The sequence below is a fragment of the Mchenga conophoros genome, linkage group LG9 (genome assembly GCF_057382185.1).
Source record: "Mchenga conophoros isolate Kocher_MC1m ecotype Shallow Benthic linkage group LG9, M_conophoros_male_GT1.1, whole genome shotgun sequence".
Taxonomy (NCBI): domain Eukaryota; kingdom Metazoa; phylum Chordata; class Actinopteri; order Cichliformes; family Cichlidae; genus Mchenga; species Mchenga conophoros.
Window position 1 is genome coordinate 10575036 of NC_140534.1, and position 138091 is coordinate 10713126.

Below are 138091 nucleotides of genomic sequence, written 5' to 3' on the forward strand. Positions count from 1 at the left end.
AAGGCCCCACCTCCTGCAGCTGCTCCATCTTCTCCAGCTCCCACTGGTGCTCTAGGATGAGGCTATCTCCTCTGGGCCTCCAGCCGGCCAGGTTCTCCTCTCCACGCACATAAGCCACTGATGTGTCCAGGACCTTCCTCCTCCTCCTCTGCATCCCTGCTCAGGACATGAGCCCTCATTAGGATGAAGCTCTCCACAGAATTATGATAAAACAGCTGCCGTTCTTTAAACATGTTTCATGGCCGCTCACCTGAGCTTCCAGTGTCAGACATCTTACACAAGCTCAGCTCGTAGATCCCAGTCACTCGGTTGCTATAATGAAGCAGAAGTTTTGAACAAGGAAACTTTGTAACAGGGCAGATATCTTTGATTGTGAAACAGAGATGGCCACAGTGCAGCAGCCCAGATTTACCAGTCAGGAGTTTTGGAGTATCCAGTCCCAAAGAGGTTCTTGAGAGAACGGGGTGGGGAAATCTTGACACGATGACATCAAGAGACTTAAAAACACGTACAAACAGGTACAACACGGCGGAGCAGCGGCTGACCTCCAGATACGCAGATAAGGTCATGTAGATCTTCTCTCCGTAGGGAGTGACGCGGTTGAGCAGGAGGGAACCTTTTAAGGGTGTTTTTATTTGTGCTCCCTGGCCTGGAAATAAACGGTTTCCGATCAGACCTGCTTCATCTTTGTGCCCTTGGTATCTGACTCGCTTGCTCCCCCATGCATTTTAAAAGAATCCTTCTCTTCAGCATGAAGTTCTGGCTCAGCTTTAGTGTCTGCATTACATGTACACAAAGACAGAAACATTCAATGATAAAAACACACAGTGGAATAAAATTGTAAGACGTCATCAGTTGATGCAGTTTAAGGACACTTGTTGTTCTGTGCAGTCTCACCTGGAGCTCACGCTTCTAGTTCATGCCATCATGACCAAAGATTCTTCAATTAATAGTTTAAAGATGTCCATGAATGCACTGCTAACTGCTCTTCACCCTGATAAAAATCAACATGCATTTAGAATAAGAAACACTTTTACAAAACCAAAAGCTTCACTGTACTTAGTGATTTATACGTCTACAAAACAGGTTCAGTTTGTAACTGAGAGAGCGGCTCAGTGGCGCTGAATTATATTTCCAATAGAAACACAATTTCATATGTTGTAGTAACAACACACTGCCACAAGATGGCAGCCTAGGCCTACTTTACCATGCTGTTCCAGTACAAAAGAAAAAGTGACAGAGCCTTGAAAGAGTGACAGAGACACTTTTTATGAACTCATCTGTAATGTGTCACCTTTTCTGTAGGATGAAGAAGTGCTTCCCTTCTTTTAAAGTAAATACAGGCTTACAAAGATCCTCTAAACATGTTTCTGAAATAATCCTAAACACAATCATTAAATCAAAAATGCAAGAAACTATTTATTTAATCACTCTTCTTAACTTAATTCCTTAACTTAGTAAAAAAAAAAAAAAAATAGACAAGAACTTTTCTTCTGTCTCACCTCTGTCAGTTTTCATGCTGTTGCAAGAACAGGTGGAGGTGCAGGTGGAACTCTGACTTCAGTGTGGTTTGTATGTGCAGGCAGGAGTCTGACATCTCAGGACAGCAGAGGGTTGTCGAGCACGGTGACTCCTGCTGCGACGCCCCCGTCTGACTGTCCTGAGCTCTTGGTCCTCAGCAGATGGCCCACACACTCATTCATCACCATGTCTTTACCCTGCCTGTAAGAAAACCAAGAAAAGGCTAACATTAGAAACAGCCACCAACCAATCCCTTTTACTCCACCACCCAAAAACCAGTGAGAAACACTAGTTAGTATTAACTTGGAATCAAAGTGCACTAATCCCCAGGCTCCCAGCATAACATACAGTCCAACACAAACTCCACAAACTGTCTTGCTTCAGCTGACTTTCCTTCACCTTCTCTCCAAACAATCTGTTGTGCTCTTTTCAGCACAAAGCCACACTCCTGCTCACTGATCCTCACCTCTTTTTAACCTAGTCTCAGCAACTTTGTCCCATAGCTCGCACATCCTTTCCACCTCCATCTTTCTTCCCAGCCAACTGATACATACCTTTTCTCCTTCCTTAAAAGCCAGCCTAAGAAATACGAGTTCATAAACGCCACAGAGAAATAAATCAGAGGAATAAAATGCAAATGATATTGCTTACACTGAACAGCAACACCCAGGTGAGGATTATCTAATGCCAAATTTTCCAAACAATGAACAAACCGTGCCCTTTTTCTCACCATGTCTAGAGTGTAGAGGTCAGCCAATGTCGCTCGGATCTGCTGCACAGCTTGAGGCTGGTCTGGGAAGAATCTGTCCAGGACTCCAGGTCTGGGGAGCACTTGCTGAACCTTCTTGGTACCAGCCAGGTGAGCGCTGATATCTGGACACAAAGCCATAGAAAAAAAAAAGAAAAAAATTCATCTATTAATCACCTGGATCACCTGTTGAGAAAGAAAAAAGAAAACAAGCAGAAGAGAACAAGAGTAATAGAATAAACAACATCACAATGATATATGGGAATATGACAGTAAATACTAAATATTAAACATTATTGTGCAGCACATAAGATCAACAGAACACAGTGTGCTTTGAGGTAGAGCTGAGAGCTGAGGAGAGTCCCAGATGAGGGCTCACTCAGCAGCCGCGGAGCAGAAGCCAGGGGGAGTTGCAGTGACGCGCCCGTGAGCTCCGCCGGCAGCCAGCCGTGCCTGAGTGACCGAGCCCCAGGCCGAGAGGCCGGGGGCACCCCCACCTCCGAAGTGGCCCGAGCGAGCCCCAGGCTCCAGGCCCCGATAAGCGGCCGCCAAGGAGTGAACCGGTGTGTACCTGGACGCGCATCCCCGGACACAAAGAACCACCAATGCACCGATGTCTGAGGGAGTCCGCCACTGGCAGGGGAAGTGGTGGTAGGGGGAGATAGGCCTCCAAACCTTGGAGGGCCTGAGATGTCCCCAGAGAGGTGGTGTCTGATACCCAACCTGACATATAGACACAGACATACAGGCACACACAGACACAAACATCCATTCCCACCCTCATGCTCTCATATGTACTTACTCCACACTCAACCAACGTGGAGACAGACATAAAGAGACGCTGTACACACGATCACACTCCCCAAGCGTACTCTACAAACCGGGTCTAGGTACCCTTGCCCCTGGAGGGGGAACTGCACCCAGACCCAGGTGGTGTTACCCTTTTCCCTGCGGTGGGGAGAGGCAGACCACCCCAACTCCGCAGCAGCAGGGAGGCCCCACACTCCAGACCGCAGTCGGACGGCCAACTCCTCCTCCTAGCCCCCCCGCTCCAGCAGGCCGCAGAGAATGGGGGTGAGAGAAGACTCCAAACCTCCCTCAACCCGCTCATTGTAGTGTTGATGCATGTGTGTTCTAAGGTGCATTTAAAACCCAGGAGGGCATGGAGCTACCTGCCAGAGAGCAGCAGGTAAGCGCATAGTCCCTCCTGATAGCCCTCAATGTCTACGTGTATTTAAAATTGAGAGGTGGGCAACGACACCAGGGGTGGGGTGTACATGTATCGTGTATCCATGTATCCATGTATTGTGCCCACCCCCAAGATCCTATATGTATGTGTAATGAGAGTGTGAGTAATGTGAATGTCTAAGTTGTGGGATAAAATTGAGGCAGAGGCAGCCAGAAGGGGACAGAGGGGGGGTAGCCTCCTCTGCACCCTGGTGACACCCCCATACTCCGCGCCCCGCCAGGGAAAGGGGGCCCAGGCCCATCCAGACCGGGGCCCAGTGCAGCAGCGCCTCCCGGCCCCACAGAGCCCGGGACAGTCCACCCAACCCCACCACAGAGAAAACTGCACCCACCCCACCATCCACTCATCTTCCAGACTACATAAGACAATAGACGCCCAGGCTGAGATCTTCCTCCACCTCTCCTGTATCTCCCCCTCCTGCAGAGAGAGTTCCTGAAGAGCGGAAAGCTCCAGAGAGTTGCAGCATGGCCTGGAGGTGTCACTATCACAATCTGCGGGGAGTATGATCATTTGTTATGAAAAAAGAAGACCCAAATGCAGACTCACAGGCTGGCAAGGATAAACTAAAGGCAGCCTGTTTATTTTGGACGGAGAGAATGATATGAAATATCTGACAGGGAACTGAGAAACTCAGAAACCTATACTGGGGGATAACACTAGGAAACATGACCAGTGAAGCTGGGTGACGAAAGGAGAAGATTAAACAATAAACACACAGGACGGTCATTAGGGAAGAGGAGACGGCAGGGACAAATCAGGAGTAACGAGACAGTTACAGCAAAACTCAACATAACCAACAAAATAAAATAGGAAGCACGTGTTTTGATCGCTGGCTCCAGTCTGCATGCTGAAGCTTCCTTTGGTTACAAGATACAGAACCAACGTTAGTGTGAATGAGACTATGAGAATGTTATATAGCATTTGCTCCACTTTGAATTCAGTTTGAAGAAGTAAAGAGACAAACAAACTTAAAAGAGACCATAGGATTAAAAAAACACAGACACCGCAAAAGGACGAAACACGGGCAAGAAGCAAAGTAAACAGAAAAGGAAGCAAGGAAATAGAAAGATAAGATCCACATGAATAGAATAGACAAAATATGAGTGCTTCAAGCAAACTGTGCAGGAATAAAATATAAATAGCAAACAGCAGAAATAAATAACAAATGGGGGAAAATATGTAGGATGAACAGGAACAAAGACACTGGAGAACAAAGTGGTGAGGGTTACTCAGACCACCATTAACTGACTAAATACATGGGAACTGGCAAAGTGAGACGCGGTCACAGAGAGTGACAAGGTACAAGGCGCACAAAAAGAGGGACTGGCAAAATTAGACGTCTATCAGAAGTACAGAATACAGAGACAGACAGGCAGACAGTGAAACAAACATGGAGACAAAACCTGCTACACACAGAGACAACACTAACACGGCCTGAACATGAAAGGAAACAAATTTAGACCAGCAACTAAGAGGAAGCACTAATTTGGAAGGGAAATAATACCAGACATATGGTGCACTCTGAATATCACCAGTCTGTTGCAAAGCTAACAGAGAGACAGACAAGCATTCACACCTACAGCTAATTTAAAGATACCACTTCAGCGTCACAGCTGGGTCCTTCTCTGTGTTATAAACGACACAGAGAAGGCCCCAGCTGTGACGCCACAGTAGTTCATTTGTTGACTGATACATCGATGTAGTCTCTCAGGAACGAGGGCGAAATGCCAACGACCGCCTGTCTGTTTTCAGGGCTGTATTTGAAGCCATGCTCCAATCAGGCAAAGTTTTAAGTGTTGCACATTTCGATGGGTTTCTTTCAGCTGACATAGTTTCCATTTGGGTCATGTGGTGTTAGATACCCCAGCGTGTGGTCATAGGGTGAAGAGCCCGGACGATTAGTGGGATTTTAGGTGTGGTGTAAAAATGACGCTGCAACTTTAAAAACGTTGTTGCTTTAAGGATTAACGTACAACCATACTTGGGCTGAGTTTGACACTGGTTCTCTTCAGTAATTAAAATAGCTTTAACACATGATAAGATCAAATGTCAGCTACACTGTGACAGTCAAGGGGCCACACTCAGATATATTTATTCGCTTGTTCTCTTTGTGTGATAAGAGTTTCCATCTGAATTTAACCCCTGTGTGGGGCTGATCTTTCATTTCATTTTATTTCAAGCTCAGATTCTTTGCCTTTGGCACATTTTCTGTGACGAGACTTCAAACCATTCCCACCGTCCTTATTAATCAACATGGTGAAGTGATTCTTCGCAAGGTGATGGGATAGGAAGAGTTTCAGAAAATGAGGCCTTTTGTCTTTATTGGAGAGGTCAGTGCAGACAGGACGGATGGGGGGAAGGCGAGGGGGGAATGACACACAGGAAACGGTGTTGGTCAGACCCAAAGACAGGCGTGGGCAGTGAGGACTCTCACCTTCAGACTCACTGTCTAATCAGTCTGACAGTGAGTCTGAAGACAGAGCAACCCAACACACGTTACTATGTTCATCATCATCATCATTGTTTATTTATATAGCACTTTAAAAACACACAAGGCTGACCAAACTGCTGAACAATAGAAACATAATAGATACCATAAGAATAATAAATACGATACAATAATAAACATAGCGAAAAACAATAAAATACAAGTCAGTCAACCACTGAGTCAAAAGCCAGTGAATAAAAATGCTTTTTCAATCTGGATTTAAAAACCAGCACTGATGTCGATTGCCTAATGTGAAGAGGAAGATTATTCCAAAGCTTAGGAGCCACGATAGAGAACGCTCGGTCTCCTCTCAGTTTCAGCCGTGATTTGGGGACTGAGAGCAACAGCTGCTCAGCTGACCGGAGCGAACGAGTGGGGACATAGGGCTTCAGCAGGTGCCAGACCATTTAAAGATTTAAAAACCAATAAAAGAACTTGAAAATGAATCCTAAATTCAATTGGAAGCCAGTGCAGGGAGGCCAAGAGTGATGTTATCACTAAGCAGGACATTAAATCAAATTAATGAGACACCAAAACAAGAGCTGGAGCCCAAGACAGCCATGAAGTCACAGTGTACACAAATACACAAGAAACACAGAAACCAGCTGGGTGGATGTGGCTCGGGAACCTTCTGTTACCTTGAACGTCGGTGTTTTGAACGCTGGCTGCTCCAGTCTGCTTGTATTTGTCCAAGATTTCCCCTCATATCTTGGTTATGGTTATTTTTTCTTTTATTAAACTGATCACACTCCTGTTCATGAATAGAAAAAAACCCCATCAGTGTATTTTCACTTAAACAAGCAGCTGTTTTTTTTGCATTAAAGTTATATAAAAATGTAACAGTGCAAATTCCTCGCTGACAGTTTAACCAAAAGGCATTTCCAGTGGAAAGTAGCCGACATATCCTCAGCATAACCATGTATAATATCCACAAAACCTGAGAAGGTTGGAGAGAAGGTAGGCGAACTCTGCTGGGATCTGCGTTTAACAAAGTGTCTAAAGACGAAACAAAGAAATCTTTCTGTAAATGTTCAGATGCACAGACTGGACTGAAAAAGAGTGAAAAAGCAGCTAACGTCCAAAAATAAGAAAACTTTGAAAGAACTCCAAAAAAACCTGGAGAACTTTTGCTCAAAAAACAGTTTTGTTTTTTTTAAATTACAAGGCAATCTGACAAAATGTCATCAAATGAGACTCAAGACTTCTGCAGGTCTCTGCCATGACTCAATTTTTTTTTCTTAACGGCAGAAACAATTGTTCCTTTTTTACTTTGTTTCTATTTTCTCTTCTTGTTTTTATCTGTTGAACAACAAACAACATTCATGCTGATTCACATAATATCCTGTCTCTAATCTCTGGGATTTCCTCGTAGCTCTTTGATGCAAAGAACATCCATCAAACGCTCCAGCTTGTGCTCAACATCATCGTGAACGGTGAAGGTACTCTGACGAGAAAATACTCAGTCGACCTTTTGGTTGATTTGTTAAAGAACCCCAAAATAGCTGATTACCTAACAAGGTATGCAGATAATTCACAGCTCTTTTCCTGAATAGCTGCTTTAAAACTCTGCTGAAAGCCTTTGTCCATTTCCAGGTATCCCCACTTCTCGGCATGTGTGTCTCAAGTGTTAGGACTGCTGCATTGGAAAGACCCAGACCCTGCAGCCAAGGTGAGAGACGACAAATATGATAACCCACACCAGCTGTGCTTAACTCTGTAAGTTCCCAGTATTCCCTGAAACCATCACGTGTGACACAGTTTACATCAGACGTGATGCAGCTGACCTCAACACTGACCTTCTTGTGGTAACAGAGACTTAAAAAAATAATAATAAAGCAACAAAGTGGGTCGCTCTTTGACAGTAAATTCCAGTGCGGTCCGCTCCAATCTCCTCAGGCTGACTCTCTTCTAGGCTCTCCTGACTGTTCCCTTTACATGTTGATGATGTGTCTTGTAAATCTGGATCCCTTTCCAGCAGGACGCTCCTCTTTTTCAGACAGTACCTCAGCTGCTCTCTCTCCTGACAGTCAGCTGTCCACCTCTGCATGGCCAGTCGAGCCAGCGCCGAAATTTGAGGCAGAGCTCGGAGCAGAGCGGGCAGCCAGGCTGAGCACGGAGCAGAGGTTGAAGGTCGCAAACTGACATCCACGTCTTCCAGAGAGCCCAGACCTCCTGCTGCAAACAGACTGCACCAACCGTTGTCTCCCACCAAGCTGTTGTAGGACAGATCCAGTGCACGGAGTGAGGAGAGACAGCCCCGTCTGCACACGGCAGCTGCACAGAGGAAGAGGACCCATTGATAACTGATCACTTTATGCCTGTTCACTTTACTGTTTTGTTCACAATGTTTCTGATGGAGACAAAAATAACACCGAATAGTTTCATTGTTTTGTTTTATACGACAGCTACAGATGCTGGCAGCATGAAATAAATGAAAGAAATATCAATTTCCTTCAGGCTTTACTTGTCTTAATATACATTTATGCAGCCTAATGATCCACTACAGACCAAAAAAGAAAAAGTATAATGTCATTGTGTGTTAGTTACCCAGATGTTGCATGTCATCAGTGGTGAGCTCGCAGCTGCAAAGACGGAGCTCGCTGACGACTGATGGCTGCAGAGCATCCAGCAGGAGCGCCAAGTGACCGCCAACCACTTTACACCAGGAAATATCCACCGTGCGCAGATAGGACACCGCCAGGGCTGATGCATAAACACAAAGTTTTCACCATTTCAGGCTAGAGGGTGGAAGAGGTATTCAGGGAGAATGACTTGAAGGAAAACTTCTATAAATAAACAAGTGTGTGTGTGTGTGTGTGTGTGTGTGTGTGTGTTACCCAGAGCAGTGAAGGACTCGTTGCTCATGTAGCAGCTGTTGAATGGCAGCCTCCTCATTTGTGTCGCAGGGAGGGCGGAGACCAGCAGGTGGACCACACCTCCCACTTCCTTATTGGATGACACATCAAGCTCGGTCAGTGCAGTGAGAGAGGGCAGCACCTGGACTGAAAAACAACGAGTCACATGACTGCTGCAGCGAGCATGCGATTAGTGTCCGGCGTGTGAGATTGGTAGCAACTGACTCAGAGCCTCTAGATCATCTCGCGTGAGGCAACACAGGTGGAGGTCGAGTCTCTCCAGGTGTGTGACGTGAGCCAGGTGAAAGGTGAGGCGGCTCAGTCCACCAGCTAGAAGCAGCTTTACAGTATATTAATTAGAACAATGCTGCTCTCTAATGTATCTTGGTAAAGTGCAGAAAAATCTAATGTTTTATATGATACAGTGTGATTTCAGTAACATATCATAATGGAGGCTTCAGCAAGTACTTACGAAGGAAATCTTTCCTCTGCTCTTCAGTTAGTTCATCAAATACCTCCCAAAACATCTGTATGGTGGGGTGGCGGTCATGATATCTCCAACCATAACTTGTGTTCTGAAAACAGTGAAAATGACTGTTATAATCATAGAGTTTGTAAGGTCAGGCATACACTATGTTGCCAAAAGTATTCCCTAACACATCCAAATCATTCAATTAATGTGTTCCAATCACTTCCATGGACACAGGTGTATTAAATCAAGCACCTAGGCATGCAGACTACTTCTACAAACATGTGTGAAAGGACGAGTCGCTCTCAGGAACTGAATGAATTCCAGCATGGTAATGTGATAGGATGCACCAGTGCAACAAGTCCAGTCATGAAATTTCCTCGCTATTAAATATTCCATAGTCAGCTGTTAGTGATATTATAACAAAGTGGAAGTAATTGGAAATGACAGCGAGTCAGCTGATGCTAAGGCTCATAGTGCACTTAAGTCACCAATATCTGCAGTCTGCTGTTGTTACAGATGTCCAAACTTCATTGGTTTCCATGGCTGAGCAGCTGCATCCCAGCCTTACACTGACAAACACAATGCAAAGCGTCAGATGGAGTGATTTAAGCATCTCAACACTGGACTCTAAAGCAGTGGAGATGTGTTTACTGGAGTGACGAATCACACTTCTCTGACTGGCAATCCGATGGATGTGTCAGGGTTTGGTGGTTGCCAGAAGTACTTGTCTGACTGCACTGTGCCAAGTGTAAAGTGTGGGCATGTGTGCACATGGCTGGGCACCAGTGCACAATACAAGGTCCATAAAGACATGGATGAGTGAGTTTGGTGTAGAAGAACTGGACTAGCCTGCACAGAGTCCTGACCTCAACCTGATAGAACATCTTTGGGATGAATTAGAGCAGCAACTGTGAGCCAGGCCTTCTCCTCCAACGTCAGTGTCTGACACCACAAATGCACCTCTGGAAGAATAGTCAAAAAATTCCCATAAACACACCTAAACCTTGTGGAAAGCTTTTCCAGAAGAGTGGAAGCAGTTATAGCTGCGAAGGGTGGGCTGACTATTATATTATACTATCATACAAAAGTCTGGATTAAGACTGAGATGTGACACAAGTTCATATTTGTGTTAAAGCAGCCGACTGAATGCTTTTGACAGTATGCAGTACACAGTTATTGTGCTACAGGACAGCTGTGAAACTACAGTCTGTGTCTGTTTGGCTGACTGTACCTGTTTGAACTTTTCCCAGTCATGCACGTCCTGGCCGACCAGCACTCCCTGCAGCTCCTCTGGTCGAAACAGCCTCACCAAATCCTGCTCACACACCAGGAAGAAGCCTCGCTTGAACTCCTGGAACAGATTCTCCACTGATGTGTTGAAGGCATGATTCACATAGGCCTCCACAAACTCCTTCCTGTTTAGGAGGGAAAATGTTAAATTAGCAAACATTTCACAGAGACAAAGGTGCTGCAGATGAACCTCACAAACACTTCATGTTTTATATTTACCTCATATTAAGACCTACTAAGGACCTGATTGTTTTTAATTATGTCCTGATACATAAAACCTGAGAGCTCACATAACTGCATATGCTCAGAATAGACAGCACACATGGATACAAATTACTGCCTTGCAGCAGCAATCTTCAGACCATCACTATGAGCTCCATACAAGGTTACACTGTTCCTGTTATTAACAGCAGGGGGCACTATCAGCCACAGACTGGGAGCCAGATATGCTCTGCTGGTGCCTCATTGTTACAGAGGAAAGACTCTATAGTGAGAAACAGCTGAGGGGGAAACACTGATCTGGAAACGTCTGAGTGTTACAGAGGATATACATAGCACTGTGGTTCAGTGTCACACAATCACAAACAAATACAGCAAAGTACTAAAAAGGGTGTTGCCTCCAAAGATTGCTTTTACTGGTTTGGAGCTTAGGAGGCTTAATAACAACAGGCATGAATGAAGACAGATCAGAACAGCTGTTTGATCACAGCATCCAGTACCAACACAATCATCCACACTCAAGAGCCTGTTGGCTTCAGAGTCAGCAGCTGAATGTCTAAAATATCAAATGTCATTTTTGGTCCATCAGCTACAGCATGAACTGCTTAAAGTGAGAAGCAGCCTGAAGCCCGACAGATTCATCTTTCCAGACTGAAAATATCTCAGAGTGAACAGAGTGGTGCGTTTTCAGGGTGATCTCACAAAGTCAAATCCCTTTAATGATGTTCTGTCCTGTCTTCCTCTATCAAAAGCACACAAACACTATAAAACATTGTTTCGGTGCTTTGGGGTTTTGTTTTCTACACAGAGGTATAGCACGACTAGACCCTAAAGGCAGGCTGCTCACCTACAACCAGCTCACGAACATCTTTCCAATGGAGCTCGCTGCCTTTCTCGTGGATGAGGGTCACTGTGATCCTCCGCTGGATCCCCTGCAGCAAACATAACAGGAGCTCAGGATCACAGTGAGCACAGCTAGAGCAACATTACGCTTTAAAAGAAGATATTCAACTGTGTACAAAGGAAGCAGTTACCACTGTGTGAGTAATAAGGAAACAACATGTGCACCAATCCTGTACCTGGTGCAGCAGGTAGGTACCATGACAGGGCAGGCCTCCACTGTGATCCACGATGGCTGGGATGTACCTGTGCATGGAGGGAGGAGGTGACACAACATCCCAACTTATAATATTCTTCCTGGAGATCATTTTTATGGTTCCTTTAAAGCTTGTGCGTGAATATAACACTCCAGATGGATACTCACTCTCCAGTGGGCTCCAGCTCGCTGATCTCAAACCAGACCAGCAGGTCGTACTTGCTGACACACTGACCCAGGTTGGATTTGGTGATGGTGTTCAACTTGGAGGCTGCAACTGGCACACACACACACACACGCACACACACACACGCACACACACACACGCACACACACACACGCACGCACACACGCACGCACACACACACTCAACGTTAACAAGTGGGAATTTTTCTGGATTTAAGAGAAGGTGAATAAAAGTGAGCAGTATTTACTACATGCTTTGGGTGACTAAATGGAGGATGGATAGGTGACATGAAAACACTACTGACCCTTTATACTGAGCCAATAGCTCACACACTTCTATTAAATCTGTCTAAAGAGCCAGTAATCACAGAGGATAGATACTGGAAGAAAACTGAAATGTTAGGAGGAACTAAATCACACATTACAACACCAGTGGCAGCACCCTGCTGTCTCACACATCGGGATCACGGTCCTGTTGAAGCGGGATAATTGCTAAAGCTCACAGTTGCATTCCTCTATACTCAATATGATCGAAAAAACTATTTTAACAAACAATTAAAAAAGGAACAAGTAAAAGATCTACTATAGCCAAAAGAAGACCATTTACAGACTATAGCCCTGTGAACAAGTATTTGCCTCCTTTCTCATTTCCTATCTTATTCCATATTTGTCACACTTACACCTTTCACATCAATACATTTATAACATTAGACAACAATGTCTAATATTCAACGGCAGTTTTCAAGGGCAAAACGCTATCCAAACATACTTGGTCCTATATGAAAAAGTAATCACACAGAAAACCTGATACCTTGTGTGTCACCTCTGACACCAACAGCTGCAGCAAGCGTTTGGTGCTAGAGGTCACATTTGGACTCTGGACCTCTGTGGAGTGTGCACATGATCTCATTACTGTCTAAAAATCCAAGGAGTGCTGAATCATTGAAAAATACACAGTAACAGGTGTGTAGCATCGCTAACTAGGTAGCAACAAGCCTCTAATTGGATAATCCAAATTGTCACTAGGTGTGAATGTGCAAATGAATGTGAGTGCGAATGGTTGTCTGTCCCTATGTGTTAGCCCTGCGATAGACTGGCGACCTGTCCAGGGTGTACCCTGCCTCTTGCCCTATGACAGCTGGGATAGGCTCCAGTGACCCCCGCGACCCTGAAAAGGATAAGCGGAAGCGAATGGATGGATGGAATTTTTCTTCCTTTATGCTTACAGCCACGCTCTTGACACAATCAGGACAAAATGCCATGGCGACTGTCCCTTGGTGACCTTCTTGGTTACCTCATTGCAGATGTTTTTCTATATTGCATAACTACTTTGGAATGATGCATCAAAAATAAATAAATAAATGAATACATGCCAAAAAAAGAAACATTTGTTTTAATGTGGGGTTTGAAAAAGCCCACCTTTTGAATTATAAGCCGTGAAAAATGACAGACTTTTTCTCATTATTTGGTAAGGATTAAGACGCACAAAGAACCAGTAATTCTTGCCCTTCAGCAGTCACAGAGGTTTAAACCATGCTGGTGAAATTAGTGCCATTATCTGACAGGGAGAGGAGCTGCAATATTTTCTATATGGCTCCAAGAGTGATAAAATGCCTCACAGCGATGTTCATAAATGTCAGTCATGCCCTGGCAGAGAACTCCACTGCTGAATTAATATTATATGTCAAACAATGCTCCATCCAGTTTTATGGGTTGCATACACAGTCTGAGCCTCCAGTCACGCAAACCTGTCCTGGCTTGTAGAGTGAAGCCAGACTAGATGCTAATGGAGCTCTCTAATACTTGAATTTTAGTCAAGCTTGCAGCTTTCTTCACTATGTTGTATAATGCAATGAATAACATGAACATTTTTAGTAAGGTTTGTTTGCTTGTTAACATTTTTCCCTTTAATGTTTTCATTAATAAAATCCAACCTTGAAGCATAACAAACCAACCTTCTACTTTCTTAAGTTCAAGCAAGTCTACAGTTTAAATAAAGGTCTAAAGTCACAAATATTATTCTGACAATAGAAATCCTAGAATAGTGGTAACACTCTGAATACACATGCCAATATAAATTTATCTCGCTGTCATGTGTTATTTTGCCGGGTTGTTTCCTCCCGTTGCCATGTAAACACAAAATAGTGTATATATATGAATATTTTCAAAAAATGCTCTGTGAGTTCCACATCATAACAGTTATTTACTGAGCAGCTCAGTTAGAACTTGCCACTCACACACTGAGCAGCACTCACTAACTTTCTATTTCTAAACAATTTGTTCACTTTTTATCTCAGGCATGTCTGAAAAGACATCAAATAACTTTTTCCATCGCTTTAAAGATTTGATTCAGAGAAAGCGCACAGGTGGAGATGTAAGTAACTAAACATACTCATTCTTGACTTCTCTGCTGATCAAATGTAAATGTTTCTGAGAGATGTGTTATATTTTGCTGCTTTGCACAGTGTAATTTTTGTGTAAGTCACTGTAGACAGAGCAACTGTCAGCGCTTCACCACAGAGTCCAGGATCCTGGACTTTCACAAAGCTCAGAGCAGTAAGACAAATGTGTTCTTTCAACAGGCAGACACATTGCATATCGCACAGAGACCCAGAGATTATGCTGTGCATCTCCCACCTTTACCTGAGCAATGCGCAGGCTCTCCACAGAGAGTCCAGGGAAGCTGGAACTGTTTGGATGACCCCTTTTGGAATCAGGAGGACCCTGAAAGAAGTCTGAGTAGCCTCAGCTCTGCAGACACACACACACCAAGTGATCTGAGGGCCATTCCTTTCATTGTTAGTCCTGTTGAGATGACACCGCTCACTCCAGTTCCTCCACCTCCTCGAGCAGCTTGTCCATCGCAATTGCCTGTTTTCTCTGCTAAACATTCAGGAGCAGGTCGGTTCAAAGGTGATGCTTTTCTTTAGTGGTTACACCTGCTGTTAATCAGTTAGTTTAGATTTTAAAATTTGACACTGTAGATTATCTATTTTAATGCTAAATTACACATTCTTGCTGTCCATTCATTTTATATGCTTTTTTGAAGAAAAAAAAAATCAGGAAGAAAAATGTTTATTGTTGTTTTTGTAAGATGTCAATTTGTAGTTATTTAGTTATTTTTTTGTCTAAACAGACACGAAGGTCATTCGTGGAATAAGAGTCTTGACAGCAAAAGACAAATTTGGGCCTATTTTGGAAAAATTGCAGCATTTCCAGGATGGGATTGTAACCTCACCTGGACACACAGTACCAACCAAAACATTTACTGCAGTAAAGCCTTTGACTCCAAAACCTCCAACAGTTCCCATACCGCAAAAACGAGGACCTCGGCCTGGGACGCTGCTGCGCCGTGCAAAAGTCGTCCCTATAGACGGTAAGTGGTTTTCCTCAGTAACTGTAGAAGATGCTGAATAATCAGAGATTTTTTAAAAAGATTTTAATGAACGATTAATCACTGCATCATGCTTCGAATTAGAAGAAATGACAGTTTCTTTTTACTAACCTCGTTGATTATCAGACAAGAAAGCAGACAGTCAGTGCAGTCAGAATAATCCAAGAGAGAGCAGGGTCAAACTCCCGCCTGTAGCTACACCTGTAGAGAGCCTGTCCCACAGCTTTAGTCTGCTGTCTTCAGACGACTGGTAAGAAACGTAGTAAGGAGACATTAAATACTGCACAGAAACAGTGCTGCATAATGTGGCTGTGTTATTTGTGGTGTTCCTGAAGTCGTGTTCAATGTTGTGTTGTGTAAATACAGGATTAAGAAAAGACAGGGCTTGCAAACTATTCAGTCTCTGGCAAAGCACCACTCGGACATCCTGAAGACTAAACTACATGAAGTGTGTCTGGTCCTCATTGAGGAGGTATTGCACACTTTATGTTTCTTATATGCGTTTCATGCAGCTAGTTTCCCTTCAAGTGCATACTACAGCCTCAACTGATGATTTTCACTCACATTTTAGGTGAAAAACCAACGCTCAGCAATAGCCTTTGAGGCCATACATGCCATCAATGAGCTCTACATTCAGCTCCAGAGAACAATGGACCCAGAAGTTGAAACAACAGGCCGAGCTCTATTGCTGAAGCTTGCAATGACCAACAACAACTTTCTACATCAGGAGGTCAATCTGGCGCTTGATGCCATGGTGGAAAATTGCAGCCATGGACGGATTCTGAGCGCTCTGTTTAACACAGGACTGACGTAAGAGGAGAGAAGAAGCTGTAGTGATTTTATTAGAAGACATGAAAGAGAGATCATGTTCACTGAGTTGTGTGTCTAATATTGTCCTTGCTCAGCCATCGCTGTGTTGCAGTGAGGAATAGCACGGCTCAACACCTGCACCAGCTGGCTGACAAACTTGGAGCAGCCGTCACCCTGAAAACAGGAACTTTCACTGAAAGATTTCTAATTGCTGCCTCTAGAATGGCAGGGGATGCTGCACCTGAAGCCAGGTGGGTACTTTTAAATGGGTTTGAAGTGCATCAATGTTTTATTTTCTGTGAGTTTACACAATTAATGAAAATTAATGACAACTGTAATCTTCCACAGGTACCATGGGCGAACAATCATTGAGAAACTGACCCTTCACAAGGACTTTATGAATTTGTGGGTGAAGATTGTCCCTGAAAAAGACAGGCGTCCTGTGGAGAAGAGCCTGAAAAAGACAGGCGTCCTGTGGAGAAGAGCCTGAAAAAGACAGGCGTCCTGTGGAGCGCCTGAAATTCAAAAGACATCTGTCCAAAAGTAAGAAAACGTCACACTTCAAGACTGACTGATGGCTTGGACCACTGGAACTATCATCTTCATGTTTTTTCTCTTTCCTTTCTTTCCAGACTGCCGGGATTTCTTGGACGCGTGTTTAACCAAAGTCCCGGAGACGCGGCCGACGCTGGAGGAGCTACAGCATCACACTTGGCTGAGATAAGCCTATCACACACACACACAAACACACACAATTCAGACGTTATCATTTATGTGTGATGTATGAATTACCTTTCTTTTTTTCAGGAAATAATTTTTTTTAATTGGCCCACTTTAAATTTCAGTGTTTTGGAATTCCTGTAACCCCCCCCCAGCCATCCCAGGAAAGGGGATCTCTCTTTGAATGGGCTTTCCCGAGGTTTCTTCCCGTCAGTCTGGCCCCCCCAGGGGAGTTTTTCCTCGTCTTCATAGAGAGCTTGGGCTGGCTCAGGAGCTCCATCAAAACTGTCTTTATTTAATTACTCTAATGTAATCATATACTTTAAAGTAATCAAATAAAAGACAGTAAAAATCTGAAGACTTGAAGTAAACTTCCATTAAAATAAAACTTGTTTAATTCATCTTTGCTGAGGATACTGTGTTATTACTATTTCAAGGATTATGTCAGAACACCGGATACTGGTACCCATCCCTACCCATCACTAGGGAACAGAACAAACCAGACATCAATTACAACAAAAATGACACTGACCCAGCCAGCATGACTCGTCTGCCTTAAGAAATGTTTAGCAATATTACAAATTGGGTGATATGCCTTAAAGTAGCTTCTCATGTGTTCAGCATTGACCTGTATGCATTTTCCCCTTCTCAACCTCATACCAGTGATACTGAGTGGGGTGAGGGAGGAGTAGCTGTCTCTCATTTTTATAGATCCCATACTGGCCCATCAGGCCATTGATGGCAGAACTAGCTTTTCTGTTCCACTACTGGCCATGACCATTGCCTTTGAACATTGACTTGGCGTGATTTTTTTCTTCCACATCCCAAATGGTCAGCACTCTGGGCGTGGCACACGAGTGGCTGATTTAAAATGAAGCAGGTCTCTCTCTGAGAGTCATTGTGAACATTCAGAATGCTAGATCACTTTCTACATGCTCATTTTATGAAGTATTTGAGAGATTCCTTATCTATACTCTGTTTAGGGATGGGTATCGTTTAGGTTTTATCCGATACCGGTACTTTTGAAACTGTGCGGGTGCTTAAATGGTGCTCTAACCGTTGCTTCCTTCTCTCACCCCAACCGGTCGCAGCAGATGGCCCCGCCCCTCCCTGAGCCTGGTTCTGCTGGAGGTTTCTTCCTGTTAAACAGGAGTTTTTCCTTCCCACTGTTGCCAAAGTGCTGCTCATAGGGGGTCATATGATTGTTGGGTTTTTCTCTGTATCTATGAAGCGCCTTGAGGCGACTTTTGTTGTGATTTGGTGCTATATAAATAAAATTGAATTGAATTGAATTGCTTAAAGAATGGAGAACACAAACTTTGTCCAAAAACCTCTTATGTTTTTATTTTTAGCAGTCTCTTTTTTCTGCAAAATGATAACCAAGTTAGCCTTTTCTTTTGATACAACATACCTACTTTGTTTGGAACCGGTGAATAATGGAAAACATGTTTAGCTGTTTGTTTTTTTTGTAAAAAGATAACGGTGTTAGCTTTTTCTGCAGCTACAGGGCATGTATGGTATCACTCTATCAAACAAGAAGACAGTCGCATGTAACTACGACGGTGTTTGCTAGTTCACCTTACATGCATTAATGTAATAACGTGGTTAGCCTACTCAACGTAAATTACACACGAACAACATTAAGCTCCTCACGCAGAGAAGAACGGTTGCTGCTGCATCATCATCCGTCTGCTACACTGGCAGGGCTAGGGGCCAGGACTCTCCTCTTCGGGTTTTTGGGGGATGTTGCTAACTCCAGGTCCAATAACAGGCAACCCACCCGCAGCAGATGTGCTCGGTGTGAAGTCTCGCAGCAAGCTATCAAATACGATGCATTTCTCTGCTTTTAAAAAAACGCTATTGCGTTGCCAGGTCTTTCATTGGATTCGAGGTGTTACTTCCTTTGCACAGTATCACAGTATCACCTTAAAGCACTTGTTGCTGCTGAGTTTGCATATTTTGCTGTGAAGTACAGCCAGACTTTTGACCGCTTTGCCTTGGACATTTAATCTGTAGCTCTGCTCTCAAAGAACATACGTACCTGGACCCGCCTACTATCCTCGGAAACGTAAAATGATTGGCTAGAATCCAAAGTGTATGACATCTCAAGAAAAAAAAAAGCCACCCGTATCCGGTATACCCGCACCCAATGTTCCCTCTAATTTTTCATGTGTCTGAGCGAACACAGAAACTCCCTGAGCGATCCCTTGGACCACTGTGAGCAACAGCAGACGTGTGCACTGTGGTGACGCCAGCATTGAATCCATGCAAGTTACATGGTTTATTAAAATAATAAAATTACAGCATTTACATTTATGTTAGACTACTTTTAATTAACTATTTTAGCCCACTTACAATGAAAATTTAAAAAAACAAAACAAAAAAATCTTGTTCATGACCTGTGTAGCATGTTAACACTATTGGAAGTAAAAATAACTTGAACTCCAATTTTGAAAACACAAGTTTCTTTTGTTTTTTTTTCATAAAGCTCTGACTTGTATTATGAGTCTGTGGTCTGGGAGAGAGTCTGTAACTCTGTCTGCAAAATACAGTAAATAATGACCAATGTTGGGTAATTAATTATATAGTTACTTCTTCAAAAAAGTAACTGAGTTATGCAAACAACAAAGTTTTTTGCAGCTGTTTACCTAAAAATGCAGCCAAGGCGTTTTTTTAAATAAACATTTTAAATTATTTAGAGAACAATCATCAAATTGCATCAAATCTGATGCCACACAAATTATTTGTGCCACTCCAAAAATAATTTCTGTCAACTATGAGATGAAGGAGAACAACAGCCTGATACCTGCAGGCCTGACAGCAGCAGATGTGTCACTGCTGTAACACCTGTAACACTCAGCAGTCGCCTCATTGTTCTGACACACACTAAACGTCGCCACGCCGCTTTGCTCGCTAAAACACCGGTGTCGGCACATAAGGACGCTGTCAGAGCCTGTCAACGACATTGATTAGCTGCGTATATACGAATGTGAATCGCATTACTGGCTGGATCCCATACGGGAGCAGCCAGTCACTGACTAACACTGCAAAACAGACTTGTTAAAGTATTGATTTTAATTTCAATTCAGGTTAGATTTTTTTTTTTGTGCGCAACGCAGATTTTCTGTGCGCAGAGACCGTGCCAGCAGTGCGCAATTGTGCACACACACAGCTTCGAGGGAACATTGCCGGTACCCATTCCTAACTCTGTTCCACATGTGTTATGTTTCCTTCAGGATTAGCTAAATAAGAGAGGATTATTTTCCATTTATTAAACTGCATTTAGCTACTCTTTCGTATCACATTTACTTTGGGAATGCACCAATTGGTCCACATCCTGTTTATGCAGGGCCCACTTTTAAACGGTAAATTGCTGAAAATGTAGCCATATATAGCGCTTTTCTGTGTCTTGCACTCCTTTGCATAGATTGAAGCATCTGTGTGTTCCTGTTTTGTTGAGTGTATCTGTCTGTGTGGCTGTTGAAGGCTACTGAGAGTGTGACCTTCACAGTTCACCAGAGGACCATCTATTACATTTGTTAGGTTATGCGTTTTTGATATTATTGCATCCTCACTGGCACACTCAGTCCTTAGTGTGGGCTTACCCTGCTCCATACCTTGTTAAGGATAAAGAACTTACAACCTGGAAGTAGATTATATCTCCCATAGTGAGATACAGAGAATGGTTGCTTACCAGGGTAACTCTGGTTTTCTGAAACCCAGGTGATGTTTGGTTTTCACCTCCAAACAATCGCAGTCAGAGATCAGGTGAAAGAGGAAAGAGCAGAGAGCGTCAAAATAAAAGGGAAATTATGGGAGCAAACACCAGAGTTTAACAATTGTTCATCACTAAATACAGTACAGATATTTTAATAAGGAGAGGTTATTTGAAAGAATGAAATTGATTTACTGATGAACAGAATTTAAACAGGTGATTTGCCGTTAGACTCAGATGGCCTATCTCAGCGGAACAGAACCCCGTCTGTGAAAAGGATTAGAGCAGGAGCCCCGAGAGCCTGGAAGCTGGTGGTGGAATGGTTGAATGGAGCATGAGTGATGAGATGAGGCGTGTACAAGGAAGAATAACCGAGGACACAGCATGAATGCTGATTGGCCTGGAGAAGGTGATTGGACTAGACCACTTCAGGAACGCCTTTAGCCACACCTCACCAGGTGTAGACAATCGGCAGTTAAACCTAGGCAACACCTGAAGACAACTGCATTTCCACTGTAAGGAGTGTAAGGGTTGCAATGGGCTGTAACAAAGGACAAGCACAGATGAGTCCACTATCATAGACTGGAACATCATTCATAACTTTTTATGTTATAAAGGGGGTGGCAGTAGAGCTTCTGTGATTGGTCACATCAGAGAGTGCTTGGTTATCAGAGAGTTACCATAGTAACCAAAGGTTTTAAAGATTGCAATATAGCTATTGTTGTCCAGAGGGGCCGATGGTGCGATATGGCAGCCTCGCTTCTGTCAGTCTGCCCCAGGGCAGCTGTGGCTACAACTGTAGCTGCCTCCACCAGTGTGTGAATGTGAGAGTGAATGAATAGTGGCATTGTAAAGCGCTTTGGGTGCCTTGGAAAGCGCTATATAAATCCAATCCATTATTATTATTATTATTATTATCAAATCAACAAAATATTAAAGAATCATTAAATATGTGGAATAGTTCATTCTTTCCTTTTTTCATCAGTGGTTTACACACTGGCTTGCAGGCAAAATGTCACTGGTTCGATTGCAACCGGAGATACAAATCAGGGTTGTGCCTGGAAGGGCATCTGGTATAAAACTCTGCCGTATCAAAAGATGCTGAGCTATCAGGTGTGGTGACCCCTTGTGACAAGGGAGCAACTGAAAGTGAAACACTGTTTTGCTTTGTCTTTGTGTAAAGTGTCCTTGAGTGTTTTGAAAGGCGCTTAATAAAATGTATTATTATTATTATTATTATTAATGTTTTGTATAGAATCATAACAAAATGTGAAAAGTTCAAAAGACTATGCGGCTGTTTAGCTGTGCCTGTCCGTCTGCCATCAGCTGAGAGAGATGCCGGTCAACTCTCTGGAGAAGCCGTGGACGGTAGACCCCTCTGAGGTGGCAGAGCGGCGGGATCTTAGGGACAGTCGCCTGGTGTTCAGCATCGATCCACGCGGCTGTGAAGATGTAGACGACACGCTGTCTGTACACAAGCTCCCCAACAGAAGGCTGGAGCTGGGAGTTCACATTGCTGATGTCACTCACTTTGTCAAAGAGGGTTCGCTCACAGACTTGGAGGCACGTTCAAGGTGAGGAACTGGTTGGAGTGGTTGGGTAGAGTAGGTGGGATATAAAAGGATAAAAGAAAATTACAGCATCTTGCATAAGTGTTCAGAGGAACTTTCAGAAGTACAAAGAGGCAAGAAAGTTGTTGCCTGAATTAATGTTGCATCAGCAGCATGCCTTGTAGCGCAATTATAAATAACACAGAGGGCCACCTTAAATAAGGCTCGTGTCTGATGTGAAGCATTAAGCCTTAAATGTCTATCATTTAATCACATGTAGAAGGACTTCACAGGGTCCATGATGGCTTTGAAAGTATCACTGGCACCAGGAATTGAACCAATGGTCAGCACGTTGTTGGTTCAATCCCTGATGCCTTCGGGCTTCATGTTAAAGTCACCTTGCACAAAATACTTAACCCCCAAATTTCCCTGGATGCATCCGTTAGTGTGAGTGTGCATGTGAGAGAAAATGCTTAAAGGTATAGACTAACGCGCTGTATGAATATGTGTGCGAATGGACGAATGCTGGTCGTGCTAAAAGGTGGTTGGGGTTCTCACAGTAGAGAACTGCTACACACAGAACACAGTGGTCCATGTTGTTACGAAGAACTTGTGCTCATTTTGAGTACGATGCCATTAACAGGACAGGGGAATGTTTCCGCTGTGGGAAAGCCTGAGTGATTTTCACTGTGGCCTTCATAAACATATATTACTACGGGACATGGCAGCCATACTTGTACACAACATTCAACCAGAAGGTCATGCAGCAAAAAAAGGAAAAATGAGTCCGCTTCCAACTAAATTAGTTTTATTCTACTGAGTGGTAGAAGTAAAGAACAGTGTGTCACACATCATTTGTTTTCAGATCCCCTTTGTACAGTTACGGGTGTCAGGAAAACACCGGAGGTCACATGATGGCATGTGACCTTGAGTACCTGATGTTAATGGTTTGTCTATAATTGGCTTTCAGTGCATCTTATTAATAAAGAGGATGATGGTACAAGACAGTTGAACCACAGTAATAGAACAAGAAGATATTCATCTGTGTTTATGTCCAGATATATGCACATGTTCTGATTTATTTATTTATTTTGTGCTGTATTGTACAAATGAATAAAACTGAGTTTAAAATATCTGCAGTAAATGAAGTGAAGGTCGGGGCTGCAAAAGTAATGCTTGCACTTGATCTCCACAAATTTTCCTTCCTGGGAACATGCAGCGATGACACCATGTGACAGGGAAGCAGCCCAAAAAAATTTGTGTCACAGCTGAACGGCCGACAAATCTGCAGCAAATGCATTCTGCTGTCATCTCGGTGTAATCTCGCTATAATCCAAAATCTCTACGGAATTCTTTCAGCACCTTGTTGAGTCTTGGAAGTGAAGAAAGGAGTGTTCAGAAGGCAGAAGTGTCTAACCCAGTGCTAATAAAATGTATCTGATAAAGTGTAGTCTGCAGATAAATTAGTAAGAAGGTCCATGAAGTGCATGTCGTTTTTTAAAGGCAGCAGCAGCAGCAGCAGCAGCATGTACAGAAGATGATTGAGAGCCGAGTGAGGAGAGAAACTCCGTGTAGACTGTTAACAACGTGCACTTATAAAATAATACTGAAATCTTACTATATATTTTTTATGTTGTGATTTTTAATGTAGTTTTGGTCCTCTGCTTTCTCTCTGACTTACTCTAAAATTCCATTTTACATTTCATAGCTGTCCACAAAGCAGCGTGCAGATCACCCACCTGTCCAGCTCGCCTCCACACTTTAAAGAAGTAAATTAAAATCTCATGATTGTGGTTTGAAGCCTTAAATTCTATTTCAGAAAATGGGGAATATTTATTAAATCATAAGAAAAACATTTTGCTTATTTATTTCATCCTTCCTGACTTATTAATAAACAGAAGGATGAAAATGACAAAGGTGGAACAAACTCTGAATATTTAGTACTTATTTTCAAATTATGTCTCACTTTTGATTAGAAAGAAGATGATAAAGCTGCTGCTTTGATCTCATTGCCTTTTTATATTTATTATGTCACTTCTTAAGGGCTACAACCTACTACCTGGCAGACCGCAGGTACGACATGCTGCCTGCTATTCTCAGCGCAGACCTTTGCTCACTGCTGGGAGGTGCTGACAGGTTAGTAGACTTCCCATCACACGTTTCATTTTCATATGCTTAAAATGCATGCTAGTTGTGTAACTGACACTTTCAAATTCAGGTATGCAATGAGCGTGCTTTGGGAGCTTGACGCAGAATCCCTTGAAGTCCAAGAGGTCTGGTATGGTCGTACACTCATCCGCTCCTCCTATCAGCTCCACTACGAGCTGGCTCAGGCGCTCCTCAACGGAGAACAGGTTGAGGTAGCGGAACTGGCCAACCTGGGTCCTCAGGAAAAGGGTTCTAAGCTAGCTCAACTCACTGAGGCACTTGAGATGCTCACACATGTAGCCAGACATCTTCGGGCAAAGAGGGACAGAGGAGGAGCGCTGGAGCTGGAAGGAGTGGAGGTATGATTGGTTTCTTGTATCTTCATAGAGTATTTTGTGTGTTTTGGTAATGTGTGTACTTAACAGTAAGACTATATAAATAAAGACTGCAAACATTTAAGGTTCATGTTCTTAATTGAAAGCGTAAGCATGTTATAGCTGAGTGTCTAACCCTAACACATCGTCACTACTGACGTCTAACATACGACACAAAATGATTCAATGAATCTGAAGTGAATCAAACAAAGTAAACCGTGCACATAGCTTCAGTGGAGAGAAATCCATTCTGCACATTAAAAACTGGAACCACTATCTTTCTCGCACATTTCAGCTGCAGAAGATTCTCCCTTCTAAGCTTCTGTCTAAGTGAAAGTTTGACTTAACCTCTGTGTTTGGTCATTTTGTCAGATGACATCATGGTTAGAAAATTCAGTATCAGTCACCCCGAAACACTTCATACAGCCGAGGGGAGGAAATCAGGTCAAAAGACACCTGTGGAAAAGGGCCAGGGATTAATGATAACTAATGATTAAATGGAGATTGGTCTATAAACATGTAGTCAGTGATAATGATGACAAAGAGGTGATGATGATGTTCGGCGTCATCATGAGAATCCCCCAGCTGCCACGGTCTATTGCAGCATAACTAAGGGAGGATTCAGGGTCACCTGGTCCAGCCCTAACTATATGCTTTAGCAAAAAGGAAAGTTTGAAGCCTAATCTTAAAAGTAGAGATAGTGTCTGTCTCCTGAATCCAAACTGGAAGCTGGTTCCACAGAAGAGGGGCCTGAAAACTGAAGGCTCTGCCTCCCATTCTACTTTTAAATACTCTAGGAACAACAAGTAGGCCTGCAGAGCGAGAGCGAAGTGCTCTAATAGGGTGATATGGTACTACAAGGTCATTAAGATAAGATGGGGCCTGATTATTTAAGACCTTGTATGTGAGGAGCAGGATTTTGAATTCTGGATTTAACAGGAAGCCAATGAAGGGAATCTGCTCTCTCTTTCTAGTCCCTGTCAGGACTCTTGCTGCAGCATTTTGGATCAGCTGAAGGCTTTTCAGCGAGTTTTTTGGACATCCTGATAATAATGAATTACAGTCGTCCAGCCTGGAAGTAATAAATGCATGAACTAGTTTTTCAGCGTCACTCTGAGACAGGATATTTCTAACTTTAGAGATGTTGCACAAATGGAAGAACGCAGTCTTACATATTTGTTTAATATGTGCATTGAAGGACATGTCCTGGTCAAACATGACTCCAAGGTTCCTCACAGCGTTACTGGAGGCCAAGGTAATGCCATCCAGAGTAAGAATCTGCTTAGATACCATATTTCTAACATGTTCAGGACTCAGTACAATAACTGAATGAATTTAGACGCAGGAGTCTTCCAGGTCTTTATGTTTAGTTTGGTTTTTTGCTGTGTTATTTACAGAATTACAGATGGATACCATATATTTCTTTTCATCGATAATAAATTATAGTACGGTCTAATAGAGACGTTATTTTTAAAATCAGGCGTCTAAGCAGAACACGTTCCTCAGCAGAAAACATTTTATCAGAAAGTCATTTCAGTGAGAATATTGGAATAAAGAAACCAAGCACTCCACTGTGAAACCACTGACAGTTTTCACATTAGATCACAGCCATTTATCTACAGCGGCTGGTCGGCCATCTGTTAAAACCTCATATGGACAATTCCTGTTGTTCTATAAGATGCTCTCTAATAGGATGTCTTGGATTTATTTATTATTCAGTTATTGCATTCCTGTTATGGCTGTACGCACACAGAATATTGATATGAAGTAAAAATGATTCTCTCGGGTTGCTTCTGGGATAGTGGAAAAACCAATATATTTCTAAAAGTGTGTTTAATGATTGAGCTGCCACCCAAAAATCAAGTTCTTATCTTGACAAAGCTGGATTATTGACCGCTGGTGAAACATCAGTTGTCCTGAAGGATAAGGACAACAGATGTTTCATCTTGATCTATTATATAAAATGGCCAAAACTGTTCAAATCCAAACTTTCTGGCTTCTTTTGGTTCCTGCTGAAGTACTTTGGGTCCCCTCAGTTCATCCTTAGTCTGAGAAAAGTTTTGTTCTCTCTTTAAGGCACATTTCCTTTGAGCTAACTTAAACTCTGATTGGCTGTCCACTATAAACAAAAAGCATGAACAGCAGATCGGTGGAGTTTCTGTGCCCATGAGCAGAGCTGTGTGCCTGTTAGGGATATGTGTTCTTACTGGTATGATAGAGAGGTGAACATAGGAAAGACGGTAGACTGTTTTCAGGTTGAGATTCATTCACATTTGGTTCTCCGTGCAGCATTTGTTCCGGTGGAATGGTGCATGTTCAACTGAGTTAAAGTAAACTGTAGTAAAATGTGGCCCACTGATGCATTTTCATATTCTTTTTCATTGAAGTCACGTTAGAAGCATTTTCCCTTTTCAGGTGGGTGCCCAGCTGGATGAGGAGAGGAACATTACGGCCCTGGTCCCTCGTCAGCCCCTGGAGGTCCATGAGACCGTGGCAGAGTGCATGATTTACGCCAACCACTGGGTGGCCCGCAAGATCCAGGAAGCTTTCCCCAACCAGGCCCTTCTAAGGTGTCACCCACCACCACAACAGGAGCTATTCAACCAGCTGGTGGACACTGCAAAGGCCAAAGGTTTCACCATTGACACCAGGTAATGTTTTTGACTGTTCAGTATAGAAACTGAGGAAATGCATATTGTAGTCCAACGCACATCATGTTCAGACACACAAGTGTGTGAACCTGAAATGTTTGATAACACGGGGACACACTCAGGTGTCACATGAGCAGTCAGACAAGAAGAAGACATGTTCCTTCAGCTCAGGTTGAGGTTGAAGCCAAATATGCTTCCAAACCAAAGACTAGAACATATGATGAAGCATATCTTGCCTTTGGCTTCAGCTTCACAACAGCTGTCGTGGCAAGGTCGGTCTCCCCGACAGAATTAGTTTCCCCTGCGTCGGGAGCACACGCTGGGCTGTCCAAATCACGGACAAACAGGATCCCACATTCTTGATTTTCAGTTCACAAACACTTCTTATAACGACTAACTACTCCTGAAACTTTGGAGGTTTTAGCTCTTTACACAGTAAAGTTACAGGATAAATATAATTATCAGGCAAAATGTCCTTCGTTTGTTAAAATAATCCCGCCTGATACCACGAGAGGACAATAAATATTTCATTTTCTGTTGTAACCCTTAAACTGAATGGTAATGTAACGACACTCAGGTTTCACTTTTTTACAAAACTAAAACATCACTACTTCCACGTCTGACTGTTTGTAATGGAGGCGGCGTAACCTGGATCCACACTCCGTGCCCAGCGAACGCTCGCCACGCAGGGGGAACACATGCTGTCGGCGATGCCGACCTCGGCACAACGCTGATCCTGCCGCAGTTTGTTCCCCGGTTCAAATCCCGGACAAACAGGATCCCACAGCTGTTTATGCTTTTAAACCCGTTTTGCACAGAGAGCAGTGTTGAATATTCTCACACGGGAACAAAACAAACAACTCAAATAATTAAAGATGGTTTGTTTTTCTGTTTTTTAAAAGAGGCAGTGATTTATTTAATTACAACCTGTAATCTATTACAGTTAACTTTTATTTGTTTAACTGTTTACAAAAGGTCTGAGGATCTGAGGCGTGGAATGAACTGCAATGGAGTTTGAAAACAAAATATGAATGTGCGGTTGGAGGATTGTGGGGGGGGGGGGTTAAACCAACAGCAGAACCGGTCCCAGGACAAGAGACATGGTGATGCAAGTAGCTTTGTGTCACTGACTGCTGAGATGAGAGGCCTCACTCATCCCTGGTTTCTGGCTCTGTTCCTTCAGGTCCAACAAGGCTTTAGCTGCCTCACTGGACCGAGCTGTGGACCCACAGGACCCCTTGGTGAACAGGTTGTTCAGAATGATGGCCACCACTGCTATGTCACAGGCTCTGTACTTCTCCACTGGTGCTCATCCTCAAGACCAATACTACCATTATGGTACGATACCGCTGCACAGCTTTTATTGGCTGCACTAGAGTTTCAGTGTGACTGTGGGTCAGTCCATCCATCACACGTCTGCACACACTTGTCCAACGTCTGTTGTTTGTGAAGAATTATTCGACTGAGAACTAGAAAGAAGGCTAACGTGCTGATATTTGCTTCGTTGTCGTAGGTCTGGCTCTGGATCGCTACACACACTTTACCTCACCCATCCGTCGGTACGCAGACATTGTCGTGCACCGCCTTCTTACCGCAGCCCTGCACATGCAGAGGGGCGTTGTATCTGGTAAAGCACCAGCCAGTAACAAAGAAGTGGAGGAAATGGCTCACCATGTCAACAGCAAGAACAGGGTCAGGGGTGTTTTATTGTTTGTGTTTTTCAATGATTCACCTCTTACTCTATTAACAGAAGCTGTGCTGACGTCTGTGTTTCATTTGCAGGCAGCACAGGCAGCCCAAATGCAATCCACAGCACTGTTTCAGTGTCTGTTTTTCAGAGAACGAGACCCTCAGACAGACCCGTGCTGTGTGGCTGACGCTGTTGTCTACTCCATTCGAGACAACGGTGTCTTGGTGTTTATCCCAGAGTAAGAACCTTCAGTCCTGTGTTTTGTTCTGCAGTCTTCTTCTTTTCCTTTGTTTAATGGAGCTGTACAGCAGCTCACAGACGGCCAACCACTCGTGTATTTTTAATAGACGAATTCAAAGTTTATGACAATGAATGAATTTGTTGGAAGATGTAATTGCACGCTAATCAATGTATATTTAACAGTATACACGCTAGTTTTATTTTCTCTTAAAAAACCTCAAAATGAGTTTTAAATTGTATAAATTTACTAAACTAATTCCTTAAACATTTATTGTGAGCAGGGAAAATCGGCTAAAACCCCGAATCTTTTCTCTACCAGGCTTTAAATAAGTTAATTGCATTGCTGAAGTTGAGTCTGTGGGGAGGGACGGTGCTTTGGAGCCAGCCTTGTGTTTGTGGCACTTCTACGTTAGCTTAGCTAACCTCTGGAGGTTGCTGCTTGTTTATTGCAAGGAAAGTGTAATTTAATAACATCAGTGTTCTCCATGCTTGTGGTGTTACAGGGATATGCAATATTAACAGTTTATTAAAATGTAACCTGTGGTCATTTTGAGAAGGCTGTAGAATCCATGTAATGATTAAAATCACAGGGCGCAAAGCAGGTTGAGTAATATCACTGAGTAAGTAAGGCTGCCTCTGACCACAGCCATGTTGTTCACAGGTATGGTGTGAGGGGGCCTGTGTATCTGAAGAACAAAGAGGGCCTGGTGGTGGTAGCGGGACAGGACGGCAGCTGTGATTGGCAGGGTGGCACTGTGCGAAAATACCCGGACCGCATTACCACCACCTCCAGCTGTGGCACCTCCACCTTCAAACTGTTTGACCACATCACCGTAAGTCACAGAAAACGCTAATCAATCATTTTAGAAGGTTTCCAGCAATGCAGCGCCTAAAGGCGACGATTCCAAATATATATGCATGAGTGTATATGAATCACAGGTTCATACGACTACTGGATCTTTTGTGGTCCAACATTAAGAGACGTTTTATGATCTTGTTGTGATAAAGTGTTGTGTGGTTGCTGCTTTGTTAGCTAATCTCAAGGTAACAAAACGTCAGTAAGATGAATGAGACGAAAATGATTCCTGAAAATAAATCATTTAAAGTTATTCAGTTTATTGTTTTTAAATATTATATGAAAACAAAAACATAAGTGTGGGGGGGGGGGGGGGAGGCTCTCCTCCAAGACAAGAAATGTAATGCTTCCAGTTTGTGGCGTTTCTACACAAACCTTTTTGTAAAGGGAGATAAAAAATGACAGTGGGCGGTAATTGTTTTCACATAAACGCCTTTAAACGCTGCACGGTCGCACTCTCTCTCTCGCACTCGATAAATGATCCATTGTTGCTCTGCACACGTTTGTTACCACAAACGTCGCATGCACTTATGTCATTGTCATGAGACACTCTTGCAAACAAACTCACGGTTTAGTAACACAGTAGAGCAGCGTGTTTACGGGACAGTAACAGTAATCTAATTACCTTTTTTGCAACAGTAATCCCTTACTTTACTCGTTACTTGAAAAAAGTAATCTAATTATGCATTGCTGCCCATCACTGGCGTCAAGTTATATTAAGTTCAGGCATGTTACACACGATGATTGTGAGGAATAAGTGCATGTGATTTAAGCAAAAAGAGCAGGAAACATTACCCTAAGGTTAGCTAACAAAAAGAAACTGAAGTAACGGTGTGTTATTCTCACATCTTTGGCTTTAAGACATGAAAAAGTGACAGAGTACTGCTGCTTCCACTGTTATCAACATCTTTTCTTTCTTTCATGGACTTATCCTGGGGTCATAAATGTCAAAGGGCAAAGGCAATGCTAACAACATAGCTTACTGATGGATGATGATGGATGACACATGTGGCCAAAACAAGATAGAAAGAAACATTAGCCCAAACACAAGTTGTCCACCACAGCATTGACTGCTGTCAAGCTATGATCATATCAAACAAAGAGATGATGATGATATTCAACAAACAAATCAACAAAACAACAACCTCACTGTGACACTTGACCGAGGTCACAGTGTTAATGAATGTTTTTCTCCCCCTCTGCTCCAGTCTCCACGTCGTGTGAATGTTAGAAAGCACAGTAAAGAAAGTTCGTGTACGGATGGATGAACGTTTGTTACATTGGATACGTGTGTGTAACATACGTATCCAATTTATCCTATTTATGAACAAAATTGTGGCACAGTCGGAAACTTCTCCACTCTACACCACTGTCTACTTAGCTGTGACGCTGCGCACAGTGCTGAGAGGACTGCTGTTATATATTACGTCACAAACCTTAAGTGGGCCTGTCTTTGCATAGCATTCCATTAGACTATTTTCAGTAGGTGCCATTACTGTGTAGTGATCGAACTGAGGAATACTGTGACTTACGTTCTCTGCTCTCTTCAGGTTCGTATTTCTGTCCACTCTTCAACTTGCCACGCTGACCGTCTAAACCTCGAGGTCATCAGCAACAAGCCTCACCACAGTGCCAAGTCCCAGCAGCCCAGCCCTCAGGGCCGCAGTCAGCTGGTCAAAGAGGTGGTGCGTCAGAATGAAGAGGCGCTGGCTCAGGAGAAGACAGCCCGGCGCCCCAAACTCTCCAAAGAGGAAAGAGAGTTTCGTCAGAGCAAAACTCCCAGTCTGTACTCTATTCTGGAAGAAATCAGAGAGTTGGCTCTGATGGATCTGGAAAGGGCTTCACGCCTCCCGGCAACAACAGCATAGAAACGCTGTAGCCCAGCTTTACCTCCAAGCAGACACTTGTGAGAACTGCACGCTGTGCGCTAACAGAACGGTGATCATTGAAGATCACTCGTGCTGAGTCATCCAGGTCATTCTTGTAGCTCCAGATTGTGTGTGGACAAACCACACGAGTGTGTGAAGTCACAGGAAAGCAAACACAATATTAAGTAAAAACATGTCCCGCCATCTTTTTAGAAACCAGAGTCAAACCGAATCAGTGGATACGTTTTGTAAAAGTTAGTTTTTAAAATCACATCAAGTTAAACTTAGTTGTAAGGAGGATAGGGAACGTGTTAATGCCAGTGAAGTGTCAGCAGTTACTTTGACAAGACCTAGTACTCACTGCAAATGTGGTTCAATCCTGCAGGAAACTAGTCAACTGCAGCAGGTTAAAGAAGTCTGGTAACAAAAGGCTTTTCTCTCAGCACCAGTGATCTCAATATCTCACTGGTGGGATCAATGTCTTGTGTAAATTAAATGTCTTGTGTTATAGAACCATTTTTGGTGAGTTCACACATATTGTACTACCTGTGACCACTTCATACAAAACCCAGCACGAGTATTGTTCTGGAGATGATAAAACGTCCACTCGTCCATTTTCTTCTGCACGTCCTGGAATCTGTCCCAGCTGTCATAGGGTGAGAGGCAGGATACGCCCTGGACAGGTCACCGGACTGATAAAACTTCATGTCACTCATTAGCAGACTTTAAAATAAACCCGTAGAGTAATGAACACACCTGAGGTTGGTTGTGTTGGAAGGGATGTATAAAACTAGGATGTATTTATCTTATAGTTTGTATATCAAGAGCCTGTATAGAAGACACCAACACCAAGGACATTTTTATTGTTTGAACTGGTAAATAATCAGAAGTGTTTTTTGGTTTGTGGATTTTAAGATTGTTTTCTAGAACTACCAACAGAAATATGAACTGTACATAACTATTTCAATATGTGTGCAGTGGCCTGTAATTAAAAATGGTGTTTTCATTAGCGCAGATGGAGCCACTTCATCGTGTTGCGTTTCATGTCCCTGCAGTAGCTTAAGAAAGAACTGTTCATAATTGAACGAGCACTTAATGCTTGGAAGAGGGTGATGGTCAGTTGACAGCTCACATACTACACACACACAGAGGCCTTTTATAGAAACATGTTTGCAACCAAAATTCTGCCAATAGTGAAACTGGAGAAAGAAGATGCATCAGAGCAGGAACTGTGGATCAGTTCAAATATTTTTCTGTAACAGATACCAACACATGGTAAATACGTTTAGGATTTGGACTTTTAAAAATAAGAAAAACATTTATTTCCATTGATTATAAATGTCTTTGCTAACCCAAAGCTGACGTCACAGTAGGAACATGTGCTCAAGATATAAACCACCAGAAATGCACAACATTACTCGAATGAGCAGGCACGAACATTGGGAAACCTTTAAATCTGCTCACTGCCAAAGCTTTTCAGCAGAAACTGCTGCACGTGAACTTTAATCCCCCTCTACACAGTCGTTGCTGAGCTGTTGCTCAGGGCTGAGGCCGGTCTCAGCCTCAGCGGGCTCAGAGTCTTTGGGGGGAAGCGGGCTGGTTTGTTGCGTGGAGGTGTTGTTGGAAGGCTCGAGGTCAGGATCTTCTACAGTTTCATCTCCATCAGTAGAACCTTTGATGACATTTGGTGAGGATGCAGCTGGAGGTTTGTCTCCTAACATGTCAGCAGTCTGAGAGGCTGAAGGGCCTGAAAGGGTTGAGAATTAGAAACAGTGATGGTTTCAGTCAACACAGACACACTCAGTCTACTACGATTTATAAAAGACAGGCAAAGCTGAGATAATGAAAAATGAAACTGTAAACTGCAGGGTTCAAACTCATTGTTCAGGGTCAAATTTAAGCACTTTAAGCACTTTCAAGGTCCATTATCAAGCTTTTCCAGCACATTACCAAAAAAACAGTTTGCATGTTCCACTTTGCATCACCTCAGTAAGACCATGTAAAAATTAAAACAAATCGTCTTAGGTTGACTTAAATGTTCTTTGTTCCTCTTTTGTTAAAACAGAGAAAAATGCACCACACAAAAATACTGAAAAAGGAAATGGTTGTCTTATATGCATATAGTGCACAAACTCAAAAAACTCATTTCTCTCAAAAATGCAGATGTGCAAATGTGAACAAATCAACTTGTTAGAGATGCTCATCTCCACTTGGAAAAAACAACCACACAAAAGAAGAAATCTGCACAAATGAACAAGTCTGCTCATCAGATATTGATGCTTCTTTCCTACGTGACACAACAACAGGAGACAGATGTTTGGTACTTTAACTAGTTAAGCACCCACACCACCAAAAATGGGGGAAAAGAGAGGAGATCACATTTAATCGGTTATAACACGAGGTCAGAAATATAAGTGCAGACATGAGTGTCCACAGAAGCCTCTGAATCTCAGCTGTAAACCATTTCTACAAACACCAAACAGTTAAAAGAGCAGTTACATCACCATGAATCTGTGGACAGGTAACATCCATATTTTGATTTATGATTTTCTGGAGTTAAATGTGACCCAAAGTATATTTTATAGCATATAAGCTATAAAATACTTTTAAAAATTAGGTGAGGGAAATAATCATTTTTTTCTATGTTTGAGTCCCAGTAACTTTGACATAGTAACATCTGCAGTAATATTTACCCCTCTGATGACAGCTCACAAGCGTTAGCTTTATTTTGATACCAAGACTGTTTACACAGAGTTTGTAATTGCAGAGAAATACTCCATTTATTTTGGCCTCTTCATTTTCGAGCAGGAAGCTCAGAAAAGCCCTGGGGGCCTAACAGGTCAAAGTTCATTCCCAATAAAACTAACTGTGAGATGTTTGACTACATTGCTCTCTGGATTATTGTTACAGTCCTAAATGATCAGCTTTAAAGTGTTTGTGCTAATAACACCATGTACAGTAAGACAGGCATGGAGAACAGCACTGACGGGAGGCTTTGAACAGATGACACACTCAGTTCAATTCAACATATAAGACTTTAAAAAGGCACAAACATCGACCTAAAATCTATTTATTCAGTCCATCACCTGTCATAGAATTATGTCAAATAATAATGTATTGTTCATCTCCCTTAAATAAACAGGCAGCCTTAAAGTATGAAACATTCATTCATTAAAACACTAAAATGTGTCTGTCGTCTCCGTGGCTGATAGAGCCCCACAGGCATCAATGTGAGCTTAAAGCCATTTATAATTTTTAAATGGTTTAATGTGTCGGTGCTCACGATAAACACATTTTGAATGAAAGCCAGGGAACTTCAGCAGCACAAGAAATGGCTTCTTTGTGCCCACATGCATCAGTCCCTCTTTTTACCAGTTTTTCTTTAAGGCTTAAGTTGGCTAGTTAAGTGTCGGACTAACGATTAAAGCTTTCACTTGAGTGAAGTCACTAATATTACTGCTACTGCTAAGTAATGTTAGCCAAGTTTAAAGCACACTGCATAAATCACCATGCCATAACTAACTGCTGTGCTAGCACTGCCGTACTCTATCACACTCAGTGCATTTCAATCATTTCTCCAGATAGTTTGATAGCTAGCAAAATAATAATCATAGTTTTAAACATTAGCCTGTGTTATGTACACATACTCGAAATTATTTACTGTCATGTGACTCAAGAGTACAAATTCCTTCAGTGTCGTTTTCCATCGAACACTCATTAAAACAGCACGAACCCTGAAACTGCTTATTAAAATAATATGTATGTAAATAATAGTATGTTGCATTATAAAAAATTAAGCTTTTGACTGCCCTCCAGAGTTCACGTTAACTTCAGATCTCTGGAAGCTACACTACCCGAATGATGTCAGCTGTTTAGTTTCTATACTGGACAGAAAAAAAAAAGGGGGGGGGGGGGGGGGTGGATTGGCTCCTCTTAAGGAGGACTAATGACTAAAATGTGAAAGTTTAAAGTCGATGAGTAAATCATGCTCGGGTAATACAATGGAAACGGTCTCATATCACCATCTAGTGTTATAAACTGTAAACACATTTTTATGGGTGAAGGCTCATAATAGAGACCGATCAACAGGTCATTTTCTTTTCTATGGGTCTCATTTAAATCACATTACATCATTTCTGCGGTAAATGAGGACCCTGAAGAACGATTTAATGTCACTGTTAAAGATTTGTAGACAATAGATCGCAGACAGCTGGCTCCGCTTTAACTAAAGAGGAAGTAAAAACAGTTTGGATCACAAGTGTAAGGCAAAAACAAAAATACTACGCCTAATTGAAGCTGACATCAGACAGGCAGTAAAGAAATCAATGTTTTCTACATGCTTTGCCTCTTATTACCAAACTCCACACTAATGTGAGGAATCTCTGGTGGTTTGGACGAACTGTGCAATACGGGAACTCGTCACTCGACCTTCAGGGTTTCTGGTGGATATATACACTAGATCCACTTCACTATATTGTAAGGAGTATTCACTCACCACCCATCATCCAAATCATTGAATTCAGGTGATCCAGTAACTTCCACAGCTGTATAGAATCAAGCACCTAGGCATGCAGACTGCTGCTACTAAGTGGAAGTGTTTGGGAACGACAGCAACTCAGCCATCAAGTGGTGGATCACGTAAAATCCCAGAGTGGGGGTCAGTGGATACTGAGGCGCACAGAGGTTGCTAATTTTCTGTGGAGTCCATCGCTCCAAACTTCACGTGGTCTCCAGATTAGCTAAAGAACAGTGCACAGAGAGCTTCGTGGAATCCATTTCCATGGCCGAGCAGCTGTAGTCCAAGCCTTACATCACAGAGTGCAACGCAAAGCAATGGGACACAGCGGTGTAAAGCACGCCGCCACTGGACTCTAGAACAGGAGAGATGCAGTCTATGGAGCGACGGATCACAGTTCTCAATCTGGAAAGCCGATAGACAAGTCAACTTAGCAGTTGCCAGGACAACAGAGCTCCAGGTTTGGTGGCAGGGGGATTTCGGTGCGGGGTTGTTTTTCAGAAGTTGGGCTCAGTCTCTTCGTTCCAGTGAAAGGAACTCTTAATGCTTCAGCATGCAAAGACATTTTGGCTCCCGACTTTAAGGGAACAGTTTGGGGATGGCTTCTTCCTGTTCCAGCATGACTGGGCACCAGTGCACAAAGCAAGGTCCACAAAGACATGAACTCTGGCATGGGAGTCCTGACCAGAACACCACTGGGATGAATGAGAGCAGAGATTTGGAGCCAGGCCTTCAACATCAGTGTCTGACCTTACAAATGGTCATAAACTCCCATAAACACTCCCAGAAGAGTTGAAGCTGATATAGCTGCACAGGCGGACGTCGTGAATGGGATGTCACTCGAGTTCATATGAGTGTGGGGGCAGATGAGCAAACACTTTTGGCAATATACTGTACATTCAATGTTTTGCTTTTTGTATTTTCATATAAAGTTAATACACCAATGAAGCTAGATGATCCTTATGAACCTTCGCTGGATGTTTTGTAGCAGAATCATTAATTATTTCTGTTATATTGTGTCCCAGCTGTATGATACATTTTTGCCATTCTTACCAATTTGCTGCTGGCGTGCGCGCCTCTTTTCCAGGGCCCGCTGTCTGTTCAGCTCAATACGTTTCTGCTGCTCTTCGGTCAGAGAGGGAGTAGGTGGGGGAGCGAGGGCTTCGGCAATCTGCCCTTGGGGAGCATTAATAAAACTCTCTCTGCTGAACAGATCAGGATCCCCAAATGTTTCCAGTTCACGTTGTACCTCTTCGTCACCAGCACCTGAACACAATTTCAAGCAGTGCTGATAATTAAGTCCTGTGGAATATGGCAAGTATTTCCTATGTGCACCTGCAGGTGTGAATCCACCGTAGGGCTGTTCGATACAACGATATATACAAAAACGTCTATTTCATTTTACGCTATCGTTTGTTTCGTGGTGTCGCAAAATAAACTGTTTACGGCAATATTTCTTCATGGTTCTGATGTCACTGTAGTAAAGTTCTCTCTTTCTCTTATATATAACCACACTACGGACGGACAAGCGCCTGTTTTTATGCGTTGTCGTTAGCAACAACGACGGTAAAACCATCGCGTGTCCGCTTGTTTATGTTCCACATAAACCTTTCAGAATAAAGCTCAAGATCCTGTTGAGGCTTTTCAAAATAAACGGAATCACGTGAAAGAGCAGAGTGTTTACGGATGAGAAGTAAAACAGAGCCGCCAGGTGCTAAAAAATAAACCTTAGACTCAAACGTTAGAACAGGCTTTCCCCCGCAGCACGCCGTGTAATAAATACTCACAAAGAAAACGGCGCCGTTACAACTTCTGTCTAAAAATGTGTCGTTTCATGCATCGGTTAAAACACTCGACTCCAGCTACATGACGCGCAGCTGGAAACACTTCACGCAAGTCGAGATTCACAGAATTGACAGAAAATGTTACATTTCTGTGATTTATATCGTTATCGGACGATAGAATTCTTATATCGGGAGATGAGACTTTGGTCATATCGCACAGCCCTAGTCCACCGTATCCCCATCAGTAATGATTTTTCTTCTTACCATCTGTACTTGTAAAATCTTCATGTGTCAGGGGCATGTCCAGTCGTATTCGTTTAAGACATGTCTATAGAAGAATGAGTAAAAAATTACAAATTCTGAACATTAGGAATCCCACACGCTTGCAGGAAATATTCTACTGCTTCCTCTCACCTGCACTTCCTTTTTGCTGCCGAGCCTTTCCACTTTGTCAATAAAATCTTCAAATTGCAATTTGGGGTACAACCTGTGGGCCCAGTTCTCCATCTTCTGCATCAGCAGCCGCAGGTCTGCAGCCTAATGGGGCAAACATCAAAAACAGCGAGTAGTGATATGAAAGAGGGCTGTGTGTGATAGGACGCTTCTTCTTCCCACTAAAAAATGACTTCCAGTCATTGGAACAAAAGACATCTTAATTTGGTAAACCAACCTCTGGTTCCCCTCACTCATTTTTGACCACGACAGAAAGGGCAACTTTTGACCTTTTAGTCTCAAACCAAATTTAGGACATCTAATTAAAAGCTGACAGGCCAAACAGATTTAGCTCAAAAACCAATGTTCATTCACATCTGGTAATTGGTGGGACAGATGTTATCATATCCTACCTCGTGTCCTTTGCCTTTGAACTGGATATTGTCAAAGAGAGTGCCCAGAGCTGGAAGCCCTCGATCTGATATCAGCCTGGGAAAAAATATTAAGACTAAGTTAAACCATTAATGGATTACAAGCAGGGTTAGCAGCACATCCAGGCGTATTTGGCTTATCCAATTCAGGATCGTGGATGGCTGAAGCCCATCCCAGCAGCCAGGTCGCCAGCCTGTCACAGGGCCAACACAGACAGACCCTCTGAATGGAAATGTCAGTGCCTTCAGATGTACCATGTTCAGAAGGCAGTAGCTTGTTGGGGGGGGGGGGGTGTTTGGTTTTCAGGGTGCCCACAACCTTTCTTTTCCTACCTGTTTGTACATAAGGCAGTATAATGAGAAATAGTCAAATTTCTCCATCTAAAAATAAAAAATTGCTATATATATATATATATATATATATATATATATAGCAAAGTTGCAATTAATTTGAATATTTTATCAAATGAAAATCTATGTTTTTCTTTAATACAGCTTGCAAGTTTTATCCTAAGTATAATCGACGTTCTTACTTAAAAGCTTATTTAACATCCTTTGATTTAGTATAACTTAGTTCTGTCCAGGAACATTGTGAACAGAACAGTAACAGAGGAGTGCCACTGGAACACCCACTGGGAGACTACTGGGAACGAGCCTGACTTATGGTTGGCAATACTAACCAGGTTCACACTATAGGTGTACAGAGACTGGAAACATCTTTCTCACACACATCCAGGGATGTCTCCAACGCTCTGACAATTTTCAGTCTGGGAATTTTGCCCATCCAAATGATGAAAACAACAATGGTGTTAGAGTCTTTCTTCTTTAAATGACTGGCAGAGTGAAGCTGCACCATCATCACACAGATGCAGTCATTTGTACCCGCCGCTAAAGCGTAAGAAGACGCTGCAGTACTCTGCGAAACGACAGGTGTCGCCACTCAGATAATATCACATCACTTTTTTTGTGCAAAGTTCTTTCCACAAACTTACGTTTTCAAACATTTGCAACAACTCTGTGTGTCAGTGTGTCTCTGAGCCTCTGTGCACGATTATTAGTGAAACGGTGATAAAAACCAGTGCAGTCACAGACTCGTGTTCAACCTGGCTGCAACACTGACAGTCTGCACACGTCAATCAATGATTTTGGCCTCCTTGTGTCCCAGCTCACACAAGATGACATCAAATTCCTATTTAAATGCGCATTTTAATGCATTTCAACCCTCTGTCGTGATATAAATGTCTTTGCTACCTGTGGGAGTCCAGCTTGGGTTGGGGTCTCTTCACGCCTCTCCTTTTAGCAGTAGGGACATCAGCCAGCTGTGATACCTCACCTTCATCTCCTGCATTGAAAACACATGACAACAGGATGTGTTTCTAACTCATTCTGTTGGCAGCGTGGCAAACTTCAAGCTTATCTTTAAATCCAGACAAATTATAGACTGGAGGTTACAGAAGAAATGTGCTGGTTTGAACAGTATCTGATAGGTTTCATTTGCTCACGCAAACAAAAACATGTGTGTTGTTATTGTTAGAAACATCCAGTCTCAGAGAGATGCTGAAAAACCAGTTCATGCATTTGTTAATTCTAGGCTGAACTAACAAATTCATTATTATCAAGCTGTTCCAAAAAGCTTTGTGGAAGGACTATGAGAGGTTGTATTTCTCCCACATTAGCCTTTTTTCCTGAATCTTATTTTTCTATGATTCTTCATTAAATCATGAATTTAAAATACAAAGTTCTGAATCATCACATCTTAAAGACCTCATAGTAATCCTGTAAGAGCACAGCAGCATCTACCATCTGCAAAAGGGTCTCCTTCCTCCTGGCCTCCCCGGCCTGGGGAGTGTGGTGGTGGGAGTGGGGGGAAAGCTTCATCCTCTATGCCGTCATAGTCAGGAATGTCCTGCGGGCTATTTTCCTGTGGGTCAACCATGGTGAGTCGGTCCTGGAGACAAAGTAAAAGACGTGTGAGCCCCAGTCGTCAACAGCATCAGCATTAAGTTACATGAATTTAACTGCAAGTTGAAAAAATGACATTTATTTCTGTAAGAGTAATTCTTTACTGTGTTACAACATCAACATGAAAACCTAAAAAAAACTGGCATTTACTTTTTTCTTTTTTTACATCAACAGGAGGAGCTGTACAGACACTCATCCCACCTGGAATTATACCCCAAATTCAGAAATGTACTATTATGATACATTAATGGTCCATTATGTTTGTTTCACAGTTATATACATAATACAATTTATAGATTTGTATATATTTACATTCTATCAGGGATGAACTGGTTGTGAACCTTTGGGCTGATAATGACATTTAAAAGTTACAATTTGGATGAATTATTACTGCGATACTTCTTTTGGACTCTGTAGTACCACAGAAATATCATTAAAGTAACAGGTTTGTTTTAAAGTCTTTCAGCTGTTCCGTAAGCATCATCGTCATCATCATTTATATAGCACTTTAAAAACACACCTGGCAGACCGAAGTGCTGCACAATACAAATGTAGTAATAAAATAGCAAAAAACAAACATAGCAATAAAGTAAACTCTTGAGCCAAAATGATGTGACACAACTAGGGCTGCCACAAACGATTATTTTGATAGTCGACTAGTCACCGATTATTTATGCGATTAGTCGACTAATCAGATCATCATCCACTGGACGTAAAACTACAGCTTATTGCACCATGCAGCATATGCTCTTATATAACTATCATTAGCTTACAGCTTTAAGCTTTTAAGGTGCTAACTAAAAATAAAGACAAGATGATAGTTTATTCAATTTTAATGAAATTTGCAGATTGTTTCGGTGAAGTTTAATAAACTCCTTGCTATCTAAAATATAACAGGACACCAGAGTATATTCTCCAGCATCTCACACTTCTGATAATCAGCTGTCTGCTTGACGTTTATTCAGCTGTGTAAAAACTATAACTTTAATCTCAGACAAACCGATTTACTCAGGAACAAATAAAATACTAAAAAAAAAAAAAGCCAAACAACAACATTTTTAATTTATCTAAGTGACTCATATATATTTAACCTGAGTAGCGAAAGACGGCGGTGGGTTTGAAAACAATTTGCCTGGAGTCCGGTGTTCTCACCGTGCTAGTGACCTAGCCCCCGGCTAGCTATTGAGCTAGTGGGTAACAGACGACTCTGAAAACGTCGGAGCGCTTTTGAAAATATGTGGTGTCCTGATAAACTGAGCCGATATTTGAGGTTTACACAGCTACATTCTCAGCTGAAAATATGTTAAACGTTTATTTTGTGACCCAGAAAGAATAATAAGAGTAATATTAAAACTAACTAGCTGCCGCCATTGTTGTAAACTGAGCTGGGCCGCGCTATGAATTCTGGGACACAGCTGCTTCTTCTTCTTCTTCTTCTTCTTCTTCTTCGGGGTTTAACGGCAGCTGGCATCCTTGTACATGCAGTGCTGCCATCTTCTGTTTCAGTCCGTTATTACACTCTTAAATCCTGCTACTTATTCCTGCGTCTTTTGGGATCTTACAAAGCTTCAAACGACGCGTCGACTATTAAATCAGTCATCGACGATTTTGATAGTCGACGTAATCGTGACTAGTCGACAAATCGTGGCAGCCCTAGACACAACACAGACACAAAAGGAAATCTTCTACATTGTTTTGCTGTTCACACAAGTTCTAATGCTACCCTTTGTTTCTGGAAGGAGACGATTTTCTGTCCAGTATTAAAGTTCAAAGAACAGGGTATCCGTCTCCAGTGGGCTGCTAAACAAGTTTACCAGAAAAATCAGACCCACGGTCATGTTGTGTCACTTTGTCATTCCCTGTTATTGCTGCTGACTAATCACTCAAACTGACAGACTTTGGATATAAAACAAACAATTTAAACATTTAGAAGTTAAACATCTTCTCGGATTCCTTTTGCTGCACATGTCTATGTATGTATTTGCTGTACAGTGTCATTTGTTTGGAACATTAATCTTGATGTATACATAAACATTTGATTTAAAAAACGTGTTTAAAAATGAACACTGACACAATTAAACACAACACTGGTGCACGGTGACTGCAAACAGAAGCAGCTGCTTGTATCCTCCTGTGGATACAAACCAGCAAGAACTCATCAGATCTCTGTCACTTACCATTAATGAAGTTTGGCTTTTATTAATAAACAGAGAGCACGGATATCTATGGAAGAAATATAGTATCATCAGAATTCAAGTATTTTTAGACATTGAATTTATGACACTGAATTTTTATCCTCCAAATTTCCCTGCAAAAATATTCACCTGCAAAAATTCACCTGCAAAAATTCACCTGAAAAAAATTCACCTGCAAAAATTCACCTGAAAAAAATTCACCTGAAAAAATTCAACTGCAAAAGTGATGAACTTTAATGACCCAAGCCAGAGCAATCAGCACCAGATCGAGTCGAGTGGCTCTCAGCCAATTAAATTACGCTGTTTGATCACACGACACCGTTAGCCAGCAGTGTGTCTCCTAAAAGAGAGCTGTTTAAAGGTGAGTGATTAAGTTTTTCTCCTAAATAGAGATCATTACAGAACGCCTAGTCCTACTTAAAATCCCATTTATTATTATTATTTTTTTTATCATCTACTCGAACTAAGGAAAACGTTTGACTAACTCAAAGACAATTTCCACGCCTCCCCTGCCTGACTGCAGAGGCAGTTTTGAATTTAGGAGCGCCAAGATGGCAGCGGCAAACCCTGGCGGCTCTCCGGTGAGTATATATATATATTTTTTTATCTTCAAGTTTGTCTTTTGAAACCTTAATTTTATTTAAATCCGTTGCTCACGTATAAAGTACACAGACGGGGTCTTTGCTCAACTCGTCTGAGGCGTGTCTCACTAAGCGCTACATGCTAGCATCCTGCTAACCGAGCTACCCTTTACATGCTGTGCTTTAGAAAATAGGATACTCGTTAAAAAAATACTCCGCAGATATTGATTGATAGATAGACGAACACTGCAAATATAATGTTGGAAACGAGAACGGCCTTTAGTGAAGGGGTAAAATACACCATGAATAAAGCCATAGAGTGAATGGCTGCCATGGTTGCAGAACAGCCTGATTTAATGACAAGAATGGGGAAGAGTGAGGTGAAGTGAACCACAGCCACAAAACACGGTCAGACAAGGCGGCAAAAGGGCAGTGATCTGTCCGTCAGTATGAAGTTGGTGTGTGCTTTGGTGAACAAAAACTCCAGACTGGTAGCAGGAAGATGGGAGACTCGTGTTTCACTGGAATAGTGGTGAATTAAAACATCCTTTGTTGGGGACATTTCGGTGTAAATGCATCCATACAGGCAAGACAGAGGCAGACCAGACAGTGAAGAAAACAAGGCAAACATTAGAAATATAAAAACGGAAATATAGGATGAGTCGGGGATGAGTTCCTGCCCCAAGTGGAGGAGTTCAAGTATCTCGGGGTCTTGTTCGCGAGTGATGGGAGAAGGGAGCCGGAGATCGACAGACGGATTGGGGCTGCAGCTGCAGTAATGCGGACGCTGCACCGGTCCGTCGTGGTGAAGAGGGAGCTGAGTGTAAAAGCGAAGCTCTCAATTTACCGGTCGATCTACGTCCCTACCCTCACCTATGGCCTTTACATGACTAACGTCCCCTCTTCTCCCTACCTCACATTAGCCCCCATCTTTCTTCCAGGTGGAAAAGACCCGTCACCTTCTGGGAGTGGCGGCTCCCGTGGGAACAGCTCCCACCACCAAGTCCCTGAGTGAGTCTCTGTCCCCCAGCGTGAGCTCCAGCACTCTGTCCACGTCCACCTCCGCCTCCTCGCAGATCTCCAGCACCACCTTTGAAAGCGTGAGAAGGAGCTGGCCACCAAGGTGAGAAAAACGTGGGCTTAGTGGGCGTTCTTGTTGCTGCCTTCTTCCTTCTCTGCTCGGTCTTGTTCCTGTTGTGTTGTAGTGCCTGCGCCTTCTGACACACACCTTCAATACTGAATACAACCAGCTGGTGAACAGCATCAGTGACTGCAAGGTGAGAAATAATACAAAGAAATAAAAAAATAGCCTTTCTGTGTCACATCAGGGAGTTCCTATATTGACGTCTACCTCATCCTGCTGTTGTTTCACTTCAGCTTTCTCTCATCTCACCGATCGGACGTGATCCATCCGTGACGAGCTTCAGCAGTGCCACCCTCACCCCTTCCTCTACCTGCCCCTCTCTCTCGGACTCGCGCTGTGGCTCCATGGGCCAGAAGTAAACATATTTTTAGGAACATTGACCTCGATCTGCAAACGGTTATTGACAGGTTATCTATTTGATTCTAACTTGGTGTGATTTGTGTTAAAGGACCCCTGAGAACAGCTCACGTGCCTCCAGTCCCTCCTGCTCAGACTGTGAAAACTTCCCGATGGTTCCCACTCTGGAGACCTCCTACCTTGCGCGGGCTGCAAAGAACGAGTTCCTGAACTTGGTGCCTGATATTGAAGAAATGCGACCAGGGTGAGTAATGCCATATTAACCCAAATACTGTCACTATGACATGTGTCTCACAGACCAAATGTAAGTCGACACTCATGTTCTCTAGTTCAAGCAGAAATGATGTGGATCGATTCAAATTCCTGAGCCTGGATGATTTCAGCTGGAAACAAACCAACTCTGCTTCTTCCTCAGATAATTCAATTCAATTTTATTTATATAGCGCCAAATCACAACAAAAGTCGCCTCAAGGCGCTTCATAGATACAGAGAAAAACCCAACAATCATATGACCCCCTATGAGCAAGCACTTTGGCGACAGTGGGAAGGAAAAACTCCCCTTTAACTGGAAGAAACCTCCAGCAGAACCAGGCTCAGGGAGGGGCGGGACCATCTTCTGCGACCGGTTGGGGTGAGAGAAGGAAGATGGGATAAAGACATGCTGTGGAAGAGAGACAGAGGTTAATAACAGATATGATTCAATGCAGAGAGGTCTATTAATACATAGTGAGTGAGAAAGGTGACTGGAAAGGAAAAACTCAATGCATCATGGGAATCCCCGGCAGCCTACGTCTATTGCAGCATAACTAAGGGAGGATTCAGGGTCACCTGGTCCAGCCCTAACTATATGCTTTAGCAAAAAGGAAAGTTTTAAGCCTAATCTTAAAAGTAGAGATAGTGTCTGTCTCCTGAATCCAAACTGGAAGCTGGTTCCACAGAAGAGGGGCCTGAAAACTGAAGGCTCTCCCTCCCATTCTACTTTTAAATACTCTAGGAACAACAAGTAGGCCTGCAGAGCGAGAGCGAAGTGCTCTAATAGGGTGATATGGTACTACAAGGTCATTAAGATAAGATGGGGCCTGATTATTTAAGACCTTGTATGTGAGGAGCAGGATTTTGAATTCAATTCTGGATTTAACAGGAGAAATCTGCTCTCTCTTTCTAGTCCCTGTCAGGACTCTTGCTGCAGCATTTTGGATCAGCTGAAGGCTTTTCAGTGAGTTTTTTGGACATCCTGATAATAATGAATTACAGTCGTCCAGCCTGGAAGTAATAAATGGTAAATGCCCTGTATTTATATAGCGCTTTACTAGTCCCTAAGGACCCCAAAGCGCTTTACATATCCAGTCATCCACCCATTCACACACACATTCACACAATAAATGCATGAACTAGTTTTTCAGCGTCACTCTGAGACAGGATATTTCTAATTTTAGAGATGTTGCGCAAATGGAAGAACGCAGTCTTACATATTTGTTTAATATGTGCGTTGAAGGACATGTCCTGGTCAAAAATGACTCCAAGGTTCCTCACAGCGTTACTGGAGGCCAAGGTAATGCCATCCAGAGTAAGAATCTGGTTAGATACCATATTTCTAAACTTTTCAGGGACGAGTACAATAACCTCAGTTTGATCTGAATTAAGAAGCAGAAAGTTAGCGGCCATCCAGGTCTTTAAGTCTTTAAGACATTCCTGCAGTGTAACTCATTGGTGTGTGTTATCTGGCTTCATGGACAGATAGAGCTGGGTGTCATCTGCATAGCAGTGAAAATTTATGCTATGTCTTCTAATGATGCTGCCTAGGGGAAACATGTATAATGTAAACAGAATTGGTCCTAGCACTGAACCCTGTGGAACTCCATAATTAACCTCAGTGTGTGAAGAGGACTCTCCATTTACATGCACAAATTGGAGTCTATTAGATAGATATGTCACAAACCAAACTGTACACTGGTAAACTGTTACAATAAAAAAGACCGTAATTTTCTTTACTCTTCTTTATTTATGTAACTTTTGTTTTCACTGGCAATTTAGTATTAGGTTAGGACAAAAAACAAATTAGGAAGGTTAAAGACAGAACATTACTAGATTGTGGTTTTAATTAAAATGTAGCCTTTGACAATGCTGAACACATGAGAAGCTACTTTAAGGCATATCACCCAATTTGTAATATTGCTAAACATTTCTTAAGGCAGACGAGTCATGCTGGCTGGGTCAGTGTCATTTTTGTTGTAATTGATGTCTGGTTTGTTCTGTTCCCTAGTGATGGGTAGGGATGGGTACCAGTATCCGGTGTTCTGACATAATCCTTGAAATAGTAATAACACAGTATCCTCAGCAAAGATGAATTAAACAAGTTTTATTTTAATGGAAGTTTACTTCAAGTCTTCAGATTTTTACTGTCTTTTATTTGATTACTTTAAAGTATATGATTACATTAGAGTAATTAAATAAAGACAGTTTTGATGGAGCTCCTGAGCCAGCCCAAGCTCTCTATGAAGACGAGGAAAAACTCCCCTGGGGGGGCCAGACTGACGGGAAGAAACCTCGGGAAAGCCCATTCAAAGAGAGATCCCCTTTCCTGGGATGGCTGGGGGGGGTTTACAGGAATTCCAAAACACTGAAATTTAAAGTGGGCCAATTAAAAAAAATTATTTCCTGAAAAAAAGAAAGGTAATTCATACATCACACATAAATGATAACGTCTGAATTGTGTGTGTGTGTGTTTGTGTGTGTGTGTGATAGGCTTATCTCAGCCAAGTGTGATGCTGTAGCTCCTCCAGCGTCGGCCGCGTCTCCGGGACTTTGGTTAAACACGCGTCCAAGAAATCCCGGCAGTCTGGAAAGAAAGGAAAGAGAAAAAACATGAAGATGATAGTTCCAGTGGTCCAAGCCATCAGTCAGTCTTGAAGTGTGACGTTTTCTTACTTTTGGACAGATGTCTTTTGAATTTCAGGCGCTTTTTGAGGAAGCTCGTGGTGTTAAAGTCCCCGGCATGAAGCGCTTCGTACAGAACCACTCCCATTTGCCATACCGTGGTGGGTCCACACCTGTAGCAACTGCGCCCGTACCACTCGGGAGGGGAGTAAATTTCTGTACCTAATAAACAGACACAATTGCAATTTCTTCTAAAACAAAAGGCGAAAATTGTGACATCTGTGAAGAGCAAGAGCAGAATATGTTACCATAGAAGACGCGGTACTGCGACTGCTCCTTAACAAAGCAGCTCAGTCCAAAGTCGATGATACGAACACGCGGTACATCTGAGCCGGTCTCAATTAGAATGTTCTCACTCTTGATGTCCCGGTGAAAGATGTGTTTATCCTCCAGGTGCTTCGCAGCATCAACCAGCTGCTTCAGAATGACCTGGAAATAGAGCAGGGCGATATGACCAAAAATATTTATCACGATATACATTTGAAAAGTTGCGATAACGATATAACTGACACTAGACAAAATACTTTACAACGCCACAACTTTATTAGTGCAAAAAACCCCATAAATGTATTTTCACTTAAACAAGCAGCTGTTTTTTTATGTGCATTAAAGTTATATAAAAATGTAACAGTGCAAATGCAAATTCCTCGCTGACAGTTTAACCAAAAGGCATTTCCAGTGGAAATTGGCCGACATATCCTCAGCATAACCATGTAAAATATCCACAAAGCTTAAAAAGAGGTTATACACACACAATACGGTAATATCACGTTGAGGTGCAGTACGTATCACTCCGCGAGGCGCCTGCCTACGATAGCCGTAATGCTCCGACAATCCATCGAGCGGTGCGGCTTTGTAGCTTAGCAAAGTCGCCGTGTACATAAAATCGTTTTGAGGTCAGTAAACACAACCAGAATTCATACATAAGGCACACGGGATTATAAGGGGCACTGTCGAGTTTCAGAAAAATCAAAGGATTGATTTTAAGTGTGCCGTATTTTCCAAACAACACGGTAATAACGGCGGCCCGCTAGCATGCGCTACCAAAAATCGTGCTTTGTTGTGTATCTGACGGACGAAAGCTAAACCAGTTCCACACCACTAAAGTTGCAGCATTTTTACAAACCAGTTCTGGTTCATCCGTTTCATTCAACGATCCACTTTTGCTCTTCTCTTTCTGCGTCACCGCCATCTGCGTATGTAAACATAGGCACTGCGCATGCGCGTTTTACCTATTCTAGCGCGATATTTCATTTTCCTATCGTTGCCCAAAATTACACCGGTATTACCGTGAATGGTATGATATAGCCCAGCCCTACCTGGAAACGATGAAAAAGACAATAATCAATCAATGGGTTAATGTTTCTCTAATACTCTGTGCTTTGATTGAATGATGTACAGTCTAAGACTCTTCTAAGGCAAGTCAACTTGCCTTGGCCTTGTCCTCTGGCAAAAATCCTCCATTTTCTTCTATGTATTTATCCAGGTCCACAGCGGGGACAGGTCTCTCCATCACCAGGATCAGCTCTCTGCCAAAGTCAAACCACTCCAACAGAGACACTGGGGCTGATGTTTCCACTGATCCATCTGCTTCAGCTGCAAGCTTCAGCATGATGGCAACTTCCACTGACACATTCTTCCCGTTATCATCCTGAAATATTTCAACAAAGTGGATGATGAGGCACAGACGTTCCACAGGTGAACGCTGCATGCAATCCACTAATGTAAAAACAATTCAAGTCTTGCACATTTACCTTCACTTTGCAGTACACTTTCCCCTTTGGGATGTGTTTGATGGCCACCTAAAAGACACAGGGCATTGATGAGCATTTCCTCAGTATGACATCATTAAAGGTGTAAAACAGCATACATCTCAGCTTACGATATTATCCCTTATCTGCATTACTGCCTGTCTTACTACCACCATCTGAACACTTACTGGTAAATGATCCTTTATGCGGTAGCCAGCAAACACTGCTCCACAGCCTCCTTCTCCAAGCCGGTGCTCCTCCACGTATCTTGCTTGGAAGTCACCTAAACAGACAAACACAAATTGGGTTTTACTACAGCTGTCACACAAATTACTCTCTGCTGTACCCTAAATGTTCATTTTGCTCTTCACCTGAATATAAAAGCTAAGCTGCTTGCTACTTACGTTTCTGTTCAGCCACTGACTTTTTGGCAACGGTTTTGGTTTTGTCCTGGTCCACGTTCTTTTTCTTAGGTGGGTCCCTGGTGTCTCCCGCAGCTTTCCTTTTGCCAGCCTTTTTGTTTTTACTGCAGCTCTCTGAAATCTCTATGCTGCAGTCTGCAGATGTGGAAAACACCAAAAGCACATCAGCTTATTAGATAATAGACACAAATATCTCCCAAACACTAATATCTTCAAACTAGCAACCAGATGTACACTTAATCTACCCCTCACTCAACTAATTAGCCTACCTTTACCAGTGTCCAACCAGGAAGATGCCTGCCCCTTGTCACCGCTCACATGCTCAAGAAGTTTACGCTTTTTTGCTGTATTGGTTGTCCCCGCTTCATCTTGTTGGACCTTTCGCTTGACTCCCCCGACCACATGAGCATCTGAGCTGGTGGAAGGACCAGCCTGCTCAGTGACCCTCCTTCTTTTTATGGGGGTCGTTTTTTCAGGACTGGCCTTTCTTTTAGCCATCCTGCTCTTACAATCTATAAACAACAACAACACATTAGTGAAAAAGAGCGCTCGACATCAGGACTAGAAGGATTTTGATGTCATTGAATTTTAAATTAGTATTGCTTACAATATAATAAGTTTATCCTTTTGATAAAAAACACACCAACACCATACTAGGTCTACTAAGTCTAGATACTGATGACACTTGTTGCTCTGTTTTCACTGCTCAGTCCAAGAATAAACTTGTCACATTATTTTACCAAAAGACAAAGTGCCCCAGTAACCTTTCTTTGATTAGACATGTTGCACTCAGGTTAGTTTCAATCAAAACCAGGATTTAAATCCTCTAAAAATGAATCATTTTATACACAGAGCCTCAACATTGTTAGAAATGTACATTCTGTTATTTAGGGGATTTTATTTTTTACTTACTTTGATCTCCTGGATCTTTCTTATCTGCCTCAGTCGTAACTTTTCTTGTTTCCTTTTTCATCTTAATTTTTAAAATAGAAAATGTCACCTTAATGAGTGAATAGTCCTTCAAATGTCTGGATGCTTGACTTTTCTAACTAAGCTGTATAAGTCAGTTCTGTAAGTGAGCTTTAAAAGTAAACTCCGGAGTCTATGGCAACACAACATTAGAACCTTGCCTTTTAGTGACATCACTAAAAGGCAGTGTCCCAAGTAGTTTAAAGAAAAACACTCTGGCATTTCATATAATTCAGTAATTTCACATTAAACTTTCTTTCATTATCCTTTCATTATTTGTTTAAAGACTTGATGTGTGGATGCTACTATGAAGACTTCTAGTTGAGCAAACACTAATAAACACTGACTAGTTTATCTGAGATAAAATATAACACTTTTTTATTAAGTCAGTGTTAACTCTGTTTTTTTCTGTTAGGATCATTCAATAGTATCAGAAGAGAAAAGAAAAGTATGTTTTGTTTTGTTTTTTTTCTTCAAGATCTGTTCACATGTACTTAGCAAGAGTGAGTACACAGCGTTAAAAAATGGTACTTAGTGTAGTGAGGAAGGCGAAAAGCAAAGAGGGCATATGAAGGTAATATTGAAGAAGGCGCAGTTTTGAAGTGGTGAAAGGCAAAGGCATGAGTGCAAGCGTAATAAAAGGTAATAGGAGAGATGTCGAGCAGGCGGAGGACTTGGCTGGAGCAGGAAAAGGCAAAAGGGGAAACGCGAGTGCACGTCTGAAACTTCTTCACTGTCAGTGAATCCTAATTCTTAAGACTAACTAAGAAGAATAAATCTATGTATGAATGTCGTTTTGAGCACATCTCCTCTTTCTACTGATCAATTCTTCCACCTAGTGGATAGATGATAGTATTGCAGCTTGTCTCGTCACCTGTTGTGTGTTTTGTGTGCTCCAGAACCTGCGTCCTGTTGGAGTACTGTACGTAAAACACACAAACACTGGAGTGAACACAGCTGCTGAACATCTCTATATTCATAACTTCTTCCTGTTATCTCATATCTGTCTCCCTTCATCTGTGTAGGAACGGTGTACAGATGTATGAGTATGTCACTCCTGCTCCTCCACCTAACACCTCCACTCCAAACTAAGTTTGCTCTGCTGCTTTGGTTCACTGATCTGCAAGTATCTGTCATTTGTTTGCAGATGTCTGCAGGAATTATTGTAATGATCCATTAATGGTGCCTGATTTCATTCAGTTTTACAGCTTGTCTCGTGTTTTTGAACTGCTTCCCTCACAGTTGTACACAGTGCTAACATGTGCTCTTACTCTGTGTTTTATTCCTGAAGAAAAAGAAAGTGCCCAGCCCAGCAGGATGAAGATGGGCCATACGTCAAGAAGCCTCCAAATGCCTTCATGCTCTATCTCAAAGAGCAGAGGCCAAAGGTCATTGCTGAACTCAACATCCCTGGAAATGCAGCCGTAAATGCAGTGGTGGGACAGAGAGTAAGTGTGTAACTCTGCATACATTTATGCATCTGTTAATGTTGTCTGCTCATGTTTTTGCATGTGTCCCAGCTGTCCTGTAGTTATGTGTAGTAGCAGTGCTCACAGTGTGTTCTTATGATCTTCTGTCCACAGTGGAAGTCGCTTTCAAACGACCAGAAAGCCAGATATTTCAAGCAGGCTGAAACAGAAAGACAGAATCATGCCAAAGAGCATCCAGCCTGGTCGACCAAAGAAAACTATGTATGTCCAACAATAATTTCATTATAGACGATTGGACTGATTTCAATTGAATTAAACTGTTACTCCTGTTATTTCAACATCTGTCTTTGTGTAAATAAATGAAAAAACAAACAAAAGATGCTTCTGTCATAAGTTACAGCAGGATGAAACAACCTTCATGTAGTTCTTGTTTTTAACACTGCAAACCTTCTTTAGTTCTTTTGTTTCCTTTCATATTCAGCACACATCTGTCAGTGTCCACTAACTGTCAGGGAAAAGCCAGATAAAAACACTGTGGGGTCTTTTGGGACACGTGCTCGTTGGGTTTACTCATAGATATCAGAAATGATCTGTTCTGTATTCAAAGGATACACGAAGGACGTTTGTATTAAATGCAATATAGCGACTGATCATATGCTGCTTTCTTTGGGGGCTTTTCACCAACATGTTACACAAATCCAGTTTCTAACTGAAAAGAAAATCCTTCACCATTTTCTAATCAAATTCCCTGGTTTCCCATGTCAGAGATGTCATGGCTGAAAGGATCATCGCATATTGAGCTCAAAGCTAAACTTTTGTGTAGGGCCTCTTTCCATGTTGCACCATTCATTTTAAAAAGTCCTGGTAACAAGAGACAGAGGTGACTTGATGTATTACAGTTACTTCCCAATTTACAGAAATGATGTGACTTCTGACATTTTCCTAGCAGGAAATGTGCTACTGTGGGACACTGAAAGAATAAACAGCAAGGCACGTTTTGTTTTAATAACTTTTCTTTACTTCATTTGTATGAACTAGGTTTACCTTACAAAATCTTATACTGTATATAATGTTTTATGTTTAATTCATGTCAATGTCAGCTCGTGTTTACTCGGGTGAGCAGTACCGGCCCACAAAGAGAATGCTCTTGGTGGGTTTATGTCAGATGAAGAAGATGAAGTGATGGTCAAAGAACATTTCAAAGCCCACACTGAGAAGTTGTTCAGAAAAAGAAGTTGAACCTGACCAAGATGAAATCCAAAATTGGGAATTAATTGTTTTATTGTATTATTTTTAATGTCACATATGGTGTTGTGTAATCCGTGTATGTATTATGTGTCTCTGCTGATGTGTTTCATGCCTCACTTTCATTTTACTGTAATTAGGCTAGTTTTAAGTTTCTTGAGTATTCTGATAAGGATACTGTGTAGTATGATTTGCAAATGAAGAGGAATCAATTAGTCTTAAATTAATTGACTAAGAGAAATGAAGCGTTGGAAGAATGTTATGTTGATGACTATGAGGTTTCTGGGGTTTATTCAATAGAGCAACAACTGTGTGGGATCTTTATACAAATTCTTATATTCTATTTAGAGCTTGCTTTAAAGTATGTTAGCAAAAAAACAGCGCACGCATTCGTTTTCACGATTTTTGTTCTTCTTTAGTCATTGGGTCTTTTTAGGTGGTACCTCCAGGTACCACAAGGGGAAATGTGGTGGATTTTTGTGTGATATGTATAACTATACACTATATATCTATGTGCACTGAACATATATATTTTAACTTTCATGTAGAGTCTTAAGCACAAGACATTTTGCTTCACCATGGTTTATTAAGGTGGTGCAGTAACAGGGCAGTTAATGCTGCTGAGAGTTCTCCTGCCTAACTCGCTCTCCAGCTAACTAACCTTCCCTAACGTCTTTCATGCAGCACATGTCTGTATCTATTTTTTCTACTCTTTTACAGAGCATCTTTTTGACTGTCTTGATTTTAATTGGATCTAAAAGGGTTGGATCTCCACATCGTTGGTGGAAGAAGATTATCAGGATGGCTTCAAAATTTGCGACTACAGCCCCTCTTCTGTGGAACCAGCTTCCAGTTTGGATTCGGGAGACAGACACTATCTCTACTTTCAAGATTAGGCTTAAAACTTTCCTCTTTGCTAAAGCATATAGTTAGGGCTGGACCAGGTGACCTTGAATCCTCCCTTAGTTATGCTGCAATAGACGTAGGCTGCCGGGGATTCCCATGATGCATTGAGTTTTTCCTTTCCAGTCACCTTTCTCACTCAGTATGAGTTAATAGACCTCTCTGCATTGAATCATATCTGTTATTAACCTCTGTCTCTCTTCCACAGCATGTCTTTTATCCTGTTTTCCTTCTCTCACCCCAACCGGTCGCAGCAGATGGCCCCGCCCCTCCCTGAGCCTGGTTCTGCTGGAGGTTTCTTCCTGTTAAAAGGGAGTTTTTCCTTCCCACTGTCGCCCAAGTGCTTGCTCATAGGGGGTCATATGATTGTTGGGTTTTTCTCTGTATCTATGAAGCGCCTTGAGGCGACTTTTGTTGTGATTTGGCGCTATATAAATAAAATTGAATTGAATTGAATTGTGTTAACTTGTGTAGTTACACAAGTTACACAGGCAGAATGCCGTGTGAACACTGTCTCCAGGTGGAAAACAGAATGAGCGATACACCTGCTGTCAGGCCTGCAGGGTTTCTCCCTGTGATGTTCTTCTCTGTCTTGTGGTTGACATTTTTTTTTTTTACTGGCACAAATAAATTGTGGGGCGTCTTATTGTGACACCTGATTGTTGTAGTATTTTTAAAATGGCTGTGCAAAAAAATAAAAATAAGAACCCCAGATGCATTGCCTGCATTTTTAGATGAATAGTTGTATATAACTTTATTATTTACAAAATTTTTGTTTAATATTAATTTAAAAAAAAAATTACCACTTATATTTGCATTTCAAGTTATGAAAATAATTTACTAAACATGTCTGTGGTTTTTATAGTAAAGAGAAAATATAACTACTACTAGGGTTTTATGTGTTTGTGTGATTTCAGACCAGTTGTTTTAATAACTGTAAATTTGGACGTGTGAGGTTGTGCTGAAAAGAATGATACCAAGAAAGACAAGGTAAAAAAACAACAACAATCAAAAGCAGCCAAAAATGGCCAATTATATTTTGGACCTCAGAATATTGACCCAACAAATCATGAAAAATGAGGTTTCAATAATTGTTTGTGACAGTGCAGCTTTCTGGCAGTAGTAGTCAGTACAATTTGATTTTTTTTCTAACAAAAACAGTATGAAACTTAAGTTAGACTTGTGTTTGGAAATGAGCCCCCGCCCAGTGTTGTGTAGCTTTCTGGATTTTATACTTATTGGTTACATATTTATTTATTATACAGGCTATACAGTACACACATTTTATGTAACTGAAATGTTTAATTATGTGGGCTATAGAAAATAATTAAGTTATAGACCATATTTATATGAAACATATGCTTAATGTATATTAATCATATGTAACACCTGCATATGTCTTTAAAACAAGGCTTTGATTTTGCCACCCCATTTGATTTCCATGCCAGCCTGGAAAAATTTCTCTAGATCCGCCCCTGGACCTGTCCTGGACCAGCAACACCAAATCAGTGACTAAAAGAGCTCAGCAGCGACTGCATTTTAAGAGACGACTGAAGAAGGTGCACATCCCCAAACCCATCTTTAATACTTTCTACAGAGGTACCATGCAGAGCATCCTAACCCGCTGCATCACAGTCTGGTATGAAAACTGTCATGCGTCCAATCGCAGAGCCCTCCAGAGGATTGTGTGGACCGCACAGCGTGTTATTGGCAGTTCTCTACCCAGTCTACAGGATATTTACACCTCACTGGGAAAGCCACTAGCATCATGGCTGACCCGCATCACCCTTCCCATCAACTGTTTACCACACTTCCCTCCAGAAGACGACTGCGTCATCAGGAGCAGGTCGGCAAGATTGTGCAATAGCATTTTCCCCCAAAGCAGTTTGGCTCCTGAACACCATGGTTCCCTCCTCCGCACTGAAAACTTCTTCACACACTTCTTGGACTACATAATACTCTCCTCTAATTATTATTACTATTATGATGTGAACATTTTGTGCACTTAAATCTTACTGTGCTAATGACCCCTGCATCAGCACCTTGTTTGGAATAGCAGTGGAGAAGACATAGATTCAATGCTGCAGACGTCTGAGCAAAGAAAGCTTCTAGAAGAGTAAAGACTAGCTAGAAGAATGAAGATTCACAGAGTAAATGTGAAAATTCATCACAGGGCTCTATGCACTTGATTAACTGACCATGAGCAAGTTTGCTAGTCTGGAGCATTCAGATCCACCACAAAGACTGTTCAGTGCTCACAGAAACTGCACAATACCCAAGAGCTGCATCTGAGCCTCTACAGGCCTTAAACAGCATGTTAATGTTCAAGACAGTTTAATTAGAAAAAGACAAAACAAGTATGGTTGGTCTGGAAGGGCCGCCAGGAGAAAGCTTCTTGTCTCTAAAGAGAACACAACAACTCAGTTGAGGTTTGCAAATTTGCCCTTGAAAGCTTCTGGAGCAACATATTTTTAAAAGATGAGACTAAAGTGGAGGTTTGGTCATAATGCACAGCAGTAACTTCAGCAAAAATCAAACACAGCACAAACACCTCAAATCCACTGTCAAGTACGCTGGTTCAATTGTGGTGATTTGAGCTTGTTCTGCAGACACAAGCAATAAGCACCTTGCAGTCCACGAACTCCTCTGTATGCCAAAGTTTTCTAGAGTCAAATGTGAGGCCGTCTGTCCAACAGCTGAAGCTTCTCCTAAATTAGGCCATGCAACAGGATAATGAGCCCAAGCACAGCAGCAAATCTACTGCATGGAAGTCCAGACCTCAACCTGACAGAAATGCTGTGTATAAAGAAATGCTTGCAAATGTTGATGAATTGAAGTTATTGCTGCTAACTGCTGCTTCTGTAACCGACTCAATCATAGAATGATTATGATATTGAAAAAGACAAATGCCTGAATCCTAAATTGTGGATATCCTTTTGTTGTGATCTAAAATGTAACACTAAATGTGATTAAAACACTAAAAATCTGGACTCTTGGGCTCAACAACTGCAAGGATCACCAGCCCGAGGAAAACACAAAATACACATGACCCGGTGACAAAGACAATTCATTCTTGAATGAAGACATTGATCTGACTTTTTAAAATTTTGCCAATTGTGTTTATTATTAAATTATTGAGGAAATAGAAAGGGGGGAGGGGTTTTAAAGAAGAAGGTAAAGGAAAGGGATAGAAAGGAGGAAAGAGATAGAGGAGAGAAAACCCCAACAATCCCCTCTGAGCAAGCACTAGGTGCGACAGTGGATAGGAAAAACTCCCTTTAAAGGAAGAAACCTATGACAGAACCAGGCTCTAGAGGAGGCAGTCAACTGTCGGGACTGGTTGGAGGGTGAGGGTGAAAAGAGAGAGGGGGGGGGGGGGGGAGGAGATGGGACAGGTGATAGGAGTTAAAGGGAGACAGGGGAGGGAGAGGTGTCAGGAGAGAAAGGGAGAGAAAGAGAGAGGAGAGGTGAAAATTAAGATGGAACAGAGGTGGAGGAAGACGAGGTGACATTAGCAGTAGAAAAAGTAGAAAAAGTAGAAAAAGCAGGAGTGTCCCTCCTCCAGAAGAAGCAGAAGCGTTTTTTCTTCTTTTCCATGAGCTTTTCCACGAGCACTTTTTTCTCTAGGATGAGGGTTCTCAACTGATCGATTGTTTCTGCATTCTCCTGCTCAAGTCTCTTGCATGTTTTCTCCACTTCTTCTAATTTGGCTTGTTTGTCTTCGAGCCTTTCTTTCATTTCTTTAGATGTTGCCTCCTGCATTAGCTTTGCCTCGTGCAGCTCTGTATAACTCTGTTGTAATTTGTTGTGCGTGTCTTCCAACTGCTGACTTCTGCTCTCGATTTCTTGAAGTGAACACTGCAGGTCTTCGTTTGTTTTCTCTAGTTGTTGCTTTAGCACCTGTATCTCAGTGTTTTTGCACTTCACGTTGTCTGAAAGTTCCTCGACTTCTGTGTTTTTTCTCAGCATGTCATTGAGCTTACTCTGCATCTCTGAGCATTGGTTTTGCAGTTTTTCCTTTTCCTCTTCCAGTTCAGTTGTTTTGTAGTTCAGTTTGTTATAAAGTTCTTGCAGGTTTTGGTTTTTCCTCTCAAAGTCCTGGAGAATTTCTTTGTCTTCTTTCTGCTTTATTTCCTGTTGTTCTTGGTCTTGAAGCAGCTCTTGATATTTGTGCAGTGTTTCATCAAGCTTTACCTGCAGCGCTCCGTATTGTTCCTGCACACCTTGGAGTTGGCACTGCGTGTCTCTCTGGTCCAGTTTTTCTTTCTCTTCAAGGATTTCTTTATTCTTTTGCAGAGCTTCATCAAGCATTACTTGCGAGCCTTCGTTGTGTTTCTCGATGTTCTGAAGTTTGCAATCCAGATGTTTCTGTTTCATGTCTTGCTGTTCTTTCTCTTGAAGGAAATCTTTATTTCTTTGCAGTGCTTTATCAAGTTTCATTTTCAGCGCTGTGTATTTTTCCTGCACGTCTTCAAGCTTGCAGTCCGTTTGTTTCTGTTTAATTTCTTGTTGCTTTTGTTCTTGAAGCAACTCTTTATTTTTGTTCAGTGTTTTATCAAGCTTTACCTGAAGCGCTTTGTATTTTTCCTCCATGCCTTGGAGTTTGCACTGCTTCATGTCCTGTTGTTGTTTTTCTTGGAGGAGTTCTTTCATTTTTTGCAGAGCTTCATTAAGCTTGATTTGCAAGCCTTTGTTGTGTTTCTCCATGTCCTGGAGCTTGAAATCCATTTCCTTCTGTTTTATCTCCTGTAGCCTTTTTTCTTGAAGAAACTCTTCATTTGTGTGCGGTCTTTCATCAAGCTTTACTTGCAGCTCCTGATTCTTTTTGTCCTTCAGCACTAGTTTTTCTAGTGCTTTATCAAGCTTTGCTTGGAGCTCAAAGTTTCTTCCCTGTCTAGGAGTTCCATTTCTTTCAACTTTTGAATATCTTCCTTTTCTAGAAGCTGGTTGAATGATTTGTCTACTTGATCAGGAAGTTGAATTTTGTCTTCCTGATCACAAAGAGGAGAGTTGGGCTTTACTGTTTTTTTTCTGTTTTCTCTGAGACATGTTTGAATCTGTAAACTGTCACTCTGTTTATATCTGAATTAACTAATTTCAAGAAACTGTTGCAATTACCTGGACTGCCTCAGCCCAGGTGATGTAACATTAGCAGACAGAGGGTTTGATGTTGCAGAATCTTTGGAGCTGTGCCATGCTGAACTGAAGAGCCCAGCTTTCACCAAAAGGAAGAACTAACTGGGCCCTAGATTGCCCAATCAAATCTCTTAATGCCACCTGCCCTCTCCTACATTAACTGTGGGCTCACCTTGTAGAACAGAGTTGAGTGTGGAAGAAATGGCAAAAAATATGGAGCTGAAAAGCTGAGAGAGAAAAAGAAATGATAAATAAATCAATGTGTCAAATTAACTGACATGTTAGCTGGTAGAGTGCCCACTGCATTATATATATATCATCTCTTTTTTATAATAAATAATCAAAAACTTTATTTAAACTAAGATTTTAAAAAATATGTGCAGTGATTGATGTGCTCTCAGACATGTGCTTCAATCCACACACAAATACAAAACAATCTGACCACACGTACAACTGTTTCACAAACTCTATAAAGCATTCACACTCCAATGGATGCATCAGAAAGCAGCTTGGGATTACAATCTTGTCCAAGGATATTTCGCCTGCAGACTGGAGCAGCCAGGGATCAAACCAGAAAACTTTCTGATCAAAAGCTGACTTGTGCTAAATGCTGAACGGCAGCCAACCCATTTTAGCCATTTAATGAATGTGCCATTTAATCTTGGCTGCAGCCAAGATTAAATGGCACATTCATTAATTACAGAGTTACGGATTGTTACATGGAACTCAAAAGAAATAATGAACCCATCTCGTGTCCTGTGTCTTCTATAGCTGTCTGTACTTTTACTTCCAAAGTTGATCAGCAAACAGTTTGCAGGCCTCTAATTATCAGGCTGTACTCAAGCGCTTGAATTCAACCTAAAAGCTGTGCTGTCATACAGAACCAAGTACCCTCCGCGGAAACTATAGCTAATGTCACAACTGGATCTGATGAGACAGCTATGATTTCTGGACTCGAAGTAAATAATCCTGAATCAATTTATACAACATCAGTTTGTTTGTTTTGCTTTCATAACAAATAGTTTGAGCCATATACAAATACAGAAGTGACAAATGGAAACATATTTACAATCCAAAGTCAGACTAACAGTTTTCAGTAGCACAGTCTTTTATTTACAGTCTGCTTCTCCTGGTGGTAAACCTCTATCACATGTTTGGATTAAAAATTAGGCCTATATAGCTGCTGGTTCCAGTTTAAGCAATATGTTAAAAATACTAAATTCTTCATTGATTTGAGCTGTGGGGTTTGCTATACACTGGCAGAAAATTGTAGAGTAAATGGTGAAAACAAACAAACCAAATAACAAGATCCTTGAATTCCATCTTTTTTATTAACAGAAACTCCAACAAATTTGTGCCCAATTGATGATGTTTGGGACATGAAAAGTCCAGTCCAGCAGGTGGCGGTAATGCGCCTTAAAGCTTTAACCGCCAAAAAATACAAGAGCAGAAGAAGAAGAAGCCGAGTTCCCGCTTTATGGCGTTTTTCCCTCCGATTATTGTCAAGACTGATTTAACACTTAAAGGTAAGCACCGAGCTAATATTAATCCGAGTCTAGTTAATCTTGAGTTTAGCTCCTGAATGAGGCTTTCTGTTGCTCTCCTCGGTGTCTCTTCTCAAGTTTTTGTGAACAAGTTGGAAAAAAAAATCTGACTAAATTGACTCAAGCTGCTTTAAACTAATTTACAGAAAGATATCACCAAAAGGTTGTGAAACACAGAGAAGAAAATAATTTATTAGAAGAAAGCTTTTAAATGAGCTCATTGTAATCAGAGTTTCTGTTGTTTTATTAGCCTGTTATTAAGGCTACTTAGCATCTCTGTGGCACCTGCACAGCTTATGAATGCAGCTTGCTAACTAAGCTAGCTAGCGCCACCCTTCTTCCATATAAGGTCACTTCCGGCTCCAAAAGACCCAACATGTTGGCGGTAAAAGTGCTATAATGAAATACATTTATGAGAAATGTAAAAATAAATGTGTTCCAGGCTAAAACACAGCTGCCTTTATCAGCGCAAAGTTGTGATGAGGCTTACTCAGATGATGGCTCAGATTTCTACACCCACTCGGATATACAGATGAAATCAAGACAAGTACATCAATACAAAAATTCACACGACTGTTCAAAAAATAATAAATTGCATGAATATAGGAAATCTTCCTCTCAGTGACTGAGTTGTCTCATTGTGTCCTCATTTTTTATAAATCAAGGCCGGAGTAACCCAACCTTAAGTGTTCATTAAGGTTTTTGTCACATAGATAGAAAATAAACTCAGAGATTAAGCGGCTGTTATAAACAGAGTGATTAGTTTATGTAAAAAATGTAGTTTGTTGTTGTTCTGGTTTATGTGCTGAAAATGGTTTTATTTGTGTATGTTCAATGTGTTAGACTTGTACATAGTTAAATATATGATCAAATAATGTTGAATCCTGGATATGGATTTGTAAGCAATGAAATTTGAAATAAGGGGGTAGGAACAAGAAAACTTCATCCTACTCCTTTTCGAGCACACACATTCTGTAGACATAGATATTTACATGAAAACTTGATGATTTTTAAGTTTTGTTATTTTTATTTTTTTCTGTTGTTATTTCAATTATATTTGCATGTTTGAAATAGATAGATAGATAAAATTTATCTATCTATCTATCTATCTATCTATCTATCTATCTATCTATCTATCATTTCTCACGGCACACGTATATTGTCGGGTTTTTTCTTGGCCAGGGCATATTTTAAAGAGGAATTGCTCTCCTGGTACTGGTGTGCCATACTGCTGAATTTGGTATCGGTGCTCAAACCTTTTGTGTTTGTTTCAAACAAGTTGTCCACCCAGGGAAGCTAAAATGTGTTCTGTGTGTTCTCAGATGAACATATGAGACACTTTGACTCTTCAGTGCAGTGTGGAGCTTAACAAAGTTCTGTTTTCTGTCCCAGCTGATCAGGAGGAGGAGAAGAGTCTGACGGAGCAGCAGAGGAAATTTCAGCTACTTGGACTCAGCTCAGCCACTGCAGAGAAAACAATGAGCTCAACACAGAAGGTGACAGATACTAGTGTTAAGAAATACTCCATTAAAAGCTGAAGTACTGATATATATATTTTATGCTAAACTAAATGAACCTTGTGCAATATTAATGTAATGTAGAAATAATGTATACAATGTATACAATGCCTACATCTTAGACGGTGACGTTGCCTCTAAACATCAAAATGAGCAGGAAGATGTTAAAGTGGGATTCAGCAGGATTCAACCCTAAAATCAGCTGTAGTGGCTCAGTGTGGGGAAAAGGGTCACAGCTCACAATCATTTCTATTGAGAGCTCCAGTAGATTTTTTTAATGTGCAGGCTGTGATCAGCTGACCTGCTGCTCTCTGTGAATTCAACCAGATGTCAGCAGATGTTTCACGAGTTGTCCTGGCTGATTTCCTTTCTCTACACTGACAGTACACTGTCTTTATATTAGACACTAAACTGTTGGTATGTGGGTGGAGCTCAGTGAATGAATGTCAGCATCATGAGCTTAAGTTTAAGTTAATCTCTGCTACACTTGATGTAATCTAACTCTGACATGAGCACCACAGTCACTGTGCACCACTCACACACTGTTCTTTACTTAAATCCATCACATTACAGTAAACTTGCCTGCTTATCCTGCACTAACCTGCAGAGGATTTTACTGCAGTCTTTACATCACATTGTGAGACAAACTGCACACAAACAGTTTGTGTGTTTGCTGATGTTTGTTGGGCTGATAGAATCGCTGCATTTGAAATTACCTGCCACATAAAAAATATTACTCCATTTATTCTCGCTCGTCTTCTGTATTGCTAACTAGATGTTGAAATACCGCGACCGCAACTTATCAGCACCTGCAGTCGTTCAGGTTCTGGTGGTGTTTGGTGCCACACTCCACCTTCAGGTTTAAAACTAGTGTTAATGGAGGGAGTTTGAAGCTTCAGTTTGTTTAATGACTGCATTTCACTCACTGCCTCTGTTTGTATCTCTGTCACTGCAGGACCAACGTGGACCGAGAAGTCAGCGCTCTCAGGAGGCCGACAAACCTCACAGAAGAAAGAGAGAGAAAAAAAACACCTGTGACGAGTGTGGGAAGGATTTTACCTGGAAGTTTAAACTAAAACAACATCAGCTCATCCACACTGGAGAGAGACCGTTCAGCTGTGACTTGTGTGGAAAGTCGTTTTCCTGGAAGAATTCCCTGAAAAGACACCAAGTCGTCCACAGTGGAGTTAAAGCTTACAGCTGTGATCAGTGTGGCAGAGCTTTTACTCGAAGTAGCAACTTACAGAGTCATCTAGTTACCCACTCTGGAGTTAAGGCATACAGCTGTGACATCTGTGGAAAAACCTTCAGCCAGCTAGGGTACCGAAATATACACCTACGCATTCACTCCGGAGAAGATGTGTACTGGTGTGATCAGTGTGGCAAATACTTTACAACAGACGCACACTTACAAAGCCACATGTTTACCCACACTGAGGAGAGACCTTATCAATGTGACCTGTGTGAGAAGACTTTTAAAACTCCACGTAACCTGAGAGAACACCAACAGATCCACACCAGAAAGAGACTCTACAAGTGCAGTTACTGTGAGGTTTGTATTTTTATTTTATTCTTGTAAGTTCAGTCTGACTGTTTGGAACAAGTCTGCTCATTAAATTGTGTTAGCATGTTAGCACTTCTACTGCACCGAAGAGTAGCTCTGAGCCATTATTCAGGTTTTCATTTCATTTAAGTGTAAGTCAGAGGTTACTGTAATATTAAATAAGTATTGCTGTAGTATTATGGTGGTAGTATTGTAGTTATTGTAGCCCAGTAAACTGAGTGTGTTAATTGAAACAGTAAAATGTAATTGGACGTCTGCAGAGATGCTCTTTATTTCAGGCGACTTTCAGGATAAAAGTGTTGAAGGACTGACTTACACTGTCTTTGTGTCTTTGTTTAGAAGCAGAGCGACACAGATGGATCCACTTCTCAACCCTGTCATCGCTGTGGTGGTGGGAAAGACTTTCGTTGTGACATCTGTGGAAAAACTTTCAGTCTGCAAGCCGGCCTAAAAATACATCAACGTAAACACACTGGAGACAAACTGAAATACTGCAAAGAATGTGGGAGAAGCTTCCCCACATCAGCTAAGTTAAAACGACATGAACTCTTTCACAGTGGGGTCAAAAAGCACCTCTGTGATCAGTGTGGGTCATCCTTCACCACTGCAGGTCACCTTAAAACACACAAACGAGTCCACACAGGAGCGAAACCATACAAGTGCAGACACTGTGACAAAAGCTTCTCACAGTCAGGTCATCGTAACAAGCATGAACGTACACACATGGAAGGAAACTACAGCTGTGAGCAGTGTGACAAGAGCTTCAGTAATCTCAGTTCATACTCTGCACACAAACGATCCCACGTTACTAATAAACTGTTTCACTGTTACCACTGTGCCAAAACATTCACTTCATCATCTGCTCTGTGCAAACATCAGCGCGATCACGCAGGGCTGAAATCGTTCCCATCACAGGATCAGAGTGAATCTGAAGAGAGGGAAACATCCTCTGGTTTCAGAGTCCAACTTAAAACCCTGGAGATCAGGCTCCACAGAGCTCAGGTCGGCTCTCCTTAAGTTTAAGTTAAAGTTCAAATGAGGCTATGAATCAAACTTCCTGTAGTTCCATTTTAATCTTTATAAATTGTTCTTCTGTTTGTGTTCAGTCGTTACCTTTTTTTTTCAGTGGTTGGATTAAAAATCAGTTTTCTGTTGTTTAAGTTTTTATTGAATGTATTTTGTTAAATAAAGTTAAAAAAATGTTAAATAAAGAATTGTTTGAACGACAAAGATTTTGAGCCATGATGTCATTTCCTGTATTTCAGAGTAAAGACTGAAGTGACGAATGGAAACATGTTTACAGTCATGGAATAAACACTGATGGGTCATCTGTAGGAAGTTCTATTGCTGACCTGACAGACTCGACCTTGTTTACAAAGAAAGAAAGGAACTGATGACATGTGTCAGCAGAGGCTTTCAGGGTTGTTTAGAGTAGAGCTGATAGTCTTAAAGAACACGGCGATTATGACAATTTAACACAATGATCTGAGAAAAATGTCTGTTTCTCTCATTTTTACTGTATTCTGATCAAATTTCCAACATTCTTTTAACATTTCAAAAGAATTTGTCTTTCTTCCACTTTCACACTTGGCCCTAAAAACACCAACATCTGTGCATCACCCTTGTGTCAGTCTAATGAACCTAACATGTGAGTGATACATAACACACATTCACACTGGCTGCATATATCAGTCCGGGGGGGCAGAGCAGAACTCTGTATGAATCAGACGCGCTCACATATTCAGGCTTTCCAGAGGCGTTTACCATCAGAAGAAGCAGAACAATGAATCATCAGCACCCCGCAGAAGAACACAGCAAGCAACAACTCTAACAATAAAGACGTGCTGGAGCCAAAAGATGCAGATAGCGAGTTTTAAACGATAACGCACAGGATCAAAGGGGGAGAGGGTAAAAACCCACTGCCTCCTGAGATAAAGATCAGCAAGTCAAGCTGGCAGCAGACGACACAAAACGCTCTCTGGAGGAGGCGGCGACTGTGGAGCAGGCCGACGGAGAGGCGGATCGGCAGACAGGAAGCTCCCGGGGTCCCACAACAAGATGTTGCACGTCAGACTGGAGCAGGATATCCCCATGTTGGTGACACTGCCCATCGAGGTACAGCCCAACTTGGCAAACCAACCCTTCCCTTTCTTGGACACCACACTGGCTGATCTGGGCATCCAAGACTGAGTCTCACTCCGTGTGGGGACGTTTTTTTGTTTTTGTTTGTTTTTTAAGAAGCAATCATGTGTATATATTCAGCTCAGAGCTGAAGGAGAGGGTGGTTTGGGTTGACACCAAGAAGACCCATCCTAGAGGTACGGCGGTGGGATCCAACTGCAGGGATGTGGTCAGATGGCAGTCTGTGGAAATCAGGTGACAGTGAGAGCAACTTGATTTTCCTATTTTGTCCTTCAGATACGAGTGAAAGCCCAGATGCCAGGAGACAAGCAGCTCCAGGAGGTCCTGTACAGCACCGAGGTCCACACTGACCGCTCCTTCTGCTGCACTGGAATGGATATCCTGCCCTGGAAACAGACGTGTGCAGGTCTAGAAGCAGTTTAAATCCCATACTTTTTTGATCTGTGAGGCTCTTAATGTCACGTCTGCAGCCATGAAAGTCAGCTCAGGGTTTCTTGATTCTGATTTTTCTTTGCTGTGTCACATTTAGCTCATATCTGTATTGCCATGCCCTGAAAACAAGCTGCCGGGCTTTAGTCAGGCTCAGGGACAACGGGAGATCTGAGGAGCAACACGATGAGAACAACTAAAACTGAACAAACTTAACATCTGATTACCTTTTTTATTTGTAAGAAAAAGTTTAACATGAACGCGCCAACTGTCCACAGCAAAGCTTATTATGACAAGACTGCTTTTATTCAGTGATGTCAAAGTGTCATCACTTCATACCTCTGAACTGACATTAGATGTATTGCATACCTTGTTAGAATTACACTGTTGAAGCATTTGTAAAAAGCTTCTGTCCTTGTTAATTTATGTTTTAGGATAAGTTTTTGGGCTGTGTAAGGTCACAGGTTGCATTTCTGAGCAGAGTAGTAAAGGTAAAGTAAGTGTTTTCAAAACTAGCCACTCAGCATGTGTACAAACAGTGAGAAATCTCTGAAGAAAACCGTTTGAAGGAGCAAGAGCACACGCTTTTCTCCACAGGTTAAAGCCCGCTGACTCCCAAAGAGCAATGGGAATGAAAAACTCTCCTTAGCAGATTAAATCCATTACTTCACACTCTTGAGAACAAAGCAAGAAGTGTGTCCAAACCGCGTAAAGAACAGCAGCAGCGATTTATAGTGAAGCAGGAAATCAAAATACAGAACACAGGATGGTGAACCCGAACTCCTAACATAAGAAAAAGTAAACACGGCATGCACGTTAACAAGGGTCTCTGCTGTGCAGGAAGTGAGGTCACAGCTGCTTGGACCTCAGCACTGTGGTTCTGGGCAAACTTTCTCATGAGTGCTACTGAAATGTTCTGGCTTTCTGTGGAGGAGAAACAAACTGAGAGTTAGAGGTCAACACTGGAGACAGATCACTACAAAAGAACCAAATACTGATGAGAGTGCTGTGCACGATGCTAAGAGACATTAGATATGAAGCTCTGAGTCATGAGGGTTCATTCAAAGGAATTTTAACATGCAATCTGATGAGTTATTCTGCATGTGGCCATAGAAATCTTCACCTTTATCAACATCCTTGTTGCCCACGACATGACTGGAAGCAGCAACTATGGGTTTCATTAAATTCACGACCTGAAAGAGATAAAAAAAATAAAATAAAAACATTTAAGAAAAAAGTGTAATTAAAAATATTTTTAAAATTTAGGGACAAAATGCACAATGTGAAGTAATTCAAGATTTACATCAGAGCATGTCAAAGTTTCTGCATGTGTTGGATTGTAAGAATAACTGATTTAACATTTAATAAAAGAAATGATTGGTTGGAAGTTTTTCCTTTCAAAGCATCTTTCTAAACATGTGAACAGCTGCTCTTTAATAATCAATATGAATCAAAGACTTCTGTCAACACAAAATAAATGTAAGGAAACACTTTCCTGTGCAACATCCAGTTTCTATAACTGACGACAAGCTTGGACCACAGTGATCTAAACTCATCCTCTACATTGGAAATGTAAACAAATGTAAATGTGGTTTTTACTGTACCAGAGCAGGGCTGTGTGTGTAGAGCACAGCCAGGCAGCTGAACACTGTATGGTTCTCTTTTTGGTCCTCTTCGAGCGGGAGACGAGCCACCAAAGCTGGCAACACCGGTCAGTGAACACATTCAGTTTTCAGGCCCCTCTTCTGTGGAACCAGCTTCCAGTTTGGATTCAGGAGACAAGATTTCAAGATTAGGCTTAAAACTTTCCTCTTTGGTAAAGTATATATTTAGGGCTGGACCAGGTGACCCTGAATCCTCCCTTAGTTATGCTGCAATAGACGTAGGCTGCCGGGGATTCCCATGATGCATTGAGTTTTTCCTTTCCAGTCTCCTTTCTCACTCAGTATGAGTTAATAGACCTCTCTGCATTGAATCATATCTGTTATTAACCTCTGTCTCTCTTCCACAGCAGGTCTTTTATCCTGTTTTCCTTCTCTCACCCCAACCGGTCGCAGCAGATGGCCCCGCCCCTCCCTGAGCCTGGTTCTGCTGGAGGTTTCTTCCTGTTAAAAGGGAGTTTTTCCTTCCCACTGTTGCCAAAGTGCTTGCTCATAGGGGGTCATATGATTGTTGGGTTTTTCTCTGTATCTATGAAGCGCCTTGAGGCGACTTTTGTTGTGATTTGGCGCTATATAAATAAAATTGAATTGAATTGAATTATCTGAAGAAGAAGCAGAGTTGGTTTGTTTCCAGCTGAAATCATCCAGGCTCAGGAATTTGAATCGATCCACATCATTTCTGCTTGAACTAGAGAACATGAGTGTCGACTTACATTTGGTCTGTGAGACACATGTCATAGTGACAGTATTTGGGTTAATATGGCATTACTCACCCTGGTCGCATTTCTTCAATATCAGGCACCAAGTTCAGGAACTCGTTCTTTGCAGCCCGCGCAAGGTAGGAGGTCTCCAGAGTGGGAACCATCGGGAAGTTTTCACAGTCTGAGCAGGAGGGACTGGAGGCACGTGAGCTGTTCTCAGGGGTCCTTTAACACAAATCACACCAAGTTAGAATCAAATAGATAACCTGTCAATAACCGTTTGCAGATCGAGGTCAATGTTCCTAAAAATATGTTTACTTCTGGCCCATGGAGCCACAGCGCGAGTCCGAGAGAGAGGGGCAGGTAGAGGAAGGGGTGAGGGTGGCACTGCTGAAGCTCGTCACGGATGGATCACGTCCGATCGGTGAGATGAGAGAAAGCTGAAGTGAAACAACAGCAGGATGAGGTAGACGTCAATATAGGAACTCCCTGATGTGACACAGAAAGGCTATTTTTTTATTTCTTTGTATTATTTCTCACCTTGCAGTCACTGATGCTGTTCACCAGCTGCTTGTATTCAGTATTGAAGGTGTGTGTCAGAAGGCGCAGGCACTACAACACAACAGGAACAAGACCGATCAGCTCCGAGCAGAGAAGGAAGAAGGCAGCAACAAGAACGCCCACTAAGCCCACGTTTTTCTCACCTTGGTGGCCAGCTCCTTCTCACGCTTTCAAAGGTGGTGCTGGAGATCTGCGAGGAGACGGAGGTGGATGTGGACAGAGTGCCGGAGCTCACGCTGGGGGACAGAGACTCACTCAGGGACTTGGTGGTGGGAGCTGTTCCCACGGGAGCCGCCTCTCCCAGAAGGTGACGGGTCTTTTCCACCTGGACGAAAGATGGGGGCGAATGTGAGGTGGGGAGAAGAGGGGAGGTTAGTCATGTAAAGTCTGTACTCTAAGAAAAAACTTTTTAGAATAGCACTTTGGTCTTTGAGCTGAAAAGTCATTTTTCCCTCTACGATATTAAACAGATTTATTTCTTTATGAATCTTTTAAGGCCCCACCTCCTGCAGCTGCTCCATCTTCTCCAGCTCCCACTGGTGCTCTAGGATGAGGCTATCTCCTCTGGGCCTCCAGCCGGCCAGGTTCTCCTCTCCACGCACATAAGCCACTGATGTGTCCAGGACCTTCCTCCTCCTCCTCTGCATCCCTGCTCAGGACATGAGCCCTCATTAGGATGAAGCTCTCCACAGAATTATGATAAAACAGCTGCCGTTCTTTAAACATGTTTCATGGCCGCTCACCTGGGCTTCCAGTGTCAGACATCTTACACAAGCTCAGCTCGTAGATCCCAGTCACTCGGTTGCTATAATGAAGCAGAAGTTTTGAACAAGGAAACTTTGTAACAGGGCAGATATCTTTGATTGTGAAACAGAGATGGCCACAGTGCAGCAGCCCAGATTTACCAGTCAGCAGTTTTGGAGTATCCAGTCCCAAAGAGGTTCTTGAGAGAACGGGGTGGGGAAATCTTGGCGTCTCGGGAGTAAAAGACCGTGCAGATGTCTTTGGTGATAATGGCAGGCTGGATGCAATGGTCCAGCTGCAGAGAGGAGATAAAGGGTGTGTGTTAGACACGATGACATCAAGAGACTTAAAAACACGTACAAACAGGTACAACACGGCGGAGCAGCGGCTGACCTCCAGATACGCAGATAAGGTCATGTAGATCTTCTCTCCGTAGGGAGTGACGCGGTTGAGCAGGAGGGAACCTTTTAAGGGTGTTTTTATTTGTGCTCCCTGGCCTGGAAATAAACGGTTTCCGATCAGACCTGCTTCATCTTTGTGCCCTTGGTATCTGACTCGCTTGCTCCCCCATGCATTTTAAAAGAATCCTTCTCTTCAGCATGAAGTTCTGGCTCAGCTTTAGTGTCTGCATTACATGTACACAAAGACAGAAACATTCAATGATAAAAACACACAGTGGAATAAAATTGTAAGACGTCATCAGTTGATGCAGTTTAAGGACACTTGTTGTTCTGTGCAGTCTCACCTGGAGCTCACGCTTCTAGTTCATGCCATCATCACCAAAGATTCTTCAATTAATAGTTTAAAGATGTCCATGAATGCACTGCTAACTGCTCTTCACCCTGATAAAAATCAACATGCATTTAGAATAAGAAACACTTTTACAAAACCAAAAGCTTCACTGTACTTAGTGATTTATACGTCTACAAAACAGGTTCAGTTTGTAACTGAGAGAGCGGCTCAGTGGCGCTGAATTATATTTCCAATAGAAACACAATTTCATATGTTGTAGTAACAACACACTGCCACAAGATGGCAGCCTAGGCCTACTTTACCATGCTGTTCCAGTAAAAAAGAAAAAGTGACAGAGCCTTGAAAGAGTGACAGAGACACTTTTTATGAACTCATCTGTAATGTGTCACCTTTTCTGTAGGATGAAGAAGTGCTTCCCTTCTTTTAAAGTAAATACAGGCATACAAAGATCCTCTAAACATGTTTCTGAAATAATCCTAAACACAATCATTAAATCAAAAATGCAAGAAACTATTTATTTAATCACTCTTCTTAACTTAATTCCTTAACTTAGTAAAAAAAAAAAAAAAAATAGACAAGAACTTTTCTTCTGTCTCACCTCTGTCAGTTTTCATGCTGTTGCAAGAACAGGTGGAGGTGCAGGTGGAACTTTGACTTCAGTGTGGTTTGTATGTGCAGGCAGGAGTGTGACATCTCAGGACAGCAGAGGGTTGTCGAGCACGGTGACTCCTGCTGCGACGCCCCCGTCTGACTGTCCTGAGCTCTTGGTCCTCAGCAGACGGCCCACACACTCATTCATCACCATGTCTTTACCCTGCCTGTAAGAAAACCAAGAAAAGGCTAACATTAGAAACAGCCACCAACCAATCCCTTTTACTCCACCACCCAAAAACCAGTGAGAAACACTAGCTAGTATTAACTTGGAATCAAAGTGCACTAATCCCCAGGCTCCCAGCATAACATACAGTCCAACACAAACTCCACAAACTGTCTTGCTTCAGCTGACTTTCCTTCACCTTCTCTCCAGACAATCTGTTGTGCTCTTTTCAGCACAAAGCCACACTCCTGCTCACTGATCCTCACCTCTTTTTAACCTAGTCTCAGCAACTTTGTCCCATAGCTTGCACATCCTTTCCACCTCCATCTTTCTTCCCAGCCAACTGATACATACCTTTTCTCCTTCCTTAAAAGCCAGCCTAAGAAATACGAGTTCATAAACGCCACAGAGAAATAAATCAGAGGAATAAAATGCAAATGATATTGCTTACACTGAACAGCAACACCCAGGTGAGGATTATCTAATGCCAAATTTTCCAAACAATGAACAAACCGTGCCCTTTGTCTCACCATGTCTAGAGTGTAGAGGTCAGCCAATGTCGCTCGGATCTGCTGCACAGCTTGAGGCTGGTCTGGGAAGAATCTGTCCAGGACTCCAGGTCTGGGGAGCACTTGCTGAACCTTCTTGGTACCAGCCAGGTGAGCGCTGATATCTGGACACTTCACAGCTCGAGAGCGCTCCATGAGGAGACGAGCATCCCAGCTCTGCAATGGAAAACAGACAATGAATTCTCTGCTTTTTATCATTAGATGTATTTCTGTATTAAAAAATTCCGTTTAGTGGGCCACTTTGTGCTGGAAGAATTTTTCCAGCATAAAATAGCCTCTATCATTTCACTAACTAACTTATTTCACTGCTGCTAATGACGTTTCACAAACTGTCACAGGTTTTTTAGCTTCGTTCGTATAAACTTTCTTGTGGTTGAGATTCCCGAGAAAACAGCCAGCACACTGAGCAGCAGAGGGTGACAACAGTTGGTTTCAACAAAAAAACGGCATCAAAAAAGTCACGGTCATCAGAGCAACATCAGAGAAACAATAAAGTCTAACCATGGAAGGCACAAACACAAAGAACATCAACAATGAGCACCTTTCTTTTTGCTGAAAGTGATATAGCTTTCTGTTACCATCAACTGAAACCGCCAACATTTCAGGTGTGCATGCTGGGCAGCTGAAGCTGACATCACAGCACAGCTGCTCTTCCTCATCCAGAAAGCTGTGCTGCAGTGCATCGCTTTTGGCACGCCCAGTCTGTATGTACAGAAACATAACAGAGGAGTAAATATTTGCATCTGCTTATTGAAAAACAATATCAAAGAAATACTTCACTCAGCCTTCCCCCACACTTGCAGTTGCTTGCAAAAGTATTCGCCCCCCTCAGATCTGTGGCAAGATCTGAAACTGCTGTTCACAAACGCTGTCCATCTAATCTGACTGAGCTGGAGCTGTTTTGCAAAGAAGAATGGGCAAAGATTTCAGTCTCTAGATGTGCAAAGCTGGTAGAGACAGACCCTAAAAGACTGGCAGCTGTAACTGCAGCAAAAGGTGGTTCTACAAAGTATTGAGTCAGGGGGCTGAATAATTACGCACACCCCACTTTGCAGTTATTTATTTGTAAAAAATGTTTGGAATCATGTATGATTTTCCTTCCACTTCTCACGTGTGTTGGTCCACTTCTTCTTTGTGTTGGTCTTTCACGTGGAAGTCCAATAAAATTGATTCATGTTTGTGGCTGTAATGTGACAAAATGTGGAAAAGTTCAAGGGGGCCGAATACTTTTGCAAGCCACTGTAGTACCACGCTCCAACAGTTTTGCAAAAGCTTCCCTGGAGAATCATGGAGAAAATACTTTTAGTTCCAGGAAGGAGCTCAAGAGGTCTAAAGTGTAAAGAGTAGACATGTTGACAGATGCTGGCCAATATCCACTCCTAACCAGGTCCTTTAAATCAGGGCTGCACTGCTGCTGCCATGTTTGACATCTGTGTATCGCCTGGTGCACATCATAACGTCCTTGGACCAAAAAGAAGAAGAAACAACATGAATAATACACCACTGCCTTCACAGATGACTTCTGTTAAAGCAATACCATGTTCTGATTGTACAGCAAGGGCAGAAAACATGCTCCATCACACTATGTTCAAATCCATCACAGAAACCTAAATAGCAGGTTGCTGTTTACTATTAATGTCGATTAAAATCACGATTTTTCCTGCTGATACTGTGAAGTTTACGCAACCCACAGGAGCAGTTTCAAAGCTTTACTGTTGGCAGAATGCGAGCTACCAAGAAAGAGAAAACCACTTAAATAGATTCTTTCTAACTGGCTGTAGACACATATGAAAACCAAAATTACATGTGGTTGGAGGAATGGCTTTAAAAACATCAATAACACTTTCTCTGCTGTGGAGTGGCTGATGTTCGTGATGTAGAACATCACAATCCCCACAGAACCATTCCTCTGGAAGACACTCTCTGCACATAGACAGGACTTTGAACAAATTCAGCAAAATTTGAATAACTGAAAGTAGTATGCACTCAGATCCAGCCACTCTTGACAAAGGTAGCAGCTTCTATTTTGATATTATAGCTCCGGGTGGCTCAGTGTGCTTCACTATGAGCTGACGGTTAAAAGGACATTTGTCAAACTCATGTGGTTTTATAATTATTAAACTTCTCACACGCTCAAAGACATAAATGTCAGCCAACAAGGCATCGCTCATCAAGCTTAGCTCCATAGAAATGTATGTTATTGACACTTAATAACAGCAGGGTGAAGACAGTGGCAACACAGAGGATGGCCAACAGCTTCTGTGTCAGTGAGACATTTCAGCTGGTGTGGCCGTGCTTCTTTCCAGCACTCAGCAGCTTTCTGCTGCCAAAAGGACCGTGACACTGCCCTACTTCTTTGAGCCTCCGGAGAACGACATCAATCCAAAAAAGCAGACAGCCTTTTCAAATACTTTTCTCTAAAGAATGCAAATATCAAGTATTCTTACTCCCCTTTCTTTCTGATAATGTCACTTTTACAAATCCTGTCCCATCAGCTCTCATGGCTGGTTTGGCTTTGAGGGTCGGGGAGGACAAAAAGCTATTAAGGACCTTTTGATCTGCAGTCCAGTTCTCCTCTAAAGTATTAAGGATGAAGCAACAGTGCTCCTCTTTGCTATTCTGAAATGTGTGTTAAACACAGTGTAGAAGGTAAGTAGAAGCTTACACAGCACCATCAGCCATCATGCTAAATTTGCATCTTCAAAAGTCAATGCAGCCAGACTCACACCTGATTATAAATGTTCAGGAGACACTGTTGAATGTTTAGTGTTAACTTAAATCACTCATCATTTACAGTATTACAGAGTTCAGGGTTATGGGTTAGCACTATCATGTTACCCGTAACTGTATTAACTATGGTAGTAACTTAACTAGCAGTGTTGGTCAAGTTACTTGAATAAAAGTAATCAGTAACTAATTACTGATTACTTCCCCTAAAAAGTAATCCCCTTACTTTACTGATTACTTATTTTCAAAAGTAATTAATTACTTAGTTACTTTTTAAAAACATGATTTATGACCTGAATAGGTAATAACGCAATAGATCTTTCAGCCCAATTCTACTTTTTCTGCATCATCCATCATACAAAATGTAATCAAATGGAAAAGTCTGTTTTTAAAACTTGTTTTATTAGTTTGAATCTTTTTACTTTATGCATCAAGCAAAAATTAAATTATATGCAACATCCTGACTAGAAGAAATTTGTGGAAGAATCCGCGAGTCTCTCTGTGAATTTCCAATCCCGTAGTAGCGTACTCGGTGCTTGCTCTGAAGTTAAGGGTTTTTTCGCTGTAAAAAGAAGTTTCTAAAAGTTTTTGTCACTTTTTACGGAATCAAACTCAAAGTAAGCTCAGTACTTCCACGCTTTAAACGCTGCACGGTCATACTCTCTCTGCACTCCTCCATAGATTATCCATTCTTGATCTGCACACAGCTGTTATTGTCATGAGGCACTCTGGCCAAAAATTTTTCAGTAACGCAGTAACGCAGCGTGCTTACGGGAAAGTAACAGTAATCTAATTACCTTTTTTGCAATAGTAATCCCCTTACATTACTCGTTAATTGAAAAAAGTAATTGGATTACAGTAACGCTTTACCCCGCGTTACTGCCCATCTCTGGCTGTGAAACACTAATGAAAAATGATTAACTCAAGTTTTTGCTGCTAAAGTTGGTTCCATCAGCTGCTGAATCACAGGATGTACTTGGTTATAGTCATTTGTGCATTTTGGGTTGCTTTAAATAAATAATGATGTGTTGTAATCATCCAGATCTAGAACCTTAAACTGCTTTTTCAGTGTCTGTAAATGAATTTCTTTCTTATCATTGGTGTCGGCTTCTGATTTGTCTGTTGTCAAGGTCTCACCTCAGTGTGATTCCTCACGTTTTGTCATGATTAAAGGATGAATGTGAACACAGCTTCAGTGTAAATGTGAATGAAAAAAAAAAAGCTGGAAAAAGGAGGAGCCCGGAGCTTCGTCTTTCGCTCGGCCTACCCCGATATAGCAGACCGACCGTCAGAGACTCGAACTTGGCCGTTAAACTCTGGGGTCTGAATGCTGGCCTCTTAACGCTGCGCACCACACAGCCGGCCAGAAGAAAATAGAAAAAAAGGACATTTATCTTCTGTTGTTCAACAATTTTTTTCGTTTTTTTAAATCTATTTAGCTTGTTGTGCAGTATTGTTGCTGTAAACAGTGTTGCTGTAAACAGTGTGTCACGTTACTTGAAAAAAGTAATCGGATTACAGTAACGCGTGGGCAGTTAACATCTCTGTTAACTAGTCATGATAGAAGCCAATATTTCTGTCCTAACATGGTCGGAATATGTTTGACTACAAGCTAACATTTACAGCATGACTTTAAGCTAGCACCATAAAGACAGTAAAAGACACTGTAATATGTAGAAATGCATGTGAAAAGTGTTATATTAGCAGTGGTTGTGCTACTCCACACAGCCACTTTAACATTACTGACACTGTGTTTCTTACCTGTAAACAGCGGGTCTTGTGTGATAAAAGCTTGTGCAGAAAGTAGCAGGTGTAGACTGGTCCATAGCACTGTATGAAGTGATAAGATGTGAAAGGACATATATAGGGTACCTTAAAGGGCGCCTTAAAAGTGTTTCCCTGAGCTTTTACTTGCAGCTTGATATCTAAATAAATGTAAATAAATGTGAATGAAAAAAAGAGAAACGAAAAAAAGGAGGAGCCCGGAGCTTCGTCTTTCGCTCGGCCTACCCCGCTATAGCAGACCGACCGTCAGAGACTCGAACTTGGCCGTTAAACTCTGGGGTCTGAATGCTGGCCTCTTAAGGCTGCGCACCACACAGCCGGCCAGTTGGAAATAGAAAAAAAGGACATTTATCTTCTGTTGTTCAACAATTTTTTTTTTCGTTTTTTTAAATCTATTTAGCTTGTTGTGCAGCATTGTTCCACACAAATGACACATGGAAACCTAGCTATTTTTTTATTGGCTTTCACAAAATGGGACTGCCAATGTTGGAGGTGTTACTGCGCCAAAGTCTTCCTGCTAGCCGGAAACCTGCTGGCGGCGCCACTATGTTCTCAGCACACTCTTCAGCATCAGCTTTGTTGCCTGTTTTCGGCACACCTACCTAGTCCCACTCATCCACTTTATCTGCTCATGGCAGATTTACCCACACTGAGCACTCCTTGGATTAAGGTAAATTGAAGCAGGTCATTATAAAAAAGACACACAGTTTATCATCTTATCCTTGTGCAACAGCTAAAAGCACTCTGTTCATTTGTTTGCTAGATTAGCCGCTAGCATACACACTGTGTTAGAGGCTTGTTGCTACCTAGTTAGCGATGCTACACACCTGTTACTGTGTATTTTTCAATGATTCAGCACTCCTTGGATTTTTAGACAGTAATGAGATCATGTGCACACTCCACAGAGGTCCAGAGTCCAAATGTGACCTCTAGCACCAAACGCTTGCTGTAGTTGTTGGTGTCAGAGGTGACACACAAGGTATCAGGTTTTCTGTGTGATTACTTTTTCATATAGGACCAAGTATGTTTGGATAGCGTTTTGCCCTTGAAAACTGCTGTTGAATATTAGACATTGTTGTCTAATGTTATAAATGTATTGATGTGAAAGGTGTAAGTGTGACAAATATGGAATAAGATAGGAAATCAGAAAGGAGGCAAATACTTGTTCACAGGGCTATAGTCTGTAAATGGTCTTCTTTTGGCTATAGTAGATCTTTTACTTGTTCATTTTTTAATTGTTTGTTAAAATAGTTTTTTTCCATCATATTGAGTATAGAGGAATGCAACTGTGAGCTTTAGCAATTATCCCGCTTCAACAGGACCGTGATCCCGATGTGTGAGACAGCAGGGTGCTGCCACTGGTGTTGTAATGTGTGATTTAGTTCCTCCTAACATTTCAGTTTTCTTCCAGTATCTATCCTCTGTGATTACTGGCTCTTTAGACAGATTTAATAGAAGTGTGTGAGCTATTGGCTCAGTATAAAGGGTCAGTAGTGTTTTCATGTCACCTATCCATCCTCCATTTAGTCACCCAAAGCATGTAGTAAATACTGCTCACTTTTATTCACCTTCTCTTAAATCCAGAAAAATTCCCACTTGTTAACGTTGAGTGTGTGTGTGTGTGTGCGTGTGCGTGCGTGCGTGCGTGTGTGCGTGCGTGCGTGCGTGTGCGTGCGTGCGTGCGTGCGTGTGTGTGTGCGTGCGTGCGTGTGTGTGTGTGTGTGTGTGTGCGTGCGTGTGTGTGTGTGTGCGTGCGTGCGTGCGTGCGTGCGTGCGTGCGTGTGTGTGTGTGTGCGTGTGTGTGTGTGTGTGTGTGCGTGTGTGTGTGTGTGTGTGCCAGTTGCAGCCTCCAAGTTGAACACCATCACCAAATCCAACCTGGGTCAGTGTGTCAGCAAGTACGACCTGCTGGTCTGGTTTGAGATCAGCGAGCTGGAGCCCACTGGAGAGTGAGTATCCACCTGGAGTGTTATATTCACGCACAAGCTTTAAAGGAACCATAAAAATGATCTCCAGGAAGAATATTATAAGTTGGGATGTTGTGTCACCTCCTCCCTCCATGCACAGGTACATCCCAGCCATCGTGGATCACAGTGGAGGCCTGCCCTGTCATGGTACCTACCTGCTGCACCAGGTACAGGATTGGTGCACATGTTGTTTCCTTATTACTCACACAGTGGTAACTGCTTCCTTTGTACACAGTTGAATATCTTCTTTTAAAGCGTAATGTTGCTCTAGCTGTGCTCACTGTGATCCTGAGCTCCTGTTATGTTTGCTGCAGGGGATCCAGCGGAGGATCACAGTGACCCTCATCCACGAGAAAGGCAGCGAGCTCCATTGGAAAGATGTTCGTGAGCTGGTTGTAGGTGAGCAGCCTGCCTTTAGGGTCTAGTCGTGCTATACCTCTGTGTAGAAAACAAAACCCCAAAGCACCGAAACAATGTTTTATAGTGTTTGTGTGCTTTTGATAGAGGAAGACAGGACAGAACATCATTAAAGGGATTTGACTTTGTGAGATCACCCTGAAAACGCACCACTCTGTTCACTCTGAGATATTTTCAGTCTGGAAAGATGAATCTGTCGGGCTTCAGGCTGCTTCTCACTTTAAGCAGTTCATGCTGTAGCTGATGGACCAAAAATGACATTTGATATTTTAGACATTCAGCTGCTGACTCTGAAGCCAACAGGCTCTTGAGTGTGGATGATTGTGTTGGTACTGGATGCTGTGATCAAACAGCTGTTCTGATCTGTCTTCATTCATGCCTGTTGTTATTAAGCCTCCTAAGCTCCAAACCAGTAAAAGCAATCTTTGGAGGCAACACCCTTTTTAGTACTTTGCTGTATTTGTTTGTGATTGTGTGACACTGAACCACAGTGCTATGTATATCCTCTGTAACACTCAGACGTTTCCAGATCAGTGTTTCCCCCTCAGCTGTTTCTCACTATAGAGTCTTTCCTCTGTAACAATGAGGCACCAGCAGAGCATATCTGGCTCCCAGTCTGTGGCTGATAGTGCCCCCTGCTGTTAATAACAGGAACAGTGTAACCTTGTATGGAGCTCATAGTGATGGTCTGAAGATTGCTGCTGCAAGGCAGTAATTTGTATCCATGTGTGCTGTCTATTCTGAGCATATGCAGTTATGTGAGCTCTCAGGTTTTATGTATCAGGACATAATTAAAAACAATCAGGTCCTTAGTAGGTCTTAATATGAGGTAAATATAAAACATGAAGTGTTTGTGAGGTTCATCTGCAGCACCTTTGTCTCTGTGAAATGTTTGCTAATTTAACATTTTCCCTCCTAAACAGGAAGGAGTTTGTGGAGGCCTATGTGAATCATGCCTTCAACACATCAGTGGAGAATCTGTTCCAGGAGTTCAAGCGAGGCTTCTTCCTGGTGTGTGAGCAGGATTTGGTGAGGCTGTTTCGACCAGAGGAGCTGCAGGGAGTGCTGGTCGGCCAGGACGTGCATGACTGGGAAAAGTTCAAACAGGTACAGTCAGCCAAACAGACACAGGCTGTAGTTTCACAGCTGTCCTGTAGCACAATAACTGTGTACTGCATACTGTCAAAAGCATTCAGTCGGCTGCTTTAACACAAATATGACCTTGAGTCACATCTCAGTCTTAATCCAGACTTTTGTATGATAGTATAATATAATAGTCAGCCCACCCTTCGCAGCTATAACTGCTTCCACTCTTCTGGGAAAGCTTTCCACAAGGTTTAGGTGTGTTTATGGGAATTTTTTGACTATTCTTCCAGAGGTGCATTTATGGTGTCAGACACTGACGTTGGAGGAGAAGGCCTGGCTCACAGTTGCTGCTCTAATTCATCCCAAAGATGTTCTATCAGGTTGAGGTCAGGACTCTGTGCAGGCTAGTCCAGTTCTTCTACACCAAACTCACTCATCCATGTCTTTATGGACCTTGTATTGTGCACTGGTGCCCAGCCATGTGCACACATGCCCACACTTTACACTTGGCACAGTGCAGTCAGACAAGTACTTCTGGCAACCACCAAACCCTGACACATCCATCGGATTGCCAGTCAGAGAAGTGTGATTCGTCACTCCAGTAAACACATCTCCACTGCTTTAGAGTCCAGTGTTGAGATGCTTAAATCACTCCATCTGACGCTTTGCATTGTGTTTGTCAGTGTAAGGCTGGGATGCAGCTGCTCAGCCATGGAAACCAATGAAGTTTGGACATCTGTAACAACAGCAGACTGCAGATATTGGTGACTTAAGTGCACTATGAGCCTTAGCATCAGCTGACTAGCTGTCATTTCCAATTACTTCCACTTTGTTATAATATCACTAACAGCTGACTATGGAATATTTAATAGCGAGGAAATTTCATGACTGGACTTGTTGCACTGGTGCATCCTATCACATTACCATGCTGGAATTCATTCAGTTCCTGAGAGCGACTCGTCCTTTCACACATGTTTGTAGAAGTAGTCTGCATGCCTAGGTGCTTGATTTAATACACCTGTGTCCATGGAAGTGATTGGAACACATTAATTGAATGATTTGGATGTGTTAGGGAATACTTTTGGCAACATAGTGTATGCCTGACCTTACAAACTCTATGATTATAACAGTCATTTTCACTGTTTTCAGAACACAAGTTATGGTTGGAGATATCATGACCGCCACCCCACCATACAGATGTTTTGGGAGGTATTTGATGAACTAACTGAAGAGCAGAGGAAAGATTTCCTTCGTAAGTACTTGCTGAAGCCTCCATTATGATATGTTACTGAAATCACACTGTATCATATAAAACATTAGATTTTTCTGCGCTTTACCAAGATACATTAGAGAGCAGCATTGTTCTGATTAATATACTGTAAAGCTGCTTCTAGCTGGTGGACTGAGCCGCCTCACCTTTCACCTGGCTCACGTCACACACCTGGAGAGACTCGACCTCCACCTGTGTTGCCTCACGCGAGATGATCTAGAGGCTCTGAGTCAGTTGCTACCAATCTCACACGCCGGACACTAATCGCATGCTCGCTGCAGCAGTCATGTGACTCGTTGTTTTTCAGTCCAGGTGCTGCCCTCTCTCACTGCACTGACCGAGCTTGATGTGTCATCCAATAAGGAAGTGGGAGGTGTGGTCCACCTGCTGGTCTCCGCCCTCCCTGCGACACAAATGAGGAGGCTGCCATTCAACAGCTGCTACATGAGCAACGAGTCCTTCACTGCTCTGGGTAACACACACACACACACTTGTTTATTTATAGAAGTTTTCCTTCAAGTCATTCTCCCCGAATACCTCTTCCACCCTCTAGCCTGAAATGGTGAAAACTTTGTGTTTATGCATCAGCCCTGGCGGTGTCCTATCTGCGCACGGTGGATATTTCCTGGTGTAAAGTGGTTGGCGGTCACTTGGCGCTCCTGCTGGATGCTCTGCAGCCATCAGTCGTCAGCGAGCTCCGTCTTTGCAGCTGCGAGCTCACCACTGATGACATGCAACATCTGGGTAACTAACACACAATGACATTATACTTTTTCTTTTTTGGTCTGTAGTGGATCATTAGGCTGCATAAATGTATATTAAGACAAGTAAAGCCTGAAGGAAATTGATATTTCTTTCATTTATTTCATGCTGCCAGCATCTGTAGCTGTCGTATAAAACAAAACAATGAAACTATTCGGTGTTATTTTTGTCTCCATCAGAAACATTGTGAACAAAACAGTAAAGTGAACAGGCATAAAGTGATCAGTTATCAATGGGTCCTCTTCCTCTGTGCAGCTGCCGTGTGCAGACGGGGCTGTCTCTCCTCACTCCGTGCACTGGATCTGTCCTACAACAGCTTGGTGGGAGACAACGGTTGGTGCAGTCTGTTTGCAGCAGGAGGTCTGGGCTCTCTGGAAGACGTGGATGTCAGTTTGCGACCTTCAACCTCTGCTCCGTGCTCAGCCTGGCTGCCCGCTCTGCTCCGAGCTCTGCCTCAAATGCCGGCGCTGGCTCGACTGGCCATGCAGAGGTGGACAGCTGACTGTCAGGAGAGAGAGCAGCTCAGGTACTGTCTGAAAAAGAGGAGCGTCCTGCTGGAAAGGGATCCAGATTTACAAGACACATCATCAGCATGTAAAGGGAACAGTCAGGAGAGCCTAGAAGAGAGTCAGCCTGAGGAGATTGGAGCGGACCGCACTGGAATTTACTGTCAAAGAGCGACCCACTTTGTTGCTTTATTATTATTTTTTTAAGTCTCTGTTACCACAAGAAGGTCAGTGTTGAGGTCAGCTGCATCACGTCTGATGTAAACTGTGTCACACGTGATGGTTTCAGGGAATACTGGGAACTTACAGAGTTAAGCACAGCTGGTGTGGGTTATCATATTTGTCGTCTCTCACCTTGGCTGCAGGGTCTGGGTCTTTCCAATGCAGCAGTCCTAACACTTGAGACACACATGCCGAGAAGTGGGGATACCTGGAAATGGACAAAGGCTTTCAGCAGAGTTTTAAAGCAGCTATTCAGGAAAAGAGCTGTGAATTATCTGCATACCTTGTTAGGTAATCAGCTATTTTGGGGTTCTTTAACAAATCAACCAAAAGGTCGACTGAGTATTTTCTCGTCAGAGTACCTTCACCGTTCACGATGATGTTGAGCACAAGCTGGAGCGTTTGATGGATGTTCTTTGCATCAAAGAGCTACGAGGAAATCCCAGAGATTAGAGACAGGATATTATGTGAATCAGCATGAATGTTGTTTGTTGTTCAACAGATAAAAACAAGAAGAGAAAATAGAAACAAAGTAAAAAAGGAACAATTGTTTCTGCCGTTAAGAAAAAAAAATTGAGTCATGGCAGAGACCTGCAGAAGTCTTGAGTCTCATTTGATGACATTTTGTCAGATTGCCTTGTAATTTAAAAAAAACAAAACTGTTTTTTGAGCAAAAGTTCTCCAGGTTTTTTTGGAGTTCTTTCAAAGTTTTCTTATTTTTGGACGTTAGCTGCTTTTTCACTCTTTTTCAGTCCAGTCTGTGCATCTGAACATTTACAGAAAGATTTCTTTGTTTCGTCTTTAGACACTTTGTTAAACGCAGATCCCAGCAGAGTTCGCCTACCTTCTCTCCAACCTTCTCAGGTTTTGTGGATATTATACATGGTTATGCTGAGAATATGTCGGCTACTTTCCACTGGAAATGCCTTTTGGTTAAACTGTCAGCGAGGAATTTGCACTGTTACATTTTTATATAACTTTAATGCAAAAAAAACAGCTGCTTGTTTAAGTGAAAATACACTGATGGGGTTTTTTTCTATTCATGAACAGGAGTGTGATCAGTTTAATAAAAGAAAAAATAACCATAACCAAGATATGAGGGGAAATCTTGGACAAATACAAGCAGACTGGAGCAGCCAGCGTTCAAAACACCGACGTTCAAGGTAACAGAAGGTTCCCGAGCCACATCCACCCAGCTGGTTTCTGTGTTTCTTGTGTATTTGTGTACACTGTGACTTCATGGCTGTCTTGGGCTCCAGCTCTTGTTTTGGTGTCTCATTAATTTGATTTAATGTCCTGCTTAGTGATAACATCACTCTTGGCCTCCCTGCACTGGCTTCCAATTGAATTTAGGATTCATTTTCAAGTTCTTTTATTGGTTTTTAAATCTTTAAATGGTCTGGCACCTGCTGAAGCCCTATGTCCCCACTCGTTCGCTCCGGTCAGCTGAGCAGCTGTTGCTCTCAGTCCCCAAATCACGGCTGAAACTGAGAGGAGACCGAGCGTTCTCTATCGTGGCTCCTAAGCTTTGGAATAATCTTCCTCTTCACATTAGGCAATCGACATCAGTGCTGGTTTTTAAATCCAGATTGAAAAAGCATTTTTATTCACTGGCTTTTGACTCAGTGGTTGACTGACTTGTATTTTATTGTTTTTCGCTATGTTTATTATTGTATCGTATTTATTATTCTTATGGTATCTATTATGTTTCTATTGTTCAGCAGTTTGGTCAGCCTTGTGTGTTTTTAAAGTGCTATATAAATAAACAATGATGATGATGATGAACATAGTAACGTGTGTTGGGTTGCTCTGTCTTCAGACTCACTGTCAGACTGATTAGACAGTGAGTCTGAAGGTGAGAGTCCTCACTGCCCACGCCTGTCTTTGGGTCTGACCAACACCGTTTCCTGTGTGTCATTCCCCCCTCGCCTTCCCCCCATCCGTCCTGTCTGCACTGACCTCTCCAATAAAGACAAAAGGCCTCATTTTCTGAAACTCTTCCTATCCCATCACCTTGCGAAGAATCACTTCACCATGTTGATTAATAAGGACGGTGGGAATGGTTTGAAGTCTCGTCACAGAAAATGTGCCAAAGGCAAAGAATCTGAGCTTGAAATAAAATGAAATGAAAGATCAGCCCCACACAGGGGTTAAATTCAGATGGAAACTCTTATCACACAAAGAGAACAAGCGAATAAATATATCTGAGTGTGGCCCCTTGACTGTCACAGTGTAGCTGACATTTGATCTTATCATGTGTTAAAGCTATTTTAATTACTGAAGAGAACCAGTGTCAAACTCAGCCCAAGTATGGTTGTACGTTAATCCTTAAAGCAACAACGTTTTTAAAGTTGCAGCGTCATTTTTACACCACACCTAAAATCCACCTAATCGTCCGGGCTCTTCACCCTATGACCACACGCTGGGGTATCTAACACCACATGACCCAAATGGAAACTATGTCAGCTGAAAGAAACCCATCGAAATGTGCAACACTTAAAACTTTGCCTGATTGGAGCATGGCTTCAAATACAGCCCTGAAAACAGACAGGCGGTCGGTGGCATTTCGCCCTCGTTCCTGAGAGACTACATCGATGTATCAGTCAACAAATGAACTACTGTGGCGTCACAGCTGGGGCCTTCTCTGTGTCGTTTATAACACAGAGAAGGACCCAGCTGTGACGCTGAAGTGGTATCTTTAAATTAGCTGTAGGTGTGAATGCTTGTCTGTCTCTCTGTTAGCTTTGCAACAGACTGGTGATATTCAGAGTGCACCATATGTCTGGTATTATTTCCCTTCCAAATTAGTGCTTCCTCTTAGTTGCTGGTCTAAATTTGTTTCCTTTCATGTTCAGGCCGTGTTAGTGTTGTCTCTGTGTGTAGCAGGTTTTGTCTCCATGTTTGTTTCACTGTCTGCCTGTCTGTCTCTGTATTCTGTACTTCTGATAGACGTCTAATTTTGCCAGTCCCTCTTTTTGTGCGCCTTGTACCTTGTCACTCTCTGTGACCGCGTCTCACTTTGCCAGTTCCCATGTATTTAATCAGTTAATGGTGGTCTGAGTAACCCTCACCACTTTGTTCTCCAGTGTCTTTGTTCCTGTTCATCCTACATATTTTCCCCCATTTGTTATTTATTTCTGCTGTTCGCTATTTATATTTTATTCCTGCACAGTTTGCTTGAAGCACTCATATTTTGTCTATTCTATTCATGTGGATCTTATCTTTCTATTTCCTTGCTTCCTTTTCTGTTTACTTTGCTTCTTGCCCGTGTTTCGTCCTTTTGCGGTGTCTGTGTTTTTTTAATCCTATGGTCTCTTTTAAGTTTGTTTGTCTCTTTACTTCTTCAAACTGAATTCAAAGTGGAGCAAATGCTATATAACATTCTCATAGTCTCATTCACACTAACGTTGGTTCTGTATCTTGTAACCAAAGGAAGCTTCAGCATGCAGACTGGAGCCAGCGATCAAAACACGTGCTTCCTATTTTATTTTGTTGGTTATGTTGAGTTTTGCTGTAACTGTCTCGTTACTCCTGATTTGTCCCTGCCGTCTCCTCTTCCCTAATAACCGTCCTGTGTGTTTATTGTTTAATCTTCTCCTTTCGTCACCCAGCTTCACTGGTCATGTTTCCTAGTGTTATCCCCCAGTATAGGTTTCTGAGTTTCTCAGTTCCCTGTCAGATATTTCATATCATTCTCTCCGTCCAAAATAAACAGGCTGCCTTTAGTTTATCCTTGCCAGCCTGTGAGTCTGCATTTGGGTCTTCTTTTTTCATAACAAATGATCATACTCCCCGCAGATTGTGATAGTGACACCTCCAGGCCATGCTGCAACTCTCTGGAGCTTTCCGCTCTTCAGGAACTCTCTCTGCAGGAGGGGGAGATACAGGAGAGGTGGAGGAAGATCTCAGCCTGGGCGTCTATTGTCTTATGTAGTCTGGAAGATGAGTGGATGGTGGGGTGGGTGCAGTTTTCTCTGTGGTGGGGTTGGGTGGACTGTCCCGGGCTCTGTGGGGCCGGGAGGCGCTGCTGCACTGGGCCCCGGTCTGGATGGGCCTGGGCCCCCTTTCCCTGGCGGGGCGCGGAGTATGGGGGTGTCACCAGGGTGCAGAGGAGGCTACCCCCCCTCTGTCCCCTTCTGGCTGCCTCTGCCTCAATTTTATCCCACAACTTAGACATTCACATTACTCACACTCTCATTACACATACATATAGGATCTTGGGGGTGGGCACAATACATGGATACATGGATACACGATACATGTACACCCCACCCCTGGTGTCGTTGCCCACCTCTCAATTTTAAATACACGTAGACATTGAGGGCTATCAGGAGGGACTATGCGCTTACCTGCTGCTCTCTGGCAGGTAGCTCCATGCCCTCCTGGGTTTTAAATGCACCTTAGAACACACATGCATCAACACTACAATGAGCGGGTGGAGGGAGGTTTGGAGTCTTCTCTCACCCCCATTCTCTGCGGCCTGCTGGAGCAGGGGGGCTAGGAGGAGGAGTTGGCCGTCCGACTGCGGTCTGGAGTGTGGGGCCTCCCTGCTGCTGCGGAGTTGGGGTGGTCTGCCTCTCCCCACCGCAGGGAAAAGGGTAACACCACCTGGGTCTGGGTGCAGTTCCCCCTCCAGGGGCAAGGGTACCTAGACCCGGTTCGTAGAGTACGCTTGGGGAGTGTGATCGTGTGTACAGCGTCTCTTTATGTCTGTCTCCACGTTGGTTGAGTGTGGAGTAAGTACATATGAGAGCATGAGGGTGGGAATGGATGTTTGTGTCTGTGTGTGCCTGTATGTCTGTGTCTATATGTCAGGTTGGGTATCAGACGCCACCTCTCTGGGGACATCTCAGGCCCTCCAAGGTTTGGAGGCCTATCTCCCCCTACCACCACTTCCCCTGCCAGTGGCGGACTCCCTCAGACATCGGTGCGTTGGTGGTTCTTTGTGTCCGGGGATGCGCGTCCAGGTACACACCGGTTCACTCCTTGGCGGCCGCTTATCGGGGCCTGGAGCCTGGGGCTCGCTCGGGCCACTTCGGAGGTGGGGGTGCCCCCGGCCTCTCGGCCTGGGGCTCGGTCACTCAGGCACGGCTGGCTGCCGGCGGAGCTCACGGGCGCGTCACTGCAACTCCCCCTGGCTTCTGCTCCGCGGCTGCTGAGTGAGCCCTCATCTGGGACTCTCCTCAGCTCTTTCTGGGACAGTGGCGCGGCTGCCCCTCTGTTGGTCTTCCTTGGTCTGTTGTGTTCTGGGGGCCTCTGGATGTCTGGAGTTTTGATCTCCTCCATACCTGCTTCATGCCCTGGAGGACGGGGCTGTGGCCCCCCCACACCCTCTAGCAGATCATTACATGAAGGAACCTTTTTAAAAAACAAGCGCGTCCATGCTCACAGGTGCTCACACACACAAACTTCACCCTTTTTGGCTCCTACCTCAAAGCACACTGTGTTCTGTTGATCTTATGTGCTGCACAATAATGTTTAATATTTAGTATTTACTGTCATATTCCCATATATCATTGTGATGTTGTTTATTCTATTACTCTTGTTCTCTTCTGCTTGTTTTCTTTTTTCTTTCTCAACAGGTGATCCAGGTGATTAATAGATGCATTTTTTTTCTTTTTTTTTTCTATGGCTTTGTGTCCAGATATCAGCGCTCACCTGGCTGGTACCAAGAAGGTTCAGCAAGTGCTCCCCAGACCTGGAGTCCTGGACAGATTCTTCCCAGACCAGCCTCAAGCTGTGCAGCAGATCCGAGCGACATTGGCTGACCTCTACACTCTAGACATGGTGAGAAAAAGGGCACGGTTTTTTCATTGTTTGGAAAATTTGGCATTAGATAATCCTCACCTGGGTGTTGCTGTTCAGTGTAAGCAATATCATTTGCATTTTATTCCTCTGATTTATTTCTCTGTGGCGTTTATGAACTCGTATTTCTTAGGCTGGCTTTTAAGGAAGGAGAAAAGGTATGTATCAGTTGGCTGGGAAGAAAGATGGAGGTGGAAAGGATGTGCGAGCTATGGGACAAAGTTGCTGAGACTAGGTTAAAAAGAGGTGAGGATCAGTGAGCAGGAGTGTGGCTTTGTGCTGAAAAGAGCACAACAGATTGTTTGGAGAGAAGGTGAAGGAAAGTCAGCTGAAGCAAGACAGTTTGTGGAGTTTGTGTTGGACTGTATGTTATGCTGGGAGCCTGGGGATTAGTGCACTTTGATTCCAAGTTAATACTAACTAGTGTTTCTCACTGGTTTTTGGGTGGTGGAGTAAAAGGGATTGGTTGGTGGCTGTTTCTAATGTTAGCCTTTTCTTGGTTTTCTTACAGGCAGGGTAAAGACATGGTGATGAATGAGTGTGTGGGCCGTCTGCTGAGGACCAAGAGCTCAGGACAGTCAGACGGGGGTGTCGCAGCAGGAGTCACCGTGCTCGACAATCCTCTGCTGTCCTGAGATGTCAGACTCCTGCCTGCACATACAAACCACACTGAAGTCAAAGTTCCACCTGCACCTCCACCTGTTCTTGCAACAGCATGAAAACTGACAGAGGTGAGACAGAAGAAAAGTTCTTGTCTATTTTTTTTTTTTTTTACTAAGTTAAGGAATTAAGTTAAGAAGAGTGATTAAATAAATAGTTTCTTGCATTTTTGATTTAGTGATTGTGTTTAGGATTATTTCAGAAACATGTTTAGAGGATCTTTGTAAGCCTGTATTTACTTTAAAAGAAGGGAAGCACTTCTTCATCCTACAGAAAAGGTGACACATTACAGATGAGTTCATAAAAAGTGTCTCTGTCACTCTTTCAAGGCTCTGTCACTTTTTCTTTTGTACTGGAACAGCATGGTAAAGTAGGCCTAGGCTGCCATCTTGTGGCAGTGTGTTGTTACTACAACATATGAAATTGTGTTTCTATTGGAAATATAATTCAGCACCACTGAGCCGCTCTCTCAGTTACAAACTGAACCTGTTTTGTAGACGTATAAATCACTAAGTACAGTGAAGCTTTTGGTTTTGTAAAAGTGTTTCTTATTCTAAATGCATGTTGATTTTTATCAGGGTGAAGAGCAGTTAGCAGTGCATTCATGGACATCTTTAAACTATTAATTGAAGAATCTTTGGTGATGATGGCATGAACTAGAAGCGTGAGCTCCAGGTGAGACTGCACAGAAGAACAAGTGTCCTTAAACTGCATCAACTGATGACGTCTTACAATTTTATTCCACTGTGTGTTTTTATCATTGAATGTTTCTGTCTTTGTGTACATGTAACGCAGACACTAAAGCTGAGCCAGAACTTCATGCTGAAGAGAAGGATTCTTTTAAAATGCATGGGGGAGCAAGCGAGTCAGATACCAAGGGCACAAAGATGAAGCAGGTCTGATCGGAAACCGTTTATTTCCAGGCCAGGGAGCACAAATAAAAACACCCTTAAAAGGTTCCCTCCTGCTCAACCGCGTCACTCCCTACGGAGAGAAGATCTACATGACCTTATCTGCGTATCTGGAGGTCAGCCGCTGCTCCGCCGTGTTGTACCTGTTTGTACGTGTTTTTAAGTCTCTTGATGTCATCGTGTCTAACACACACCCTTTATCTCCTCTCTGCAGCTGGACCATTGCATCCAGCCTGCCATTATCACCAAAGACATCTGCACGGTCTTTTACTCCCGAGACGCCAAGATTTCCCCACCCCGTTCTCTCAAGAACCTCTTTGGGACTGGATACTCCAAAACTGCTGACTGGTAAATCTGGGCTGCTGCACTGTGGCCATCTCTGTTTCACAATCAAAGATATCTGCCCTGTTACAAAGTTTCCTTGTTCAAAACTTCTGCTTCATTATAGCAACCGAGTGACTGGGATCTACGAGCTGAGCTTGTGTAAGATGTCTGACACTGGAAGCCCAGGTGAGCGGCCATGAAACATGTTTAAAGAACGGCAGCTGTTTTATCATAATTCTGTGGAGAGCTTCATCCTAATGAGGGCTCATGTCCTGAGCAGGGATGCAGAGGAGGAGGAGGAAGGTCCTGGACACATCAGTGGCTTATGTGCGTGGAGAGGAGAACCTGGCCGGCTGGAGGCCCAGAGGAGATAGCCTCATCCTAGAGCACCAGTGGGAGCTGGAGAAGATGGAGCAGCTGCAGGAGGTGGGGCCTTAAAAGATTCATAAAGAAATAAATCTGTTTAATATCGTAGAGGGAAAAATGACTTTTCAACTCAAAGACCAAAGTGCTATTCTAAAAAGTTTTTTCTTAGAGTACAGACGTTACATGACTAACCTCCCCTCTTCTCCCCACCTCACATTCGCCCCCATCTTTCGTCCAGGTGGAAAAGACCCGTCACCTTCTGGGAGAGGCGGCTCCCGTGGGAACAGCTCCCACCACCAAGTCCCTGAGTGAGTCTCTGTCCCCCAGCGTGAGCTCCAGCACTCTGTCCACGTCCACCTCCGTCTCCTCGCAGATCTCCAGCACCACCTTTGAAAGCGTGAGAAGGAGCTGGCCACCAAGGTGAGAAAAACGTGGGCTTAGTGGGCGTTCTTGTTGCTGCCTTCTTCCTTCTCTGCTCGGAGCTGATCGGTCTTGTTCCTGTTGTGTTGTAGTGCCTGCGCCTTCTGACACACACCTTCAATACTGAATACAAGCAGCTGGTGAACAGCATCAGTGACTGCAAGGTGAGAAATAATACAAAGAAATAAAAAAATAGCCTTTCTGTGTCACATCAGGGAGTTCCTATATTGACGTCTACCTCATCCTGCTGTTGTTTCACTTCAGCTTTCTCTCATCTCACCGATCGGACGTGATCCATCCGTGACGAGCTTCAGCAGTGCTACCCTCACCCCTTCCTCTACCTGCCCCTCTCTCTCGGACTCCCGCTGTGGCTCCATGGGCCAGAAGTAAACATATTTTTAGGAACATTGACCTCGATCTGCAAACGGTTATTGACAGGTTATCTATTTGATTCTAACTTGGTGTGATTTGTGTTAAAGGACCCCTGAGAACAGCTCACGTGCCTCCAGTCCCTCCTGCTCAGACTGTGAAAACTTCCCGATGGTTCCCACTCTGGAGACCTCCTACCTTGCGCGGGCTGCAAAGAACGAGTTCCTGAACTTGGTGCCTGATATTGAAGAAATGCGACCAGGGTGAGTAATGCCATATTAACCCAAATACTGTCACTATGACATGTGTCTCACAGACCAAATGTAAGTCGACACTCATGTTCTCTAGTTCAAGCGGAAATGATGTGGATCGATTCAAATTCCTGAGCCTGGATGATTTCAGCTGGAAACAAACCAACTCTGCTTCTTCCTCAGATAATTCAATTCAATTCAATTCAATTTTATTTATATAGCGCCAAATCACAACAAAAGTCGCCTCAAGGCGCTTCATAGATACAGAGAAAAACCCAACAATCATATGACCCCCTATGAGCAAGCACTTTGGCGACAGTGGGAAGGAAAAACTCCCCTTTAACAGGAAGAAACCTCCAGCAGAACCAGGCTCAGGGAGGGGCGGGGCCATCTGCTGCGACCGGTTGGGGTGAGAGAAGGAAGACAGGATAAACGACATGCTGTGGAAGAGAGACAGAGGTTAATAACAGATATGATTCAATGCAGAGACGTCTATTAACTCATACTGAGTGAGAAAGGAGACTGGAAAGGAAAAACTCAATGCATCATGGGAATCCCCGGCAGGCTACATCTATTGCAGCATAACTAAGGGAGGATTCAGGGTCACCTGGTCCAGCCCTAAATATATACTTTACCAAAGAGGAAAGTTTTAAGCCTAATCTTGAAATCTTGTCTTCTGAATCCAAACTGGAAGCTGGTTCCACAGAAGAGGGGCCTGAAAACTGAATGTGTTCACTGACCGGTGTTGCCAGCTTTGGTGGCTCGTCTCCCGCTCGAAGAGGACCAAAAAGAGAACAATACAGTGTTCAGCTGCCTGGCTGTGCTCTACACACACAGCCCTGCTCTGGTACAGTAAAAACCACATTTACATTTGTTTACATTTCCAATGTAGAGGATGAGTTTAGATCACTGTGGTCCAAGCTTGTCGTCAGTTATAGAAACTGGATGTTGCACAGGAAAGTGTGTTTCCTTACATTTATTTTGTGTTGACAGAAGTCTTTGATTCATATTGATTATTAAAGCGGGCTTTAACCTGTGGAGAAACGCGTGTGCTCTTGCTCCTTCAAACGGTTTTCTTCAGAGATTTCTCACTGTTTGTACACATGCTGAGTGGCTAGTTTTGAAAACACTTACTTTACCTTTACTACTCTGCTCAGAAATGCAACCTGTGACCTTACACAGCCCAAAAACTTATCCTAAAACATAAATTAACAAGGACAGAAGCTTTTTACAAATGCTTCAACAGTGTAATTCTAACAAGGTATGCAATACATCTAATGTCAGTTCAGAGGTATGAAGTGATGACACTTTGACATCACTGAATAAAAGCAGTCTTGTCATAATAAGCTTTGCTGTGGACAGTTGGCGCGTTCATGTTAAACTTTTTCTTACAAATAAAAAAGGTAATCAGATGTTAAGTTTGTTCAGTTTTAGTTGTTCTCATCGTGTTGCTCCTCAGATCTCCCGTTGTCCCTGAGCCTGACTAAAGCCCGGCAGCTTGTTTTCAGGGCATGGCAATGCAGATATGAGCTAAATGTGACACAGCAAAGAAAAATCAGAATCAAGAAACCCTGAGCTGACTTTCATGGCTGCAGACGTGACATTAAGAGCCTCACAGATCAAAAAAGTATGGGATTTAAACTACTTCTAGACCTGCACACGTCTGTTTCCAGGGCAGGATATCCATTCCAGTGCAGCAGAAGGAGCGGTCAGTGTGGACCTCGGTGCTGTACAGGACCTCCTGGAGCTGCTTGTCTCCTGGCATCTGGGCTTTCACTCGTATCTGAAGGACAAAATAGGAAAATCAAGTTGCTCTCACTGTCACCTGATTTCCACAGACTGCCATCTGACCACATCCCTGCAGTTGGATCCCACCGCCGTACCTCTAGGATGGATCTTCTTGTTGTCAACCCAAACCACCCTCTCCTTCAGCTCTGAGCTGAATATATACACATGATTGCTTCTTAAAAAACAAACAAAAACAAAAAAACGTCCCCACACGGAGTGAGACTCAGTCTTGGATGCCCAGATCAGCCAGTGTGGTGTCCAAGAAAGGGAAGGGTTGGTTTGCCAAGTTGGGCTGTACCTCGATGGGCAGTGTCACCAACATGGGGATATCCTGCTCCAGTCTGACGCGCAACATCTTGTTGTGGGACCCCGGGAGCTTCCTGTCTGCCGATCCGCCTCTCCGTTGGCCTGCTCCACAGTCGCCGCCTCCTCCAGAGAGCGTTTTGTGTCGTCTGCTGCCAGCTTGACTTGCTGATCTTTATCTCAGGAGGCAGTGGGTTTTTACCCTCTCCCCCTTTGGTCCTGTGCGTTATCGTTTAAAACTCGCTATCTGCATCTTTTGGCTCCAGCACGTCTTTATTGTTAGAGTTGTTGCTTGCTGTGTTCTTCTGCAGGGTGCTGATGATTCATTGTTCTGCTTCTTCTGATGGTAAACGCCTCTGGAAAGCCTGAATATGTGAGCGCGTCTGATTCATACAGAGTTCTGCTCTGCCCCCCCGGACTGATATATGCAGCCAGTGTGAATGTGTGTTATGTATCAATCACATGTTAGGTTCATTAGACTGACACAAGGGTGATGCACGGATGTTGGTGTTTTTAGGGCCAAGTGTGAAAGTGGAAGAAAGACAATTTCTTTTGAAATGTTAAAAGAATGTTGGAAATTTGATCAGAATACAGTAAAAATGAGAGAAACAGATATTTTTCTCAGATCATTGTGTTAAATTGTCATAATCCCCGTGTTCTCTTTAAGACTATCAGCTCTACTCTAAACAACCCTGAAAGCCTCTGCTGACACGTGTCATCAGTTCCTTTCTTTCTTTGTAAACAAGGTCGAGTCTGTCAGGTCAGCAATAGTACTTCCTACAGATGACCCATCAGTGTTTATTCCATGACTGTAAACATGTTTCCATTTGTCACTTCAGTCTTTACTCTGAAATACAGGAAATGACATCATGGCTCAAAATCTTTGTCGTTCAAACAATTCTTTATTTAACAATATTTTAACTTTATTTAACAAAATACATTCAATAAAAACTTGAACAACAGAAAACTGATTTTTAATCCAACCACTGAAAAAAAAAGGTAACGACTGAACACAAACAGAAGAACAATTTATAAAGATTAAAATGGAACTACAGGAAGTTTGATTCACAGCCTCATTTGAACTTTAACTTAAACTTAAGGAGAGCCGACCTGAGCTCTGTGGAGCCTGATCTCCAGGGTTTTAAGTTGGACTCTGAAACCAGAGGATGTTTCTCTCTCTTCAGATTCACTCTGATCCTGTGATGGGAACGATTTCAGCCCTGCGTGATCGCGCTGATGTTTGCACAGAGCAGATGATGAAGTGAATGTTTTGGCACAGTGGTAACAGTGAAACAGTTTAGTAGTAACGTGGGATCGTTTGTGTGCAGAGTATGAACTGAGATTACTGAAGCTCTTGTCACACTGCTCACAGCTGTAGTTTCCTTCCATGTGTGTACGTTCATGCTCGTTACGATTACCTGACTGTGAGAAGCTTTTGTCACAGTGTCTGCACTTGTATGGTTTCGCTCCTGTGTGGACTCGTTTGTGTGTTTTAAGGTGACCTGCAGTGGTGAAGGATGACCCACACTGATCACAGAGGTGCTTCTTGACCCCACTGTGAAAGAGTTCATGTTGTTTTAAGTCACTTGATGTGGGGAAGCTTCTCCCACATTCTTTGCAGTATTTCAGTTTGTCTCCAGTGTGTTTACGTTGATGTATTTTTAGGCCGGCTTGCTGACTGAAAGTTTTTCCACAGATGTCACAACGAAAGTCTTTCCCACCACCACAGCGATGACAGGGTTGAGAAATGGATCCATCTGTGTCGCTCTGCTTCTAAACAAAGACACAAAGACAGTGTAAGTCAGTCCTTCAACACTTTTATCCTGAAAGTCGCCTGAAATAAAGAGCATCTCTGCAGACGTCCAATTACATTTTACTGTTTCAATTAACACACTCAGTTTACTGGGCTACAATAACTACAGGGGCGATCGTGGCTCAAGAGTTGGGCGTTCGCCTTGTAATCGGAAGGTTGCCGGTTCGAGCCCCGACTTGGACAGTCTCGGTCGTTGTGTCCTTGGGCAAGACACTTCACCCGTTGCCTACTGGTGGTGGTCAGAGGGCCCGGTGGCGCCAGTGTCCGGCAGCCTCGCCTCTGTCAGTGTGCCCCAGGGTGGCTGTGGCTACAATGTAGCTTACCATCACCAGTGTGTGAATGTGTGCGTGAATGGGTGGATGACTGGATATGTAAAGCGCTATATAAATACAGGCCATTTACCATTTACAATACTACCACCATAATACTACAGCAATACTTATTTAATATTACAGTAACATCTGACTTACACTTAAATGAAATGAAAACCTGAATAATGGCTCAGAGCTACTCTTCGGTGCAGTAGAAGTGCTAACATGCTAACACAATTTAATGAGCACACTTGTTCCAAACAGTCAGACTGAACTTACAAGAATAAAATAAAAATACAAACCTCACAGTAACTGCACTTGTAGAGTCTCTTTCTGGTGTGGATCTGTTGGTGTTTTCTCAGGTACTGTGGAGTTTTAAAAGTCTTCTCACACAGGTCACATTGATAAGGTCTCTCCTCAGTGTGGGTAAACATGTGGTGTTGTAACTGTGCGTCTGTTGTAAAGTATTTACCACACTGATCACACCAGTACACATCTTCTCCGGAGTGAATGCGTAGGTGTATATTTTGGCTCCATAGCTGGCTGAAGGTTTTTCCACAGATGTCACAGCTGTATGCCTTAACTCCAGAGTGGGTAACTAGATGTCTCTGCAAGTGGCTACTTCGAGTAAAAGCTCTGCCACACTGATCACAGCTGTAAGCTTTAACTCCACTGTGGACGACTTGGTGTCTTTTCAGGGAATTCTTCCAGGAAAACGACTTTCCACACAAGTCACAGCTGAACGGTCTCTCTCCAGTGTGGATGAGCTGATGTTGTTTTAGTTTAAACTTCCAGGTAAAATCCTTCCCACACTCGTCACAGGTGTATTTTTTCTCTCTCTTGCTTCTGTGAGGTTTGTCGGCCTCCTGAGAGTGCTGACTTCTCGGTCCATGTTGGTCCTGCAGTGACAGAGATACAGAGTCAGTGAGTGAAATGCAGTCATTGAACAAACTGAAGCTTCAAACTCCCTCCATTAACACTAGTTTTAAACCTGAAGGTGGAGTGTGGCACCAAACACCACCAGAACCTGAACGACTGCAGGTGCTGATAAGTTGCGGTCGCGGTATTTCAACATCTAGTTAGCAATACAGAAGACGAGCGAGAATAAATGGAGTAATATTTTTTATGTGGCAGGTAATTTCAAATGCAGCGATTCTATCAGCCCAACAAACATCAGTAAACACACAAACTGTTTGTGTGCAGTTTGTCTCACAATGTGATGTAAAGACTGCAGTAAAATCCTCTGCAGGTTAGTGCAGGATAAGCAGGCAAGTTTACTGTAATGTGATGGATTTAAGTAAAGAACAGTGTGTGACTGGTGCACAGTGACTGTGGTGCTCATGTCAGAGTTAGATTACATCAAGTGTAGCAGAGATTAACTTAAACTTAAGCTCATGATGCTGACATTCATTCACTGAGCTCCACCCACATACCAACAGTTTAGTGTCTAATATAAAGACAGTGTACTGTCAGTGTAGAGAAAGGAAATCAGCCAGGACAACTCATGAAACATCTGCTGACATCTGGTTGAATTCACAGAGAGCAGCAGGTCAGCTGATCACAGCCTGTACATTAAAAAAATCTACTGGAGCTCTCAATAGAAATGATTGTGAGCTGTGACCCTTTTCCCCACACTGAGCCACTACAGCTGATGTTAGGGTTGAATCCTGCTGAATCCCACTTTAACATCTTCCTGCTCATTTTGATGTTTAGAGGCAACGTCACCGTCTAAGATGTAGGCATTGTATACATTGTATACATTATTTCTACATTACATTAATATTGCACAAGGTTCACTTAGTTTAGCATAAAATATACATATCAGTACTTCAGCTTTTAATGGAGTATTTCTTAACACTAGTATCTGTCACCTTCTGTGTTGAGCTCATTGTTTTCTCTGCAGTGGCTGAGCTGAGTCCAAGTAGCTGAAATTTCCTCTGCTGCTCCGTCAGACTCTTCTCCTCCTCCTGATCAGCTGGGACAGAAAACAGAACTTTGTTAAGCTCCACACTGCACTGAAGAGTCAAAGTGTCTCATATGTTCATCTGAGAACACACAGAACACATTTTAGCTTCCCTGGGTGGACAACTTGTTTGAAACAAACACAAAAGGTTTGAGCACCGATACCAAATTCAGCAGTATGGCACACCAGTACCAGGAGAGCAATTCCTCTTTAAAATATGCCCTGGCCAAGAAAAAACCCGACAATATACGTGTGCCGTGAGAAATGATAGATAGATAGATAGATAAATTTTATCTATCTATCTATTTCAAACATGCAAATATAATTGAAATAACAACAGAAAAAAATAAAAATAACAAAACTTAAAAATCATCAAGTTTTCATGTAAATATCTATGTCTACAGAATGTGTGTGCTCGAAAAGGAGTAGGATGAAGTTTTCTTGTTCCTACCCCCTTATTTCAAATTTCATTGCTTACAAATCCATATCCAGGATTCAACATTATTTGATCATATATTTAACTATGTACAAGTCTAACACATTGAACATACACAAATAAAACCATTTTCAGCACATAAACCAGAACAACAACAAACTACATTTTTTACATAAACTAATCACTCTGTTTATAACAGCCGCTTAATCTCTGAGTTTATTTTCTATCTATGTGACAAAAACCTTAATGAACACTTAAGGTTGGGTTACTCCGGCCTTGATTTATAAAAAATGAGGACACAATGAGACAACTCAGTCACTGAGAGGAAGATTTCCTATATTCATGCAATTTATTATTTTTGAACAATCCTGTGAATTTTTGTATTGATGTACTTGTCTTGATTTCATCTGTATATCCGAGTGGGTGTAGAAATCTGAGCCATCATCTGAGTAAGCCTCATCACAACTTTGCGCTGATAAAGGCAGCTGTGTTTTAGCCTGGAACACATTTATTTTTACATTTCTCATAAATGTATTTCATTATAGCACTTTTACCGCCAACATGTTGGGTCTTTTGGAGCCGGAAGTGACCTTATATGGAAGAAGGGTGGCGCTAGCTAGCTTAGTTAGCAAGCTGCATTCATAAGCTGTGCAGGTGCCACAGAGATGCTAAGTAGCCTTAATAACAGGCTAATAAAACAACAGAAACTCTGATTACAATGAGCTCATTTAAAAGCTTTCTTCTAATAAATTCTTTTCTTCTCTGTGTTTCACAACCTTTTGCTGATATCTTTCTGTAAATTAGTTTAAAGCAGCTTGAGTCAATTTAGTCAGATTTTTTTTTCCAACTTGTTCACAAAAACTTGAGAAGAGACACCGAGGAGAGCAACAGAAAGCCTCATTCAGGAGCTAAACTCAAGATTAACTAGACTCGGATTAATATTAGCTCGGTGCTTACCTTTAAGTGTTAAATCAGTCTTGACAATAATCGGAGGGAAAAACGCCATAAAGCGGGAACTCGGCTTCTTCTTCTTCTGCTCTTGTATTTTTTGGCGGTTAAAGCTTTAAGGCGCATTACCGCCACCTGCTGGACTGGACTTTTCATGTCCCAAACATTATCAATTGGGCACAAATTTGTTGGAGTTTCTGTTAATAAAAAAGATGGAATTCAAGGATCTTGTTATTTGGTTTGTTTGTTTTCACCATTTACTCTACAATTTTCTGCCAGTGTATAGCAAACCCCACAGCTCAAATCAATGAAGAATTTAGTATTTTTAACATATTGCTTAAACTGGAACCAGCAGCTATATAGGCCTAATTTTTAATCCAAACATGTGATAGAGGTTTACCACCAGGAGAAGCAGACTGTAAATAAAAGACTGTGCTACTGAAAACTGTTAGTCTGACTTTGGATTGTAAATATGTTTCCTTTTGTCACTTCTGTATTTGTATATGGCTCAAACTATTTGTTATGAAAGCAAAACAAACAAACTGATGTTGTATAAATTGATTCAGGATTATTTACTTCGAGTCCAGAAATCATAGCTGTCTCATCAGATCCAGTTGTGACATTAGCTATAGTTTTCGCGGAGGGTACTTGGTTCTGTATGACAGCACAGCTTTTAGGTTGAATTCAAGCGCTTGAGTACAGCCTGATAATTAGAGGCCTGCAAACTGTTTGCTGATGAACTTTGGAAGTAAAAGTACAGACAGCTATAGAAGACACAGGACACGAGATGGGTTCATTATTTCTTTTGAGTTCCATGTAACAATCCGTAACTCTGTAATTAATGAATGTGCCATTTAATCTTGGCTGCAGCCAAGATTAAATGGCACATTCATTAAATGGCTAAAATGGGTTGGCTGCCGTTCAGCATTTAGCACAAGTCAGCTTTTGATCAGAAAGTTTTCTGGTTTGATCCCTGGCTGCTCCAGTCTGCAGGCGAAATATCCTTGGACAAGATTGTAATCCCAAGCTGCTTTCTGATGCATCCATTGGAGTGTGAATGCTTTATAGAGTTTGTGAAACAGTTGTACGTGTGGTCAGATTGTTTTGTATTTGTGTGTGGATTGAAGCACATGTCTGAGAGCACATCAATCACTGCACATATTTTTTAAAATCTTAGTTTAAATAAAGTTTTTGATTATTTATTATAAAAAAGAGATGATATATATATAATGCAGTGGGCACTCTACCAGCTAACATGTCAGTTAATTTGACACATTGATTTATTTATCATTTCTTTTTCTCTCTCAGCTTTTCAGCTCCATATTTTTTGCCATTTCTTCCACACTCAACTCTGTTCTACAAGGTGAGCCCACAGTTAATGTAGGAGAGGGCAGGTGGCATTAAGAGATTTGATTGGGCAATCTAGGGCCCAGTTAGTTCTTCCTTTTGGTGAAAGCTGGGCTCTTCAGTTCAGCATGGTACAGCTCCAAAGATTCTGCAACATCAAACCCTCTGTCTGCTAATGTTACATCACCTGGGCTGAGGCAGTCCAGGTAATTGCAACAGTTTCTTGAAATTAGTTAATTCAGATATAAACAGAGTGACAGTTTACAGATTCAAACATGTCTCAGAGAAAACAGAAAAAAACAGTAAAGCCCAACTCTCCTCTTTGTGATCAGGAAGACAAAATTCAACTTCCTGATCAAGTAGACAAATCATTCAACCAGCTTCTAGAAAAGGAAGATATTCAAAAGTTGAAAGAAATGGAACTCCTAGAAATGCAGGGAAGAAACTTTGAGCTCCAAGCAAAGCTTGATAAAGCACTGATAATTAGAGGCCTGCAAACTGTTTGCTGATGAACTTTGGAAGTAAAAGTACAGACAGCTATAGAAGACACAGGACACGAGATGGGTTCATTATTTCTTTTGAGTTCCATGTAACAATCCGTAACTCTGTAATTAATGAATGTGCTGAAGGACAAAAAGAATCAGGAGCTGCAAGTAAAGCTTGATGAAAGACCGCACACAAATGAAGAGTTTCTTCAAGAAAAAAGGCTACAGGAGATAAAACAGAAGGAAATGGATTTCAAGCTCCAGGACATGGAGAAACACAACAAAGGCTTGCAAATCAAGCTTAATGAAGCTCTGCAAAAAATGAAAGAACTCCTCCAAGAAAAACAACAACAGGACATGAAGCAGTGCAAACTCCAAGGCATGGAGGAAAAATACAAAGCGCTTCAGGTAAAACTTGATAAAACACTGAACAAAAATAAAGAGTTGCTTCAAGAACAAAAGCAACAAGAAATTAAACAGAAACAAACGGACTGCAAGCTTGAAGACGTGCAGGAAAAATACACAGCGCTGAAAATGAAACTTGATAAAGCACTGCAAAGAAATAAAGATTTCCTTCAAGAGAAAGAACAGCAAGACATGAAACAGAAACATCTGGATTGCAAACTTCAGAACATCGAGAAACACAACGAAGGCTCGCAAGTAATGCTTGATGAAGCTCTGCAAAAGAATAAAGAAATCCTTGAAGAGAAAGAAAAACTGGACCAGAGAGACACGCAGTGCCAACTCCAAGGTGTGCAGGAACAATACGGAGCGCTACAGGTAAAGCTTGATGAAACACTGCACAAATATCAAGAGCTGCTTCAAGACCAAGAACAACAGGAAATAAAGCAGAAAGAAGACAAAGAAATTCTCCAGGACTTTGAGAGGAAAAACCAAAACCTGCAAGAACTTTATAACAAACTGAACTACAAAACACCTGAACTGGAAGAGGAAAAGGAAAAACTGCAAAACCAATGCTCAGAGATGCAGAGTAAGCTCAATGACATGCTGAGAAAAAACACAGAAGTCGAGGAACTTTCAGACAACGTGAAGTGCAAAAACACTGAGATACAGGTGCTAAAGCAACAACTAGAGAAAACAAACGAAGACCTGCAGTGTTCACTTCAAGAAATCGAGAGCAGAAGTCAGCAGTTGGAAGACACACACAACAAATTACAACAGAGTTATACAGAGCTGCACGAGGCAAAGCTAATGCAGGAGGCAACATCTAAAGAAATGAAAGAAAGGCTCGAAGACAAACAAGCCAAATTAGAAGAAGTGGAGAAAACATGCAAGAGACTTGAGCAGGAGAATGCAGAAACAATCGATCAGTTGAGAACCCTCATCCTAGAGAAAAAAGTGCTCGTGGAAAAGCTCATGGAAAAGAAGAAAAAACGCTTCTGCTTCTTCTGGAGGAGGGACACTCCTGCTTTTTCTACTTTTTCTACTTTTTCTACTGCTAATGTCACCTCGTCTGTTCCATCTTAATTTTCACCTCTCCTCTCCCTTTCTCTCCCTTTCTCTCCTGACACCTCTCCCTCCCCTGTCTCCCTTTAACTGCTATCACCTGTCCCATCTCCCTCCCCCCCCCCCCCCCCCTCTCTTTTCACCCTCACCCCCCAACCAGTCCCGACAGTTGACTGCCTCCTCTAGAGCCTGGTTCTGTCATAGGTTTCTTCCTTTAAAGGGAGTTTTTCCTATCCACTGTCGCACCTAGTGCTTGCTCAGAGGGGATTGTTGGGGTTTTCTCTCCTCTATCTCTTTCCTCCTTTCTATCCCTTTCCTTTACCTTCTTCTTTAAAACCCCTCCCCCCTTTCTATTTCCTCAATAATTTAATAATAAACACAATTGGCAAAATTTTAAAAAGTCAGATCAATGTCTTCATTCAAGAATGAATTGTCTTTGTCACCGGGTCATGTGTATTTTGTGTTTTCCTCGGGCTGGTGATCCTTACAGTTGTTGAGCCCAAGAGTCCAGATTTTTAGTGTTTTAATCACATTTAGTGTTACATTTTAGATCACAACAAAAGGATATCCACAATTTAGGATTCAGGCATTTGTCTTTTTCAATATCATAATCATTCTATGATTGAGTCGGTTACAGAAGCAGCAGTTAGCAGCAATAACTTCAATTCATCAACATTTGCAAGCATTTCTTTATACACAGCATTTCTGTCAGGTTGAGGTCTGGACTTCCATGCAGTAGATTTGCTGCTGTGCTTGGGCTCATTATCCTGTTGCATGGCCTAATTTAGGAGAAGCTTTAGCTGTTGGACAGACGGCCTCACATTTGACTCTAGAAAACTTTGGCATACAGAGGAGTTCGTGGACTGCAAGGTGCTTATTGCTTGTGTCTGCAGAACAAGCTCAAATCACCACAATTGAACCAGCGTACTTGACAGTGGATTTGAGGTGTTTGTGCTGTGTTTGATTTTTGCTGAAGTTACTGCTGTGCATTATGACCAAACCTCCACTTTAGTCTCATCTTTTAAAAATATGTTGCTCCAGAAGCTTTCAAGGGCAAATTTGCAAACCTCAACTGAGTTGTTGTGTTCTCTTTAGAGACAAGAAGCTTTCTCCTGGCGGCCCTTCCAGACCAACCATACTTGTTTTGTCTTTTTCTAATTAAACTGTCTTGAACATTAACATGCTGTTTAAGGCCTGTAGAGGCTCAGATGCAGCTCTTGGGTATTGTGCAGTTTCTGTGAGCACTGAACAGTCTTTGTGGTGGATCTGAATGCTCCAGACTAGCAAACTTGCTCATGGTCAGTTAATCAAGTGCATAGAGCCCTGTGATGAATTTTCACATTTACTCTGTGAATCTTCATTCTTCTAGCTAGTCTTTACTCTTCTAGAAGCTTTCTTTGCTCAGACGTCTGCAGCATTGAATCTATGTCTTCTCCACTGCTATTCCAAACAAGGTGCTGATGCAGGGGTCATTAGCACAGTAAGATTTAAGTGCACAAAATGTTCACATCATAATAGTAATAATAATTAGAGGAGAGTATTATGTAGTCCAAGAAGTGTGTGGAGAAGTTTTCAGTGCAGAGGAGGGAACCATGGTGTTCAGGAGCCAAACTGCTTTGGGGGAAAATGCTATTGCACAATCTTGCCGACCTGCTCCTGATGACGCAGTCGTCTTCTGGAGGGAAGTGTGGTAAACAGTTGATGGGAAGGGTGATGCGGGTCAGCCATGATGCTAGTGGCTTTCCCAGTGAGGTGTAAATATCCTGTAGACTGGGTAGAGAGCTGCCAATAACACGCTGTGCGGTCCACACAATCCTCTGGAGGGCTCTGCGATTGGACGCATGACAGTTTTCATACCAGACTGTGATGCAGCGGGTTAGGATGCTCTGCATGGTACCTCTGTAGAAAGTATTAAAGATGGGTTTGGGGATGTGCACCTTCTTCAGTCGTCTCTTAAAATGCAGTCGCTGCTGAGCTCTTTTAGTCACTGATTTGGTGTTGCTGGTCCAGGACAGGTCCAGGGGCGGATCTAGAGAAATTTTTCCAGGCTGGCATGGAAATCAAATGGGATGGCAAAATCAAAGCCTTGTTTTAAAGACATATGCAGGTGTTACATATGATTAATATACATTAAGCATATGTTTCATATAAATATGGTCTATAACTTAATTATTTTCTATAGCCCACATAATTAAACATTTCAGTTACATAAAATGTGTGTACTGTATAGCCTGTATAATAAATAAATATGTAACCAATAAGTATAAAATCCAGAAAGCTACACAACACTGGGCGGGGGCTCATTTCCAAACACAAGTCTAACTTAAGTTTCATACTGTTTTTGTTAGAAAAAAATCAAATTGTACTGACTACTACTACTGCCAGAAAGCTGCACTGTCACAAACAATTATTGAAACCTCATTTTTCATGATTTGTTGGGTCAATATTCTGAGGTCCAAAATATAATTGGCCATTTTTGGCTGCTTTTGATTGTTGTTGTTTTTTTACCTTGTCTTTCTTGGTATCATTCTTTTCAGCACAACCTCACACGTCCAAATTTACAGTTATTAAAACAACTGGTCTGAAATCACACAAACACATAAAACCCTAGTAGTAGTTATATTTTCTCTTTACTATAAAAACCACAGACATGTTTAGTAAATTATTTTCATAACTTGAAATGCAAATATAAGTGGTAATTATTTTAAATTAAAATTAAACAAAAATTTTGTAAATAATAAAGTTATATACAACTATTCATCTAAAAATGCAGGCAATGCATCTGGGGTTCTTATTTTTATTTTTTTGCACAGCCATTTTAAAAATACTACAACAATCAGGTGTCACAATAAGACGCCCCACAAATTATTTGTGCCAGTAAAAAAAAAAAAAAGTCAACCACAAGACAGAGAAGAACATCACAGGGAGAAACCCAGCAGGCCTGACAGCAGGTGTATCGCTCATTCTGTTTTCCACCTGGAGACAGGGTTCACACGGCATTCTGCCTGTGTAACTTGTGTAACTACACAAGTTAACACAATTCAATTCAATTCAATTTTATTTATATAGCGCCAAATCACAACAAAAGTCGCCTCAAGGTGCTTCATAGATACAGAGAACAACCCAACAATCATATGACCCCCTATGAGCAAGCACTTGGGCGACAGTGGGAAGGAAAAACTCCCTTTTAACAGGAAGAAACCTCCAGCAGAACCAGGCTCAGGGAGGGGCGGGGCCATCTGCTGCAACCGGTTGGGGTAAGAGAAGGAAAACAGGATAAAAGACATGCTGTGGAAGAGAGACAGAGGTTAATAACAGATATGATTCAATGCAGTTAACTCATACTGAGTGAGAAAGGTGACTGGAAAGGAAAAACTCAATGCATCATGGGAATCCCCGGCAGCCTACATCTATTGCAGCATAACTAAGGGAGGATTCAAGGTCACCTGGTCCAGCCCTAACTATATGCTTTACCAAAGAGGAAAGTTTTAAGCCTAATCTTGAAAGTAGAGATAGTGTCTGTCTCCCGAATCCAAACTGGAAGCTGGTTCCACAGAAGAGGGGCTGTAGTCGCAAATTTTGAAGCCATCCTGATAATCTTCTTCCACCAACGATGTGGAGATCCAACCCTTTTAGATCCAATTAAAATCAAGACAGTCAAAAAGATGCTCTGTAAAAGAGTAGAAAAAATAGATACAGACATGTGCTGCATGAAAGACGTTAGGGAAGGTTAGTTAGCTGGAGAGCGAGTTAGGCAGGAGAACTCTCAGCAGCATTAACTGCCCTGTTACTGCACCACCTTAATAAACCATGGTGAAGCAAAATGTCTTGTGCTTAAGACTCTACATGAAAGTTAAAATATATATGTTCAGTGCACATAGATATATAGTGTATAGTTATACATATCACACAAAAATCCACCACATCCCCCCTTGTGGTACCTGGAGGTACCACCTAAAAAGACCCAATGACTAAAGAAGAACAAAAATCGTGAAAACGAATGCGTGCGCTGTTTTTTTGCTAACATACTTTAAAGCAAGCTCTAAATAGAATATAAGAATTTGTATAAAGATCCCACACAGTTGTTGCTCTATTGAATAAACCCCAGAAACCTCATAGTCATCAACATAACATTCTTCCAACGCTTCATTTCTCTTAGTCAATTAATTTAAGACTAATTGATTCCTCTTCATTTGCAAATCATACTACACAGTATCCTTATCAGAATACTCAAGAAACTTAAAACTAGCCTAATTACAGTAAAATGAAAGTGAGGCATGAAACACATCAGCAGAGACACATAATACATACACGGATTACACAACACCATATGTGACATTAAAAATAATACAATAAAACAATTAATTCCCAATTTTGGATTTCATCTTGGTCAGGTTCAACTTCTTTTTCTGAACAACTTCTCAGTGTGGGCTTTGAAATGTTCTTTGATCATCACTTCATCTTCTTCATCCGACATAAACCCACCAAGAGCATTCTCTTTGTGGGCCGGTACTGCTCACCCGAGTAAACACGAGCTGACATTGACATGAATTAAACATAAAACATTATATACAGTATAAGATTTTGTAAGGTAAACCTAGTTCATACAAATGAAGTAAAGAAAAGTTATTAAAACAAAACGTGCCTTGCTGTTTATTCTTTCAGTGTCCCACAGTAGCACATTTCCTGCTAGGAAAATGTCAGAAGTCACATCATTTCTGTAAATTGGGAAGTAACTGTAATACATCAAGTCACCTCTGTCTCTTGTTACCAGGACTTTTTAAAATGAATGGTACAACATGGAAAGAGGCCCTACACAAGAGTTTAGCTTTGAGCTCAATATGCGATGATCCTTTCAGCCATGACATCTCTGACATGGGAAACCAGGGAATTTGATTAGAAAATGGTGAAGGATTTTCTTTTCAGTTAGAAACTGGATTTGTGTAACATGGTGGTGAAAAGCCCCCAAAGAAAGCAGCATATGATCAGTCGCTATATTGCATTTAATACAAACGTCCTTCGTGTATCCTTTGAATACAGAACAGATCATTTCTGATATCTATGAGTAAACCCAACGAGCACGTGTCCCAAAAGACCCCACAGTGTTTTTATCTGGCTTTTCCCTGACAGTTAGTGGACACTGACAGATGTGTGCTGAATATGAAAGGAAACAAAAGAACTAAAGAAGGTTTGCAGTGTTAAAAACAAGAACTACATGAAGGTTGTTTCATCCTGCTGTAACTTATGACAGAAGCATCTATTGTTTGTTTTTTCATTTATTTACACAAAGACAGATGTTGAAATAACAGGAGTAACAGTTTAATTCAATTGAAATCGGTCCAATCGTCTATAGTGAAATTATTGTTTTTCATTAGTTGGCAAAAGATGGGGGTTGTTGACGGCAATTCAGTGAATGCAACAGGGGAGGACGCCAGTTTGGATGGAGGGGAATCAGCAGGACAGATGAGATTTTGTTTAGGAGTCGAGTAGTTGTGTGAATGAGGAGAGGAGAGCACATTAGACTGCTGAGAGACGGGGAGGTAGTCAAGCACTGACCACATGTCTTCTTGGATTTCAGCAAAACAGATGGGCTCATCTCGGTCTTGGAATAATTCAACTCGGGGTTGAACTGATGCAGTTTGAGAGGCATCTACAGGAGAGGCAGGGGTGGGTGAGGGCTGCTGAGACTGCGCAGTGATGGGGAGGGGGTCGAGCTCTTCCAGCACTGACAGCAGTTCTTCCTCACTTCCCATCTTCATCCTGAATGTGTTCACTGACAGGTGTTGCCAGCTGTGGTGGCTTGTCTCGCGCTCAAAGAGGACAAAATAGAGAACAATACAGTGTTCAGCTGCCTGGCTGTGCTTTACACACAGCCCTGCTCTGGTACACCCACTATGCCGGCCTTTGTACACTCTCTCCATCTAATGATAGAGAGGAAGGATACATTCACTACTTCTAGCCTCCACTATTCAAATTGAGTATTTTCACAGTGTCCTAAAAGCTTCCTGAAAAGCCTTTACACTATTTTCCAAAACGCTGCATCCAGAGCACAGTCAGGGACTGGAAGGAGAGAGTATATTTCCCCCATATGGACTTCTCTCTTCATTGGCTCCCAATTAAATCCCAAATAAAAATCCAAATACTTGCCCTCACACACACAAGGTCTTGAATAATCACCCCCAATTTTGTCTACAAGATCTCACAGTGCCATATCATCCCAACAGAGTGCTTTGCTCTCAGACTGCTGTCTTCCGAGGGGATTTAAAAGTACAATGGAAGGCAGAGCCATCACTTTTCAGGCCCCTCTCTGTGGAACCAGCTCCCACTTTGTATTCGGGACACAGACACTTGCTCTCATTTTTTAATTAAGCGTGAAACCTTTTTGCCAAAGTCCAATAACTAGAGAGAGGAGCCAAAGACGTCCTCGTCCCAGATTCGTCCCAAGACAGATTCACACCTATTCGCACCTTGTCTGCTGTGACCTGAAGAACTCGCGTGACCATTGCGACTCTCAAGGTGCTAAAAATCACACAAGAGTTTAAATGCGTGAGAGGCCACACTTGAGTAGCAAAGAAGCTTAGCTGATGAGATTAAATGTGCAGTTGCATGAAAGCACTAGTCTTTTTAGTGATCTACCTTTTGACCAGTTTAGAACCTGACAAGCGAGTAATCACAATGCCCACCTTGTTAATTGTCCTGAAAGCTTCATAAGCCGGACAATGACTCAGTGATGTTGCAGTTTTTCACAGCGATGGTGGTATAGTGGCGAGCATAGCTGCCTTCCAAGCAGTTGACCCGGGTTCGATTCCCGGCCATCGCAGTTGCTTCTCGCAGTGCTGTTCAAGCATGTGGGCTGCGTACTGTTTTACAGTAAAAACGTTCTCCGCTCTTTCTGCAAAGGCTTACAATGTCAGGCCAGGTGCATTCTTCATCGGCCTCGCTGCTACCGTTTGCTGTGGAAAGACACTGTTCACACAGGCTTTGAGTTCTCATCACTTCATACATATACCTTCTTACATGAAACTGTGATTGGACACGCTACTTCTTCATAAAGACACCCAGTCCCACTTTAAATATTGTGCTGAATGTTTGGAATGAAGATAACATTTTACTAACCATGTACTGATCAGCTCTTTGCGGTGGCAAAATCATCAGCTGTGTGTGTTACTGTTCATGCAAACAAGCAAGCTAATGTCAGCCAGCTAGCTTCAACCGCAGCTGTGCTGCACCGATCTCACGGAACTGCAAAACCACAAGCTTTCTCACCAAAGTCATGCAGCTACCGCATTTACAATCCAGCGTGGCCGTTGTTGTGCACATCCTACTTGAAAGACGTGTGGCGTAGGACTTGGAAGACGTATGTCTTTCAAGTATGTAGCTCCAAAACCAAATGTGGTTGTTGTGGCCGAGCGGTCAAGGCGATGGACTCGAAATCCATTGGGGTCTCCCCGCACAGGTTCGAATCCTGTCGACAACGGTCAGCTGTTTTGCGGCAGTCCAGACGTTGATTTGAGAAGAAGCCACGGCATGGAGTTCACCTGAGAAGGTGCCAGGAGAAAGAGCCAGGCCTTTGCTTGTGAAAATAGAGCACGCAGAAGCAATGGACCCAGCTATGTCCTGACAAAATTAGGCACATATTCAGTAAACATGGCATCCTTCAATTGCTCTCTTAGCCACCCCAGACGTGTAGTCATCCAGGATCCTGTCTGAGTACCGCCAATGACTGATGCGTCTGACAAATGCTGATTGCTTTGCAAGAGGATCGGGATTGGAGGGACAGCGGATTTCACCGGGAATGGGACAACAGCAGAAATAGCTTCAAACATCAAACATTACTGCATGAAAAGCACATGTTTGGATTAAAAATTAGGCCTATATAGCTGCTGGTTCCAGCTTAAGCAATATGTTAAAAATACTAAATTCTTCATTGATTTGAGCTGTGGGGTTTGCTATACACTGGCAGAAAATTGTAGAGTAAATGGTGAAAACGAACAAACCAAATAACAAGATCCTTGAATTCCATCTTTTTTATTAACAGAAACTCCAACAAATTTGTGCCCAATTGATGATGTTTGGGACATGAAAAGTCCAGTCCAGCAGGTGGCGGTAATGCGCCTTAAAGCTTTAACCGCCAAAAAATACAAGAGCAGAAGAAGAAGAAGCCGAGTTCCCGCTTTATGGCGTTTTTCTCTCCGATTAATATTAATATTAATCCGAGTCTAGTTAATCTTGAGTTTAGCTCCTGAATGAGGCTTTCTGTTGCTCTCCTCGGTGTCTCTTCTCAAGTTTTTGTGAACAAGTTGGAAAAAAAAAATCTGACTAAATTGACTCAAGCTGCTTTAAACTAATTTACAGAAAGATATCAGCAAAAGGTTGTGAAACACAGAGAAGAAAAGAATTTTATTAGAAGAAAGCTTTTAAATGAGCTCATTGTAATCAGAGTTTGTGTTGTTTTATTAGTCTGTTATTAAGGCTACTTAGCATCTCTGTGGCACCTGCACAGCTTATGAATGCAGCTTGCTAACTAAGCTAGCTAGCGCCACCCTTCTTCCATATAAGGTCACTTCCGGCTCCAAAAGACCCAACATGTTGGCGGTAAAAGTGCTATAATGAAATACATTTATGAGAAATGTAAAAATAAATGTGTTCCAGGCTAAAACACAGCTGCCTTTATCAGCGCAAAGTTGTGATGAGGCTTACTCAGATGATGGCTCAGATTTCTACACCCACTCGGATATACAGATGAAATCAAGACAAGTACATCAATACAAAAATTCACAGGATTGTTCAAAAAATAATAAATTGCATGAATATAGGAAATCTTCCTCTCAGTGACTGAGTTGTCTCATTGTGTCCTCATTTTTTATAAATCAAGGCCTGAGTAACCCAACCTTAAGTCTTCATTAAGGTTTTTGTCACATAGATAGAAAATAAACTCAGAGATTAAGCGGCTGTTATAAACAGAGTGATTAGTTTATGTAAAAAATGTAGTTTGTTGTTGTTCTGGTTTACGTGCTGAAAATGGTTTTATTTGTGTATGTTCAATGTGTTAGACTTGTACATAGTTAAATATATGATCAAATAATGTTGAATCCTGGATATGGATTTGTAAGCAATGAAATTTGAAATAAGGGGGTAGGAACAAGAAAACTTCATCCTACTCCTTTTCGAGCACACACATTCTGTAGACATAGATATTTACATGAAAACTTGATGATTTTTAAGTTTTATTTTTATTTTTTTCTGTTGTTATTTCAATTATATTTGCATGTTTGAAATAAATTTTATCTATCTATCTATCTATCTATCTATCTATCTATCTATCATTTCTCACGGCACACGTATATTGTCGGGTTTTTTCTTGGCCAGGGCATATTTTAAAGAGGAATTGCTCTCCTGGTACTGGTGTGCCATACTGCTGAATTTGGTATCGGTGTTCAAACCTTTTGTGTTTGTTTCAAACAAGTTGTCCACCCAAGGAAGCTAAAATGTGTTCTGTGTGTTCTCAGATGAACATATAAGACACTTTGACTCTTCAGTGCAGTGTGGAGCTTAACAAAGTTCTGTTTTGTGTCCCAGCTGATCAGGAGGAGGAGAAGAGTCTGACGGAGCAGCAGAGGAAATTTCAGCTACTTGGACTCAGCTCAGCCACTGCAGAGAAAACAATGAGCTCAACACAGAAGGTGACAGATACTAGTGTTAAGAAATACTCCATTAAAAGCTGAAGTACTGATACAGTATGTATATTTTATGCTAAACTAAGTGAACCTTGTGCAATATTAATGTAATGTAGAAATAATGTATACAATGTATACAATGCCTACATCTTAGACGGTGACGTTGCCTCTAAACATCAAAATGAGCAGGAAGATGTTAAAGTGGGATTCAGCAGGATTCAACCCTAAAATCAGCTGTAGTGGCTCAGTGTGGGGAAAAGGGTCACAGCTCACAATCATTTTTATTGAGAGCTCCAGTAGATTTTTTTTAATGTACAGGCTGTGATCAGCTGACCTGCTGCTCTCTGTGAATTCATCCAGATGTCTGCAGATGTTTCATGAGTTGTCCTGGCTGATTTCCTTTCTCTACACTGACAGTACACTGTCTTTATATTAGACACTAAACTGTTGGTATGTGGGTGGAGCTCAGTGAATGAATGTCAGCATCATGAGCTTAAGTTTAAGTTAATCTCTGCTACACTTGATGTAATCTAACTCTGACATGAGCACCACAGTCACTGTGCACCAGTCACACACTGTTCTTTACTTAAATCCATCACATTACAGTAAACTTGCCTGCTTATCCTGCACTAACCTGCAGAGGATTTTACTGCAGTCTTTACATCACATTGTGAGACAAACTGCACACAAACAGTTTGTGTGTTTACTGATGTTTGTTGGGCTGATAGAATCGCTGCATTTGAAATTACCTGCCACGTAAAAAATATTACTCCATTTATTCTCGCTCGTCTTCTGTATTGCTAACTAGATGTTGAAATACCGCGACCGCAACTTATCAGCACCTGCAGTCGTTCAGGTTCTGGTGGTGTTTGGTGCCACACTCCACCTTCAGGTTTAAAACTAGTGTTAATGGAGGGAGTTTGAAGCTTCAGTTTGTTCAATGACTGCATTTCACTCACTGACTCTGTATCTCTGTCACTGCAGGACCAACATGGACCGAGAAGTCAGCGCTCTCAGGAGGCCGACAAACCTCACAGAAGAAAGAGAGAAAAAAAACACCTGTGACGAGTGTGGGAAGGATTTTACCTGGAAGTTTAAACTAAAACAACATCAGCTCATCCACACTGGAGAGAGACCGTTCAGCTGTGACTTGTGTGGAAAGTCGTTTTCCTGGAAGAATTCCCTGAAAAGACACCAAGTCGTCCACAGTGGAGTTAAAGCTTACAGCTGTGATCAGTGTGGCAGAGCTTTTACTCGAAGTAGCCACTTGCAGAGACATCTAGTTACCCACTCTGGAGTTAAGGCATACAGCTGTGACATCTGTGGAAAAACCTTCAGCCAGCTATGGAGCCGAAATATACACCTACGCATTCACTCCGGAGAAGATGTGTACTGGTGTGATCAGTGTGGTAAATACTTTACAACAGACGCACAGTTACAACACCACATGTTTACCCACACTGAGGAGAGACCTTATCAATGTGACCTGTGTGAGAAGACTTTTAAAACTCCACAGTACCTGAGAAAACACCAACAGATCCACACCAGAAAGAGACTCTACAAGTGCAGTTACTGTGAGGTTTGTATTTTTATTTTATTCTTGTAAGTTCAGTCTGACTGTTTGGAACAAGTCTGCTCATTAAATTGTGTTAGCATGTTAGCACTTCTACTGCACCGAAGAGTAGCTCTGAGCCATTATTCAGGTTTTCATTTCATTTAAGTGTAAGTCAGATGTTACTGTAATATTAAATAAGTATTGCCGTAGTATTATGGTGGTAGTATTGTAAATGGTAAATGGCCTGTATTTATATAGCGCTTTACATATCCAGTCATCCACCCATTCACGCACACATTCACACACTGGTGATGGTAAGCTACATTGTAGCCACAGCCACCCTGGGGCACACTGACAGAGGCGAGGCTGCCGGACACTGGCGCCACCGGGCCCTCTGACCACCACCAGTAGGCAACGGGTGAAGTGTCTTGCCCAAGGACACAACGACCGAGACTGTCCAAGCCGGGGCTCGAACCGGCAACCTTCCGATTACAAGGCGAACGCCCAACTCTTGAGCCACGATCGCCCCTGTAGTTATTGTAGCCCAGTAAACTGAGTGTGTTAATTGAAACAGTAAAATGTAATTGGACGTCTGCAGAGATGCTCTTTATTTCAGGCGACTTTCAGGATAAAAGTGTTGAAGGACTGACTTACACTGTCTTTGTGTCTTTGTTTAGAAGCAGAGCGACACAGATGGATCCACTTCTCAACCCTGTCATCGCTGTGGTGGTGGGAAAGACTTTCGTTGTGACATCTGTGGAAAAACTTTCAGTCACCAAGCCAGCCTAAAAATACATCAACGTAAACACACTGGAGACAAACTGAAATACTGCAAAGAATGTGGGAGAAGCTTCCCCACATCAAGTGACTTAAAACAACATGAACTCTTTCACAGTGGGGTCAAGAAGCACCTCTGTGATCAGTGTGGGTCATCCTTCACCACTGCAAGTCACCTTAAAAGACACAAACGAGTCCACACAGGAGCGAAACCATACAAGTGCAGACACTGTGACAAAAGCTTCTCACGTTCAAGTAATCGTAACGAGCATGAACGTACACACATGGAAGGAAACTACAGCTGTGAGCAGTGTGACAAGAGCTTCAGTAATCTCAGTTCATACTCTGCACACAAACGATCCCACGTTACTACTAAACTGTTTCACTGTTACCACTGTGCCAAAACATTCACTTCATCATCTGCTCTGTGCAAACATCAGCGCGATCACGCAGGGCTGAAATCGTTCCCATCACAGGATCAGAGTGAATCTGAAGAGAGAGAAACATCCTCTGGTTTCAGAGTCCAACTTAAAACCCTGGAGATCAGGCTCCACAGAGCTCAGGTCGGCTCTCCTTAAGTTTAAGTTAAAGTTCAAATGAGGCTATGAATCAAACTTCCTGTAGTTCCATTTTAATCTTTATAAATTGTTCTTCTGTTTGTGTTCAGTCGTTACCTTTTTTTTCAGTGGTTGGATTAAAAATCAGTTTTCTGTTGTTCAAGTTTTTATTGAATGTATTTTGTTAAATGAAGTTAAAATATTGTTAAATAAAGAATTGTTTGAACGACAAAGATTTTGAGCCATGATGTCATTTCCTGTATTTCAGAGTAAAGACTGAAGTGACAAATGGAAACATGTTTACAGTCATGGAATAAACACTGATGGGTCATCTGTAGGAAGTTCTATTGCTGACCTGACAGACTCGACCTTGTTTACAAAGAAAGAAAGGAACTGATGACATGTGTCAGCAGAGGCTTTCAGGGTTGTTTAGAGTAGAGCTGATAGTCTTAAAGAGAACACGGCGATTATGACAATTTAACACAATGATCTGAGAAAAATATCTGTTTCTTTCATTTTTACTGTATTCTGATCAAATTTCCAACATTCTTTTAACATTTCAAAAGAATTTGTCTTTCTTCCACTTTCACACTTGGCCCTAAAAACACCAACATCCGTGCATCACCCTTGTGTCAGTCTAATGAACCTAACATGTGAGTGATACATAACACACATTCACACTGGCTGCATATATCAGTCCGGGGGGGCAGAGCAGAACTCTGTATGAATCAGACGCGCTCACATATTCAGGCTTTCCAGAGGCGTTTACCATCAGAAGAAGCAGAACAATGAATCATCAGCACCCTGCAGAAGAACACAGCAAGCAACAACTCTAACAATAAAGACGTGCTGGAGCCAAAAGATGCAGATAGCGAGTTTTAAACGATAACGCACAGGATCAAAGGGGGAGAGGGTAAAAACCCACTGCCTCCTGAGATAAAGATCAGCAAGTCAAGCTGGCAGCAGACGACACAAAACGCTCTCTGGAGGAGGCGGCGACTGTGGAGCAGGCCGACGGAGAGGCGGATCGGCAGACAGGAAGCTCCCGGGGTCCCACAACAAGATGTTGCGCGTCAGACTGGAGCAGGATATCCCCATGTTGGTGACACTGCCCATCGAGGTACAGCCCAACTTGGCAAACCAACCCTTCCCTTTCTTGGACACCACACTGGCTGATCTGGGCATCCAAGACTGAGTCTCACTCTGTGTGGGGACGTTTTTTTGTTTTTGTTTGTTTTTTAAGAAGCAATCATGTGTATATATTCAGCTCAGAGCTGAAGGAGAGGGTGGTTTGGGTTGACAACAAGAAGACCCATCCTAGAGGTACGGCGGTGGGATCCAACTGCAGGGATGTGGTCAGATGGCAGTCTGTGGAAATCAGGTGACAGTGAGAGCAACTTGATTTTCCTATTTTGTCCTTCAGATACGAGTGAAAGCCCAGATGCCAGGAGACAAGCAGCTCCAGGAGGTCCTGTACAGCACCGAGGTCCACACTGACCGCTCCTTCTGCTGCACTGGAATGGATATCCTGCCCTGGAAACAGACGTGTGCAGGTCTAGAAGCAGTTTAAATCCCATACTTTTTTGATCTGTGAGGCTCTTAATGTCACGTCTGCAGCCATGAAAGTCAGCTCAGGGTTTCTTGATTCTGATTTTTCTTTGCTGTGTCACATTTAGCTCATATCTGCATTGCCATGCCCTGAAAACAAGCTGCCGGGCTTTAGTCAGGCTCAGGGACAACGGGAGATCTGAGGAGCAACACAATGAGAACAACTAAAACTGAACAAACTTAACATCTGATTACCTTTTTTATTTGTAAGAAAAAGTTTAACATGAACGCGCCAACTGTCCACAGCAAAGCTTATTATGACAAGACTGCTTTTATTCAGTGATGTCAAAGTGTCATCACTTCATACCTCTGAACTGACATTAGATGTATTGCATACCTTGTTAGAATTACACTGTTGAAGCATTTGTAAAAAGCTTCTGTCCTTGTTAATTTATGTTTTAGGATAAGTTTTTGGGCTGTGTAAGGTCACAGGTTGCATTTCTGAGCAGAGTAGTAAAGGTAAAGTAAGTGTTTTCAAAACTAGCCACTCAGCATGTGTACAAACAGTGAGAAATCTCTGAAGAAAACCGTTTGAAGGAGCAAGAGCACATGTGTTTCTCCACAGGTTAAAGCCCGCTTTAATAATCAATATGAATCAAAGACTTCTGTCAACACAAAATAAATGTAAGGAAACACACTTTCCTGTGCAACATCCAGTTTCTATAACTGACGACAAGCTTGGACCACAGTGATCTAAACTCATCCTCTACATTGGAAATGTAAACAAATGTAAATGTGGTTTTTACTGTACCAGAGCAGGGCTGTGTGTGTAGAGCACAGCCAGGCAGCTGAACACTGTATTGTTCTCTTTTTGGTCCTCTTCGAGCGGGAGACGAGCCACCAAAGCTGGCAACACCGGTCAGTGAACACATTCAGTTTTCAGGCCCCTCTTCTGTGGAACCAGCTTCCAGTTTGGATTCAGAAGACAAGATTTCAAGATTAGGCTTAAAACTTTCCTCTTTGGTAAAGTATATATTTAGGGCTGGACCAGGTGACCCTGAATCCTCCCTTAGTTATGCTGCAATAGATGTAGGCTGCCGGGGATTCCCATGATGCATTGAGTTTTTCCTTTCCAGTCTCCTTTCTCACTCAGTATGAGTTAATAGATGTCTCTGCATTGAATCATATCTGTTATTAACCTCTGTCTCTCTTCCACAGCATGTCTTTATCCTGTCTTCCTTCTCTCACCCCAACCGGTCGCAGCAGATGGCCCCGCCCCTCCCTGAGCCTGGTTCTGCTGGAGGTTTCTTCCTGTTAAAGGGGAGTTTTTCCTTCCCACTGTCGCCAAAGTGCTTGCTCATAGGGGGTCATATGATTGTTGGGTTTTTCTCTGTATCTATGAAGCGCCTTGAGGTGACTTTTGTTGTGATTTGGCGCTATATAAATAAAATTGAATTGAATTGAATTATCGGAGGAAGAAGCAGAGTTGGTTTGTTTCCAGCTGAAATCATCCAGGCTCAGGAATTTGAATTGATCCACATCATTTCTGCTTGAACTAGAGAACATGAGTGTCGACTTACATTTGGTCTGTGAGACACATGTCATAGTGACAGTATTTGGGTTAATATGGCATTACTCACCCTGGTCGCATTTCTTCAATATCAGGCACCAAGTTCAGGAACTCGTTCTTTGCAGCCCGCGCAAGGTAGGAGGTCTCCAGAGTGGGAACCATCGGGAAGTTTTCACAGTCTGAGCAGGAGGGACTGGAGGCACGTGAGCTGTTCTCAGGGGTCCTTTAACACAAATCACACCAAGTTAGAATCAAATAGATAACCTGTCAATAACCGTTTGCAGATCGAGGTCAATGTTCCTAAAAATATGTTTACTTCTGGCCCATGGAGCCACAGCGCGAGTCCGAGAGAGAGGGGCAGGTAGAGGAAGGGGTGAGGGTGGCACTGCTGAAGCTCGTCACGGATGGATCACGTCCGATCGGTGAGATGAGAGAAAGCTGAAGTGAAACAACAGCAGGATGAGGTAGACGTCAATATAGGAACTCCCTGATGTGACACAGAAAGGCTATTTTTTTATTTCTTTGTATTATTTCTCACCTTGCAGTCACTGATGCTGTTCACCAGCTGCTTGTATTCAGTATTGAAGGTGTGTGTCAGAAGGCGCAGGCACTACAACACAACAGGAACAAGACCGATCAGCTCCGAGCAGAGAAGGAAGAAGGCAGCAACAAGAACGCCCACTAAGCCCACGTTTTTCTCACCTTGGTGGCCAGCTCCTTCTCACGCTTTCAAAGGTGGTGCTGGAGATCTGCGAGGAGACGGAGGTGGATGTGGACAGAGTGCCGGAGCTCACGCTGGGGGACAGAGACTCACTCAGGGACTTGGTGGTGGGAGCTGTTCCCACGGGAGCCGCCTCTCCCAGAAGGTGACGGGTCTTTTCCACCTGAACGAAAGATGGGGGCGAATGTGAGGTGGGGAGAAGAGGGGAGGTTAGTCATGTAAAGTCTGTACTCTAAGAAAAAACTTTTTAGAATAGCACTTTGGTCTTTGAGTTGAAAAGTCATTTTTCCCTCTACGATATTAAACAGATTTATTTCTTTATGAATCTTTTAAGGCCCCACCTCCTGCAGCTGCTCCATCTTCTCCAGCTCCCACTGGTGCTCTAGGATGAGGCTATCTCCTCTGGGCCTCCAGCCGGCCAGGTTCTCCTCTCCACGCACATAAGCCACTGATGTGTCCAGGACCTTCCTCCTCCTCCTCTGCATCCCTGCTCAGGACATGAGCCCTCATTAGGATGAAGCTCTCCACAGAATTATGATAAAACAGCTGCCGTTCTTTAAACATGTTTCATGGCCGCTCACCTGGGCTTCCAGTGTCAGACATCTTACACAAGCTCAGCTCGTAGATCCCAGTCACTCGGTTGCTATAATGAAGCAGAAGTTTTGAACAAGGAAACTTTGTAACAGGGCAGATATCTTTGATTGTGAAACAGAGATGGCCACAGTGCAGCAGCCCAGATTTACCAGTCAGGAGTTTTGGAGTATCCAGTCCCAAAGAGGTTCTTGAGAGAACGGGGTGGGGAAATCTTGGCGTCTCTGGAGTAAAAGACCATGCAGATGTCTTTGGTGATAATGGCAGGCTGGATGCAATGGTCCAGCTGCAGAGAGGAGATAAAGGGTGTGTGTTAGACACGATGACATCAAGAGACTTAAAAACACGTACAAACAGGTACAACACGGCGGAGCAGCGGCTGACCTCCAGATACGCAGATAAGGTCATGTAGATCTTCTCTCCGTAGGGAGTGACGCGGTTGAGCAGGAGGGAACCTTTTAAGGGTGTTTTTATTTGTGCTCCCTGGCCTGGAAATAAACGGTTTCCGATCAGACCTGCTTCATCTTTGTGCCCTTGGTATCTGACTCGCTTGCTCCCCCATGCATTTTAAAAGAATCCTTCTCTTCAGCATGAAGTTCTGGCTCAGCTTTAGTGTCTGCGTTACATGTACACAAAGACAGAAACATTCAATGATAAAAACACACAGTGGAATAAAATTGTAAGACGTCATCAGTTGATGCAGTTTAAGGACACTTGTTGTTCTGTGCAGTCTCACCTGGAGCTCACGCTTCTAGTTCATGCCATCATGACCAAAGATTCTTCAATTAATAGTTTAAAGATGTCCATGAATGCACGGCTAACTGCTCTTCACCCTGATAAAAATCAACATGCATTTAGAATAAGAAACACTTTTACAAAACCAAAAGCTTCACTGTACTTAGTGATTTATACGTCTACAAAACAGGTTCAGTTTGTAACTGAGAGAGCGGCTCAGTGGTGCTGAATTATATTTCCAATAGAAACACAATTTCATATGTTGTAGTAACATGTTACGGCCCGGCTCTGCTAGGCGGCAGCGGACGTAACATAAACGAGCCCAGAGACCAAGGAGTTAGATAGGAAGACAAACATAAGGTTTATTAACACAACTGAAATCCGTTAGTGAAACAACTCACTAGGCAGCAGAGAAACTTTAAGCAAACACCACGATTAATAACACCAGTAGAGCACTGCTCTACTAAACGTCTCGCAGGAGGCAACACAAGGCAGAAGGGAGGGACTCTCTGTACAGTCTGTTCAAATCAACAAGTCCCTCGACGAATGAAGACTCCTCAGCCTTTTATACTATCAGTTAACTGCAGTCAGCTGTGTCACTTGTCATAACTGCAGACAGCTGTGTCACTTGTCCGTCGTACTCCAGGCTCCTGCGGCAGCCAATGGTGTGCGTAGTCTGACAGGCTCGGATCCGCATGAAGTTGGGGCGGGCATATGTCCGGGCCAGCCAATCCCCCGTGAGTCCTGGAGCACTGTAGCTTCCATGGAGGAAGGCGGGGCCACCTGAGGCCAGCGGCCGTAACACCCCTCCCCTTAAAATACCAACTATGTTGGGCTGAAGCCAACGTTACAGAGCATAAACAACAACAAAAGACAAAAGCAGTAAAACATGTTTACAAACGGGACAGACCGTCAGCTAAAACATTTTCAGTCCCCTTTTTGTGGTGGATACTTAAGTTGTATTCCTGCAACAACAGAGCCCAGCGCATAAGGCGCTGGTTGTGATTAAACATACGCGCCAGGAACACAAGTGGGTTGTGGTCGGTGTACACAACAAGAGGTAACATGCTGGACCCCAGGTATACGTGAAAGTGCTGAAGAGCCAACAACAAAGCCAGGGTCTCCTTTTCAATGGTGGAGTAGTTTAACTGATTTTTATTGAACTTGCGGGAAAAGTAACAAACGGGGTGGTTCAAACCCAACAAGTCTTCTTGCAACAGCACTGCCCCAGCCCCGACAGCACTGGCATCAACCTCGAGTTTGAATGGTCGCGTCAAATCAGGTGCAGCTAACACAGGAGAATGGCAGAGGAGGGCTTTTGCACTCTCAAAAGCATCCTGACACTCACTCGACCAGCTAAACTCAACCTTTGGGCTGAGCAGGTCAGTCAATGGCTTTACTACAGAGGAGAAATTCTTACAAAAGTTCCTGTAGTAGCCCACCATCCCTAGAAACCGACGTAACTCACACCTGGTGGTAGGCGTGGGAAACTGTTTAATCACTTCCACTTTGGCATCTATGGGCCGGACCTGTCCACGTCCCACCTCCCTGCCTAAGTACGTCACAGTAGCTTTGGCAAACTCACACTTAGCTAAGTTGAGAGTTAGGGTAGCTTGTGCCAAACGGTGAAATACCTTAGACTGAAAGTTCGAGCCCTGGTCGGTTTGTACGACCTTAGGCAAGCCAAACACTGAAAAGAAGGTTGTCAACGCCTTAACGACAGATCTCGCTGTAATTTTATGTAACGGGACAGCCTCGGGGAAGCGGGTAGCGGCACACATTATCGTGAGTAGATATTGCTTTCCTGATTTTGCTCTAGGTAGTGGACCCACACAGTCTACTATGACATGGTCAAACGGCTGATCCACTACAGGAATGGGACACAACGGAGCCGGGGGTATGACCTGATTGGGTTTACCCGCAATCTGACATACATGGCAACTGTTGCAAAATTTAGAAACATCACGCTTCATACCAGGCCAAAAGAAATGTTTTAATAGTAGCTGGTATGTTTTTGTGATGCCCAAGTGTCCTGACCACTGGCTTTCATGGGCAAGGGCCAGGATCTTCTGCCGGTACGCAGAGGGCACTACAATCTGCTTGACCTTACTCCAATCTGCACCTTCTGCACCTGGTGGAGACCACTGACGCATTAGAACATCATGTTCTATGAAATAGGCTTGTTGCTCCTTTTTGGCTTGCTCAGCACTTACCATACGTTTGAAACAGCTCTTTATTGTTTCATCAGCTAATTGAGCTGCTGACAGCTGATCTCTAGTCAAGGGCAGTACGGAGTCCTTAGGAAATGGATCAGGCTCCTCAGGCGTCACAGAGTCTGGAGGTGACAGAACATTGTTTCTGTTAGTGGGTACATCATTCTCCCCGGAAAACGAGGACATCAACACAGAATCAGAGAGGGCAATATCAGTATCTTTCCGAGCTTGTGCTCGAGTAATTGCACAGGCTGGATACAGCCCAGGGTGCATAGACACATCAGAAGTTTTCTGATTCAGGGGGTTGTCTAAAACCTCCAGACGAGGGAGCACTACCCCTCCTGCGATGTCGTTGCCCAACAGCATGGCCACACCCTCTATTGGCAAGGCCGGGCAAACGGCAACAGGGAAAAATCCTGTAGCAAGGCTAGATTTAATAAAAATTCTGTGAACTGGTCTAGGAGCGTAACCCATCTCTATCCCCCGCAGAACAGAGTTAAAACCACATTCACTTTTAGCAGAAAATGGTAATACACTTGAGAGGATGACAGTTTGAGAACCTCCAGTGTCCCTTAAAATACGCACAGGTTTTAACTCGGATGGGTGGTCTGTTAGCGATACTAAGCCATCAAAAATGAATGGTTCGAAACAGGGGTCAGGCACCCTACCACCACACTCATGGTCCTCGTGACGGGCCTCAGCTTTTACAAAACCCACCCCTTTGGGTGGCCGAGCATGTGATGTTTTGCGTTTTAATGCTAAACAGTCAGCAATCACATGTCCGGTTTTATGACAGTAAAAACATTCACGGTGTTCCCTGGACCCAGACTCTTTAGCTGTGTGGCGCTGCTGCACAGGGCTAACCCGTGGCTTCTCACTGTCAGTAAATGAGGCTTTGTGAGTGAGTACAAACTCATCAGCAAGAACAGCAGCAGATGTTAGTGACGTCACTTTCTGTTCATTCAAATACAGCACAATACGCTCAGGAATGCATTTCTTAAAGTCCTCTAACAAAACTAGTTCGCGCAGAGCGTCATAGTCAGTCGCTTTTGACGCAACACACCACTTATCAAAGAGAACCCCCACAAGATGGCAGCCTAGGCCTACTTTAACATGCTGTTCCAGTACAAAAGAAAAAGTGACAGAGCCTTGAAAGAGTGACAGAGACACTTTTTATGAACTCATCTGTAATGTGTCACCTTTTCTGTAGGATGAAGAAGTGCTTCCCTTCTTTTAAAGTAAATACAGGCTTACAAAGATCCTCTAAACATGTTTCTGAAATAATCCTAAACACAATCATTAAATCAAAAATGCAAGAAACTATTTATTTAATCACTCTTCTTAACTTAATTCCTTAACTTAGTAAAAAAAAAAAAAAAATAGACAAGAACTTTTCTTCTGTCTCACCTCTGTCAGTTTTCATGCTGTTGCAAGAACAGGTGGAGGTGCAGGTGGAACTTTGACTTCAGTGTGGTTTGTATGTGCAGGCAGGAGTCTGACATCTCAGGACAGCAGAGGGTTGTCGAGCACGGTGACTCCTGCTGCGACACCCCCATCTGACTGTCCTGAGCTCTTGGTCCTCAGCGTCTGCCCACACACTCATTCATCACCATGTCTTTACCCTGCCTGTAAGAAAACCAAGAAAAGGCTAACATTAGAAACAGCCACCAACCAATCCCTTTTACTCCACCACCCAAAAACCAGTGAGAAACACTAGTTAGTATTAACTTGGAATCAAAGTGCACTAATCCCCAGGCTCCCAGCATAACATACAGTCCAACACAAACTCCACAAACTGTCTTGCTTCAGCTGACTTTCCTTCACCTTCTCTCCAAACAATCTGTTGTGCTCTTTTCAGCACAAAGCCACACTCCTGCTCACTGATCCTCACCTCTTTTTAACCTAGTCTCAGCAACTTTGCCCCATAGCTTGCACATCCTTTCCACCTCCATCTTTCTTCCCAGCCAACTGATACATACCTTTTCTCCTTCCTTAAAAGCCAGCCTAAGAAATACGAGTTCATAAACGCCACAGAGAAATAAATCAGAGGAATAAAATGCAAATGATATTGCTTACACTGAACAGCAACACCCAGGTGAGGATTATCTAATGCCAAATTTTCCAAACAATGAAAAAACCGTGCCCTTTTTCTCACCATGTCTAGAGTGTAGAGGTCAGCCAATGTCGCTCGGATCTGCTGCACAGCTTGAGGCTGGTCTGGGAAGAATCTGTCCAGGACTCCAGGTCTGGGGAGCACTTGCTGAACCTTCTTGGTACCAGCCAGGTGAGCGCTGATATCTGGACACAAAACCATAGAAAAAAAAAAGAAAAAAAATGCATCTATTAATCACCTGGATCACCTGTTGAGAAAGAAAAAAGAAAACAAGCAGAAGAGAACAAGAGTAATAGAATAAACAACATCACAATGATATATGGGAATATGACAGTAAATACTAAATATTAAACATTATTGTGCAGCACATAAGATCAACAGAACACAGTGTGCTTTGAGGTAGGAGCCAAAAAGGGTGAAGTTTGTGTGTGTGAGCACCTGTGAGCATGGACGCGCTTGTTTTTTAAAAAGGTTCCTTCATGTAATGATCTGCTAGAGGGTGTGGGGGGGCCACAGCCCCGTCCTCCAGGGCATGAAGCAGGTATGGAGGAGATCAAAACTCCAGACATCCAGAGGCCCCCAGAACACAACAGACCAAGGAAGACCAACAGAGGGGCAGCCGCGCCACTGTCCCAGAAAGAGCTGAGGAGAGTCCCAGATGAGGGCTCACTCAGCAGCCGCGGAGCAGAAGCCAGGGGGAGTTGCAGTGACGCGCCCGTGAGCTCCGCCGGCAGCCAGCCGTGCCTGAGTGACCGAGCCCCAGGCCGAGAGGCCGGGGGCACCCCCACCTCCGAAGTGGCCCGAGCGAGCCCCAGGCTCCAGGCCCCGATAAGCGGCCGCCAAGGAGTGAACCGGTGTGTACCTGGACGCGCATCCCCGGACACAAAGAACCACCAACGCACCGATGTCTGAGGGAGTCCGCCACTGGCAGGGGAAGTGGTGGTAGGGGGAGATAGGCCTCCAAACCTTGGAGGGCCTGAGATGTCCCCAGAGAGGTGGCGTCTGATACCCAACCTGACATATAGACACAGACATACAGGCACACACAGACACAAACATCCATTCCCACCCTCATGCTCTCATATGTACTTACTCCACACTCAACCAACGTGGAGACAGACATAAAGAGACGCTGTACACACGATCACACTCCCCAAGCGTACTCTACGAACCGGGTCTAGGTACCCTTGCCCCTGGAGGGGGAACTGCACCCAGACCCAGGTGGTGTTACCCTTTTCCCTGCGGTGGGGAGAGGCAGACCACCCCAACTCCGCAGCAGCAGGGAGGCCCCACACTCCAGACCGCAGTCGGACGGCCAACTCCTCCTCCTAGCCCCCCCGCTCCAGCAGGCCGCAGAGAATGGGGGTGAGAGAAGACTCCAAACCTCCCTCAACCCGCTCATTGTAGTGTTGATGCATGTGTGTTCTAAGGTGCATTTAAAACCCAGGAGGGCATGGAGCTACCTGCCAGAGAGCAGCAGGTAAGCGCATAGTCCCTCCTGATAGCCCTCAATGTCTACGTGTATTTAAAATTGAGAGGTGGGCAACGACACCAGGGGTGGGGTGTACATGTATCGTGTATCCATGTATCCATGTATTGTGCCCACCCCCAAGATCCTATATGTATGTGTAATGAGAGTGTGAGTAATGTGAATGTCTAAGTTGTGGGATAAAATTGAGGCAGAGGCAGCCAGAAGGGGACAGAGGGGGGGTAGCCTCCTCTGCACCCTGGTGACACCCCCATACTCCGCGCCCCGCCAGGGAAAGGGGGCCCAGGCCCATCCAGACCGGGGCCCAGTGCAGCAGCGCCTCCCGGCCCCACAGAGCCCGGGACAGTCCACCCAACCCCACCACAGAGAAAACTGCACCCACCCCACCATCCACTCATCTTCCAGACTACATAAGACAATAGACGCCCAGGCTGAGATCTTCCTCCACCTCTCCTGTATCTCCCCCTCCTGCAGAGAGAGTTCCTGAAGAGCGGAAAGCTCCAGAGAGTTGCAGCATGGCCTGGAGGTGTCACTATCACAATCTGCGGGGAGTATGATCATTTGTTATGAAAAAAGAAGACCCAAATGCAGACTCACAGGCTGGCAAGGATAAACTAAAGGCAGCCTGTTTATTTTGGACGGAGAGAATGATATGAAATATCTGACAGGGAACTGAGAAACTCAGAAACCTATACTGGGGGATAACACTAGGAAACATGACCAGTGAAGCTGGGTGACGAAAGGAGAAGATTAAACAATAAACACACAGGACGGTTATTAGGGAAGAGGAGACGGCAGGGACAAATCAGGAGTAATGAGACAGTTACAGCAAAACTCAACATAACCAACAAAATAAAATAGGAAGCACGTGTTTTGATCGCTGGCTCCAGTCTGCATGCTGAAGCTTCCTTTGGTTACAAGATACAGAACCAACGTTAGTGTGAATGAGACTATGAGAATGTTATATAGCATTTGCTCCACTTTGAATTCAGTTTGAAGAAGTAAAGAGACAAACAAACTTAAAAGAGACCATAGGATTAAAAAAACACAGACACCGCAAAAGGACGAAACACGGGCAAGAAGCAAAGTAAACAGAAAAGGAAGCAAGGAAATAGAAAGATAAGATCCACATGAATAGAATAGACAAAATATGAGTGCTTCAAGCAAACTGTGCAGGAATAAAATATAAATAGCGAACAGCAGAAATAAATAACAAATGGGGGAAAATATGTAGGATGAACAGGAACAAAGACACTGGAGAACAAAGTGGTGAGGGTTACTCAGACCACCATTAACTGATTAAATACATGGGAACTGGCAAAGTGAGACGCGGTCACAGAGAGTGACAAGGTACAAGGCGCACAAAAAGAGGGACTGGCAAAATTAGACGTCTATCAGAAGTACAGAATACAGAGACAGACAGGCAGACAGTGAAACAAACATGGAGACAAAACCTGCTACACACAGAGACAACACTAACACGGCCTGAACATGAAAGGAAACAAATTTAGACCAGCAACTAAGAGGAAGCACTAATTTGGAAGGGAAATAATACCAGACATATGGTGCACTCTGAATATCACCAGTCTGTTGCAAAGCTAACAGAGAGACAGACAAGCATTCACACCTACAGCTAATTTAAAGATACCACTTCAGCGTCACAGCTGGGTCCTTCTCTGTGTTATAAACGACACAGAGAAGGCCCCAGCTGTGACGCCACAGTAGTTCATTTGTTGACTGATACATCGATGTAGTCTCTCAGGAACGAGGGCGAAATGCCAACGACCGCCTGTCTGTTTTCAGGGCTGTATTTGAAGCCATGCTCCAATCAGGCAAAGTTTTAAGTGTTGCACATTTCGATGGGTTTCTTTCAGCTGACATAGTTTCCATTTGGGTCATGTGGTGTTAGATACCCCAGCGTGTGGTCATAGGGTGAAGAGCCCGGACGATTAGTGGGATTTTAGGTGTGGTGTAAAAATGACGCTGCAACTTTAAAAACGTTGTTGCTTTAAGGATTAACGTACAACCATACTTGGGCTGAGTTTGACACTGGTTCTCTTCAGTAATTAAAATAGCTTTAACACATGATAAGATCAAATGTCAGCTACACTGTGACAGTCGAGGGGCCACACTCAGATATATTTATTCGCTTGTTCTCTTTGTGTGATAAGAGTTTCCATCTGAATTTAACCCCTGTGTGGGGCTGATCTTTCATTTCATTTTATTTCAAGCTCAGATTCTTTGCCTTTGGCACATTTTCTGTGACGAGACTTCAAACCATTCCCACCGTCCTTATTAATCAACATGGTGAAGTGATTCTTCGCAAGGTGATGGGATAGGAAGAGTTTCAGAAAATGAGGCCTTTTGTCTTTATTGGAGAGGTCAGTGCAGACAGGACGGATGGGGGGAAGGCGAGGGGGGAATGACACACAGGAAACGGTGTTGGTCAGACCCAAAGACAGGCGTGGGCAGTGAGGACTCTCACCTTCAGACTCACTGTCTAATCAGTCTGACAGTGAGTCTGAAGACAGAGCAACCCAACACACGTTACTATGTTCATCATCATCATCATTGTTTATTTATATAGCACTTTAAAAACACACAAGGCTGACCAAACTGCTGAACAATAGAAACATAATAGATACCATAAGAATAATAAATACGATACAATAATAAACATAGCGAAAAACAATAAAATACAAGTCAGTCAACCACTGAGTCAAAAGCCAGTGAATAAAAATGCTTTTTCAATCTGGATTTAAAAACCAGCACTGATGTCGATTGCCTAATGTGAAGAGGAAGATTATTCCAAAGCTTAGGAGCCACGATAGAGAACGCTCGGTCTCCTCTCAGTTTCAGCCGTGATTTGGGGACTGAGAGCAACAGCTGCTCAGCTGACCGGAGCGAACGAGTGGGGACATAGGGCTTCAGCAGGTGCCAGACCATTTAAAGATTTAAAAACCAATAAAAGAACTTGAAAATGAATCCTAAATTCAATTGGAAGCCAGTGCAGGGAGGCCAAGAGTGATGTTATCACTAAGCAGGACATTAAATCAAATTAATGAGACACCAAAACAAGAGCTGGAGCCCAAGACAGCCATGAAGTCACAGTGTACACAAATACACAAGAAACACAGAAACCAGCTGGGTGGATGTGGCTCGGGAACCTTCTGTTACCTTGAACGTCGGTGTTTTGAACGCTGGCTGCTCCAGTCTGCTTGTATTTGTCCAAGATTTCCCCTCATATCTTGGTTATGGTTATTTTTTCTTTTATTAAACTGATCACACTCCTGTTCATGAATAGAAAAAAACCCCATCAGTGTATTTTCACTTAAACAAGCAGCTGTTTTTTTTGCATTAAAGTTATATAAAAATGTAACAGTGCAAATTCCTCGCTGACAGTTTAACCAAAAGGCATTTCCAGTGGAAAGTAGCCGACATATCCTCAGCATAACCATGTATAATATCCACAAAACCTGAGAAGGTTGGAGAGAAGGTAGGCGAACTCTGCTGGGATCTGCGTTTAACAAAGTGTCTAAAGACGAAACAAAGAAATCTTTCTGTAAATGTTCAGATGCACAGACTGGACTGAAAAAGAGTGAAAAAGCAGCTAACGTCCAAAAATAAGAAAACTTTGAAAGAACTCCAAAAAAACCTGGAGAACTTTTGCTCAAAAAACAGTTTTGTTTTTTTTAAATTACAAGGCAATCTGACAAAATGTCATCAAATGAGACTCAAGACTTCTGCAGGTCTCTGCCATGACTCAATTTTTTTTTCTTAACGGCAGAAACAATTGTTCCTTTTTTACTTTGTTTCTATTTTCTCTTCTTGTTTTTATCTGTTGAACAACAAACAACATTCATGCTGATTCACATAATATCCTGTCTCTACTCTCTGGGATTTCCTCGTAGCTCTTTGATGCAAAGAACATCCATCAAACGCTCCAGCTTGTGCTCAACATCATCGTGAACGGTGATGGTACTCTGACGAGAAAATACTCAGTCGACCTTTTGGTTGATTTGTTAAAGAACCCCAAAATAGCTGATTACCTAACAAGGTATGCAGATAATTCACAGCTCTTTTCCTGAATAGCTGCTTTAAAACTCTGCTGAAAGCCTTTGTCCATTTCCAGGTATCCCCACTTCTCGGCATGTGTGTCTCAAGTGTTAGGACTGCTGCATTGGAAAGACCCAGACCCTGCAGCCAAGGTGAGAGACGACAAATATGATAACCCACACCAGCTGTGCTTAACTCTGTAAGTTCCCAGTATTCCCTGAAACCATCACGTGTGACACAGTTTACATCAGACGTGATGCAGCTGACCTCAACACTGACCTTCTTGTGGTAACAGAGACTTAAAAAAATAATAATAAAGCAACAAAGTGGGTCGCTCTTTGACAGTAAATTCCAGTGCGGTCCGCTCCAATCTCCTCAGGCTGACTCTCTTCTAGGCTCTCCTGACTGTTCCCTTTACATGTTGATGATGTGTCTTGTAAATCTGGATCCCTTTCCAGCAGGACGCTCCTCTTTTTCAGACAGTACCTCAGCTGCTCTCTCTCCTGACAGTCAGCTGTCCACCTCTGCATGGCCAGTCGAGCCAGCGCCGAAATTTGAGGCAGAGCTCGGAGCAGAGCGGGCAGCCAGGCTGAGCACGGAGCAGAGGTTGAAGGTCGCAAACTGACATCCACGTCTTCCAGAGAGCCCAGACCTCCTGCTGCAAACAGACTGCACCAACCGTTGTCTCCCACCAAGCTGTTGTAGGACAGATCCAGTGCACGGAGTGAGGAGAGACAGCCCCGTCTGCACACGGCAGCTGCACAGAGGAAGAGGACCCATTGATAACTGATCACTTTATGCCTGTTCACTTTACTGTTTTGTTCACAATGTTTCTGATGGAGACAAAAATAACACCGAATAGTTTCATTGTTTTGTTTTATACGACAGCTACAGATGCTGGCAGCATGAAATAAATGAAAGAAATATCAATTTCCTTCAGGCTTTACTTGTCTTAATATACATTTATGCAGCCTAATGATCCACTACAGACCAAAAAAGAAAAAGTATAATGTCATTGTGTGTTAGTTACCCAGATGTTGCATGTCATCAGTGGTGAGCTCGCAGCTGCAAAGACGGAGCTCGCTGACGACTGATGGCTGCAGAGCATCCAGCAGGAGCGCCAAGTGACCGCCAACCACTTTACACCAGGAAATATCCACCGTGCGCAGATAGGACACCGCCAGGGCTGATGCATAAACACAAAGTTTTCACCATTTCAGGCTAGAGGGTGGAAGAGGTATTCAGGGAGAATGACTTGAAGGAAAACTTCTATAAATAAACAAGTGTGTGTGTGTGTGTGTTACCCAGAGCAGTGAAGGACTCGTTGCTCATGTAGCAGCTGTTGAATGGCAGCCTCCTCATTTGTGTCGCAGGGAGGGCGGAGACCAGCAGGTGGACCACACCTCCCACTTCCTTATTGGATGACACATCAAGCTCGGTCAGTGCAGTGAGAGAGGGCAGCACCTGGACTGAAAAACAACGAGTCACATGACTGCTGCAGCGAGCATGCGATTAGTGTCCGGCGTGTGAGATTGGTAGCAACTGACTCAGAGCCTCTAGATCATCTCGCGTGAGGCAACACAGGTGGAGGTCGAGTCTCTCCAGGTGTGTGACGTGAGCCAGGTGAAAGGTGAGGCGGCTCAGTCCACCAGCTAGAAGCAGCTTTACAGTATATTAATTAGAACAATGCTGCTCTCTAATGTATCTTGGTAAAGTGCAGAAAAATCTAATGTTTTATATGATACAGTGTGATTTCAGTAACATATCATAATGGAGGCTTCAGCAAGTACTTACGAAGGAAATCTTTCCTCTGCTCTTCAGTTAGTTCATCAAATACCTCCCAAAACATCTGTATGGTGGGGTGGCGGTCATGATATCTCCAACCATAACTTGTGTTCTGAAAACAGTGAAAATGACTGTTATAATCATAGAGTTTGTAAGGTCAGGCATACACTATGTTGCCAAAAGTATTCCCTAACACATCCAAATCATTCAATTAATGTGTTCCAATCACTTCCATGGACACAGGTGTATTAAATCAAGCACCTAGGCATGCAGACTACTTCTACAAACATGTGTGAAAGGACGAGTCGCTCTCAGGAACTGAATGAATTCCAGCATGGTAATGTGATAGGATGCACCAGTGCAACAAGTCCAGTCATGAAATTTCCTCGCTATTAAATATTCCATAGTCAGCTGTTAGTGATATTATAACAAAGTGGAAGTAATTGGAAATGACAGCGAGTCAGCTGATGCTAAGGCTCATAGTGCACTTAAGTCACCAATATCTGCAGTCTGCTGTTGTTACAGATGTCCAAACTTCATTGGTTTCCATGGCTGAGCAGCTGCATCCCAGCCTTACACTGACAAACACAATGCAAAGCGTCAGATGGAGTGATTTAAGCATCTCAACACTGGACTCTAAAGCAGTGGAGATGTGTTTACTGGAGTGACGAATCACACTTCTCTGACTGGCAATCCGATGGATGTGTCAGGGTTTGGTGGTTGCCAGAAGTACTTGTCTGACTGCACTGTGCCAAGTGTAAAGTGTGGGCATGTGTGCACATGGCTGGGCACCAGTGCACAATACAAGGTCCATAAAGACATGGATGAGTGAGTTTGGTGTAGAAGAACTGGACTAGCCTGCACAGAGTCCTGACCTCAACCTGATAGAACATCTTTGGGATGAATTAGAGCAGCAACTGTGAGCCAGGCCTTCTCCTCCAACGTCAGTGTCTGACACCACAAATGCACCTCTGGAAGAATAGTCAAAAAATTCCCATAAACACACCTAAACCTTGTGGAAAGCTTTTCCAGAAGAGTGGAAGCAGTTATAGCTGCGAAGGGTGGGCTGACTATTATATTATACTATCATACAAAAGTCTGGATTAAGACTGAGATGTGACACAAGTTCATATTTGTGTTAAAGCAGCCGACTGAATGCTTTTGACAGTATGCAGTACACAGTTATTGTGCTACAGGACAGCTGTGAAACTACAGCCTGTGTCTGTTTGGCTGACTGTACCTGTTTGAACATTTCCCAGTCATGCACGTCCTGGCCGACCAGCACTCCCTGCAGCTCCTCTGGTCGAAACAGCCTCACCAAATCCTGCTCACACACCAGGAAGAAGCCTCGCTTGAACTCCTGGAACAGATTCTCCACTGATGTGTTGAAGGCATGATTCACATAGGCCTCCACAAACTCCTTCCTGTTTAGGAGGGAAAATGTTAAATTAGCAAACATTTCACAGAGACAAAGGTGCTGCAGATGAACCTCACAAACACTTCATGTTTTATATTTACCTCATATTAAGACCTACTAAGGACCTGATTGTTTTTAATTATGTCCTGATACATAAAACCTGAGAGCTCACATAACTGCATATGCTCAGAATAGACAGCACACATGGATACAAATTACTGCCTTGCAGCAGCAATCTTCAGACCATCACTATGAGCTCCATACAAGGTTACACTGTTCCTGTTATTAACAGCAGGGGGCACTATCAGCCACAGACTGGGAGCCAGATATGCTCTGCTGGTGCCTCATTGTTACAGAGGAAAGACTCTATAGTGAGAAACAGCTGAGGGGGAAACACTGATCTGGAAACGTCTGAGTGTTACAGAGGATATACATAGCACTGTGGTTCAGTGTCACACAATCACAAACAAATACAGCAAAGTACTAAAAAGGGTGTTGCCTCCAAAGATTGCTTTTACTGGTTTGGAGCTTAGGAGGCTTAATAACAACAGGCATGAATGAAGACAGATCAGAACAGCTGTTTGATCACAGCATCCAGTACCAACACAATCATCCACACTCAAGAGCCTGTTGGCTTCAGAGTCAGCAGCTGAATGTCTAAAATATCAAATGTCATTTTTGGTCCATCAGCTACAGCATGAACTGCTTAAAGTGAGAAGCAGCCTGAAGCCCGACAGATTCATCTTTCCAGACTGAAAATATCTCAGAGTGAACAGAGTGGTGCGTTTTCAGGGTGATCTCACAAAGTCAAATCCCTTTAATGATGTTCTGTCCTGTCTTCCTCTATCAAAAGCACACAAACACTATAAAACATTGTTTCGGTGCTTTGGGGTTTTGTTTTCTACACAGAGGTATAGCACGACTAGACCCTAAAGGCAGGCTGCTCACCTACAACCAGCTCACGAACATCTTTCCAATGGAGCTCGCTGCCTTTCTCGTGGATGAGGGTCACTGTGATCCTCCGCTGGATCCCCTGCAGCAAACATAACAGGAGCTCAGGATCACAGTGAGCACAGCTAGAGCAACATTACGCTTTAAAAGAAGATATTCAACTGTGTACAAAGGAAGCAGTTACCACTGTGTGAGTAATAAGGAAACAACATGTGCACCAATCCTGTACCTGGTGCAGCAGGTAGGTACCATGACAGGGCAGGCCTCCACTGTGATCCACGATGGCTGGGATGTACCTGTGCATGGAGGGAGGAGGTGACACAACATCCCAACTTATAATATTCTTCCTGGAGATCATTTTTATGGTTCCTTTAAAGCTTGTGCGTGAATATAACACTCCAGATGGATACTCACTCTCCAGTGGGCTCCAGCTCGCTGATCTCAAACCAGACCAGCAGGTCGTACTTGCTGACACACTGACCCAGGTTGGATTTGGTGATGGTGTTCAACTTGGAGGCTGCAACTGGCACACACACACACACACGCACACACACACACGCACACACACACACGCACACACACACACGCACACACACACACGCACGCACACACGCACGCACACACACACTCAACGTTAACAAGTGGGAATTTTTCTGGATTTAAGAGAAGGTGAATAAAAGTGAGCAGTATTTACTACATGCTTTGGGTGACTAAATGGAGGATGGATAGGTGACATGAAAACACTACTGACCCTTTATACTGAGCCAATAGCTCACACACTTCTATTAAATCTGTCTAAAGAGCCAGTAATCACAGAGGATAGATACTGGAAGAAAACTGAAATGTTAGGAGGAACTAAATCACACATTACAACACCAGTGGCAGCACCCTGCTGTCTCACACATCGGGATCACGGTCCTGTTGAAGCGGGATAATTGCTAAAGCTCACAGTTGCATTCCTCTATACTCAATATGATCGAAAAAACTATTTTAACAAACAATTAAAAAAGGAACAAGTAAAAGATCTACTATAGCCAAAAGAAGACCATTTACAGACTATAGCCCTGTGAACAAGTATTTGCCTCCTTTCTCATTTCCTATCTTATTCCATATTTGTCACACTTACACCTTTCACATCAATACATTTATAACATTAGACAACAATGTCTAATATTCAACGGCAGTTTTCAAGGGCAAAACGCTATCCAAACATACTTGGTCCTATATGAAAAAGTAATCACACAGAAAACCTGATACCTTGTGTGTCACCTCTGACACCAACAGCTGCAGCAAGCGTTTGGTGCTAGAGGTCACATTTGGACTCTGGACCTCTGTGGAGTGTGCACATGATCTCATTACTGTCTAAAAATCCAAGGAGTGCTGAATCATTGAAAAATACACAGTAACAGGTGTGTAGCATCGCTAACTAGGTAGCAACAAGCCTCTAATTGGATAATCCAAATTGTCACTAGGTGTGAATGTGCAAATGAATGTGAGTGCGAATGGTTGTCTGTCCCTATGTGTTAGCCCTGCGATAGACTGGCGACCTGTCCAGGGTGTACCCTGCCTCTTGCCCTATGACAGCTGGGATAGGCTCCAGTGACCCCCGCGACCCTGAAAAGGATAAGCGGAAGCGAATGGATGGATGGAATTTTTCTTCCTTTATGCTTACAGCCACGCTCTTGACACAATCAGGACAAAATGCCATGGCGACTGTCCCTTGGTGACCTTCTTGGTTACCTCATTGCAGATGTTTTTCTATATTGCATAACTACTTTGGAATGATGCATCAAAAATAAATAAATAAATGAATACATGCCAAAAAAAGAAACATTTGTTTTAATGTGGGGTTTGAAAAAGCCCACCTTTTGAATTATAAGCCGTGAAAAATGACAGACTTTTTCTCATTATTTGGTAAGGATTAAGACGCACAAAGAACCAGTAATTCTTGCCCTTCAGCAGTCACAGAGGTTTAAACCATGCTGGTGAAATTAGTGCCATTATCTGACAGGGAGAGGAGCTGCAATATTTTCTATATGGCTCCAAGAGTGATAAAATGCCTCACAGCGATGTTCATAAATGTCAGTCATGCCCTGGCAGAGAACTCCACTGCTGAATTAATATTATATGTCAAACAATGCTCCATCCAGTTTTATGGGTTGCATACACAGTCTGAGCCTCCAGTCACGCAAACCTGTCCTGGCTTGTAGAGTGAAGCCAGACTAGATGCTAATGGAGCTCTCTAATACTTGAATTTTAGTCAAGCTTGCAGCTTTCTTCACTATGTTGT

At 42.8% G+C, this 138091-nt stretch overlaps 12 protein-coding genes, 3 long non-coding RNA genes and 2 other non-coding genes across 31 annotated transcripts; 9 read left to right on the forward strand and 8 right to left on the reverse strand.

Annotated features, from left to right (window-relative positions):
- Positions 1-6020: 6020 nt before the first annotated feature.
- Positions 6021-10714, reverse strand: LOC146566764 (leucine-rich repeat-containing protein 31-like). 6 transcript variants are annotated; one of them, XM_085286410.1, is made up of 6 exons: positions 10565-10714; positions 10200-10295; positions 9334-9436; positions 8844-9008; positions 8554-8709; positions 6021-8280 (listed from the first exon to the last, which is right to left on the reverse strand). In XM_085286410.1, exons 2-6 carry the CDS (start codon positions 10215-10217, stop codon positions 7823-7825), a joined length of 900 nt encoding a protein of 299 aa, XP_085142536.1. In that variant the 5' UTR covers positions 10218-10295; positions 10565-10714; the 3' UTR covers positions 6021-7822. The 6 variants fall into 6 exon arrangements, with proteins under 6 accessions (XP_085142536.1, XP_085142537.1, XP_085142538.1 ...); XM_085286411.1 differs by having other exon boundaries at positions 10183-10295; XM_085286412.1 differs by lacking the exon at positions 10200-10295.
- A 3607-nt stretch (positions 10715-14321) lies between these two features.
- Positions 14322-17406, forward strand: LOC146566765 (TOG array regulator of axonemal microtubules protein 1-like). Of its 3 annotated transcripts, none has more exons than XM_085286378.1 (9): positions 14322-14498; positions 14707-15037; positions 15261-15500; positions 15645-15768; positions 15885-15990; positions 16090-16328; positions 16424-16579; positions 16677-16871; positions 16961-17406. In XM_085286378.1, exons 1-8 carry the CDS (start codon positions 14424-14426, stop codon positions 16816-16818), a joined length of 1413 nt encoding a protein of 470 aa, XP_085142504.1. In that variant the 5' UTR covers positions 14322-14423; the 3' UTR covers positions 16819-16871; positions 16961-17406. The 3 variants fall into 3 exon arrangements, with proteins under 3 accessions (XP_085142504.1, XP_085142505.1, XP_085142506.1); XM_085286379.1 differs by having other exon boundaries at positions 14323-14498; positions 14707-15025; XM_085286380.1 differs by having other exon boundaries at positions 14323-14498; positions 14707-15025; positions 15429-15500.
- Positions 17407-22079: 4673 nt separating this feature from the next.
- On the forward strand, positions 22080-33021 carry LOC146566766 (DIS3-like exonuclease 1). Its single transcript, XM_085286450.1, has 9 exons — positions 22080-22337; positions 24357-24449; positions 24532-24820; positions 27251-27486; positions 28670-28824; positions 29000-29178; positions 29269-29414; positions 30078-30249; positions 31823-33021. Exons 1-9 carry the CDS (start codon positions 22099-22101, stop codon positions 32138-32140), a joined length of 1827 nt encoding a protein of 608 aa, XP_085142576.1. The 5' UTR covers positions 22080-22098; the 3' UTR covers positions 32141-33021.
- Positions 33022-36146: 3125 nt separating this feature from the next.
- LOC146566767 (TIMELESS-interacting protein-like) lies at positions 36147-39561 on the reverse strand. Its single transcript, XM_085285813.1, has 4 exons — positions 39524-39561; positions 39286-39361; positions 38855-38977; positions 36147-38768 (listed from the first exon to the last, which is right to left on the reverse strand). Exons 1-4 carry the CDS (start codon positions 39559-39561, stop codon positions 38682-38684), a joined length of 324 nt encoding a protein of 107 aa, XP_085141939.1. The 3' UTR covers positions 36147-38681.
- Positions 39562-39724: 163 nt separating this feature from the next.
- Positions 39725-42641, reverse strand: LOC146566768 (TIMELESS-interacting protein-like). The gene is made up of 3 exons (XM_085286446.1): positions 42624-42641; positions 41104-41251; positions 39725-40645 (listed from the first exon to the last, which is right to left on the reverse strand). Exons 2-3 carry the CDS (start codon positions 41237-41239, stop codon positions 40551-40553), a joined length of 231 nt encoding a protein of 76 aa, XP_085142572.1. The 5' UTR covers positions 41240-41251; positions 42624-42641; the 3' UTR covers positions 39725-40550.
- Positions 42642-43807: 1166 nt separating this feature from the next.
- On the forward strand, positions 43808-55217 carry LOC146566769 (transcription factor 7-like 1-B). Of its 3 annotated transcripts, none has more exons than XM_085286439.1 (4): positions 43808-44041; positions 44983-45164; positions 52913-53069; positions 53205-55217. In XM_085286439.1, the coding sequence occupies exons 1-4, from the start codon at positions 44012-44014 to the stop codon at positions 53337-53339; spliced, it is 504 nt and encodes a 167-aa protein (XP_085142565.1). In that variant the 5' UTR covers positions 43808-44011; the 3' UTR covers positions 53340-55217. The 3 variants fall into 3 exon arrangements, 2 of the variants coding, with proteins under 2 accessions (XP_085142565.1, XP_085142564.1); XM_085286438.1 differs by lacking the exons at positions 43808-44041; positions 44983-45164 and adding exons at positions 50050-50177; positions 52647-52743; XR_014893826.1 differs by lacking the exons at positions 43808-44041; positions 44983-45164; positions 53205-55217 and adding an exon at positions 50040-50177 and having other exon boundaries at positions 52913-53047.
- LOC146566770 (uncharacterized) lies at positions 47882-51757 on the reverse strand. The gene is made up of 5 exons (XM_085286433.1): positions 51565-51757; positions 50922-51164; positions 50635-50787; positions 50419-50513; positions 47882-50281 (listed from the first exon to the last, which is right to left on the reverse strand). Exons 1-5 carry the CDS (start codon positions 51623-51625, stop codon positions 50141-50143), a joined length of 693 nt encoding a protein of 230 aa, XP_085142559.1. The 5' UTR covers positions 51626-51757; the 3' UTR covers positions 47882-50140.
- An 8058-nt stretch (positions 55218-63275) lies between the features above and the next one.
- Positions 63276-66298, forward strand: LOC146566771 (uncharacterized). The gene is made up of 3 exons (XM_085286452.1): positions 63276-63375; positions 64352-64948; positions 65300-66298. The coding sequence occupies exons 1-3, from the start codon at positions 63358-63360 to the stop codon at positions 65975-65977; spliced, it is 1293 nt and encodes a 430-aa protein (XP_085142578.1). The 5' UTR covers positions 63276-63357; the 3' UTR covers positions 65978-66298.
- Positions 66299-66482: 184 nt separating this feature from the next.
- On the reverse strand, positions 66483-69266 carry LOC146566772 (uncharacterized). The gene is made up of 3 exons (XR_014893836.1): positions 69136-69266; positions 68655-68724; positions 66483-68455 (listed from the first exon to the last, which is right to left on the reverse strand). It is a non-coding gene; the product is annotated as an uncharacterized LOC146566772 (long non-coding RNA).
- A 3150-nt stretch (positions 69267-72416) lies between these two features.
- Positions 72417-74020, reverse strand: LOC146566773 (glutathione synthetase-like). The gene is made up of 3 exons (XM_085286444.1): positions 73916-74020; positions 73299-73493; positions 72417-72769 (listed from the first exon to the last, which is right to left on the reverse strand). Exons 1-3 carry the CDS (start codon positions 74018-74020, stop codon positions 72761-72763), a joined length of 309 nt encoding a protein of 102 aa, XP_085142570.1. The 3' UTR covers positions 72417-72760.
- Positions 74021-78407: 4387 nt separating this feature from the next.
- On the forward strand, positions 78408-79936 carry LOC146566774 (uncharacterized). Its single transcript, XR_014893843.1, has 3 exons — positions 78408-78519; positions 79690-79798; positions 79917-79936. It is a non-coding gene; the product is annotated as an uncharacterized LOC146566774 (long non-coding RNA).
- Positions 79937-81182: 1246 nt separating this feature from the next.
- Positions 81183-85866, forward strand: LOC146566775 (leucine-rich repeat-containing protein 31-like). 4 transcript variants are annotated; one of them, XM_085286402.1, is made up of 6 exons: positions 81183-81340; positions 81610-81722; positions 82469-82571; positions 82897-83061; positions 83178-83333; positions 83607-85866. In XM_085286402.1, the coding sequence occupies exons 3-6, from the start codon at positions 82517-82519 to the stop codon at positions 84062-84064; spliced, it is 834 nt and encodes a 277-aa protein (XP_085142528.1). In that variant the 5' UTR covers positions 81183-81340; positions 81610-81722; positions 82469-82516; the 3' UTR covers positions 84065-85866. The 4 variants fall into 4 exon arrangements, with proteins under 4 accessions (XP_085142528.1, XP_085142526.1, XP_085142529.1 ...); XM_085286400.1 differs by having other exon boundaries at positions 81610-81705; XM_085286403.1 differs by lacking the exon at positions 81610-81722.
- Positions 85867-89498: 3632 nt separating this feature from the next.
- On the forward strand, positions 89499-91798 carry LOC146566776 (uncharacterized). Its single transcript, XR_014893837.1, has 5 exons — positions 89499-89866; positions 90396-90615; positions 91123-91219; positions 91340-91571; positions 91670-91798. It is a non-coding gene; the product is annotated as an uncharacterized LOC146566776 (long non-coding RNA).
- Positions 91799-96243: 4445 nt separating this feature from the next.
- LOC146566777 (uncharacterized) lies at positions 96244-99609 on the reverse strand. Its single transcript, XM_085286387.1, has 3 exons — positions 99272-99609; positions 97703-98299; positions 96244-97049 (listed from the first exon to the last, which is right to left on the reverse strand). Exons 1-3 carry the CDS (start codon positions 99287-99289, stop codon positions 96372-96374), a joined length of 1293 nt encoding a protein of 430 aa, XP_085142513.1. The 5' UTR covers positions 99290-99609; the 3' UTR covers positions 96244-96371.
- Positions 99610-110794: 11185 nt separating this feature from the next.
- trnag-ucc (transfer RNA glycine (anticodon UCC)) lies at positions 110795-110866 on the forward strand. Its single transcript has one exon. It is a non-coding gene; the product is annotated as a tRNA-Gly (tRNA).
- Positions 110867-111441: 575 nt separating this feature from the next.
- Positions 111442-111523, forward strand: trnas-cga (transfer RNA serine (anticodon CGA)). Its single transcript has one exon. It is a non-coding gene; the product is annotated as a tRNA-Ser (tRNA).
- An 18622-nt stretch (positions 111524-130145) lies between these two features.
- On the reverse strand, positions 130146-134694 carry LOC146566780 (leucine-rich repeat-containing protein 31-like). 3 transcript variants are annotated; one of them, XM_085286417.1, is made up of 6 exons: positions 134674-134694; positions 134309-134404; positions 133443-133545; positions 132953-133117; positions 132679-132834; positions 130146-132405 (listed from the first exon to the last, which is right to left on the reverse strand). In XM_085286417.1, the coding sequence occupies exons 2-6, from the start codon at positions 134324-134326 to the stop codon at positions 131948-131950; spliced, it is 900 nt and encodes a 299-aa protein (XP_085142543.1). In that variant the 5' UTR covers positions 134327-134404; positions 134674-134694; the 3' UTR covers positions 130146-131947. The 3 variants fall into 3 exon arrangements, with proteins under 3 accessions (XP_085142543.1, XP_085142544.1, XP_085142545.1); XM_085286418.1 differs by lacking the exon at positions 134674-134694 and having other exon boundaries at positions 134292-134404; XM_085286419.1 differs by lacking the exons at positions 134309-134404; positions 134674-134694 and adding an exon at positions 133931-134275.
- Positions 134695-138091: the final 3397 nt, after the last annotated feature.

Coding starts and splice junctions, on each gene's coding strand:
- LOC146566770 (XM_085286433.1), bottom strand. CDS start 51,625: ATGAAAAAGGAAACAAGAAAAGTTACGACTGAGGCAGATAAGAAAGAT. Junction 51,165..51,564: donor GAAAGATCCAGGAGATCAAA/GTAAGTAAAAAA, acceptor TGTTGTTTATAG/ATTGTAAGAGCAGGATGGCT. Junction 50,788..50,921: donor CTGGTTGGACACTGGTAAAG/GTAGGCTAATTA, acceptor CCACATCTGCAG/ACTGCAGCATAGAGATTTCA.
- LOC146566777 (XM_085286387.1), bottom strand. Junction 97,050..97,702: donor ACAAGTGCAGTTACTGTGAG/GTTTGTATTTTT, acceptor GTCTTTGTTTAG/AAGCAGAGCGACACAGATGG.
- LOC146566775 (XM_085286400.1), top strand. Junction 82,572..82,896: donor GCAGAGGAAAGATTTCCTTC/GTAAGTACTTGC, acceptor GTTGTTTTTCAG/TCCAGGTGCTGCCCTCTCTC. Junction 83,062..83,177: donor CGAGTCCTTCACTGCTCTGG/GTAACACACACA, acceptor TTTATGCATCAG/CCCTGGCGGTGTCCTATCTG.
- LOC146566767 (XM_085285813.1), bottom strand. CDS start 39,561: ATGGTACATCTGAAGGCACTGACATTTCCATTCAGAGG. Junction 39,362..39,523: donor CTGACATTTCCATTCAGAGG/GTCTGTCTGTGT, acceptor ATTTTTTCCCAG/GCTGATATCAGATCGAGGGC. Junction 38,769..38,854: donor GCAGCAAAAAGGAAGTGCAG/GTGAGAGGAAGC, acceptor ATTCTTCTATAG/ACATGTCTTAAACGAATACG.
- LOC146566780 (XM_085286417.1), bottom strand. Junction 133,118..133,442: donor GCAGAGGAAAGATTTCCTTC/GTAAGTACTTGC, acceptor GTTGTTTTTCAG/TCCAGGTGCTGCCCTCTCTC. Junction 132,835..132,952: donor CGAGTCCTTCACTGCTCTGG/GTAACACACACA, acceptor TTTATGCATCAG/CCCTGGCGGTGTCCTATCTG.
- LOC146566764 (XM_085286410.1), bottom strand. Junction 9,009..9,333: donor GCAGAGGAAAGATTTCCTTC/GTAAGTACTTGC, acceptor GTTGTTTTTCAG/TCCAGGTGCTGCCCTCTCTC. Junction 8,710..8,843: donor CGAGTCCTTCACTGCTCTGG/GTAACACACACA, acceptor TTTATGCATCAG/CCCTGGCGGTGTCCTATCTG.
- LOC146566765 (XM_085286378.1), top strand. CDS start 14,424: ATGTCTGAAAAGACATCAAATAACTTTTTCCATCGCTTTAAAGATTTG. Junction 15,991..16,089: donor GTCTGGTCCTCATTGAGGAG/GTATTGCACACT, acceptor CTCACATTTTAG/GTGAAAAACCAACGCTCAGC. Junction 16,580..16,676: donor GATGCTGCACCTGAAGCCAG/GTGGGTACTTTT, acceptor AATCTTCCACAG/GTACCATGGGCGAACAATCA.
- LOC146566768 (XM_085286446.1), bottom strand. CDS start 41,239: ATGGTTGACCCACAGGAAAATAGCCCGCAGGACATTCCTGACTATGAC. Junction 40,646..41,103: donor AGGAGACCCTTTTGCAGATG/GTAGATGCTGCT, acceptor TTTTCAATGCAG/GAGATGAAGGTGAGGTATCA.
- LOC146566773 (XM_085286444.1), bottom strand. CDS start 74,020: ATGCACTGCAGCACAGCTTTCTGGATGAGGAAGAGCAGCTGTGCTGTG. Junction 73,494..73,915: donor GTTGGCGGTTTCAGTTGATG/GTAACAGAAAGC, acceptor TTTCCATTGCAG/AGCTGGGATGCTCGTCTCCT.
- LOC146566769 (XM_085286439.1), top strand. CDS start 44,012: ATGGCAGCGGCAAACCCTGGCGGCTCTCCG. Junction 44,042..44,982: donor CAAACCCTGGCGGCTCTCCG/GTGAGTATATAT, acceptor TCTTTCTTCCAG/GTGGAAAAGACCCGTCACCT. Junction 45,165..52,912: donor AGAAGGAGCTGGCCACCAAG/GTGAGAAAAACG, acceptor TTATTCCTGAAG/AAAAAGAAAGTGCCCAGCCC.
- LOC146566766 (XM_085286450.1), top strand. CDS start 22,099: ATGCCGGTCAACTCTCTGGAGAAGCCGTGGACGGTAGACCCCTCTGAG. Junction 22,338..24,356: donor GACTTGGAGGCACGTTCAAG/GTGAGGAACTGG, acceptor TCACTTCTTAAG/GGCTACAACCTACTACCTGG. Junction 28,825..28,999: donor AGACCAATACTACCATTATG/GTACGATACCGC, acceptor TCGTTGTCGTAG/GTCTGGCTCTGGATCGCTAC.
- LOC146566771 (XM_085286452.1), top strand. Junction 64,949..65,299: donor ACAAGTGCAGTTACTGTGAG/GTTTGTATTTTT, acceptor GTCTTTGTTTAG/AAGCAGAGCGACACAGATGG.